Source organism: Sander vitreus, chromosome 18 (genome assembly GCF_031162955.1).
Source record: "Sander vitreus isolate 19-12246 chromosome 18, sanVit1, whole genome shotgun sequence".
NCBI classification, from domain to species: Eukaryota; Metazoa; Chordata; class Actinopteri; order Perciformes; family Percidae; genus Sander; species Sander vitreus.
The window spans coordinates 18,060,215-18,204,393 of NC_135872.1; the positions used below are offsets into that span (position 1 = coordinate 18,060,215).

The 144,179-nt window shown below is 40.8% G+C and overlaps 6 protein-coding genes across 8 annotated transcripts; 2 read left to right on the forward strand and 4 right to left on the reverse strand.

Annotated features, from left to right (window-relative positions):
• Positions 1-17,974: 17,974 nt before the first annotated feature.
• Positions 17,975-49,768, reverse strand: ppp2r5cb (protein phosphatase 2, regulatory subunit B', gamma b). Of its 2 annotated transcripts, XM_078274158.1 has the most exons (16): positions 49,660-49,768; positions 49,035-49,094; positions 45,468-45,630; positions 27,746-27,945; positions 24,103-24,213; positions 23,877-23,969; positions 23,567-23,697; positions 23,397-23,456; positions 23,077-23,185; positions 22,924-22,977; positions 22,222-22,392; positions 21,948-22,075; positions 21,737-21,838; positions 21,436-21,508; positions 21,017-21,133; positions 17,975-20,502 (listed from the first exon to the last, which is right to left on the reverse strand). In XM_078274158.1, the coding sequence occupies exons 1-16, from the start codon at positions 49,684-49,686 to the stop codon at positions 20,368-20,370; spliced, it is 1,734 nt and encodes a 577-aa protein (XP_078130284.1). In that variant the 5' UTR covers positions 49,687-49,768; the 3' UTR covers positions 17,975-20,367. The 2 variants fall into 2 exon arrangements, with proteins under 2 accessions (XP_078130284.1, XP_078130285.1); XM_078274159.1 differs by lacking the exons at positions 45,468-45,630; positions 49,035-49,094; positions 49,660-49,768 and adding an exon at positions 35,944-36,162.
• A 1,828-nt stretch (positions 49,769-51,596) lies between these two features.
• Positions 51,597-57,978, reverse strand: LOC144533663 (heat shock protein HSP 90-alpha). Its single transcript, XM_078275189.1, has 11 exons — positions 57,820-57,978; positions 55,635-55,784; positions 55,051-55,417; positions 54,794-54,927; positions 54,361-54,687; positions 54,084-54,249; positions 53,774-53,964; positions 53,100-53,247; positions 52,695-52,963; positions 52,234-52,567; positions 51,597-52,034 (listed from the first exon to the last, which is right to left on the reverse strand). Exons 2-11 carry the CDS (start codon positions 55,782-55,784, stop codon positions 51,922-51,924), a joined length of 2,199 nt encoding a protein of 732 aa, XP_078131315.1. The 5' UTR covers positions 57,820-57,978; the 3' UTR covers positions 51,597-51,921.
• A 354-nt stretch (positions 57,979-58,332) lies between these two features.
• Positions 58,333-64,523, reverse strand: hsp90aa1.1 (heat shock protein 90, alpha (cytosolic), class A member 1, tandem duplicate 1). The gene is made up of 11 exons (XM_078275190.1): positions 62,859-64,523; positions 61,752-61,898; positions 61,264-61,630; positions 61,023-61,156; positions 60,582-60,884; positions 60,284-60,449; positions 59,894-60,084; positions 59,646-59,793; positions 59,262-59,530; positions 58,805-59,138; positions 58,333-58,710 (listed from the first exon to the last, which is right to left on the reverse strand). The coding sequence occupies exons 2-11, from the start codon at positions 61,896-61,898 to the stop codon at positions 58,601-58,603; spliced, it is 2,169 nt and encodes a 722-aa protein (XP_078131316.1). The 5' UTR covers positions 62,859-64,523; the 3' UTR covers positions 58,333-58,600.
• Positions 64,524-65,335: 812 nt separating this feature from the next.
• wdr20b (WD repeat domain 20b) lies at positions 65,336-73,927 on the forward strand. 2 transcript variants are annotated; one of them, XM_078275191.1, is made up of 4 exons: positions 65,338-65,627; positions 70,069-70,251; positions 70,411-71,853; positions 72,137-73,927. In XM_078275191.1, the coding sequence occupies exons 1-4, from the start codon at positions 65,379-65,381 to the stop codon at positions 72,191-72,193; spliced, it is 1,932 nt and encodes a 643-aa protein (XP_078131317.1). In that variant the 5' UTR covers positions 65,338-65,378; the 3' UTR covers positions 72,194-73,927. The 2 variants fall into 2 exon arrangements, with proteins under 2 accessions (XP_078131319.1, XP_078131317.1); XM_078275193.1 differs by lacking the exon at positions 70,411-71,853 and having other exon boundaries at positions 65,336-65,627.
• Positions 73,928-77,438: 3,511 nt separating this feature from the next.
• Positions 77,439-81,063, reverse strand: mgat2 (alpha-1,6-mannosyl-glycoprotein 2-beta-N-acetylglucosaminyltransferase). Its single transcript, XM_078275142.1, has 2 exons — positions 80,894-81,063; positions 77,439-79,265 (listed from the first exon to the last, which is right to left on the reverse strand). The coding sequence occupies exon 2, from the start codon at positions 79,005-79,007 to the stop codon at positions 77,586-77,588; it is 1,422 nt and encodes a 473-aa protein (XP_078131268.1). The 5' UTR covers positions 79,008-79,265; positions 80,894-81,063; the 3' UTR covers positions 77,439-77,585.
• A 1,871-nt stretch (positions 81,064-82,934) lies between these two features.
• On the forward strand, positions 82,935-84,128 carry rps29 (ribosomal protein S29). The gene is made up of 3 exons (XM_078275212.1): positions 82,935-83,046; positions 83,556-83,655; positions 84,028-84,128. The coding sequence occupies exons 1-3, from the start codon at positions 82,985-82,987 to the stop codon at positions 84,034-84,036; spliced, it is 171 nt and encodes a 56-aa protein (XP_078131338.1). The 5' UTR covers positions 82,935-82,984; the 3' UTR covers positions 84,037-84,128.
• The last annotated feature ends 60,051 nt before the right edge of the window (positions 84,129-144,179 follow it).

Below are 144,179 nucleotides of genomic sequence, written 5' to 3' on the forward strand. Positions count from 1 at the left end.
ACTGGAACATTTAGTTGGCATTAAAGGAATCGCACTAAGCTGGTTTAAGTCCTATTTCTCTGATCGATCTCAATTTGTCAATATCAACGATAAATCCTCCAAGTACGCTAAAGTTAGCCATGGCGTTCCTCAAGGCTCAGTGCTTGGACCAATTCTTTTCTCCTTGTATATGCTTCCACTAGGCAATATTATTAGGAAACACTCAATTAACTTTCACTTTTATGCGGATGACACCCAATTATACTTATCAATCAAGCCAGACGAAACCAGTCAGTTAGCTAAACTTCAAGTATGCATTAGAGATATCAAATCATGGATGACCTACAATTTCCTGATGTTAAACTCAAACAAAACTGAAGTTATTGTGCTGGGCCCTAAACACCTCCGAACATTATTATCCCAAGCAATAATTACTCTAGATGGCATTGCCATGGCCTCCAGCACTGCTGTCAGAAATCTAGGAATTATTTTTGATCAGGATATATCCTTTAACGCCCACTTAAAACAAACCTCTAGAACAGCCTTTTTTCACCTTCGTAACATTGCCAAAATTAGGAACATCCTGTCTCAAAACGATGCTGAAAAACTAGTCCATGCATTTGTTACTTCCAGGCTGGACTATTGTAATTCCCTATTATCAGGATGATCAAATAAAACTCTTAGGACTCTCCAGCTGATCCAGAATGCTGCAGCGCATGTTCTGACAAGAACTAAGAAAAGAGATCATATTTCTCCTGCATTAGCTTCTCTGCATTGGCTTCCTGTAAAATCCAGGATTGAATTTAAAATCCTTTTCCTGACTTACAAAGCTCTAAATGGTCAAGAACCATCATATCTTGAAGAGCTCATAGTACCTTATTGTCCCACTAGAGCACTGCGCTCCCAGAATGCAGAGTTACTTCTAAAAGTAGAATGGGAGCCAGAGCATTTAGTTATCAGGCTCCTCTCCTGTGGAACCAGCTCCCAGTCTGGGTTCGGGAGGCAGACACCGTCACCACCTTTAAGAGTAAACTTAAAACTCTCCTCTTCGATAAAGCTTATAGTTAGGGAGTGAGGAGTTGCAGCGTTCACCTAGACCGGCGGGGGAAGGTGTGTAGCCACAGTCATGATGCACCGCCTCCCTATCTCAGCTTCTCTTCATAGAAAGCTTACTATATTTAGGGTATGAGGAGTTGCAGCTTTCGCCTAGACCGGCGGGGGTGGGTGTGTAGCCACAGTCATGGCACACCCCCACCCTATCTCTGCTTCTCCCCATAGAAAGCTTACATATACTTAGGGAGTAATGAGTCGCAGCGTTAGCCTAAACCGGTGGGGGAAGGTGTGTAGCCACAATCACGGAACACAGCCTCCCTATCTCCCCTTCTCTGCAGCTCTTAGTTATGCGGTTATAGTTCTAGACTACCGGGGTACCTCCTTGGACACACTGAGCTTCTCTCTCCTCTCTCTTTCCATCTGTGTGTATTCGTGTCACAGAAATGCTTGTTACTAACATAGCTCCGGGGAGCTTATTCCCCGGAGTCCTTATGTTCTTTTTCCGCCCAGCATCATCATCTTGGATCATGATGGCACCTACATCATGGTGGCAGCTGTCGCCGTGGTCCTGCCCTACGCCCTGCTGTGCCCTATTACACCCTGCTACGCACTGCAATGCCCGGCTTCGACTTGCTATGTCCGGCCAACGCCCTGCCATGCCCTGTTACGCCCTGCTGTGCTCTACGACACCATGAACTATTATAACTATTACAATATCTTTATTGTGACTATTATTGCCAGTGTTCATCATACCCCCAACCGGCACCGTCAGACACCGCCTACCAAGAGCCTGGGTCTGTCCGAGGGAATCACTGGAATTGTTGGGTCCTTGTAAATTATAGAGTGTGGTCTAGACCTACTCTATCTGTAAAGTGTCCTGAGATAGTTCTTGTTATGATTTGACACTATAAATAAAATTGAATTGAATTGAATTAAATGCTAACCATTCTACATTCCACGCAAATTTACGACTGTGTTTATAATGGTGTTTACAGTCCACCAAGCTCTAATGCTAGTATGCGTTAGCTGAACTTTACGGAGCATATGTGTGTGCACTAGCTAAATGTAGCCTGTTTCGTATGTCGTTTTTATATAATGTAATGTAAACGGTAGGCGTGGCTTGGGAGTGGATTCTAAAGCAGCGAAGCAAGTGCATTCTGGGATTTGGTGTCTTTCATCCATATGAGCCAAAAACACATTTTCTGGCTTATCTCGGCCTAGAAGGCACCAATTCCATACTTTTTTCACATTTTTACTACATAAGTGACTCAATTTAAAGATATATTCGTCTTTCCAACGGTGAAATATCCCTTTAAGTTGTCCACATTACAAAGAAGTAAACATGATGGTGGCTTAGGGTTAGGGTACATTTAAAATTGTACTTTTGGTTATATGTGTTGCCCTGTGTCATAATAGATTAACCCCAATGCCCAGGTCTCATGGAAACCAATAGAAGATACTTGGCCCACCCTTATTGCGTAAAGGACCTTACAGGAAGTATAACCAACCACAAAATGGAATTTCCAACACAAAAATAAAGTACTTACAAATGTTACCAAACATCACTGATCCATACTAAAGAGGAACATCAATCATGGTGAGAGGAGGCTGCTTTGGAAAAATGGTAGCGTAAGAAGAAAAGGCCGGAAATAGTAGGAGGCCATTGATGCAGACACTAATTCAGGGATGGAAACTAGATGAATCATTCAGTTATGTTTTTTTCTTTTGGAAAAAGTGTCAGTCTGGCAGACAGTCACTCTGCATATCACCTCAGTATGGCATCTGTATCCTGGTTACCATGGCAATGTGGTTGCTATGAGATCAATTTATCTGAAGATCTGGCAGTTGCAGATGTCACTGGGTGCTGCTCTACATAAAAAGGCCTCGGTCAAATTACAGATAGTTAAGGCTCACTCATTCCTTATAATGACCCCAACTGACAGAAAAGATTTCAATAAAGACAGAAAAACATATCTTGGGGTAGTGAATCCTTCATAGTTTGTTCTTCTACCTCTTCTGATCATGAGGTGATCAATGCACATTGTGAAGTATTCATTATATCAGATGAATACCATAAGATGCCAGTGAAGATCAAGGTGCAGTTTGACATACAGTCCCTCCCCTCCAACCTCTTTTTTCTCTCCCATTCTCCATTTCAGACCCTTAGTGCTGAGCAGCCCCTGCATGACGCATGTCTCTGCACCTCTGACGCGTGGATCTGCACAGGAGTGGGAATACCACCTCCCTGCTTTCCAGTAGTTAATACCCCTGAGCAGCATATGTAAATCTGTCTATTGCTCTTCCGTATTCATCAAGACGTGGCTAAAATCTGTTTGAATCATCGCAGGGTTATTTTTACATTATAGGGCTTTGTTTGGGTTAAAGAATAATGACAAGGGTAAGGTTAGCTGAAGTTATGGTAAGGGTTCGCATTAGCCTCTAGGGTGGGAATGGAAGTCAATACAATCTCCTCACAAGTATAGTAGTAGAACGTTGCATGTGAAAAGAGAGAGCAGTAGCAACAACTTTTTTAAACTCAAAAGTAGCTTATCAGTTCCAGATGTGTCCCATTAGTGTTGACGACCCTCTGAACGCTGCCCACCTGTTGCCTGCCCATGAACAGAAGCTGAGCTCCATTTAGCCGTGCTAGCCTGTTTCATATACTGTAGTTAGAGGCAAAGGTGGGGGGGGGAATCAAAAACAAACTCACCAAGATCACACACGTCGCCTCCAAAATTATCAGCTCCCCTACACCCAACATCTCAGAGCTGAATGATGGAGCCATCACACGCCTTGCCCTCACCAATGTCAATGACACCAATCAGTGCCAGAGGTGGGAGTAAGTCACACGTGCAAGTCACAAGCAAGTCTCAAGTCTTAACCTTCAAGTCGCAAGCAAGTCTCAAGTCACTGTGGTGAGAATCAAGCAAGTCAAGTCGAGTCCCTGCTATAAGTCAAGCAAGTCTCAAGTCAAGTCATACAAAAAATTGGCATACAGAAATTTTGGAGTTGCAATCCTTGCACACTGCTGTTATTTTTTTTCAACGAGCATAGATTACAAACTCCTTAAATCTGAATTTCACTTTTTTGGACATAATCCCTTCCATGACGGCTGCCTCCTACATTTGCCTCTGCTGGTCTGCCACGCTCTGGAAGGTTGCCTAGCAACTTGGCAGGGTGGCGCATACAGCACGAAGATGTTCCAAAAACAAAACGTAACTTCTCAATACCTTAAAAAAGAGAAAATACAGACCTGGCTATTACATTAATAAAAAGTCAGGTCCTTTTTAAGTCATCTGTCTCAACTCAAAGTCAAGTCTCAAGTCTTGTGTACCAAGTCAAAGTCAAGTCGAGTCATTTATCAATGTTAGTCAAGCAAGTCTTAAGTCGTCAAATTGGCGACTCGAGTCAGACTCGAGTCAAGTCGTGTGACTCGAGTCCCCCACTTCTGCCAATCACCCTCTATATCCACACTCTACACTGCTGCCATCTGGCCGCAGATACTGTATAGCAGGGGTCTTCAACGTTTTTTAAGCCAAGGACCCCTTAACTGAAAGAGAGACTGAGCAGGGACCCCCTACTACATATATTGTATAACATGAAGTTGCATAATAAACTGGGACTACAAGTACGTGTAGAGTGGCCTGAAGCCTTTATACATCTTTGCATAGAATACTAAGCTATTAAAATAGCTTAATAATTGTAATAATTTGCATGATTTTCTATGCATCTGTGGGTGGCTAGTGACTACCTATAGATAAGCCTATCATAAGTGGATTATATTTGCTAATAATATGTTGGATTAATTTTAGGACAACAATAATAATTTGAAGGTCCCCCTGCATTGACTCTGAGGACCCCCTAGGGGTCCCGGACCCCTTGTTGAAGATCCCTGCTGTACAGGACTCTGAGGTGTAGAAGGACTCGTTATGGCAGACGTTTTGTCACTTCTGCCATAGCACTGCTGAACAAACTATCTCGCTGCCTTTGTATAGATCCAGTGTCGTTGTAAATGTGGTTGTTTCTATATATCTATCTATATACCTGTTTCTATGTTATCTGTTTATGTATTTGTCTGTGTATATTGCCATGTGCATGAAACAGACTGTGGAAACAAATCTCCCTCATTGGACAATATATATCTATCTATCTAAAGCACCTATAGGTGTCATGCTGTGTAGGTGGAGAGGCTGAGGCTGTGAGAACAAAAAAAGTTGTACCAACTGTGTCAGAAACAAGTCAAATTCAGGTAGGGAAACATGTCATATGTGAAAGTTGAAACCGTTTAGTAATTTAGTTAAGAGATTATATATTTTGAGTGTTGTAAATGTGTGTTCAAACTGAACACAAAACAAATATTTTGGTATTCCCATAAATTCGGCTGCTGGACTGTTTTTGCATTGCCCGTTTATTTAATCCAAACAGCCAATATACATTAGCTTCAACCTGATCCCACAGAAATACGTGAAATGACCATAACCTTACGTGGTGGTGGCACACAATATGTTAAAACGACGTGCCAGGAAACAATTTAGGTTTTGGCAAAACAACTACTTGGTTTTGGTTGAGAAAAGGATTATGGTTTGGGTTCAAGTAAGTATGTTTGTTACATAACTTAACTATCATAAGTAAGTTCAAATAAGTCAATGTTTCACATGGGATAGGACCAGCGGCTCCTGGGTGAAAGTCCTGTGTTTGTCCATCCCCCCGACTTCCCCATACGCAGACTTTGAGACAGGGCTGTGTTGAACCAGGGAATTTATGTGTCCACCACGACAAAAGAATTTCCATGATAAGAGGTCGTGGTCATTATATATATTTGTAAGATTAGGCTAGTTAGCATTAGAAAACTGCCAACTTCTGTTGTTTTAGTTGTTTTCCTCCAGTTCCTTTTCTCCTTTTGTCTCTGTACATTTATAGTGGAGTAATATAGTCTCGGCATAGGGGTACATTTTTCGGTCATTTTCAACTTGCGCGGTTACATATCTGTCTCAATTTGTGCCGCTATAAGGGCAAATTTGCGTCCACTTGTGTCTTTTGATAGACTTTATTTGCAATCGTGCTGCCTCAAAAATTACCTTCACATTTCTTCTGAACATACCTCTAGACTTTAAGACTTGCACTTGGTGTTTTTGCACCACAATTGCTAAGGGTTGCACACCAGATGAAGTCTCACCATATCACAAGATCAAGTAAGAATCACAGTATTAGCATCATGCAAAGAGCTACTGGCAGCTACGGGCGTGTTTTAGTTGTGTGACGACACAGAGAAGCGACTAAGAGGTTAAGAGGTTAGCGTAGGTCCTGCAATAGCATCAGTTATATCAGGAGAGTTTTTCTTTATTGAAAGAAGAGCAAAGTACGGCACTAAAAGCTTTTCTTTATTGAAAAGATGCTTTCGTTCTTCTCCCGACAGACAGACGGTCGAATCATCTGCCAAGTATTTTGTGAAGATGCCGGCCCCATTTTCCAATGACGGCTTCTCAGATGGTTCTGTTTAACAAACCATCTGGTGCATCAGGTTAGATCAGTATAGCAGATTATAATTTTTCTGATGGAAAATATCAGATGTAGGAAGAACAGGAGAGATTGAAATCAGAAATTGTTCAAAAACTACATTTAATGTTGGTTCAGAAACCTTTGCTCACAACAAGCTAAAAGAGGATGAGGCTTTGAAAGACCATGCCCCTCCTCCTCTAATGTAGCTAATGATAAAATATATAGCTAACTAAAGTACCATCATTTTGCAGTAACTTTACTAGCAATATGTGCGTGTACCAGTAAAAGTTATAGTCCTGTAATAAAGTAATTTACATTTTACGGAAGGATACGTATCTTTTGCACTTTGTGGGAAGTGTAAGGTAAGTTTGTCATGTGGCTACATCAGTACACAAGTACTGTTCACTATATAGTTGTAACTGAATGGATGTACAGTAAGTACACTCCTGTTGAGGGACAAACGCAGCGTAACATAGAAGCTGAGATTGTTCGATTTTTTTTTTGTTGACATTTGACTTAACCATCTCATCACGTAATAAATTGATTCAGTCGAGCCAGTGTGTGGAAAGACTAAAGTGGAACTGACAGTGTCAGAGGGTTTCATCTGATTAGCAACGGCTGTACTGTTGTGTTGCATGCGAAGAAGAAACTAAATACCAATCAATTATTTCCGTGATGGTCCAGCATTTGACTTAAATTCAACTAGCAAAACCCTTTCAAAATCTATATTTAGACCACAACACACTGACTGATTGAATCACCAAAGCTGTGAAACTGGATTTGATTTTGAGTCCCTTGTAAATCTCGTTACCTTGCCTGTTTCACATTGTTCAAGGATATGTATTTGTCATGTGCACAACAATAACAGAAGTAGTCGTTGGCAATGAAAATCTTAGGCCTCAGGCACCTCCAACAAGGCTCATTACTGTAAAACAAAACACAAATGTAAAAGCAAAACCTGAATGCAAGACAAAAGAAAAAGAATAATGCAAGTTAAGATATAGGGTTAAGATGAACTGGCCATACTTGTACCTCTCCCCTGTGTGTGTGTGTGTGTGTGTGTGTGTGTGTGTGTGTGTGTGTGTGTGTGTGTGTGTGTGTGTGTGTGTGTGTGTGTGTGTGTGTGTGTGTGTGTATTTATTTGTTTAGTTTGTATTTTGGGTGTTGTTTTTTTTAAATATTTTGTTCATATGTTGTTTATGTTTATATGTAAAACATAAATACAACAAAAAATACTGTATATAGGGCTAAAATGACAAATACATATGAGTTAAGTAATATAAAAGTTCTTAAGTAAAGTGTATAAAGATAAAGTGGTGGTATAGTAAAGGATTGATGTTGCACAGATTCTTCTGCAAAGGAACACAGATACATACAGTACTGTACACACCTGCAAATTGACCCCATACTATTGGTCCATTGTGTTCACTATTCACCCAGTATGTGCTGTTTCCATTAGATATCCTTGTAAAATAATGTAACCCTGCTTAATGTAATCTCAAACATGGAGGCAATAAGGGAAAACTCTACGTGCATATGATGGCTATCTGGCGTATCCTGTGTTTATGGGTGCTTCTTGTGTGCATCCTTGGAAATTACCTCTCAGCAAAATGCCAGTAAGGATGTGAAGTAAGACCGGCAGCAGACTGAACAAACCATAATAACAGTTTTGGAAAGCTTTGAAGAAAACCCAATAGAGCTTGTCACCGCTGTCACTTTTTCTGCCATGATCTTAACATTATACAGTAGCTACCTCATTGAGCGTTTCCGTTGTGCAAAGGAAGATTGATTCAGCCCTGGTCTGCTGCCAAGTGGACATACTTTTTAATCCTCCAGAGAGAGAGAGACAGAGACACACACACACACACACACACACACACACACACACACACACACACAGAACACAAGTATGAGGCTTGGATGCTCAGTTGTTTGTCTGACATGGTTTTAAGTTGAATCTTGTGGTCTCTTTGACTCATGTATGTCTGACACAATCAATAAAAATTATTTATTTATCCTCAGATGCACTTTACAAACAGAGACCCATGTGTCAGTTCAGTGCACGCTTTGAACGTCCTCGAACTCGCCGCTGCTCTCACTCATAAGTGTTCAAGGACCATCAGGCACAAGACTCCTAAGGTAAACTGAGGCAACGTGCTTTCATAAGTGTTTTTCCTAGAACATGTGCAGACAGGGTTAGCCAACAGCCATGAACTGTGAATTATCTTGAGAGGGGTGGAAGTTAGTCCAAGCAGCAACTAGGATACAATCCACGGTGGCTCAGTGGTGAGCACTGCTGCCTCACGGCAAGTAGGCACTACTGAGCATTGGGTTCGATCGTTGGTCCAGCCAGGGCCTTTCTGTGTGGAGTTTGCATGTTCTCCCCATGTTTGCGTGGGGTTTCCTCCAGGTGTTCCAGTTTCCTCCTATCATAAAGACATGCATGCTAGGAACTCCTGACATTACAACTGGAATTGGTCCCCGGGCTCTGTACTATGTCTGCCCACTGCTCCTAATTTGTTAGGACGGACTAAATGCAGAGGATACATTGCTTGTTGCAAAAATGTACTCGGCAAATAAAGAATATATTATTAGTTTATTATCCTGAGCCTGTATTAGTGTATCCAGTCAGGTAAAAGGTAGCAGGAGATTTCTTTATATAGGCCTAATTGTATTTTAATTTTATTGCAGCGTGTCATTCGGTCTGCAGAGAAGGCGACTGGCTGCAATCTGCCGCCGCTCCAGGACCTATACGCCACCAGGACTCTGAAGCGTGCTGCAAAGATTGTGGCTGACCCCTCCCACCCCGGACACAAACTCTTTGAGCCACTCCCCTCTGGCAGGAGGCTGAGGTCCATCAGGACCAAAACCACACGCCACATGAACAGTTTTTTCCCCTCCGCCCACTAGCCTTATCAACAAGGTCTGGAACTCACCCTGACTCTCTCACCACCCCACGTTTGGCTCCTCATGCCACTGTACCTACTCTGCTGTACTGTTCCTTTTTATTACTGTTTAACTTATTTTATTTTACATTTATTAATACATACTGTGTGTATATGTTTATACTTATATTTTTTATATTCTTTTTACTGTTCTTATATTTAGAGAATGTGTGACGTGCACCAACAACACCATGACAAATTCCTTGTATGTGTAAAAAACGTACTTGGCAATAAAGCCCTTTCTGATTCCGATTCTGATTCCGGTTCAGCGAAGTACGGTGGCCGACAGGGGCAAACACCCTGCAACTTAAGAAAACACATACAAATAGACAAAACACAAGCAAATTAAGAAAACAACTTCATTAATTATTAAAAAAACACATGCGCAGCATTCAGCAAACGCACTGCAAATACACACAACACAACCAAATACATAAACGCGCTGCAAATACACACAACACAACCAAATACATAAACGCGCTGCAAATACACACAACACACCCAAATACACAAACGCGCTGCAAATAAAAAACGATGCAAAAAGAAAAGCACACAAACACCGAAAAACAAATGCAACAAAAAAACGCTGCATCCAGATTACACAACGGAAGTTCTCCAGACCTCTAGAGGGAGCAGCTAAGTGGAACAGCAGCTCCGACCCCACTGGGATAGAGATAGAGAGAGAGAGAGAGAGAGAGAGAGAGAGAGAGCCGGGACACGTTCAATCTCAGAACAGTGTGCACCGTTGTGAAACGGTGTGTAACGGTGAGACTGTAAATAAGTCTATGTTTGAGATATGTTTTCTTTCGTTTGGTGGGTGTGTCTCGGCTCAGCCGGGAGGGCATGAGACGGGAGCATAGACTGTATATTAATAATATATTATATTATGTTATTAATAATAATAATAATATGAATGTAATATACAGTCTATGGACGGGAGGGCATGAGATGGGAGTTCTCCAGGCTGCACCCATACCTGACTCAAATAAAAAGGCAGAGCGCTCTCTCCCCGTGGGGTCGAAAATCAAGCTGTTCCACTTAGCTGCTCCCTCTAGAGGTCTGAAGAACTTCCGTTGTGTAATCTGGATGCTGCGTTTTTTTGTTGCATTTGTTTTCGGTGTTTGTTTTTTATTTGCAGCGTGTTTGTGTATTTGGTTGTGTTGTGTGTATTTGCAGCGCCTTTATGTATTTGGTTGTGTTGTGTGTATTTGCAGCGCGTTTGCTGAATGCTGCACATGTGTTGTCAAATTAATGAAGTTGTTTTCATAATTTGCTTGTGTTTTGTCTATTTGTATGTGTTTTCTTAAGTTGCAGGGTGTTTGCCCCTGTCGGCCACCGTAGCGAAATGCTGCAAATGCGGAAGTGCCTTAAACCTGCATTCTATCTGAATTCCAGCAGGGGACAACACGTGCGGTTGCAAAAGGAGGTCGGTTTCTGTAGAAGTCTATGAGAAAGTGACCCACTTCTCACTTGATTTATTACCTCAGTGAACATTTTCATAATGAGTTTATGGTCTCAATCGATAGTTTTAAGTCTTCTGCAACACAGAATGATGTTCATTTTTTTAATTATGGTCTCGTTGATTTTAAACTCAACGATAAAGCAGGGGGTGTTTTAGGGCGTGGCTATGATGTGATTGACAATTTGCGGCCTGTCTTATATGTAATATAACTATTGGACAAAGATATATTTAAAACCTAGCGAAGCTAAATCTTACCTCGAATTATGTAGGCTAGCTTTTCAGCAGCACAGATTGCCAGTGAAAGTGTGTAACGTAACGTAAAGTGTAAGCAGATTTGCCAACTCTCACCCCCAATTTCCACCAACTGTAGAACGGCTGCAGATCCGCTCCAGAACGTCGGCGGAGTCAATAGGTTTCCATTAAAATCAATGTGTGTATTTTCACTGATTGCGGAACGGCTGCGTTCCGACTCTGTCCCAGCTCCGGTGATCCGCAGCCCTCCGGAGCAGATACGCAGAACTTCTATTTTTGCCGGACGCCAGAGAGCTCCACAGCAATTTAGCACAGGGCCGATTGTGCGGGACAGGAAGTCGAGCACAGAAGCAAAATAAAACATCCGGTTAATTTTCAAAATAAAATACACCGCGCTCACGACAGATCATATTTCCCTGCACTACACCTTGAAAACATCATAATGGGCAGAGACAGGCCTGAACTGGAATGGAAACAAAATTTTGTTGGTTTTGTGGTTTGTTTATAGAAACTACATCACGCGATCATATGTGAATTTGCGAGATCTCATGGGTCCTAGTGACTTCAGCTGTCAGTCATGGCCGCAGCCGTTCCACAACAAATACGGACCTGGTGGGTATTGAAGGACGGTGGAGCACGGAGCCGACACGCAGCAGAGCCGATCCGCAGCCGTTCCGCAGTTGGTGGAAATCCGACCTCAGCTAATGTCACAGTCAGATACCACCCAACAGTCTATGGCTCCTCCCTCACGTCTAAAATCGTCACATCCGCAACCAAGATGGCTGCTCCCCTAACGGCAAACTCGACAACTCATAGCAGATCTCCACAAACCAATGGGTGACGTCACACATGCTCCTTCCATTAATATTTACAGTCACAGATGGAGACAATTACGGGATTGTAAATTTTTCAAAAACGTCCCCGAATTGGCCCTCAGGTATGTAATATGTCTATGTAATTCATAAAATATCTTTACAATACGCAATGCGTGGTTGTGCGTCAGTAGCCGACATAAAGTTGTTTCCTTTTAGTCCGTGTTTGTGTTGGCCTACTATTTTCTTTTCCCTTGTGTAAGTGGGTTTCATGAAATGCGCTATACAAGGTATTACTACGTTGGTTGCTACAACAATCTCCTAATGCTTTGGCTCGTGACACAGTGACAGTGATACCGTTACCCGGTTTAGCTCACAATACACCCCTTTGCGTCTATGCCGGACCCTACGCCATAGCCTGACATGCACCTCTCGAAAAATGTAACTACACGTCGCCGCGACACACGTCGCTTGGCCGTGGCTGGGTAGCGTTGCATTTCCCCCGACTCATTTCCTGGTTCTCCTTCTCCACAAACAACATGAAATCAAGGAGAGGGTTAAATATTTCCCACCTTGGTCAGAAAACACAGGGGAGACACTTTGTTTCTCTCACTATGACTCTAGAGTCGGTACTCACTCCGAAGATAATCGCCACACAAACACACACCAGCTCGACGCACACACCAGCGCACAAGTATAAACATCAGGCCACTTACGTAGGCTACGGAGAAAGCTCTGCGTGGAGCCTCCCCAGAACCATAAAACGGCCTTTAGTTACCGTAATGCAACAATGCATCCGTAACGTATTCTCTTATTGTAAATGAATTATGTTCTGTCTGAGCAAAATACCCCGGTAACACTAACTCAGTAACCTACAGTGGGCAATAAAGCACCGTAAAGAAAAGACCTTTCCGACAATAGGTGTGGTAAAAACACTACCGCTGCCACTAGAATCAACACAAACTGAAAGTTACGCATAGCCACTTTTAACATGCAAAGAAACACAACAAACATTAGGTTACTTTTCATTACTAAACACATAATTTCCATAAATGTTTATGACAACATAACTCAAAGAACTATGTATTTCAATGCATTGATTCTAGAAAAAGTGGAAAATTTCACTCTGGAGTTACTAATTTCCAATCTGTGTATCTGCCAGAAACACTCTTTCACTGCCTAGATCCCATCAGTCCCCACCCGGGTCTCAGTTATGGTGCAACAATACATGTAGATAAACATATATTTATGTTCCCATGAGCCTCTGCTTCAGCGCAGAACAGTTCAAATGACCACACCCCTCCCAGACAGAAACTTAACATCCTTAGTTATCCCTGTTTACTGTAATAAGATCTGTGCACTGCATTCTTAAGCTGATAATTACAACTAATGTGATTTAGTAATGAATTATGGTTTTTAACAAAACATGAAAGAATAAGTAATGACAACTACAAAGTTTAATTACAACTAAATCAATAAAGTCGGTTTCTTTCTGTGTTCGTATGAGACGCTCTAGAGCCCGAGCATGCATTAAATTAGCTTGACCCCACCCCACGTGGCTACCAGAGATCAGGCTAACGTTTCAATTAGATCCAGTAGAAGAGGCTCCTATTTGCTTTCTATCAGTGGAGGGCATCTGTTAAAAGATCTTGTGTGGCAGCATGACTTTCATGGCCAGAATCATTTCTAAAGTGCAGAACGTGCTCAGTATAATCATGTATGTCTTTTCTACAAAATTTTTCATAGACTGTTCCTATGTGATGCGTTTATATTCACATGAATCTGTAAAAATACTGAACCGTATATGTTTACATCCAGCAATGATGTATGGGAGCCCATGCTGATAACTGGCCAAAGAAACAAGCTTGAACTTGGGTCTGTTTGCAGAGGACACGTGTGCTTACAGCTTCTCTGAGTGGAACGTGAAAGGGGTTAAATGAGGTGGAATCCTGATTTATTAATGTAGCCTGTTCTTACTATAAATACGGTCAGTTAGTGGTACATGTTAAGTTGGTGTGTGTTTAAATAAATAAAATCCTGATTTAGTACAAATCATTGTAACACATATACTATAGTTTGGGAAAAATGTGCCCAGAAACAATCTACCTGCTAAGCACATAATGCATGTAACGCACCCATGCACATGCTGAGAAAAAAACGTTCACCCGCGCTATATGGATAAAGCCTCTCATATGAACATCCCCGTCTGCGAAAGGTTGCCTCAATCACTTTCTGCACATCCGTCTATTGCTCAGCCAAGTGGAAAAAAGAGCAAAAGAGTGTGAAAGACTTTTGCCTGTGTGTGAGTCTCTCTCTCTCTCTGCTTTTCAGTTGCATCCAGTTCCCTCTGTCTTCCTCGTCCCTTATATCCAAACACAAGCCAGTGCTCTGCTCAGTGTTTTCTGCCCTCCGTGTCCCTCAAGTGTGTTCTGACCTTGTGTGCTGAGAGAAACGAGGCTTCAGACGGTCAGGTGGGGCTGCAGTGTCTACACTGCTCTACATATAATCAAAGAGCTACCTGTGTCCCTTGTGCAGACTGAGGCTTATGTGTCTGCATGGCTTCAGACAATCGGACACCCCCAGGTGCCCCAGATACTGGAAGATAATTGTTAGTGTGTGTGTGTGTGTGTGTGTGTGTGTGTGTGTGTGTGTGTGTGACACCAGCAACCTTTAGCATATGGCGATTTTTGCTGAAAATTGGTAAATGTGCACATTTAAAACTTATGTCTTCAAATTAGTAGTAATACTAAGATAGGACTCTGCTGTCTGTTTAATAAAAGCAATCGACAAATGTTACATTTTTACCCAGCGAAAAAAATAAGAAGGGCATGCAGAACGTTTTCTAGCATATAGGGTAGCCTATAGGGCATTGCATCACGTTTGAAGATGTCAACTTGGACTTGGAATTTCTGACATTTAATCAGTTAATTGAAGCAATAATCATCAGATAACTTGATAATGAAAATTCAAAAAAGTAAGTAATGCATTTCAGAATGATTTGATAATGGTTCTAGTCTGTACTTGTACATACAGTACATATTAGTATACATAGTATTTTACTAACATAGAAAATACTAGAAATAAGTGTTTACTACAGCTATTAGTTATTAGCAGGTATAGTCTCTGACATGCATAAAGTAGGTGAAAGCAGTTATACCTTATAATTTGTAGTTCTGTCCTTATTAAATGTTTTGTACTTCTTATCTGATTATCCCCCTGAGAAAAATACTTTCACCAGGCTTTGGGATTACAACATTTCTCTCCTTTAAAGTGTAATTTCACCAACTTTGTCTTGTTGTGGCCCCTGTAAGGAAGTTAGCCCTGTTAAAGCCAGATGAACCCAACAGCTCTATCCTGTGTCTCTCTCTCTCTCGTGTGTGTAGGCTACTGCTGGGCCTGATCCCAAGTCCCCAGCTTTGATGCCAAAGACTTTGAAGCCTGAGGGTCGAGCATCAAAGAAAGTGGGACCGGGCTGCACCCCAACACTTCGGCCGTGGGGGGGAATGCAAGGTGTGACTCGTCACATTGGACCACTGAGCTAAATCGGATCTCAGACCCCCTGGGTGGTGTGATGAGTCAGTCTGGCTCCTAATCCTCACACTCACTCACTCTCTCTCTCACTCTCTCACACACACACACAGATGTATCGACACTACACTTCAGAGTAAAGTAATGCAGTGCTGAAAGCGTTTCCTTATATCTGATTGGATGTCATCACAATGGGGTTGACGCTCAAAACTGAGCACTGACAGTCAAAGGAGGCTGTCAGAACATCCTGATCACACAAAGAAAACACCACAACATACTTCAAGTCAAGATCGACACCACAGCACTCCCACTGCAGGCAAAACCTATGAACCCAAGTGACCTCATCTGAGAGCAGAGAGAGAGAGAGGCACATAGTCTTTAAACCATGCACAAAAAGCCACTAACGTAGTTGGATTTTTAATGACGTATCCAGCCCAGGGGAATATTTCCTCTTAGATAATTGGGGTACAATGTGTTGATAATGAGGAGACAATTTGCATCCTCATTACGGCAGTCATTTAGAGACAAAGTCTATTATGCTACAATGTTTTGCTCTTTCAAAGCTAATACATGAATTTATGTTTGGCTCTGAAAAATAGGATCCGTGGAATGCAATGAGGGTGAATCCCTCAGATAAAATATGCAGCAATAAAACAAGTTCAAAGGGAATACTTACAAATCAATGATTGCAATGTCTTGTTCACTGTGTCGTCATCACTGCTACAGCAGCAGCCCAACAGGCCTATTTGTGTTTTAGAGGCGAAATATGTGCAGGTCTATTTGTTTTCTGAATCCCCGCATGGTTCATCTGCGTTCAATGCAGATCCCAGCAGGGGTGCTAGACACAAGAGGGTGGGCGGGTGCCAAACCTCACTTTTGTCTTAAATGAAGAGGAACTTTGAGTGACCTCCGACAAGCCAATCTAGAGAGTGTTAGGGCATCTGTTATTGGCCGATGGCAGCGCCCAGCAACATCTACCAGAATTTCAATGGCAGTTTATTCAGTAATGCACGAATGAACTCTAATTCATTACTGCAGCAATAATAAATAACCGATTTCAAACAAAAGCAGACACATAAGAGAACACACCCTATATGCAACATTTCTTAAATTAGTTGTTTGTGTTAAATGCATAAAAACTGCTTTAAAATAAGAGTCAAATATCAAGAGGCATTGATCTGTAGTAATACAAGTACGCTTCATGAAACCTTCATTTAAAGGTTCCCATTGTAAGGTAGAAGTATAGGAGTCCACATTGACTGTACAGAGAGAGAGACTTCCACCTTTTACTATGATAAAACAGTAATAGGGTAACTCCTCATCGCAGTGATCCGATTATGATAAGCCTCGAGATGAATCATCAGGCTTTCAATGCTGTTAAATGTCTAACAATCTTGTCCAGCAGATGGCAGCAAAGGATTACATTTCCATTTAAATTAGTCAAATTTAACAGGGATTATAAATACAATTTATTTTTAGGATTAGATTTGGGTCCTTTCTTGAGGTTTTACATTGTTTTTGGTTGAGGATTTCAACAAAAATGCCATATTTCATATCTACAAACCTGTAAACATATAATTTAAAGAAATTATATCATTTATATGAATGCTTGACCAGAACTTCTAAGAACTAAAAAAGGTAAACGATTAAACTGTCCTCTCTGTATTTCGCCAACTGTTCTGTATACCCGTTCTGCCTGGTGACAGGCAAGTGCATGACTTGCTTATTCAATGTAAAATAGAAAATTGTTGAAAAGGTTTACAATAGTTATGTTACAGTATTGTGTATAGTTCCAGCTGTTACTTCATGGGTAGAAGGTTAAATGGAACTGATAAAGACTTAGGTCATACGATCTAAACTTAAGTCACAGGTTTGTTTATTTTAGACCCAACGCTAAATTTCAGTTAACATTAATGACACTGACTTGCTGTTAATTCAACTGTCCCAATAGGGACTAGGTGGAAGTGTCATGAAGTGGTTGCTGAGAAAGAATACCACTCGTAACACGTCAGTGTAAATGCCAAATGTCCACTCTGACGTAGAAGCTTATGTTCATGCTAACCTTACAACCAAGGCACGAAAAAGCTGCAACATGATGTGCGGTTGCTTCTGGCAAAAAATGACCAATGATGACTCACGGAAGTTTTTTTTTTTTTAGGATGAAAATATAAAACTCACATGTTCTCTTTATTTGCTGTATATAGATAGATGTACACCACCCAAGATTTGGATAAAAGCACACACAAAAAGCTCATGTATTTAGAATCTCAACACGTCTGAAGATGAAAAAACTAAAACGGAAAAGATGTTGGATTAAAAATACTATCCAAATTCTATACGGTTTCTAAATGTAGTCACGCGTGTTGAAGTCTGTGCCACATACCCACTGTCTGCGGTTGCTAATAACCTCTGTATTCTTTACACAGGGTGTTTTGTAAAAAATGTGAAATCTACCATTTAATATTACATAAAATAAAAGTACATTATATATACAATATCAAATGAAGCCATTTAGTATGAGACGTATACTAAAGGACACTTCATTCTTTTCAAAGAAAATTAAAACAAAGCTTATGTAAAATGAAGAGCTCCAAAGAAGCCAATTTTAAAGCCATTTTAAGAAGAACAACAGTCACCAATGCGACACTCCTGCATGACAACCAACAAGCAGAGGATGCAGATTACTGAAGGGATGGAATCACTCTGGTCAAGTCCACTGTTAATACCCAGGGCAGAGGGGGATAAGGGTTTGGTAAAAAGCCTTTGGTGAATGTTGTTCTTCAAGACAAACATGGAGAGAAAGAACAAAACCAACGTGACTGCAGTATTATTTACAATTTGCACATTCAGTTGAAACACTGAGGTTCTGCAGGCAAAGGAAGAATAAAACCACGACAAAAAAAAAGAACTTGCAAGCATCCAGAAGCAGATCAAACAGGTGTCCAAATAATGAGCCCTACAGGGTAGTGCGTTTTTACTGAAAAGGGGGAAGGGGGGGGGGGGGTGTTACAGTCAGTGTGCAGGTCTGGGCAGAGGGGGTCAAACAATGGCACAAATCAGAAGCGGAGTGGGACAGTGGGGGAGCAGAATGGAAAAGTCACGTTCGGAGGTGATTTCCTCTGCTGTGGAGGCTAGCTCTTATTCGCCCCACACACCAAGACAGACAGCATCACGGATTTCAATTCTTTAATAGTTTGGTTTTTTTCAGTTGTGTTTCTATTTTCATTCAAGTTTTATCAGGAAGTGCTTCATCACTGAAATGGCTTGGGGCGACCGCTCTGCTTCTCCTCTTTAGCTTTTAATTACAAAATCGACTTTGTAGCTTGAACAAGGCATGTGCTTGAATCCGAGCGACTGGAGGTGTGCCAAGTTCAGACTTGAACGCATCGGGGGTTTGGAAACTACGGTTACAATTGTTTTTAATGATCTGGCTTTTTAGTTCATGCTACTACACAATTCTCAGTTGAGCAAATATCCCTTTAGACTATAAAAGGCACTCTGAAAAGAAAGGCTTATGTTTGACCTCTTCAAACCAAACATACCTCATCTATGGAGCAGTTTAACACGTGTTTTATAAATAAAAGGGTCTTGCTTGAGAAGAGTAGAAAAAGTGGGCCTATCAGCACAGTTTCTGCCCCCGTTTGACTTCTGTCAACACACAGCAGCATTGTGTAAATCCCAGACGAGCAACTACATCTCTCTGACCTCTCATAAGCCTCACATGAATGACAGCGACTTGTACTGAATGCTAATGAGCGTGTTGAACACACTCCGACCATGGCTGGATGGGATCGGGCAAACAAAAATAAATCCAACAACCCCCTCTCATGTAACTGGTGAAACAAACCAGGCTCGGGCTGGACTCATCCCGAGGACCAATCGAACGGATCTAGCCACGTAACAACAAACTATATGAGCCAGCGACACACACTGCACACCTGTGTTAACTTATTGCTGACACAATTAAAAGAAAGGAACTAACTTAAAGAGAAGTTAGCACCAAACTAGGCTTGTACACACTCTAGACCCCTGTCCGGCCAGCCCTGTTGGATGAACAGAGTTGTGTTGTAGCTTTGAATCCTGAACATTCTACTGGTAGTCCCAGATGACCCTGTCCTGATTACCAGAACAATCAATGAATCTTCACAGCTAAATAAAATAGCGGGCTCCAAACAGAGCAGTTATACGGATAGGAAGTGTGTTTTACTCTGAGAAGAGCTCCTAATATACACTATGTAGGAAAAAATAAAATATAAACAGCTGTCTAGTTTAAATGTTATGAGAATAGCTAATAGTAAATATATAGAAACAACTGACATTTTCTCATAAACTGATGTTTTTAAAAATCAAAACCGAAAGGTTAATATTATTTGTACAAGCACCTGACATCTATAAAGAAGAGGCGAGAAGAGAAGACGGCTCACGCACAGAACAGAACACCTGAGAGAAATGACCAGAAGGGGGCAACACAGCACCCCGAAAAACAACGAGTTGCGAGGACAGGAGAAAAACGAGGGAGGGAAAAGAGATAACGCCACTACAGTATCTTGGGTGAAGCTCTGAAGGTCCTGTCGCTTCTGCCGTCCAGTAACCAGGACAACAACCAGGTGGATAAAAGTGGAAGGTGGGTGGGGGCCAGAAAAGCCATACAAGGCTTTAGACGTGCGGCTTTAGACATTCCCTGTGTCCGGTGGAGCTGGGACTGTTCAGTTCTGTGTTGTGTTGTGCTGGGCTGGACTGAGATACCAGAGTTCTGCTGTTGTGCTGGCCTCTCTGGGCCTGTGGTTCCCCTGTGGATGCTGCTGCTGCTGGTTTATGATGGCTCTCGGGTGGTCTCCTAGTGGCCGTCGTGTGTTGTCAACATTTCCTCGGCTCTCCGGTGCAACTCCAAGGCCGTGACAGTGCAGATGTCCCTGGGGAGTTCGGATTTCCTCCTCATCAATGGGCGCTCTCTACGCTGATCTTTTAGGACCTGGACACATGGAGACAGTGGGACAGAGAGGGATAACATTCAGAACTAATACACACTCCAAACCAACTTCAGTCAATTCACTTCTGTTGCCTGCAAAGCTGAACAGAAAAGTTGTACATTTACTTCTGTACTTTTTCTACGTCTGAACTTCTATCGAGACAGAAACATATATGCCTTCTCAAGCACCCCGCTCTCACACTCCCAACAAGCACATACTGTCTTTTCAACATAATTCAGTCTGATCCAAAAGAATTGCATGGCATGACAGGATAAGTGCCAACATGAGCAAGCTTCAAAATAGAAGCTTTAATTTAACTTGGTATCCAATCACATACAGTATACCTACTGTCGTTCAGCTAAGTGCTTTCAAGCCTCATGGATTCCATTTAAGCATACACCCACTAAAAAAAAAAGACTAAAATATAAAGATAAGAAATTGGTGATAAGCAATGTTAGACCCTAAGAACGCCGTGATATTCACTGATATACTATACACGGACACTTCATTCCTTACCTGTGTGGCTTCCTCTGTCATAGCTTTCTTTAGCATGTTGACATCGTCTAGCAGCGGCCCGTCTGTCTCCATGTCCATCGGACTACCTGAGCCTATCGAGTCAACGTATATCAGAAACTGTACGGGGGGGAGAGGAGAGGAGCAGGAATGGTTAAAAGGCACCACATAAAAACTTTTCTGGTGTGTGCTGTAGTTTTCCTTCTTTTGATTTTAAATCTTTGATCAACTTTAAGAAATGTTGACTCATTTTGAAATCTCAATGAGCTTTTCCATAGTGCCACCATGAACCTACTGCCTCTACCCACTTCTCCAACTCAGCTTGTTTAGGCTATGTTGTTGCATACTCAAAGACTGTGATTGGACAAGTGCAACTGAGGCAATCCTGAAACACATCATCAGTCAGTAAAGTGTCTGCTCACCTGTGGGTTTGACTTTGCAAGATTCTCAATCTTCAGCCATGCATCTTCTCTCTCTTTCCATTTGGCTTTCTCTCTGAGACACAGAACAAAAGCAGACAAAAATCTTTAAAAGACACAAAAGGAAGAATTTACTCAAAGATACACCTACGTCACATAGCTATGTTCAAAGGAGTTTGTGGTTCAGTTTACTTTGATGGTTTACTTACCTGCTTCGTCATTCTTTCCATTTCTAATGGTGTTTGCATGTTTTCTATGATGTGTAATAAGACCCAAGAGATGCGGTGTCTCGCTTGTGACTTACTTGCTTTTCTCTGCCCTGAACTGCTGGGTGCAGTCATCAAACAGCTTCTGGTTCATCTCCATGAAGAGTTTCAGAGCGTTGTAGATCAACCCATGGATCGTCCTGCAGAAAGACAAAGATTACCACGGGTCACTTTATTTACGTACTATATCATCATCACAACCAATCATCAGGCAGAGAAACACAGAGACATGGAAAGCCTGTGACTCACTTGTTCCAGTGAGTCTTGGAGTTGCGGTAGAGGGATGGGAACATGATGGGCAGGATCTTGGCGGCGTTGTCACTGATTAGGCTCATGATGTACTCATTGTTCCAGTAGTACAGAGCTCGTTCTGCCACCTAAGAGCACACAAGTTTATAATGGGGTACAAATGTAGACAGACAACCTTGGATGAAAAACAAACAAGTGTGCCCAGATCACCTCAGCACGTGTATAACAAAAGTACTAAAATCACTTTATACGTGTGCTAGGGTGAATGTCAGACCTGAAAGTGTGGGCTGGACACACACTTGGCCAACTGTCTGAAGAGGGGCTCCATGACTTTGACAAACTCTGAGGGCTCAATGACGTCCAGGATCTCCTCCAGTTCATTCAGGAACATCACCTCCTTTGGACTGTGGGTCTTTGGCCAATATTTTAACAAAGCCATTACCGTCTGCACACAAGGACAACAGGATTACTAAAGAAGAAGAAGAACAATGTACAAACGGATGATCTGTCCAACTAATAATATGAATAATGAAGTACTACAGGAGCTTGCATTTAAACATAGTTTAACAGACACATATTTAGACAGGCATGTTTAGAGAGCGATGGCTATGTATATATTTTGTTTGTTTATCATTGTATTTGTCGTCCAGGACTAAGAACCGTTGAATCCACTAATATGAGATGAAGTTTGTTTTCCTATCTCTTGTACAGAAATCCCCGTGGCTAAGCAAGAAAATCTGTCATCGCTTTATTTTTTTATTAAAATAATTCAAATGCATTTCCTCTGCTCGTTACTAAGATTTAAAAATAATAAAACCAGCCACATGCGTACCTGACAAATCACATTGCAACTGAGCATTTTAAGGAAATATATAAACAAAATTGACCTTGGCAATGTCTTGAGCAGACAGGATATAAAAGGATAATTCAATCAGCAATATTAACGACATAACAACAATAACAAATCACATCTTACCGGTTCTGTGAGGGTGCTATCCTTCTCTAAGAACTGTACCACACAGTAGGCCAGCTAAGGGAGAGAGACAACATCATGTCACCACAACACTGTTATTATAAGGTTTTGTTTATAGCAGAGCAAAGCATTACACATTGTTTAAGACTGACAAACCTGTGGGTGATATACACTAAGAGACTTGACTTTGTGTAAAGGCAGCAGAACTTTCAGCAGGAATATTTTGTGCTCTTCTTTCAACGGTAATGCAAACCCATTGATTATGCTGTGAAGAGAAAGGTGGTCGTCAGACAAACTAAGAGCTGGAGTTCATTAAGACTCTAAAAGGAGTCGATACACAACAGAGAGATAAGAGAAAGGCAATACCTGTATGTATCAATACGAATGTGCCCATTTAATAATTTTACTACTGAAACCCATCCTGAAGCATAAACATGAGAAAAGTTTTAGGGGTGCACCTCTCAAAAATATCTTACCTGCCTAATATTTCCAGTAATTCTGCAATTCCATTATGATGTTCAGTCTCATAAATGAACCTGAAAAATAACACGGTGATACATCATGGTGGTACATTTAACAAAATACACTCCACTAGTTACAAACGGCACGTGTGTCACCAATGTGCCTAAGTCAATGACTCACTCACCTATAAAATATGTTATTAATGTGTTTCCTAATGTACGCTCGCAGGCCCAGGAACTTGCCATAGATGCGATGAAGAGTGGTCTTTAAAAAATCTCTTTCCCTGGGGTCTTCACTGTCAAACAGGTCTAAGAGCTGTGCACAAAAGAAAAGGTTACTGAGACACAGAGCGATTTCAACTGAGCACCAAATTCAAAAATCTATGAAAGAGAAAGCAAAAGACACTCAAGCATCATGAAAATGCATACACTGCCCTTTATGTCAAACATGCAGAACCCTGCACACAAATGTGTATCCTTACAGTATGTACTCACCTGCATTACAAACTTCTGGTCAATATACTTTTTGGCTATGTTTGGTTGAAAGTCAGGTGACTCTAAGAACCGTAGGAGGAATTCATAGACCAGCTGTGGAGAGAAGAGCCGAGGTTAGAAGACATAAAAGTATCAGCTCAGCTGTGTGGATGTTTTCAGTTTACAGTGCGTGTGTGTGTGTGTGTGTGTGTGTGTGTGTGTGTGTGCGTGCGTGCGTGCTGTGTACCTGTAGATGCGGCCATGCAGCCTCTAGCGTGGGCTCATCTTCCTCTGGGTCAAACTCGGCACCCGTGGGGTTGGATGATGGCGGCAACGTCCTGAACATATTCACCGAAAACTGTGGAGGACATCATTCAGTCAACAAAAGGGATTCATGATATCATGTTTCAACTCCTGACACAGATGTAATCAGTTTATTTTATAAAACAATATACCGTATTTTCCGGACTATAAGTCGCACTTTTTTTCATACTTTGGCTGGTCCTGCAACTTATAGTCAGGTGCGACTTATATATCAAAATATATATAATTTAACATGTTTTTAAATGTCATTTCATGCTGAAAACATTACCGTCTACAGCCGCGAGAGGCGCTCTAGGCTTGTGACAACTATATGCTGCTCCTAAAGACAACTGAGAAAGAAAAGAAACTGCAGGCGACTGCAGGTAGTAAAATACGCAGCCGAAAACGGTAATCGAGCAGCAGAACGAAAGTTTGGAGTGAGTGAGAAACTTGTGAGGGACTGGCGAAAAGGTTAGTCTTACTGCAATGAAGAAAACAAAGAAAGCTAGCTGGCCAGAGCTGGAGGAACGAGTCCACAGATGGGTGCTTGAACAACGTGCTGCTGGGAGAGGCTCGTCAACAGTGCAGTTACGTTACGTTAACATACCGGACACCTACCGTATTCAGCCCCTTGTTCTGTGTGCTATTGTGTAGTTTAAGAACTTGCCTTTCCAGATTAAATGTCTGTTCTTGGTCTTGGATTTTGTGAAATTAATTTCTAAATAAATGCGACTTATAGTCCAGTGCGACTTATATAGGTTTTTTTCCTCTTCATGACGCGACTTATACTCCGGAGCGACTTATAGTCCGGAAAATACGGTATACAAAAACAACAGGAAGTGTCAAATGTTCTTCAATCTTTGGTATCCAAACGCTGAGCGTGCCTGAAAAAAGGCAGAAAAATCAAGCCATTTGAATACACTCGGACTTACCGTCTGATATCAAATAACAAAAATTAAAGCCAATGAAAAAAAGTCTAAATAACAAAGAGAGACTATGTAAATTATGTGAAATACAATTTGGATACAGTCCACAGTTAGCTCATTTAAAAAGAATTAATAAAAAATAACACTAAAGAAAAACATGACACACGTATGTTAATTGTGGCTTTCTGTCAGTGCTGGTGGACAGATTATATCTGTGGTCTAAAGAAAACAGTCTCTACAGAAACTGAATGCACATACTGGAAGTAGTGGGCTTTTTCCCCACCATTTACACACAATGCTCAACAGGTGACATCATTAGTGTGTGTATTAGTAAACACACCCTTTTTTTTTTTTTTAACCCAAAATGCTCATTACCTACAATGACCTTTTTATGCTGCATTTAGCCTAACATTTTCCCAAAGTGAAGAAAAAACTGTTATTGCCCAACCCTAGTAAACATTAGCTCTGGAGTTTGTCTACTCTACCTATCACTTTTGCTTCAAAAACACATCCGACAGCTGAAATAATGAACCTGATGGGGCAACAATCCAGCCTATTTGCAACAACTTTGCCATTTCAAAATGAACTTAAACAGTGAGTATGCTGGCTATTTTACTGCACAGATGTTAAAACAAACACTGGTACAATGGTACGCAGCCTATGCAAACTGGTTTTTATTCAGGTTTAATTTTGCTTTTGGAGGAAAAAAAAAAAAAAAAAACCTCAGCCTTTTTCACTTGCTATACCACTTCCCAAAGTGGGAAGCATGCATCTATTTCCCTTCTGAGTCTATTCTCACTTTCAAGACAGCACACTTAGGACATTCCCACTAGAGTGCAGTCGACCAGCGGTCAAACACACTCACCCACCATCATGTTATATATTCTTAGCAGAAACCATGTCTTACTTCCCCCTAGAGTATGGGACTAATGGAACAACTACTGTTGTGTCATTCAAAGGTCTGCCAAAATATTGTTCTAAAGCTCCAACACCGAGGCAATAAACATGCCCTGAAAGTAACAAGGGTTTTTGGAGGAATCATCTGTACAGCCTTAACATAACAATACACTTTTTATGGCTAAAAAAAAAAAAGAGGAGTTTGTCGTGTCAATCTCCGTACTTTGATGATGAAAGCCATTAGTGGACTTCAAAGAGTCCTTGTCTTTAAGGGGGCAGAGGAAAGGGGCTGATAGGAATAAGAGTATATTTTCATGCAGATGTAGAAGCTCTGTTGCATTTTCTGCAGCACTGATCAAATGAAGCCACGACAAGGAGGATGGGGGTACATTTGCACCTTGATTATCTGCAGTTTACCATGTTGCATTGAGGCAGGGCTTTCATTAAAATCAAAGGCTTTTAAATTTGGCTTGGGAAAGCAAACCTGGCACCATAAACAGATCCGGGCCATGACCTCAGAGGAACACATTTCTAATAAATAAACAGTGGGAGCCACACTGACTACAGCCCAACGGAATACACAGGTTCAGAATGACAGAGGATAGAGCTAAAGACAATTTAGGTTCAGTGACCTCATATGGGTTAACAAAAAACACCACTAAGTGACCACCGGTTTACCAATCATTTTAAGGATAGAAGTTTAGGTGGGTTTATGTGACACAGATCTTTTGGTTCAAACTGCGGTCAGAGATGCTCATGTGAGTTTCCTATGACTCGGCGTGGAGCCAAGAATAAGACTAAATGGGTCTGTAACAAGTGAGTATTGCTGGCAGGGCAGTAGAAACCACAGAACATTCTCCTCCCATGGTGCAGAAATAGTCGACATTAAAAAAAAAGAAAAAAGATCCATGTTCTTGACTAATAGCAGATCCTTATACAGAGGTTAATGGAATATGTAAGCAATAGCTTTATTTAACTGAGTCACACGGCTCTTCAAGGACACATGCATTTAGTGATTTACAGACAATGAAAGAAAATCCTTCTCACCTCAGACATGACAACTCAGGAACACGTAACAATCAATCGTCAATCTTAAACCTGAGGACCTACTGTACTGCTACACTGCACTACAGCCACGAGTACGGCATGATACGTTTTATAGACATTAATAAAATAATATGGATGCCTTATATAGAGTAGGCTTACAGTAGGTGGAGAATAACATCACCAGGTAGGGTATGCTCATGACAACCTGTTGCTTTACCCTCTAAAATACTCTAAAAACAGCCATGCTGTGATTATTCACAAAATAAAGCTTTTTGAAAAAAAACTGGCAAAGTCCAAATATAAAATGTAACTGGAAATACAATAAAAAAATGCAACATTGAATCTCACGACTGCCGAAAATATTCCCTTTAGTACAATACTGTTTTTTAAACGGTAGCAGTTACACATTTATTGTAAATTTCAACTCACTAATCTGAATCTCACAAACCTGCAACAGTAGCTTAAAAACAACATCCATCCTGTCTCAGCGCAGAAGAGGCCACAGTGTGAAGGAAATGAAAATACCACATTCTTTGCCTGCAACACAAGCAGCTGCTTTGCCTTATGTGCAGGGACATTTAGTCTGGAGTTGAATAATGTACAGTACTCAGATAGCTAACCTGAGTATGTTCACATTTTAAATAATCACATTTTCTGTTAAGAAACTGCTAACTTCATGTGAATGTCAATGACATATCCAAGTCTGTTTATACTGACCATGTGAACCACCTCTGGGTAGATGGGTTCGGTGATGACATTCCTGTTGTGGGTGATGTACTCCACCATCTCGCTTATCGCCGCCCGTTTCACCTCCTTCCATTTCAGGTCACTCAGTGGGTCTGAGACAAAATCGAAGAGGACGCAACACTGCCGCAACTTCTGGATGAACAGCTTCTCCTGCTCTGCAGGGGGAACGTCTACAAGACAGAAATAGAAAGAGAATGGGAATTAACAGATCTGCAATTGTGTGAAGATCTCACCTTTAACAGAAAAGAACAGGAACTACTGATTCCAGATATTAACACTGTATCTAAGAAATTGTCCCTCACAATACCGGGGCAGTCACAGAACAGCATCTTACTATCGCATAGTTCGCCAAACACTCACTGTTCAACTACCATGTTATATCTAGAGATGTTCGGCTCCGATACTGCCTAAAATGCTGGTATCGGTATCGGGAAGTACTGGAGTTAATGCACCGATCCCACGTAATAAAGCCCTAAAGAAAATCTACGTTAAAGTAGTTTATTTATGTTCTTTTTCCGTTATAACGGACTGTCAAACTGGAGAATAAAAGAAAGTTCTGGGGCGTTCATCGTTTGTGTTTGTTCATGTTTCACAAAGAGTTTAACCTGAGCCAGACCGACAACAAAGATAGAAATCATATCACATCCATACAGGGATAGTAGTATACAGTTGTTAAAACATAATAAAATATATGACACACTGGTATCGGATCAGTACTCAGTATCGGCCGATACGCAAGTTCAGGTATTGGAATCGGTATCGGGAAGCAAAAAATGGTATAGGAAGTGTAACAAGTCAGATGCTGGACTAAATTCATCCAAAACAAAGACGAAATCATGCAGGAAAACAGGTAATGTTAGACATAACAGATTAGGCCACAGAGAAGTGGCCAAAAACGTTGCTGGAATTTGAATTTTTAGGAAAACCCATGCACCTGACACTGTATAAACAATGCAAAAGTAGTCTTTGTTATTCTCTGTTGTACATGTGGAGGTAATGACTTGTATACTACAAAGCTTTGTTTGTTACCATGTTAATGGCTAAAAAACATTGGTTATATGTTTTCTCCCCACATCCCCTCTCTTACAGCTAGTGATTATTTGTACCAAAGCTTTAATAGTTATTCAGGTGCAGAACAGCTGTATTCTGCTGCTGTGGAGTTCATGTGGTGACATGTAGAGACTTCATTTAAAGATTTCATGAATCAATAATTCAGCTTTTTAAAGACTGCAGGTGCATCTCATGTCTCTTATTTGATAGCTTCTCGCTCCTCGGCTGAACCGAAAGATGTTCTGTCCGTCCTTCACGAAGGCCGTCTCAAGGGCTCTTATTCCTGCCTCGAGGAGCGAACATCGAGGAGGGATTTCCGAGGAGCCATGAGCAAGGAGCCATGAGCGAGGATACACAAGCGCAGCCTTTCCGGAAGCCGCGCAGCTGAAAGGGGTTGCTAACTCTGCCCCTACAGCTGATGCATTCATGTGATGCTTCAGAGGAAAGGACATCTCATCCTTCTAAAACACATTTCCTTGTGTCCTCTCTCCTCCCATGATTTCTTCGCGTCTCTCCCGTGCTTCCTCAGTGGGACAGACCAAGACGTGAGGAAGGGAGGCAGGTGGAGGAGCAATGCAATTTAACAGAATTGAGATGTACCTGGTGTCACCACCACTAGATCAATGATGCAGCAGAAGATCTAATTCTGCCTCCAGTAATATTGATCCACACCTGTCTGTGTATTACAATCATTAACCAGCCATTTAAAAAAACATTACACATTTTTGTAGCTACTGCACACTCACAATGAGCCAATCTCCATTCTGTGCCAGTGTGCATTGCATTATCACTATACAACAGCTGCCTCGAGTAAATCTTTCTCTCTTAATCAACATAATATGCAATCAAATAAACATGACTATAAAAAAAGAGAATAACTAAAATAATAACTACACATAAATGCTCACGTTAATGTATAATCAAGTCTTTCAGCGACCCCTCAAATACTCTGGGGCTTTGCCAGAAGCTTTTAGCACAAGAGATGAATGCAGAATCACCAAGGATTTGTGTTCTCCACTTTTGGAACCGTTACAAGTCTGCTCTCAGAGGACCTGAAGGGCTTTCCTAACTCATACACCAGAAATGTTTCAGACACATAATAAGGCCATGTAGTGCTTTATAAACATGTTAAAGAACTTAAGAACTATGACAAAAATACAGGTAACCATTGTAAGGATTTACGTGTGCTCTCCCTTCGGTTTTCATCATTACCCAGGCAGCACAGTTCTGGATCAAGTGTTACTGACTGTTATGGCTTTTTGGGAAGACCAGACAGGAGACTATTACAATAAACATTCTATTTATTGCACTAAGTAGTAAAGTAAGTAGAAATAATATATACTCTGGCATGATGTCATAGTGTAATGGGACATGCCGATTTCACTAAGGGAATAACTATTTCACTTTCAAATTGACAAAATGTCAGTAGCAGCCTGGAAGAATCAGAAAATGATTTATTGCCAAGTAAGTGACACTTGGTTACTGGTTGTTGGTGCATAAACATATTAAACATTAATATGGAATAAACAAACAATAAATACAGAAACAAGTATGTACATAAGATACAAAACGAGAGAGACAGCTTCTCCTGCAAGTCCTTTAGCATCAGTTAGTCAGATTCCCAAGATACAAAAACTACCCAGAAACCAAAAAAAGAAGTAGAGACATAGAGACTTAAAACAAAATGTTACCTCATAAAAATACCCATAGGGTAGCATTAGTATGGTCGTAACAACCTGTGATTTATGAGTCAGTCTCCCCCATTAACAATATGTTTGTGTATTTTTTGTCACCATGGTGACCACAGGCAGAGATAAGACTTTGGACCAGGGGGTGACCGCTGCTAATCAAAGATGCATTCAGGCTGCTGCTGTTTTTTGCTGTCTTTATTTGTTGAGCCCATCAGCTGCGGCCAAGAGACGTGTCAGCCAAACTGACCTTGTAAAACATGGATAACACCAAGTCCACACTTTCTAAAACGCTCACTGAAAAGGGTAGAAATGCTGGTGTTACGGTTGTTAAGTACCCATTTTGTGTCATTATGTCCACATAAATTGAGCAAAAAAGATTTAAACATAGTGGGAATATGGTTTGGTATGCAACAGGTAGAGCCTTAAACACAGCTTTATCACTGTGACAACAAATTCCTTAAGGACAGTGCAAAACGTTCCTACAGACACAAAACTAGAAAGATTGATATAATAATGAAACAAAAAATGAAGCAACTGCCCTTATTATTCAACATCAAACTAAATAAGTTTCATTGTATCAGAAACAGTCCAAACAAAACAAAAAAAATAAAATAAATATATATATATATATATATACACACACACACACACACATACATACACACACACACATAGCAATTATGCATACAAGAAAGCAATTATGTGGACATAATGTCTAAGTGGGGAAAAGGCAAATAATAGAACAGCTAGAACAGTCTGGTAAGTTCAGAAAAGTACATCACTTTACTGTAAAGCAGCCTTTAAAACCAGGAAAAGACAACATATGTCATATCACGATATCCAAAATCTAAGACGATATCTAGTTTCATATCATGATATCCATATATCGTTATATTGCCCAGCCCTACAGTAAATGCTATGTTTCTTTTCTGTACATTTGCCTATTTATTGATTTCTTGAGCCGAAATGCGTCTGCGTTATATTTCTACCCAAACAGAGCACTCGTAGAAACACATTTACAACTACTTAGGTTTCCTGGGGGCGGTGGACGAGGCGTCATACGAGTTGTTTTTTGACTGTGCATCAGCCTTAAGGGCTTGTTTATGCAGCACGAAACAAGCAGTCGTCCAGACACACCGATTACAAAAAAAAAGTAAGGCTGTCAAAACAACGCGTTAATTTCAATTAATTAATCTGAGAACAAATAACGCGTTAAAAAAAATAACGCAGATTAATCTGTAACAATCTGCAGCTGCCATCGGAGAAACAACACAGATGATGCGTTCAATGAAACTGGTAAACTACAGTCTCGTGGTGCATTTGAAGTTATTGTAAATGTTCTTTTCCCATTTGATGGTTCAACAGCAATTTACTACTGAAATTAGTTATTGTTATACATTATTATTAAATCATTTCATTTTGACCATATGGCCTTAGCAATAAACAAGCCGTTCTTAATGCCACCAACTGTTGTTTAGTACCATTTTTTTTTTTTTTTTTTACTTTCTTAAAAGGTATCGGTTCAGGCACCGTTAATTATGTATGCGATTAATTTCGATTAATTAATCACAGAGTATGTAATTAATTAGATTACATTTTTTAATCGATTGACAGCCCTAAAAAAAAGTTACGTCTATATTCAGATACAGTGTAGAATAGTGACAAGTCTGTAAGTAGCTCTGCAGTAACATCATACTTCATTCCCTCTATCCAAACTTCTGGCCGCTTCTGGCCACAAACAGGATCTAATTGACCGCATCAAAAGGTCAAACAGCTGGCAATTTGCTTAACCCCTGAGCTTTGGCCACCACAACGGTGGAGAACCCTAATGGGGATCTGTTTTATGTTTCAACACTGTGTTTATGTAAGACACAGCTGAGTATATTCTTTTGTTCGGTCTTCCTTTCCAACAAGCTACTGCCAATGAGCAATATAACTTTTCTGGGGAAGACTTTGTGTCCATTATTGTACTATTTCTCTCCATTTCTTTTTTTATATATATATATATATATATATATATATATATATATATATATATATATATATATATATATATATAGATTTAAACATAGTGGGAATATGGTTTGGTATGCAACAGGTAGAGCCTTAAACACAGCTTTATCACTGTGACAACAAATTCCTTAAGGACAGTGCAAAAACGTTCCTACAGACACAAAACTAGAAAGATTGATATAATAATGAAACAAAAAAATGAAGCAACTGCCCTTATTATTCAACATCAAAATAAGTTTCATTGTATCAGAAACAGTCCAAACAAAACAAATTATATATATATATATATATATATATATATATATATATATATATATATATATATATATATGCGCAATACCTACAAAAACTATTCAGCCCTTTTTTGACACTGAAGAGGAAAAAACATGAGATTAATGTGGCCCTTTAACTAGGACACCCCTAAATCATCACCTTGGCAGCTAAGTGTTTTAGAAGTACTTAAGTTTATTAATGTAGATCATCCGTTTTTATTCAAAGTTTAACCAAGGGATTTTAGGTTCAATTCATCAGTACCTGAAAGGTCAGTGCCGGTTACAAACTAGCTGGACACGGGTCCCCCCATGAGCACCTCATCTCATCAACCCCTGAGTGCCAAAAGGTCTACCAGCTCCTGTTACACAACAGTACTAGGTTTTCCAAACAGGCCTAAAATATTAAGAGACATGCTGTGCGACTTCACACACGGGGCTCTCTGCATGGATGGGGAACTAACCTTTACTCATCTAAAGGCTCCAGCGTGCACACAGGAAACCGGTCATGGACACAAATTACTCCCAAGTAGATATACCACAATGTCTACTGGTGAATATTCAATGAACCGATTAATAAACTGCCACCAGTGGCAAATACTTTGTGCATATTCTGTGTCAATGCATCACAGGCCAACCAATGCAAAGACGTGGCTACCGGTATGTGCTATTATGGGGCTACAATTATCTGCATGATTTTAAACAGTATGAGGCCATTTTAACACCCACGCAAGTCACAATGGCCCTCATTTATCAACCTAATGTAAAAAACCAGCGCAGATATGAGCGCAGAAATCATCTTACGACAGGCTTCACGTGCGATTCATGAAACGTTCGTATCACCAAAGAGTGTAAGAATGGTCGTACATTTATAAATGCAGCGGCTGGAAACGATCGTAATTTAAATACCACGCCCCAATATATTCTCGGTTTTGAGGCCTCACCCCTACAATTTACGACATGGCGAGACGTAATCCGGCTGAGAAACGGAACTTTTCAGAGGTGGAGATGGAAACCCTGATGTCTCAGGTTCATTTGCACCAACATGTGTACTATTTGGCAGCCTGAAAACTGGTATTAAAGGCTGTAGAAAGAATGCGGAATGGAAAGAGATCACTGATGCAGTCAACAGTGTTGCCGTAGTAAATCAGACTCCAGCTGAAGTTTATTTAATTTATACATCCTTGACATATGTATAGTCCTAATAGTAATAGGCTTATAATGCTATCTCTTAGGCCTACATGGTGTATCTATATTTAAATAAACACACAGTAGCGGAGTTTATGCAGTGTCTTTTATTTTACATGAGTCAGAACCAGGTAACAGCTGTGAGGGAGAGCGCGTGTCCTCCGCCCCAAGTGCTGGACCACAAAAAAAGAAAAACAAGCCGAAATAACTCAATGGCAGAAATAAATCGTTTACTTGTGGCCATTAATGACCAAAAAAACCTGAAGAATAAATAAAAAATGTTGTGCATAGTCATGTTTCCTGTATTGAGTATCATTGCCAAACATAACACTATACTAGAGGTGTTGAAATTAATCAAATAATCGACGCATCGAATCGTGGACATAGACGATGCTGCATCGATAATCGGCCGGGCCATAATCGATTATTTCTGTTTACAATTTAATGTATGCCTAACAACCTTTCTGTTTACATATTCTGTTATGTTTTGCACATTCAGGAAGTGCCATGTGCTCAGTGCTGTAGTTTTATGTATCCAATGTATTTAGTATTAGAGCACTGCAGAATGTTTTGTTTTTGAAGCTTGAAAAGCTATGAATTAAATATCCTATATGGCTTTATTGGAAAAATGTATTTGACGCATCATGATATTGAATCGAAGACATGACAATCGTAATCGAATCAAAAGATCAGTGAAGATTCACACCTCTACACTATACCTTTTAAAAGCGAGGAATAATATCCTGTCTCATCCGTATAGCACCAGTTGGGGCTGTGCTGGACACTGCTCTCTGGGCATCGGGTCATCTGGCTCCATCACTACATTTATGGCACCCTGTTTTCCTGCGTGATGTTGTGCAGAACCCCACAGGCTAAAACAATGTTGCAGACTTTTTCTGCCGTGTATGCCCCCCCGCCCCGCTAATGCAAGACAGAGCCATCTGCCCTTAATCAATCCGATGGAGCGCTCCACCGTGGCCCGTGCGCGTACGCGTGCACTGTTGTACCGGTGCATAGAGGTCCTCTAAAAGACCCAGATCTACCATTGCTGATAAGTGATCAACTGATGACTTCTCCTGTTAAACTGATTATATGCTGCACCGTAAGTCCACAATGACTCGAAAACTTGCGTGCACGAGTTCAGACCAGACGTGAGATTTTATCACAGCCTACGCTCACGTTCAAACTGATAAATGCCTTGCTTTGCGTAGGAATCGGCGTACACCCGTCCTACGCCTGTTTTAGGTCGTACGCACATTTCATAAATGAGGGCCAATGTGACACTAACTTCTCGCCGATAGTAGCACATATTAATCAGCTGCATGTTAACATGCCACATCGGTTTCAGGAAAAGGATTGATCGCAAAGAAAATAATATATGAACAAACACTTATTCAGGAGGTACTCTTGGCATTGAGCTAGGGTCAGTTTCCCATGCTCAGCACTGGTTGGACCGTAACTCGGGGCCTACCGGAGATTCAGCAACAACAAGCAGAGCATCTCCACTTTTCAACTTACGTGTGTCAACTGACACAAGATACTCATATACAATACAATACAGACGTGCACACTGACAACAAGCTTTGACCTCACTTCCTATGACATCAGCAGTCTTGATGGGGGATGGGAGACTCAAAACTAGCACTCCTTCTCACTCTTTCGCCCTCCCTCCCTGACTGAAGCTAAGCTATGCATGTCTTGGCAAAACCCTTCCTCATTGACATACACACACAATCCGCCGCTTCCTCTTCCAAAAACACACATGCAACATACACTAAGAAAGATAAATGCTAAAAGTCTCTTGCAGCAACTTTTAGAAAAGTCATCTGTACCAAATATTTTCTTTCTACGAAATCCAAATGAGCAGCTGCAGTTAAATGGCAACAACATTCTTGCCTATCCCCCCTTGAAACACACAAACACAGAACAGCAGATGAGTCAGATTTCCTATTCTCACCTCTAAAATGCATGAGGGCCACAGGCTGGAAAGGCCCATTGGAGCTTGGTGCATCCAGAACCATTCCGCTGGCAGTTCTAGTGCATGCCAACATCAGTGAGCTGAGGCAGGATACAGGGGAGAAGAGGGCAGCCCAGGCTAAGGCGAGGAGCCAGCCTCCATTTTAGCACGAACACTCGGAGCAGAAAATGAAGCTCCCCTGCTGCTGGAGGGAACCAGCTAGTTAGTGATGTCATCCCCCAATGCAGCTGCCTGGTTGGCTGGCTGCAATCACATGGGCTGGCTGTCAGTATAAATAAACATGAGTGAAAGGGATTGGCTGGTGGGCTGAGGGGGAAGGGTTGGGACTGTTAGTGTGATTGGAGCGAGAGCAGCTACATCTATCAAGAGTTTTAAAGCACAAACTACAAATCTGCTCATCAGTTTAGCCCATTCTGTAATTCAAATAGCAGAATAAGGCCATTAACTACACATTCCTATCAGGGTTTTTCCTATCAATATAAGGCTGATTTTCAATTGCTCTGTATGTCCGGCACATATTGCAGAATTGACAACTTGACTTATGCACAGAACCCAAGCTGTTTTGGGCACCATCGTCAAGTCATTGTCAAATCAATGTGAGCATCAATACTAACTAAATTACTTTTCTCAGATCTAATGATTGTAGTTGGTCCTCAGTGGACTTTTTTAGCAAGTTTTGTCTTTAAGCTTTTTGGGTGGTATTTATTATTTGCTCTAGCTTTTCCAATGTTTTAGACACAGATATGGTAGTAATAATAATGGTCAAAAATGTTGTGAAACTGCATAGGTTGTTTCATTGAAAAACAACATTTTCTTGAGGAAGGACCCCTAAAACACCACCCCAAATATGTGCACCTGAGTCTTCCACAAACCTAGGGAAAACACTGAACATATAGGCAGTTTGTAATACCTCGACATCGACCCGTGTCTGACCCACCTCTCGACCTGGGTCGCGAAGCCGAGTCGATAAACGTGGGTTACCCTTTCAAACACAAAGTCAACTATGGTTAAGCCCTTGGTGTGAAAGGGGTATAACACTGTTTGCCAGATAAAAGCCCTTTTTATGTGTGTCTTGTCTTTGTGTGCATGTGTGTAAGTGGTTGCATGACAGATGGCTCTCCAGGAGCACAGCCTGAGCCCAGGTGTACAGAGAAACAGGAAGGCAGGAAGTCTCAATGTGAGCAACACAGGATGTGCATATGCAGAGAGCAGCACTCTGTCTCAGAAGCTCTGCAGACAAAACCCTGCACTGTAAAGCTGTGCAGGAAAAGGGCAAATCTACAGTGACGCAGACAGCTTAACACACTGAAATCATTCTCACGAACTAAGTAAGGTGCCCTTCAAATGCACAATCCTACTTCGCCATATCAGACATTGCTCTCTAAAATCCTGTAACCATTACACCAGTTTAGGTAGAAAGGTTGAGTCATATAGTGTGCATCCACCCACTGCACACCCGTCATTAAATAACCAATCCCAATGTGTACTGTATGTCATCATGCCGCAAGGATCGTGGGCATACAGTACATGCACACAGATACACACACATCACATTTTAAAAAGGGGCACTCCATGAAAAATAGCAAATCAGAGAAATTACCAACGGAAAAGTAATTTCCTGTGCAATCTGACTTTGCACATTCCTACGAGGATTAGCATTATATAATCAGATCTGTACAAACGAAGACAGTCCACACACACATTTTCTATGTAAAATGTAAAGCTTGGGTATAGCATGCTAACATGTATGTTTCCCTTCTGTGAAGTGTCATGTCTCACGGTTTACACACCTCAACACATTTAAAATTAGTTTGAGCATTCATTTAGATTGTCAAGATTATATAAAGTGACATACATACAACTAAATTAATAGCATGCACGGTTAGTTCACACATAATAGGGTGTCTCAGTTCCTCCCTGTGGGTCTGTACTTCTGCTTTGGAAATGCAGGAGGTGTTGGGGTGGTTCAAGTTGAGATGTCGCATTTGGCTAGAGCACCTGATTTCTAAGGTCTGTTTGCATCTGCTTGGTATAGGTTCTCATCACCTGTTTAACAGCATTGTTTTAGTGTTATAGTATGTTTGACTGCTGAGTGCAGAATAAAAGTTCCTTCTTTCTCAGAGACGGCTGCAGCTTGATTTTGTGCAACTGGATGATATGGTATTTGTGCTGCTCTTTTAATTAAGGATCATCAGAAAGGGGGTAACATAAGCAAAAATTAGATTTGACAAAATATTATGTAAGGGGTGGTGCTTGCAAGGAGAACTTCCATGCTTGTTAACTCTAGCTAGCAGCTTACTCTCAAGAAGAAAAACATATAACCCAAGATCATTGATTTCACTGCGTTTTTCTCCCTAATTAAACTCTCCCAGGTTTCTGGTTTGCCTCTTGTACACTGGCTGCAAACTGTAATGTCAGCCATCTAATATTTGCAATGTCAGAAACCTTGAATGTCTTAAACTGTTTGTAACAGACATTGTAAAATAAAAATAAGAAGATTTAAATCATTATTCTGGGGATTATTATTACAAATAAGAAGATTTAAAACAAAAAAGGAATATTCCTTTTTTGTTTTAAATCTTCTTATTTTTAATAATAATCCCCAGCATAATGATTGATTTAGCAGTATGATAGAACTTTAACATCTACAGTGGTGTGAAAAAGTGTTTGCCCCCTTCCTCATTTCCTGTTCCTTTGCATGTTTGTCACACTTAAGTGTTTCGGAACATCAAACCAATTTAAACAAAAGTCAAGGACAACACAAGTAAACACAAAATGCAATTTGTAAATGAAGGTGTTTATTATTAAAGGAGAAAAAAAATCCAAACCATCATGGCCCTGTGTGAAAAAGTGATTGCCCCCCTTGTTAAAACATACTATAACTGTGGTTGTCCACACCTGAGTTCAATTTCTCTAGCCACACCCAGGCCTGATTATTGCCACACCTGTTCACAATCAAGGCATCACTTAAATAGGAGCTGCTTGACACAGTAAGGTCCACCAGAAGATCCTTAAAAGCTACACATCATGCCGAGACCCAAAGAAATTCAGGAACAATTGAGAAAGAAAGTAATTGAGATCTATCAGTCTGGAAAGGGTTATAAAGCCATTTCCAAAGCTTTGGGAATCCAGCGAACCACAGTGAGAGCCATTATCCACAAATGGCGAAGACATGGAACAGTGGTGAACCTTCCCAGGAGTGGCCGGCCGCCCAAAATTACCCCAAGAGCGCAGCGACGACTCATCAAGAGGTCACAAAGACCCCCACAACAACGTCCAAAGAACTGCAGGCCTCACTTGCCTCAGTTAAGGTCAGCGTTCATGCCTCCACCATCAGGAAAAGACTGGGCAAAAAATGGCCTGCATGGCAGAGTTCAAGGAGAAAACCACTGCTGAGCAAAAGAACATCAAAGCTTGTCTCAATTTCTCCAGAACACATCTTGATGATCCCCAAGACTTTTGGGACAACATTCTGTGGACCGATGAGACAAAAAGTGGAACTCTTTGGAAGGTGTGTGTCCAAGTATATCTGGCGTAGAAGGAACACTGCATTTCATAAAAGAACATTATACCAACTGTAAAATATGGTGGTGGTAGTGTGATGGTCTGGGGCTGTTTGCTGCTTCAGGACCTGGAAGACTTGCCGTGATAAAAGGAACTATGAATTCTGCTGTCTACCAAGAGATCCTGAAGGAGAATGTCCGACCATCTGTTCGTGTACTCAAGCTGAAACGAACTTGGGTTCTGCAGCAGGACAATGATCCTAAACACACCAGCAAGTCCACCACCGAATGGCTGAAGAAAAACTAAATGAAGACTTTGGAGTGGCCTGGCCAAAGTCCTGACCTGAATCCTATTGAGATGTTGTGGTATGACCTTAAAAAGGCCGTTCATGCTCGAAAACCCTCTAATGTAACTGAATTAGGACAATTCTGCAAAGATGAGTGGGCCAAAATTCCTCCAGGACGCTGTAAAAGCCTCATTGCACGTTATCGCAAACGCTTGGTTGCAGTTGTTGCTGCTAAGGGTGGCCCAACCAGTTATTAGGTTTAGGGGGCAATCACTTTTTCACACAGGGCCATGATGGTTTGGATTTTTTTTCACCTTTAATAATTAACACCTTCATTTACAAATTGCATTTTGTGTTTACTTGTGTTGTCCTTGACTATTGTTTAAATTGGTTTGATGTTCCGAAACACTTAAGTGTGACAAACATGCAAAGGAACAGGAAATGAGGAAGGGGGCAAACACTTTTTCACACCACTGTAGCCTGGCATCTAGTCATGGGGCAACCTCCCATCAGAACATCTGTTGTTCTGACAAAGACAACACTAAACACACTTGCTTGTTAAACAATACTCTCCAAATGCTCCTTTGGCACATGCAGTCATGAGCTTGAGCATTTTGCCATGTCTTTGTTATTTCTGGCAGTGGCAAGAGAGTGAACTTTTGAGCCACCATTGCTTGTGTTCTAAATTCAGCATCAATAGCAGGAGGTCGGCCTAAAATACACAGTTGAGTGGTTCATTTACAAATCGGCTGATCTTCAATGTCATGGTTCTCTTTAATAAACGCTTTGGGCTCAAATCTATTTGGAGAAACAGACCTATCAACACAGCTGAGGCCATTTTAACAGTGGCTGAACTTAATGTTCCCCTAAAGCCGTTTTCAATCATAGAAACACAGCTGTTATTAGTATCCTAAATCAATTCTCATTTATCTGCTTCCTCTAACTCTTTTGAAAAGGGATCTGTTCAAATTAGAACTGCCATGTTCATTATGACTGCTCTGTATTACTTTCACAAAAAGACTTAAAATACGAAGGGACAAACCCTAAAGATTCTCGACTGCAATATAGGCTTTTGGTACCATTTTGGGACACTGGCAATCACAAACGTTGTACATGCTAAGTGCGAACACCTGTGGCTGCATGACTTTAAGCTGAATACACTCAATCCAAATCACCATAAAAATACTGCCACTAAAACTGTGTTACTTAACTGAGGAATATTTCAAGGCTGTTCCTTAAAATAACTGAGTATGAGAGCGGAGTTGTTTTATGTGAGATGATTAACCAGGGAAGTCTCTCTCATGAGGTGTGGGAGTCTTTTCCTGTACCACCTGCAGGAGTGATAGAGGAAACCCTTCCCTGAAACCTGCCTTGCTCTTTTGCATCCTGCTTTAAGAATCTGCCTGCAATGTTAAAAAAATGTATCGACATTCAGTGTCACTTCAAACATGATTTCCCTGCCCGACACTAAAACTTTAGTTTCTAAGTTTTACCCTTGCGGTTAAAAACAAACAAGACAATAACTTGTGAAAAAAGAACTTTACAAAGAAGGGATTAACATTAAAAGGTCAAGTGTGTAACGTGTTTAGTTGTTCATTATCAAAATCTGTGTTGCCCGTCTGCAAACTTGTCCTTTTTCATGAATATTTACCATCACCAAAGCATGTGCATCACTGTGTCAGTGGCAGCTGCCGCTTACGGTACTTTTCTACACACGGGATAGCCTCACTTCCCATAACAACCCCCCACCCCCGTCGGACTAACGTTACGTCACATGACCACCTGTCTTAAAGGGGAAGGGTCGGCCGGTAACAATCATGGAAAAGGAGAACGGTGAAAGTTTACTTTTGTATCAAGCAGCAAAGAAGTTGTAGCGTCAACATCGCAACGTCCTGCGTTGTGACTAGCGCACATGCGCACATCGCGATGTAGACGATGAAACAAAATATCGTGCAGCCCTACTGCTAATGCTAATATCGTCGCTTCCGAGCCCCGGCAAGTTTGAAGAAGGAAACATGGAGGACCACACGTATTCAAAATCCAAATTTCAGACACAGGAGTCTTCTTCTTCGCCCAGAAAAAGGATATTGAAAAGAACAAGAGACCGGCTTTTTGAAGCGTGAAGGCTACCCGTAGCTGTAATACTTACTTTGAACTGCGTGGTGCGAGAGAGTTGATTGCAATATATGATCTCAGCGCTAGATGGGAGAAATTCCGACACATTGGACCTTTAAGCTTTCTCGTTTGATAGGTTTGACTCTGCTAACGTGTAAGAATAATACATGTAGGCGACACATAAGTAAACTCTATGATAAACTGACGGTATAAAGCAAACAATAGTACACTCTGTTTCAATAGTAAGTGATGTAACTTCTTTAGTAACTGATGTTACATGTAGGATTAATTTAACTTTAATTATTTGTATCTAAAGGCTGGTTAAGCACTTTAGGGAGGAGAAGTTGGACAGTTTTTTTGTCTTGTTCCAGTGATTGGCACATCTGGGTGATGGCGTCGGATATGTGTTAGCACGTTAGATGTATTTCCACTCACATACCCAACAACTGCTGAACAACGCCGACACACAGTCCTCGTCTTATCCACCACTCTCTCGCCTGTAGCCTGCTACTGGAACTGACCCGAAGACCTAAGTTTTCGAGGCGGGGATGGCATGAGACGAGACGGCATGACACGGGAGGCTCCAGGCTGCAGCCATACAGTCTCAAACTTGCGATCTTAAAAGAGGCCGGACTCTTGTGGGTCGCCACCACTCGCCATACTTCATGCTGCCATCTCTGACTCACTCACTGGACCGTCGACCTGACAAAAAAAACGCATGTAGGCGGAGGAGCTTGGCTAGCTTCAGAGCTAAGGCGGGGCTACAGATTAGGTGTCCCTAGACCCCGCGTATCTAATAGTAGTTCCACATTACATTAGTTCCGCATTACATTAATTAATTGGCACGCAAGTTTTATTGATTTATTTTATTTAGTGACGCGCCGACGCAAATTATTTGTGTCAACGCATTTACGTAATTGATGACATGGACTATGTCGACGAATCGTCCCAGCCCTAGTTACATGGGGATTGTTTCATTTAGTATTCAAATAAGAACCACTATAGAAACTATATTTTCACCTCTCTCCTTGGTGGAGAACGTGTCTGGAATAGGACAACGGCAAAAGACAGTTGCATATTTTAGTGGAATACATGAAAGCTGTCATATTGCTGTCACTTATCATGCTATTAGAAGCCAGGGACTCATCTTCCTACATACTAAAGCACTGTGTACCTTTGAAATTACAGAGTAGATTTACAAACTAGATGCACAATGTTATGTACCCAGGGATTAAATAATTATATTATTGTTTATACAAAGAAAAGACTATTTCTGAGAGGGGAAAGAGGCTGAACTTGTGAGGCTTCATGAGTCTGATACTGAATGGGATGGTGTTAAGCGTTATTGCTTGACTAAAAATATATACATGTGCCATGTTAAAATATAATTTCTTCCATAACATAGATGGACAAAAATGCCTTTATATGCAAAAACACTGAAACATTGAAATGTTTGTCCCAGTTAACAAACATTATAGTAAATCAAATGTTTGATACTCAAACCAGCAGATGGCGACAAACCCTACGAGACAGATGCTTCACGCAGGAAAGTGCCTGATTTAAAAATGAACACATACAGAGGCAACAAATGTTGCTGATCTGTACTTCTTGGGAATTATGTTAAAACGAAACCACAACGAAATAAACAGGCACCTTTAGAGCATTTATCTCCTGTATACAAGCTACAGTAAACATTTATTCAAAACACTAATTTCTTGATTTTTTTTTGTACTTTGGTAGGGCCTTATAAAACAACCTCACCATATCAGATTTTCAACATAAAGCATTTTTACTGCCATTCTTCTGGATACAAATGCTGAGAAAGTTCAAATGTACTCTAGAGTCACAACATGCACACTTGGGTTTGAGGCGAGTTAAGGGGAAAGGCCTGCTTCTGGTCAGGGTTTTTAGTCTCGCCTCAACCTTGTGGCTCTGCAGGACAGGCTCTCGGACATGTGTTTCCAGCAGGAGGTGGTGAACATGACTGGAATGAAAAACAGGCCAAGCGAGGAGCCTGTTTGGACAGGACTAAGTGATAACATCGACCGAGCCACTGTGGGATAATGTTTTGCAGAGTGTTATCAAAGCTCCCATTGGGGTGTGGGAAGTAAGCAGCCTTTATCAGAAAATAAGTTACGCTCAATGGTTTCTTGACACAGCACAAGGGTGATGGCGAACCATGATAAAGATACAGGTATATTTTATGGTCGAATCAACTCCATTGTGTGTCCATTAATTCAAAACTTACACATAAGACTGAATGGTGAACAAATGGCACACAATAACACAACAGCTGCGGTCACCTTAAGTCACGGATAGCAACTCTACTTTGTTCTTTTAGCCAAGTCTCTAAAGAGAGAAATACCATTTGTGAATTATCTCTGAAGAGGGATGCTGCCTTTGCTCTAGTGCGTTAGTCTGTTAAGTAGGGTTTTCTAACTTAAAGCGCGAGGAAGAAAAACAAAAACAAAGGCACTCTTTCTGAAGAATAAATAAAATCATATTAAGGCCTTTATTTTTAGTGGCTCACAAAGTATTTTCTGTGTTTTGATATTTCCCAGACATTAGAAATTTGTATTTTGCACTGATAATAAGAAACTTTTTATTGCATCCTACAGAGTGACTGACTCTCCTGCTGTCTTATTTCCACTATCATCTGCAAAATCTGTTTCTTTAAACAGATTTTGCAGACATGTTTGTGTGCACACATATTAAATAACCTACAGTATAATGCATTCATAGCCGTTTGTTTTCAATACAACACCAGGTTATATAATATATTGTGCTGATAGAAGGCAGTGGGCAACATTGTTCTGTGTATTCATGCATGCATACACAGAAACATGAATAGATAGTATGCCCAGAGGCCTAACGGCAGTGCCCACTCCTTGCTTTTCCATCCAGCGCTATGCTGGCACTGAGTTTAGACATTAAAGTAAACATCAATATACATCTGCAAAAAAACTGCCAATTTCTCTTCTACTAGCGGGGGAAGAGAAAAGGAATAGTAGGATGCCTGCCAGACATTGCTGGTCACTGGCAACATCCTGAAACACAAGGACCATGGAATTAAAGCTTTATCTCTGGATTACTACTAAATATAGACCCTTGGGTCAAATCCAGTGCAAAGTCTATGCCATGTACGTCCTCTGTTTGTTTCCATGTATTGCTTAATGTCATGCTCAGCTTGATATTACAGTGAGGACGATGCAGCAGAGGATGTTCATAGATGTTTCAGCATGGAAAGAAAATAACTGAGTGTTTATAAGTATGCATGTCTGTAAAGTCTGCACTTAGCTGTGTCAAGACTACAGGGATTTCTTAACCAACCTGCCTAGGAAAATTCTGCCCTGTGTATGGCTTCTGGGTGATTTCTTGAGTCTTAAATTCAGGATTCAAAACATTTTAAACCTATTATTTTTGCCCACAAAAAAGGCAAATTGCCTACAATTCCACAACCAAGTGCAAAACCTTCCAGCCTGGAAACAGCAGCCTGGCCTTAATGCGCTTGTATGTGTATGTGTGTAACAAGTCCAAAACCTAGAGCACTAGGTAGTTAGTTAATTATGTGATTAGATGAGTGATTGCACCAGTATACCTTTGAATGCAGGCAGTTTCTGCAGCTCCCTGTTGTTGCTCAAGCTGAAACGGGAGGAGCTTTGCCTCTTGTCCTTTTTGACAGGTGTCTGGGAACCTGGCTGCTTCCCCTTCAGCAGCTGAGTGGTGGGAGGAACATTATTGCTAGCCTTCCTGTTAGAGCTCTGCCGAAACAAGAGAATAACCCACATTAGTGACACTGAGGTAGCACAAGCACATGTGGTGCACAGAGTGTGAAAGAGAGTGCAAGGACCTCTTTAGGAATATGATAAAACTGTGTGACTGCCATACACTAGATGGGACATTTTAATTATATACTGTATGTCACCATTTACTTAAAGACAGTGGCTTGCATTATGTAACTAAGGTCATAAACCACACTTTACCCAAGTACAGATACTATACTACAGATACTATATATAAAAAACAGTACAATTATGTGGAGATGCCTCAATGTCAAGTGAAAAAAACAAACTATTCAGGCTTTTTTTTTATCCACTCATTAACCCAACCAGCTGTGTCTCAGAAGACGTAAAAACACACACACAGGGGATAGTAGGGCTGGATATAACCCTGATTTGTGATCAACTGAATGTGGCAGGTTTCTCACAGCTGGTTCCATCTGCCTGCTGTGATCCATTCATTAACACACACCTGATGGCACAGAGCTTACTTCACCAGATGCAGCTGTGTCGGCCTGAGTCCCAGGGGAATTATTGAATTCAGTTAAGACCCAGCTAAAGTTGGTTACAGTGTGCAGCACTACAAGACTGGAGCTTAAGAGCTTGGCCACTAGCAAGCTGTCTAGTAAAGTGGGAAATAAAGCTGAGCTGGCCTGGCTCTGCCACAAACTAGATTACATATCCATGTAATACAAAAATAGGAATTAAAGTATTCTACATGTAGCCTACGTTCATTACGCCAAAGTAGAAACATCTGTCATCTAGGATTTTTCCAATGTAATGCTTTGAATGAGCCTCCTCACAGATATTGTCACCAGGACAGGAAATGAAGCCTTCCTATATATTACACACATTCCCTTCAGTCTCAAACACTTCTGGTTACCAAGAATATGAGACAAAAGGGAGGGGCGGGGGGTAACAACAACAGCTTGCAGTGCAGCAATTTAAATTTGACACAAGGTTGGGGCAGTGGTCGATCTGCCACATGGCTGCTGACACATAACAGCAATCCTGCTTGCTGTTATTGTTTGCTATTATTACCCAGTAAGAGACAGCTAGGAAGCTAAAACCACATTTGGCGGGGGAAAAAGAAGGTTGACAGTGGGGGAAGATATATCTAAATTCTTCGTAACTAATAATTGGCATTAAGACGATAATTAGAAATATATATTTTTGGGCAATACATTAACCCTTGTGTAGTGTTCATATTTTTGTTACACAGCCGATGTTCCCGGGTCTGGTGGACCCACCACATTATTAGGCTTTTAAATCAATACAGCCATAACAATTTATGTAAAAATACATAACAGAAGTTTACTTTAGCTCAATTACCAATGATCTATACACCATTTATGGTTCATATTTGCCATTTACTCCTGTGAGATCCCATTTATGATCATTTTTGTTTTATGTGAGAAAACAAGGAAATTCAATTATAAAAAAAAGGTTTAAAAAAAAATAGAAACACGATCTTTGATTATTGGTGCTTATTTCTTAGAACTTAAGCAGAACAGGTGAAAGTGCTTGAAATGTAACAATTTTGTAACTTTGTGTGGGAATAGCAGGTGCAGAAAGACAACATTCCCGCACGCAGACACCTACACTCAGACACGCACACATACAGACGCACACAGAGACACACAGACACACACACAGTTAGGAGGACACAGTTAAGTTTCATAGCACCTACAATTATTACACTGTAATAATTACACTCGGGTCCAGTAGACCCAAACACTTCATATGTAATAGTTATGTGTACCGGTGTAGTCATTGAAAAGAAGTTATTTATGTTCTTCACAGAAAATGAGCCAAGGCCAATGAGTTTGAGTTAGAAGAACTGATAAATAGCATAATTATTCTTTTAGCAAACATTGAAAATGGGTCCCACAGACCCAAACACCATACAAGGGTTAAAGTGACATTTACAGTAAATAAAATATTCCCAGTCTTAAATGGGTTTCAAAATAGGGAGCAGACAACTTATTTAAGCCTCATAGTATGCATTTTATATTACTGTAAAACGAAGTGGACTGTGTATTACAGCAACCTTAAAATATTAACAGGTGGGCAACAGCCGATACAATATGAATATTTAATGTCTAGTAAAGAGGAGGACCATGTTTTGCTGCACAAACAGATGTCAGCTGTCATACCAGCCCTAAAAAGAGTGCATCAAGGTTTTCCCCTTCCCGTGAAAAGAAAAGCCTCCAATTCTTGGCAGAAAGAAGGAAGGTGAAATCTTTCTATAATGGTTCTGATGAACCATGATAAACTGATGTTTATATATGGTGATTGCAGAGGTCATGAAATAAGTTTGACTTGACCACTGTTGTTTGTTGAATTTGTTAACAGACACATTTTATAGTGAGAATAGTGTTTGAAACCGTACTGCGCACCTGGCCCCAAACCATTTTACATATACAGTACATGACAATGCAGTGCAATAATGTGACGTAATGATTCACACCAGATGCCAACACAATCCAGTTTAACTGTTTGTAATGTGGGCTAAATGCACCCCTTTGGCTTTTCCAGGTGTGACCCATCCAGATGCAAGCAAAAAAAGTCAATCAGACCATGTTACAATGTTTTCAGCGTTTCATTATACATCTTAACTGGTTACATAGATGGTGCATAAGCTTTTGATACGAGTTTATGACAGAAGTGTCGACTCGCTTCTGTTTTAATTTCTGAGGCCCCAATCCTGTAGAGTGTTCTCCTTTTCAATTTGAATTCAAGATTACCAGTCCTTTTTGATTGCCTTTTTATTACATTTTTCTCTGTCTCCTTGCCGCATTAAACACTGATTTATTTTGTAGCCAATAGACATAAAAGTATAGCAAGGACTTTTTAGCTTCCTTTGAACTATATTGATTGCCTCACGTTGTGATGTGTCATATACTGTAAAAGTAACGACAATAGGATCAACTAAGTGACATATACTGCTAGCTGACTTATCTGACTAGCTGTATTATTCTGATTATCTTATGGGTGGCTAGGAAAGTAGTATGGAAGGCATGCACAAAGACAGTATATTAATATTTAATAAAAGCTTATCTTTTTTTAAGCATACTATGACTAGTAAGCAATCCAAATAGTGGGGGACCTTGGTAATTCAACTGATTGGCTGGCCCCTAAACTGATGTCATCTACAAGCACCAGATTATCAACAAACAGCAGCATATGTCACGAAAAGGGCAACCATGTTCGAGGTACACAACTGTCCTGTATATGAACGCTCCACAGAATACAAAGGACAGCAATGCACTCTGATAATGCAGGGGTTGAGCAGATAATGCAGTCCATTTTCACATTATATCAGTGTCCTGCCTTCCAGGAAGAGTTTCTAGTAAAGTGTCCTGGCTGGGTTAACTTAACGTTACCTCATGCTCTGAATTCTCTTGTCCTCCACTCTTGCCCACTTTACCAGACTTAGATGACTCCTGAAAGAAAAAGTATAAGTACTTAAGTCAACAGCAAATACGTAGGTTGACAACGTAAGTAAGCAGTCTATCAGTGAATGCCGTCATACAAAAAAATCCTAGCTAAATATAGCATGCCTACCACCCAGTCTCTCTCTCTCTCTCTTTCTCTTTCTCTCTCTCCTGCTTGAATACACTGGCAAGTCTGCTGCTAGCTAACGTTAGCTAACGTTACTTCAGAGTCAATAGCATTCACACGACCCCGGCTTTTAGTTTTTTTAAAGATACTAAGTAATTGCTTAACACTTAAAACACACACACATCGTCATAAGAATATGCATTCAAATCATACTATCTCACGTCTGGATAACGGTGTTTTACTTAAATAAGGCAGCACAAGTGCTGGTGCTAACATGTTGGCAAAAAAGGGGTTAGCTGGTGCCGTTTGCAGGTCTGCTAACGTTAACGTTAATATGATGGGACACAGCGCTGAAAGCTAACGTTATATTAACTGTCTTGTTACAAGGCCGGTTTATCGATAAATAACACTGAAAAGCACCTCATGCGAACTTTATTCCCAACTCACCTTGTCTTTTTTCGTTTTATTCGGCATTGTACAAGCGTAGCCGCCCTTGCTCCCCTCTCGGATACTCCACAACCAAAACCCTTGACAACTCTCAGGGCACTAAACTGAAAGGAGGTTCAGCCTGTGTTCGCCCTGTGATTGGCTGCTGTCTGTCAGCTGACTCCAACGTCTGGATCGTCTCGATCGTCAGGATGACACGCAAGGCATTGTAGGGCAGCGGTAGCTCCCTGTCGGTGACAGGTAGGCTATTACAACCCAACACATGAGACAGCAGGTTTAATCCTCATCATGTTCTCATCAATGCACCCATGGCTGGCATAAAACGTACTGTACAGGCCCTATGTTCTTTGTCACTTTCAGATCCTTTTCTACGGTGGCCCTGAAGTGCAAATCACAACAGCAAATAGAAAAACGCAACAGCAAATCATAAAACACAATGGCAAATAGGAAAACACAACGGCAAATAGGAAAACACGACAGCAAACATGAAAACACGACAGCAAATAGGAAAACACGACAGCAAACAGACAGACAGTCCATCTGTCCTTTCAGGACGCTCCGTCCTCTGCTAGATAGGCCCTACCTTTTCCGATAGAAGTTAACGCCGTTTTGTTTTCGTATTTGCTGTCGTGTTTTCATATTTGCTGTCGTGTTTTCCTATTTGCTGTCGTGTTTTCATATTTGCTGTCGTGCTTTCCTGTTTGCTGTCGTGTTTTGCTATTTGCTGTCGTGTTTTCCTATTTGCTGTCGTGTTTTCCTATTTGCCGTTGTGTTTTATGATTTGCTGTTGCGTTTTTCTATTTGCTGTTGTGATTTGCACTTCAGGGCCACCGTACTTTCCCATAGTTCCAATAAATTATTTTGTTAAGTTATATTTGGTAAATACTCAATCTATATCTCCCAATTTAAATTAATGTTGTAAAAAAGACAATTCTTAAACTTAATTTCATTACTTTCATTTTTCAGCAAAAATGCAAACACTGTTTTAAAGACTATTTGAATAGCTTGGTAGAGCCTTCTTTAAATGCAGCAGCTGGCATCCTTAGTGTTGTATTACTGCCATCTACTGGAATTTTACTGTCTTACATATTTTACCCCCTGAATTGTATTCATCAATTCCAATTTTCTTTTTTGTCTGTAATAGACCATTTTCACTTAACACATTTTTGTGTCATGAGAGAGTAGGGAAACGTTGCGACAGGTGGAAATAATCAAATAAATGATTTCCTCAAGTGTGCATGCTGGCTTACTGTGAGTCCTGGCTTAGCAGAGCCTTCAGTAAGGTTATTAGTAACACCTCGGCTTTTCCTGCTATGAAAAGCCAAAATATATGCTGTCCTTGAAAGAATAATTTCCTACTCTTCAGGAATTTCTCATCTTTATTCAGTTCACACTTTTTGGCAAGATCCATGTCACAAAGGCTACAATGAAAGATCCATGTCATTATGGCTACAGTCTGAAAGAAATGTATCAGTATTGTGATATTTGTTTATCAACCACCGTTCATGTCCTTGAATACGCTTTTGCAATCCTGTCCTATCCTAGCCAATTGTGGAGTCAACCTTGAGGTACCTAAATTAAGAATGCAAATGCTGATTTTACTAGCTGTAGAGGCCCATAGAAACCATACACTGCAAGTATCCCCAGCCTGTTCCTTTGACCTGACAGCTTGAGGAAACACGATTTGTATTTTTTTAACTTACATTTCTTCCAGCAATGCATTTATTTTGGCACCTAGTATCTGTTTATGTGTAAATTGCAATGCGTATTTCACTCAACTGTGCTTTAAACTAAGATTATATTAATTTAATTAGCTGTAGCTTCTTGTACCTTTTCTAAATCGTTGTCTTTATGCCCCCTCCATCAGGATGAACACATCTAGTCTTGCATTGCCAGACCTATCTCCACAGCGCTGTGGAGGATGAACCAAACGCGACTTGTTAACATGGTAAATCTTTATTTATGTCCCACCCGTTTCAAATAACAATTTTGATATATTTACAGTTAAATTAAGAAAACACAAAGTACATTGGAATGTCAATAAATAGAAAAATAATTGCATTGATGAAACTCAAGTTAGAAAATGTGACAACTTAAAAAAGGAATGAATCTGAACTCCAGGTTTGGTCAATGCAAGGGGAAATAAAGTGAATTTGGTCAAAAGGAGGTTGAGGGGAGGGCCACCCCATGCTCATTTACAACATTAAACTTTACGTTTTATGTAACACTACTTTTGAACACTAACAGGCAGTAGAAACAGGCCTAGTCCACCTCCTCCATCCTGGATGTGTCATCATCGTCCCCTTCTAGAGGGGGCATTTCCTCAGTGGGAGCCGAGGTGACTTCCTCTGGTGTCAGATCATCTTCATCGATGCCTAAAACCGGAAGGAAGCACATTATGAGTCAGTAAAGCCCGGTTATTGTTTATTTTAAATCATTTTATTGGCAGTCCTGTTGCACAGTAAAGTAAAAACAGTATGTCACTGCAATCATTTAGCTCATAAATGTGCAAGAAACGTATATAAAAAAATATCATGAAAGCTTTACATGACGTCAATAAACACAGATACGTACCAAGACCAAGCTTGATCATTCTGTAAATGCGATTGGAGTGGGTCTGGGGGTCCTCCAAGGTAAATCCTGAAGACAGCAGGGCAGTCTCAAAGAGCAGGATGACCAGATCCTTCACAGACTTGTCATTCTTATCAGCCTCTGCCTTCTGCCTCAGGGTCTCCACGATGGGGTGTTCAGGGTTGATCTCAAGGTGCTTTTTAGCAGCCATGTAGCCCATAGTGGAGTTGTCCCTCAGAGCCTGGGCCTTCATGATCCTCTCCATGTTGGCCGTCCAGCCATAAGTGCTGGTGACGATGCAGCAGGGGGAAGAGACCAGGCGGTTGGAGACTGTAACCTGTGGAGGTAAACAATAATTGACACAATGTTCTGCCTTAATTGCACAACAGTGGATTATACACAACATTCTGTATACAACACCTCATGGGTTGTTTTAAAGCCGTTTCATTTATTAATCTTCTCACCTTCTCCACCTTCTTCTCCAAGATATCCTTCATTATCTTGCACAAGTTCTCAAACTGAGCCTTCTTCTCCTCCTGCTTCTTCTTCTCTTCCTCATCCTCAGGCAGCTCCAGGCCTTCCTTGGTCACTGAAACCAGGTTTTTTCCCTCAAACTCCTTCAGCTGCTGGACACAGTACTCATCGATGGGCTCGATCATGTAGATGACCTCTAGGCCGGCTTTGCTAAGGCGCTCCACGAAGGCAGAGTTCGCCACCTGGTCTTTGGTCTCACCTGAAACACACACACATGGCAATGTTTTCACACATTTATGTAATGTCACATTAATTAACTCAGTTCAACTCATTTTAAAAACACTTTTTTTTATATATATACACATGAACAGTTTATGGATGAAGAGCATCCTCACCAGTGATGTAGTATATGTGTTTCTGGTTGTCCTTCATACGTGTAACATAGTCCTTCAGAGACACCAGCTCATCTCCAGAAGCCGAGGTGTAGTATCTCAGCAGCTCAGACAGCCTCTTTTTGTTTTGAGAATCCTCGTGGATGCCAAGCTGAAAGACAAATAAAACTAAATGTCAGTACCATGCAGTTGAAAAAAAAAGTGCACCAATTGATCAATTTATCAATTTCATTCATTTAATTCTGGTAAACGTAGCATTACAACAACTATAAACGCTGATATTTGTCTCCAAGGTGTAACCATTGCTAACTAGGGTGCCTCTATTTAAACAGAAGATGGCAGTAAGGAGCACCATCAAGACTCAAAGCAGCTTTTCATTTGGACAATATGGCCAAAGGATCAGACAGATGGCTACTAAGGTAAAAGGTCAGAGGAACAAACAAGCAATAATTAACTCCTGTACATTTTTTTAGAGACTCTGGTTAAGCTTTGCACATTCAGCAAACATCAGCTCTATTCTGCTAAAATTCAGATGACATTTGGCAGGATTTGTGATGATTTTAACAAAGTATCAAACCCAGCCAACAAGGGTTTAACACAGGGTGGCTGCCAAACGTTTCAATGTGACAAGATTAAGAACACCCGCAGCTCGCACGGTGCAAGGTGAGGACACTAACCTTGATGTTCTTGGAGAACTGCTCGTAGTACTTTTTGTAGTTGTCCTTGTCCTCGGCGAGTTCAGTGAAGAGTTCCAGGCACTTCTTGACCAGGTTTTTGCGGATGACTTTCAGGATCTTGCTCTGCTGCAGCATCTCTCTGGAGATGTTCAGGGGCAGATCCTCAGAGTCCACCACACCCCTGATGAAATCTGTTAGGTTGAATAAAGACAACTGGATCAGCAACGTATTCAAATTTCTAAGATTGATATAATTGTTTTATGAACTCATTTGTATACGCGAGTAATTCCATATTTGGCTGAACACTCACTGAGGTACTCGGGGATGAGCTCGTCGCAGTTGTCCATGATGAAGACCCTGCGCACGTACAGCTTGATGTTGTTCTTCTTCTTCTTGTTCTCAAAGAGGTCGAAGGGAGCGCGACGAGGCACAAAGAGCAGCGCGCGGAATTCCAGCTGACCCTCCACTGAAAAGTGCTGTGAGAAAGAGAGTTGATTAGGTCAGTTAAAGGGTCAGTTTTAAAATTTGATCATATTATTTCTATTAAAATATGTTTGGTATGGACAGAAAATCATTAAGAGACCTACCTTGACAGCCAGGTGGTCCTCCCAGTCGTTGGTGAGACTCTTGTAGAACTCTCCATACTCCTCATTGGTGATGTCGTCAGGGTTACGGGTCCACAGGGGTTTGGTCTTGTTCAGCTCTTCCTGGTCAATGTACTTCTCCTTGATCTTCTTCTTCTTCTTCTTTTTATCTGAACACTTGTCGTGGTCGTGCTCCTCATCGGACCCAACGTCCTCAATCTCAGGCTTGTCCTCGTCCTTCTCCTCTTCTTTATCATCCTTCTCTTTCTCCTTCTCCTCCTCCTCCTCTGCCTCATCGTCACTCACCTCCTTGTCACGCTCTTTCTCCACCTGAATGAAAATAACTCAGTCACTGGCCATGGTTTTTGGATGACTTGACTAAACCAGGTTAACTGATGTGAATTAATTGATTAAAACAACTTGAATGAGCACTTACAAAGAGCGTGATGGGATAGCCAATGAACTGTGAGTGCTTTTTAACAATCTCTTTGATTCTTCGCTCCTCAATGTATTCCATCTGGTCTTCTTTCAAGTGCAGGATCACCTTGGTGCCACGCCCCATGGGCTCAGCTGTATGGGGAAAGGATGGGTGAATGCAAGTTACAGACAACGTCCCACCTCCTATAGGTAACCCTTTATCAATAAAACTAAATTGTTAAATAGCAACAAGGTAATGGCCTTTATATTACTTACAGTTGTCCACTTTAACTGTGAATGAGCCTCCAGCAGAGGATTCCCAGGCGTACTGCTCGTCGTCGTTGTGCTTGGTTAAGACTGTCACCTTCTCAGCCACGAGGTAGGCAGAGTAGAAACCCACACCAAACTGACCGATCATGGAGATGTCGGCTCCAGCCTGCAGAGCCTCCATGAAAGCCTTGGTGCCAGACTTGGCGATTGTGCCCAGATTGTTGATCAGGTCAGCCTTGGTCATGCCGATACCCGTATCAATCAGGGTCAGGGTGCGTTCCTCTTTGTTGGGAATTATTTCGATTTTGAGATCCTTGCCATTATCTAGCTTGGTGGGGTCAGTGAGACTCTCATAGCGGATTTTGTCCAGGGCCTGGAGGGGAGTCATTAATGAAAAGTTAAGACAAAAATGTAAACAAATCCCTTTTAAATTATTCAGTATTTGTCAATTCCTTGATTATCAGCATATTACTACGCGTTATAGCCACAGCGTATAACAATACTTAAAATTAAAACAAGCTCAATAAAAATCTTTGACACAACATTCATTTAAGGAAACGTCTTTAGACTTAATACTACGACAAACTTACATCTGAGGAGTTGGAGATGAGCTCCCTAAGGAAGATCTCTTTGTTGGAGTAGAAGGTGTTGATGATCAGGGACATCAGCTGAGCGATCTCAGCCTGGAATGCAAAAGTCTCAGCCTCCTCCTCCATTGGTTGGTCGTGTGATTCAGGCATCTAAGCAGAGGGGACAAATGACTATTTTTTTAGAACATGCATATATCATGGATTACACATGCACACACAAAATAAATTGTACGTCCCACCATTTGTTTCCCAAAAGCACAGTGTACAAAGGCCTGCATTAATTAGATTAGACAATTAAATGCATTGCCACAAGTTCTTGTTCTCATCTACTACTACTACTGTACTTAATCTGCTCTTTTTATCTTAACTATTACTCTTATTTTTAATACATTCTGAGTGTGTATATATATACACATATATTTATACTTATGTTGTTTGTTCTGTTTAACCTGCTTGTTTAACTTATTTTAGAGAATGTGTGACGTGTGCCTACAACACCAAAACAAATTCCTTGTATGTGTAAAAAACGTACTTGGCAATAAAGCTTTTCTGATTCTGATTCTATATTTTGCAGTTACACAGGCATGTTATGGCATGTTACGGACCTGTGTGCTCATGTTCATTGGTCTGTGGATCAGCTGCAGCACAGTGAGTCACTGCGCTGTTACACCTACAGTACAAGCACTGCCAATCACCCTCGGCTACGCCTCACAATATAATCAATCAACACCACCACAAACTACCAGTCTCAATAATTACCTTAGAGGTGATTCAATACCTCTCACACAATCTCAGTATGTATTACATGGCTGTTATATTAATGAGCATCCATTATTATTGACCATCACCTGTCAGTGCCATTATCAAAACACTGACCAAATAATCAGTTGAGCTAACATCAGTTGTTCGAAGTAATGTTGAGGTATGCATCAGTAATGATAGGTTATGGATAAGCATCACTTGTGCAGGCAGGTGGTGTTACAGACTGCCCAGCTCTGCTCAGTGCTCCGCCTGCCTATAATCCTTCTTTGGCAAATGAGACAAAATCCACCTGCCTCAGCCTTTATGCAAGTTACATAATGTTATTTTCTGCAAATACAATAAAAAGGTATGTGGAGAGTATGAAGAGTTTATTGTACTAGGCTGATTTAAAAAAAAGTTAAAAAAAAAATAAAAAAAATCTAGGTTGTCTCAAACTGCTTGTTTTATTAGGTTCCACAACCTCAACCTCAATAGAAAGATGAAACAGTGTTTAATTACTGTTTTTCGGACCACACATGTATATAGATCATGAACGTTTGATTACAAGTGATGTTATCCTCTCCTACTGCAATTGATACGATTGGTTATTTATTGGTTCATCAGAGAGGAGCGCGTGCTAGGATTACATTTTAGCATCAGTAAAAATGACTCCATCTGTCGGTTTCCCAGGCGAATTGCAAGTTTCTAGAAAGTACCAAGATGGGAACGGAACTCTCTAGCAGTTTCCATAGGAATCGAAACCTCCTCTTACTCATCCTAGCAGCTTCTGTGAATGACCGCCCTGTACTTCACTGAGCTTGCACTGAAATCACTGTGATGGCATTGCATCGGTGAAAACAAAATCACTCTGCTCAGAAAGTCTTATTTAGGTCCATTAAATTGAGCTCCTGCTTAACATAATTCCTGCCTGACAAGTGCACCAAGAATGAATCATGTGGTCCATGTGGCTGCTGTCACCTAGATCGATGCAGGTAGTGTGTGCGGAATAGTTGCCAAGATAATGTTGGAAAAAAGTTTTGACGTGTGCAAATAACGCTGACATGCCAGCAAAAGTAGCTACTTTGTCACTAACGTTACCGTAACAATGTAAACACTAATTAACGTTACAGGCCCATGGATATAGTATTGTCATAAGCTGATTATAACACGATGTACATGTAGCCTACCCTAGACATGTCATCCAGACATGTCAGACTGTTTCAACATTATTGTAATGTTATAAAATATCAACGTCTGCTTCAAATGAAACAGCTAGGTTAACTGTTAACGTTAAGCTATAATGTTTGCTTTATACCTACTAAGCTAACATTAGCTAACATTAAGCATGAATGTCAAAGTGTTTAATATTATATTTTATCAATTAATCAATTTAAGCAACTCGTTGTAATTTTATCATTATATAAAAAATATTTAAGTAATTTACCTTGACCCTCAGTGTATGGAAAGCTCCGCTGTGAAATGTATGGAAGTCGTTCCAGTCGCGGACAGCCCGGCTAAAGAGATATCACAGGTTAACGATAGCTGTGCAGCTTTTCTATCCTTTCCGATCGTTCGAGAAATCCTGACCTGAGCTTCCAGAACCATCTGGAATCTTCCTCGCTACAGCTCGGTTGTGGCCGCTGAAAGGCCCAGTGGGCTGTCAATCATGATGTGTGCGCACGCCTCCGTCCATACTTGGCTGGAGTAGGCGGGACTAAGGGGGGGGGGGGGGTCCCGGGTGAGGCGGTTGTTTCTAGAATGAATCATGCAGTGTTCACTGAAAATTTCAGAACATCGAATAAAATAAAAGACGTTAATAATGAGAGTAACTTCACCTCTATTATCTTATATAAAGGATATCCCTTTTCAACCAATGTAGGAACCAAACAAAGTGATGAATTTCAGCATACCATAGATTCAGTAATGAATGTTTTTTATTACAAACTTGAATGCATTTCATAAAAAATGTAATAGTTACAAAAAGAGACATAAGTCAAATTCCTGGTGACTTTATATTACTCTTAATGGTTGTCAGTAGTTGTATAAGCAGCTGATACAATGTAGACTAAGCCACACTGTGGCCCACATTCATTCCATGAATTAACTTGTATTGACTAGTTAATACTGTTTCAGAAATGAGAGTTGTGTTAGAGTGACATGTCTAAGAAAGCAATATAATTACAAAAATAATCATTAAGAAAGCAGGAAAGACTTTTCAAAGTATTTTAGTCAACTTCCTCCATTCTTGATGTGTCATCATCTCCTTCCAAGACTGGCATATCTTCATCAGCAGTCTGAATGAGGTCCTCAACTGGAGAATCATCATCATCAATGCCTGTCAAGAAAATGCATTCATTAGCAACCAATGTAGCTTATTATTAGCAGACTAATTCCTGTAATGTCAGTTGTCATGAAGGAAAAAAACGTACCAAGACCAAGCTTGATCATTCTGTAGATGCGATTGGCATGTGTCTGTGGGTCCTCCAGTGTGAATCCTGAAGACAGCAGGGCAGTCTCGAACAGGAGGATGACCAGGTCCTTCACGGCCTTATCGTTCTTGTCAGCCTCTGCCTTCACCCTCAAGGTCTCAATGATTGGATGCAGAGGGTTGATCTCAAGGTGCTTCTTAGCTGTCATGTAGCCCATAGTGGAGTTATCTCTCAGGGCCTGGGACTTCATGATCCTCTCCATGTTCGCTGTCCAGCCGTAGGTGCTGGTGACGATGCAGCAGGGGGAAGAGACCAGGCGGTTGGAGACTGTGACCTGTCAATAATGAAATGTATTGGTCATTGGTGTCATGATCAAACAAAAACGGCCATACTATATTAGCACAATTGTGCTGCAAGATTGGAATGGATTAGATCATTTTTCTGCCATTTCCTTTACCTTTTCAATCTTCTTGTCAAGGATGTCCTTCATGATCTTGCAAATGTTTTCAAATTTATTTTTGAGCTCCTCCTGCTTCTTTAGCTCTTCCTCATCCTCGGGCAGCTCCAGGCCTTCCTTGGTCACTGAAACCAGGTTCTTGCCATCATACTCCTTCAGCTGCTGGACACAGTACTCATCGATGGGCTCGATCATGTAGATGACCTCAAGTCCAGCTTTGCGAAGGCGCTCCACGAAGGCAGAGTTCGCCACCTGGTCTTTGGTCTCACCTGTGAAAGTTAATGTAAATTCATTGAATCAATACACTTATTCACGTATACCTTTTGAGAAAACTTTGTAGCAAAATTATAAAAAAAAGAAAAGAAGTGATGTTTAATAGCTAACCTGTGATGTAGTAGATGTGTTTCTGGTTGTCCTTCATGCGTCCCACATAGTCTTTCAGGGACACCAGCTCATCTCCAGAGGATGAAGTGTAGTAGCGCAGCAGCTCAGACAGCTTCTTCCTGTTCTGAGAGTCTTCATGGATGCCGAGCTAAAACAGGAAATTATGTCATTGATGTTATGTTACTAATATTTCACCTGAAACGTGAAATTCAGATTTTCGTTCTAAAGGGTTTGAGATAAAGACCTACCTTGATGTTCTTGGAGAACTGCTCATAGCACTTTTTGTAGTTGTCCTTGTCCTCGGTGAGTTCAGTGAAGAGATCCAGGCACTTCTTGACCAGGTTTTTGCGGATGACTTTCAGGATCTTGCTCTGCTGCAGCATCTCTCTGGAGATGTTCAGGGGCAGATCCTCAGAGTCCACCACACCCTTGATGAAATCTGAAAAGAGAAGAAAAAGACCACTTAGCGTTCCAAAGCCAGACAAACTTAATTTATTAAAAACACAATCGTCTTCCTGACGATTACAACTAATGAGAGCTAGAAGGCATATTTTTTTTAAGCCATTAATATCTTAGAAATCTTAGATCAGACTAAGAAACTGTATGTGAGTGATTAGTAATATAGTGATGTTACTCACTGAGGTACTCGGGGATGAGCTCGTCGCAGTTGTCCATGATGAAGACCCTGCGCACGTACAGCTTGATGTTGTTCTTCTTCTTCTTGTTCTCAAAGAGGTCGAATGAAGCCCTTCTGGGTACGAAGAGCAAGGCACGGAACTCCAGCTGACCCTCCACTGAGAAATGCTGCAAGTGACAAGAATAAAGTATGAATTAATTAGCTTACAATACACATCACATTAGGCAACGATAGCATTTGCAAAACTGGTGGTTAGGTGGCATTTCTCCGCATGTTTATCGTCAGTAGACTCGGCTTACCTTGACAGCCAGGTGGTCCTCCCAGTCGTTGGTGAGACTCTTGTAGAACTCTCCATACTCTTCATTGGTGATGTCGTCAGGGTTACGGGTCCAGATTGGCTTGGTTTTGTTCAGCTCCTGGGCATCAATGTACTTTTCCTTGACCTTCTTCTTCCTCTTGTTCTTGCCATCCTTTGTGTCCTCGTCCTCGTCGGAGCCCACGTCCTCAATCTTAGGTTTGTCCTTCTCAGCAGCATCTTTATCAACTTCCTCTTCCTTTTCTCCCTGTTCATATTCCACTTCCTTCTCCCTTGTCTTCTCCACCTTGAATATATGAAAAGAGTGGTGGTTTAGGAATTTGTGTGTGTGTGTGTGTGTGTGTGTGTGTGTGTGTCAATTTCATTGGTTATTATTAGGTTTTAAGACTGAAAATTCCTATCGGTAATGGAATTTCGAACCTACATAAAGTGTAATAGGGTAGCCAATGAACTGTGAGTGCTTCTTCACAACTTCCTTGACGCGTTTCTCCTCACAGTATTCGGTCTGATCTTCTTTGAGGTGAAGGATTACACGTGTACCTCTGCCAATGGACTCTCCTAAAAGTAGCAATAACATCAATGATGAGAGCAGTGTCTGGCTTGAGTCAAATTATATATATTTTGCAAATTATTGAATATTATATTACATCAATAAGGGAACCTACCAGTGTCAGGTTTGACTGTGAAAGAGCCTCCGGCTGCAGACTCCCAAATGTACTGCTCGTCATCGTTGTGCTTGGTTATGACTGTCACCTTCTCAGCCACGAGGTAGGCAGAGTAGAAACCCACACCAAACTGACCGATCATGGAGATGTCGGCTCCAGCCTGCAGAGCCTCCATGAAAGCCTTGGTGCCAGACTTGGCGATTGTGCCCAGATTGTTGATCAGGTCAGCCTTGGTCATGCCGATACCCGTATCAACCAGGGTCAGAGTGCGAGCGTGCAGATCGGGCCTGATTTCGATCTTCAGCTCCTTGCAGGACTCAAGTCTGCTTGGGTCTGTCAAGCTTTCATATCTGATTTTGTCCAAGGCCTGTCCGAAAGGGATACGCTTGTTAAAATAGTGAAGTTTGCATACATGTGATGGCCGCTTTCATTTAAACATTAAAAAAACACAAAAGGAACTTATATGATAAAGTGCTGATTTGACTTACATCTGAGGAGTTGGAGATGAGCTCTCTAAGGAAGATCTCTTTGTTTGAGTAGAAGGTGTTGATGATCAGGGACATCAGCTGAGCGATCTCAGCCTGGAAGGCAAAGGTCTCAGCCTCCTCCTCCATAACGTTTCCAGCAGCAGGCATCTGAAGGAAAGCACATATTATATTATATTATTCTGGATTCATAATGTGTGTGCATGGCAACACCTGAATTTTCCCCTCTGGAAATAAATAAATTGTCTTGTACTATCCTAATTAGGCTTCTTGTGTTGAAATGTGCTAATTTTCTCTCAAATAAAAGTTATTTATCTTGGAAATAATTTCCTGCTTTTATATTTGAAATCTTTTTCTCCCCCATGTTAACGACATGCCTCATGGCATGAGAAGGGTTGCTGCTGGTCGAACACATGTTCCTTCTGTCAATCAAAGACTTGCCATTTGCTGAATGGGTGGAGTTCTGATGCTTTTCCCCACCCCCAAAGGATTTGTGTCATTCAACACCTTTATGTTAAAGGAAGGAATAGCAGCTAGAAATCCAAAGATGGAAGAAAAACTAAATCTGTTTTTTAACTGTAGAGCAGTAATGATCTATTATTGTTTTTCACGAGTGAGGCATTGTATTTAGAACTGCCTTGTAGTAACATCTCTTCATTAACTTATGTATATTTATGATTGAAATAGGCCATACAAAAGTTGGTATTTATGTGATTCCATTACATTCAAACACTGCCTGTAGAACTGTAATGTTTTTTTGATATTTTTCTGTACCAAGATGTGAAATTGCTGCATCTGCTCTTTGTGCCACCTGGTTTTCCTGCTCATCCGCCATTGCTCTTACACTCAGGGTCACCCTGCTTGCCATGTGTTCCTTGTATGTTACAGTCTCACTAGGGTAGTAATAATAAAGGGGCTATTCTGCCACACTTCAAATAACTGACTTTAACTTTATATTTTATAACTTTATATGTAATTCAATCAGTTATTTGCTTAATTTTTATGTATTGTAATGTGTAGCAAGTATTCTTGCCGTTTTTTGTTTTTTTTTATCTTAGTTGCAATGCTCAAAAACATAGCTGTATTAAATTTTAGGTGTTCCAGTCTTACCTTGAATAGAATCTTTTCCTACAGTCGCTTCTTGATGATAGTCAAATTTATCACTGAGCTGGTCTTTCTCTTCTTGAGGAGTTCCAAATGTGGGCTTTGCGGCTCCCGTGGGCAGTAAATCTCTCGGTGTGTTCAAGTGACTCTATGCAGACCCCACGACATGCTGGTGTCTTTTTATACTTAAGGGGTGGTTTCTGGAAGCTCCCATTCAGAAGCGTCCAGAAGATACTTTAACTACATTAAGGGGGGTGTTGAAGAAAGGCCTAGAAGGGGGGGATGGCGAGTGCGACACCAGAACCCTAAAGTTGATGTGCCCTTATAGGGCTCCACAGTCACAAGGAGTGCCTGTCACTCACACTGAGAGCTTTCCTGATAGCTTGTCTGGCTCTTAGCCCCCCCTCCCCCTGTAAGCATCACAGCTGTGCAGTGCTTCTGCTATCAGCTGCTGTTGGGGATGGCCACACACACACACACACACACTCCCTAAGGTTTCCTATGGACAGCAGGCCCATTTCTTTTTTTGCCGTGCAAGATTGGGGGGGAATCTCAGAGGTTTCATAGAAGCTGAGATACACATTCAAAGAATTTGCTCCTGACATTATTTGTGAGTGTACATGAGTTTGTCATATTTTAAAACATAATTAATATGAATAAATTTGAGCTGTTTGACAAAAAAAAAAATCTTAGCACAAGGTTCACAAACAAAATGTTTACAGCTTTCAGCCACGTATTGTGGCCTTTATCACTGGATGGACTTTGCAAACAGACTGCCATCTTACTCTAACATGACGATATTTCAGAGTTTTTTTGGCCACAATTGCAAAAAGAGAAGGGAAAAGAGAGAAAGAAGGGAAAAAGGTGCAGGCTCTCTTGCATAATGTAGTTTGTCTGCTCTCACCCCTCACACTGGGGAAATTCCCTTGTTACAGCAGCTCAAAAAAATTAAACCTTATATATACCATAAACAACTCGTTCACAGAGGTTTTCAAATGTGGGACTTACACAGTTAATACAAGCTGGTGTAAAACAGAACCCTATAGAATTCTCTGGTTCAGTGTGGGTGTTAATGACTTCAGCTGACCAGAGGATGGCAGTGTATTACACTTGCAGATCTGTTATGTAATCCAAATGTTTGCATGTTTATGGCAGACACTACTAAAAGCTGACTGTCCATGTAACGGAGAAAGATAGAGAACCGTCCCAATCACTGTAAGATATTTTCTGAAGCAGCGAGCCAGTTTCCCCATAGCTTAAATAATTTGCTAGAATAAGGTAAGTCTATGCATGTGTGAATTGGGCAATGATAAAGAAAGGTATGTTCCTGAAATTTAGACCTGGGTGGTTGCGGTGTATATTCTCATATGTCCATGATCGGATATTCTCATTTTAACAATTTCATTACAGTAATTATATAGGTTTCAATCTCAGTCTGGGTCCCATCTAAGATAAGTTTTGCATCCTTTGTGTCCACATGGATTTCTTTATTTTTAGCTAGTCTACTAAACTAGTGTTTTTCTTTATTTTTTTTTTAAAAAGGATGGCAACTTTTTGGAGCTTCATCCCTGGGTAAAGGGAAATAGGCTTACACAATTTCAGTAAATCTAAACATATCAAACTTAAATGTTGCTTGCCTTATAATTATAATAGTGTGGAAGAAAAAGTTATTCTCAGGTCCAATTCAGTATGAGTTTTATTCACTGCGCAGTGAAGAAAGAAGCTCACAAGACGCTCACAAGCAGCTGTAGGATTCTCTCCGACCAGAATGAGTTTCTGGCCAGGGTTTTATACAAGGTTACAGGAAACAAGTAGAAGAATAAACAAAAGCTGAGAAGACATTCAGCTCACAAGTCTGCCTGAGTAGATTTGCATAGACTCAATAGGCTACTATTGATTTGACTAATCAAAAGTGCTTTGATTAGTAAAGGTGTGAGTTTCTGTTGGAGCCAACCTAGGCATTTTCTTCTACAATAGAGACATAATATTGTTTGTATTTTCTATATTAAGCCGACTTTATATTTCCCTTTCATGTAATTGTATCTGCACTGGTAGTATCCATAATTCTAACATACATTCCGTATCATTCATAGACTGTATATTAACAGTCTCTTATTACATGATTACATCTGCTTAGTTGTTAGCGGTTTTAGTGAGAAACGGCAATACATTCGTGCAATTTGTCTAAGGTGTATGAATGATATTAGTCTAGAATGATACATTATTAGTCTATTAGATGCGGGTTATTGGGTTTGACGCCGGTTTCTACACTTTAGCACATTGACCATACACGGTCCAGCCATACTAGGTTTCAACCAACCAGTTGGTTTGCTTTCAACCATGGACGTGTTAAGGATATATTAGAACCAACCTTCAAGTTTTGTCTCACATTACCATGGATGTATTAAGCAAGAGAACATGACATAGGCTACTTCCCTGTACGCATGCCTGCAGGACTTCAACGGTCCAACGCATGCGCTGTCGATACATCCGGGGATCGGACAAGGATGAACGCCAATTTCCAAGATGGCGGCGGAGGGAGGAGGGAAGGAGATGAACGAAATTAAAACTCAATTCACTACACGAGAAGGCGTCTACAAACTCCTCACTCACTCCGAATACAGCCGGCCGAACAGGGTGCCTTTCAACTCGCAGGGCTCCAATCCCGTCAAGGTCTCCTTCGTCAATGTAAACGACCAGTCCGGCAACGGCGACAGGATCTGTTTCAATGTGGGCCGGGAACTGTACTTTTATATCTACAAAGGCGTGAGAAAGGTAAACAATATTGACTGCAGCATCGAAGCCCGCGCTGTCCAGGAGCACCCCATTGATTTGGCATCTCCAAACGTGTTGCACCCTGGCTGTCAACTCTCTTAGCTTCTGTCATTGAAGTGCGCAGGTTGTCAAGACAAGGCCATGTAGCAGACCTAGCTAAGTTAGGAGCTAATTAGCATTCTTGGCTAACATCGCCACAGTAGTTGTTTTTGCCTCGATGAGACTTGTGTGCGCTTCAGAGTCCGCCAGTTTTTTTCTGAGTCAGTGATAAACTGACATGAACATTCCCGGTGAACTGGATAAAGTGAGAAAAGGCTTGTCATATCTTATGTTTTTTTCTTTTTCCTCGTTCTTTACATGGTAAAGCTAATATATGGGTGGCAAGTTGTCAACAGTGCTCACCAGCAGGGTCAACTTTGGTGTTTCTATTACGGAACTAAGTTAAGTGTTCACATTGTAAGCAATTGGAGTGGTGGGGAGGGATGTTTTGTTATTCGTGATGTAATGATTGTGTGCACTCTACTGTCAGGGTTTTGGATGTGATGTAATATGACCCAATGTTTGGTTGCACACAGTGATGATGTCATTGCAGCAAGCCACTTTGGTCTTGTTGAATGGTGACTGTGACAGTGGTGATCGTGCTGATGATGTGGTTGTCCCTGAGGCAGCTACAGAATACGCAATCTAACAGCAGCCTAGCCTCCCTACAAAACTCTTATTTCTCCAATCTAGATGCTTTCAGTGGTCTCTCACAATCTCACAGCACAGTAAAAAACATTTTAGGAACCATTAGAGGAAGTAGTAGTTTTCTCTGTAGACTTAACTCAGCCAAAGACAGGGTAAACAGAGTATATGACTAGGGAAATTATGCAGCTTTTAAAAAGCAGTAATAGGTGTTATTCCAGTTTTTTTATTTAGATCATTACCTGGAAATGACTATATGACTAATATTTATATCCGTCAATGAATAATTTTTAGGACAATCCCATAATACAACAGTCATTATAGCAACAGAATGAAAATATGGTATATTTTTCTTAACCTTTTTATTACCTAAAATTGGCTTGTCTCAAACACAACCAGTTCTGCACCTGAAGTTGTACTAAGACTTACTGTATATTGATTTAATTTTGGTAGCAGCTAGCATAGATGGTAAAATATGGGATCATCTTCGAATGAAACGTTTTTCATTTAAATTAAGTTGAGACCAGATAACTTGGAAGTAGATGTAGTCGAACCGCATTTCTGACAGTGATGGCTGAACTCAAGGCTGAAATGCTCAGTCAGTTAAATTAGATAAGTGAATTGACTAAATGGGACTGAGAATGAAAGTGTGATGGATTTGCTTTTTTTTTGGGGGGGTGAATTAACTGACTTTCATGGATATATCTGAGTTGTTCCATACTATTTACAACCCCAAATACATTGGAATGCCGGCATAATCATTCAAAATCAAATTGTTTTTCCATGCCACAGAAACCGTGGTTTACATGGTGATGTTTTGGTGCTTCGTCCAAATTGTAATGAGGGCCTGTTCCCCCGCAGCTCTTGATTTAACTTACTCACTGTGACAGCATCTTCTTTTACTCCTTCTCCCTTGCAATATTTTAAATTGGTCCGTTGACAAGAAGTCAGGTAAAATGTCTACAGGTACACTCACAGTTGAATAATGAGTTGGCATGGTCTCGTAACATAGCACACAGAAAACAAGGAGACTATTATTACTGTTAGATGAAAGTCAGAAGGACGATAGAAGTGTAAGAGGTCATGCTACCTGATTGTTGGTGGCGATTATTGGACAAGTTGTTGACATTAGTGTGTGGCCCACTCACTTATCTCAATAGGTGGGAAAACACTGCATTCAGCCCGTCTATTCTTTATTTTAATGATGTGTCTTGCCTCTAATTCTAAATTGTAAGAGTTCCCTCACCGGGTTGACCTAAAACTAATTCTACTGCCGTACATACAGCCACTAGACCCAGCTTGTGTTTGATTAAATTAATTAATTTAAAACTTTTTAAATCTTTTTTTTTTTTAACTCTTTTTTTAAGTCTCATTATTCACTCCCTCCAGGATTTCGCGGGAGCTTTTGTAAAAAATTGTGATAAAAGTTACGATGTCTTTTCTATGTTTGTTGCAATGAAGTTGCGGGAGACGGTGAAAGTTGCAATTTTTTTTTCGTATAGTTCTTTAAAAATAAAAAGGAAACTTGTTTTGGGGAGAATAAAACTACTCTGGGCTGAGTTTTCCTAGTAACCTTACCAAAAAGGCTCAGGATGCTGTAAATGTTGGTATAATATGAAAATGGCTGGTGGACTTAAGACAAAAAATAATAATTTATTGAATCAATCAGCCAGTTGAGGTGGTTCGGGCATCTGGTAAGGATGCCCCCTGGGCGCCTCCCTAGGGAGGTGTTCCAGGCACGTCCAGCTGGGAGGAGGCCTCGGGGAGACCCAGGACTAGGTGGAGGGATTATATCTCTAACCTGGCCTGGGAACGCCTCGGGATCCCCCAGTCGGAGCTGGTTAATGTGGCCCGGGAAAGGGAAGTTTGGGGTCCCCTGCTGGAGCTGCTACCCCCGCGACCCGACCCCGGATAAGCGGATGAAGATGGATGGATGGATGGATGGATGAATCAATCAAATTTGAACATGTGTGTCAGTGGCTTGTTGATCTTAACAGTGTTAGTTAATTTCCTAACCTGGCCTGGGACACACATTCATACGGTTTGATAATACTGACTAACTTAGCATTGCACTTACAATAACGAGCGCAGCTGTCTTCAATTTAGGTCATCGTGTACGTCTCATCTCCTTTTTCTCCTGCATCCACCATGTTTGTGTGTGTGTGTTTGTGTCTGTCTGCGTCAGTCGTGGGGGGTACGGAGCAGTAGCCCCACCCGCTGCAGAGAGCTGACAGCCAGGATGGAAACGGCAGCAACTTCAGCGACTTTTAAATCGTTAAAGTCTACATTAGAATGTATCGGACGGTCTGAAATGTTTTGCACGGTCTTTCGCTGTACGTTTTGTTGGTAAATGAGTCACACACACACGTCTCCATATCAGAAAGGAGGAAATGATCAACCCGTTCTCACTCCCAATTGGTCATTTGTTCTCAGAGTGCACGTGGGACTACCGTGATTGGTTGAAGTCGCGGGAAACTTCAGGTTATTGGTCAAATGTGCGGTGATTGGTAAAAGTTGCAGTGATTGGTAAAAATTGCGAGTCGCACCAAATTCACGGTGATTGGTTGAATTGGCGCGATCGCGAAATCCTGGAGGGACTGATTATGGTGTAAAATATTTTGGTAGCCAATAGGGAAAGCTTATCATCATTGTAGCACTTGAAATGTTAAAGTCAAATATCCTTATTTTATTTAGCGCAGCCTCACTTTGACAATACTGGCAGCTTTTTTTATTACATCCACTGCGCTCTCTCTCTGCCTCATTTTTAATGCATTAAAATAGACCACAAGAGAGTTGCAGCAATAAAGCATAAAGCCTTTATAAATATCACATTTTGACTGGTCCAATGTCAGGTACATCTTTGCCAGGCCAGCAGCTCTGTTGATCAGGTCTAAGTTATCATTTTTCCTTTTAGACCTATTACAGGTTTAGCTAATAGTCTCTTCTTTCCTTATTTATTTATTTTTCTTAACAATAATGACTATTTTTCAGTGATGAATAGGGTCAGTTTTTAACTGACTGGTGATAATGACTGTAGTCGTTCTATTGAAGCTTACAGGATTCAAACTCGTCATATGGTATAGGAAAAAAGATGACTTGTATATCACATTTTCATTTCAATAAATCTTCACAGTGTCATGTTTGCTTTGAATTGAGTTGTGTTGTCAACCGCCTGTTGGAAGACAAACTAAACAGTTAAGCTATGTGGTCACGCTGGGCTGGTCTTCCTCTCTATTTTTGGATAATTACTTTCCATGTGTCAGAATTCATTATCATCATGCACCAGGAACATTGGGTTGGCACTTTAGACACCAACAAAGAGTAGATAGTAGCCAACAATTCTCTTAAGATATTTGTCCCCAGCAAGTATTTAGAGATTTTAGTTTTAATAGTGGTATTTTTCTGTAGACTGTAAGTTAAATTGATCCCATTACTGGCATTCTGATCTGGGATAAGTTGTCCCTGGTGGTGTATAAAATAATCTTATGTAATTTCAGAGGCCTTAATGTTCTTTGCTGCGACTAAAGCTTAAATACATTGTGTCAATCTTCCTATACAAGAAATTGTTGGAGAAAGGCTCTGAGATAAACATAAGCGCTGAGTTGTGGATTAAAGTATTAGGTCACCTTAAAGTAAATAGTAGGCAAGAAAGTGTCATCACAATCACAGCTGCTTGTCCTTTCAAAGCAGTGTCAAAACGGTTGACACTAAAAACCGCTTTTTAAAACTAATTTGCCTGTATTTCTCATTGTTCTAGGCTGCCGATCTTAGTAAGCCTATAGACAAGAGGATATACAAAGGAACGCAGCCAACATGTCATGACTTCAACCCCATCACAGCAACAGCAGAGAGCGTCTCCCTGCTGGTGGGCTTCTCCGCAGGCCAGGTGCAGCTCATCGACCCAATAAAGAAGGAAACTAGCAAACTCTTCAATGAAGAGGTGGGTTCCAGTCAGATGTTCTGATGCTTAGGCCGAAACTTAAAATCATACTAATGTTTAGTGTCAGTTGTCCGCTGTTAGTACAATAATGGAACAACTAGCTGACCAGTGTCTTTGTTTTTTTCCTCTCTCTGTTTCTTTGTCCTCCCCCCCCCCCAGAGACTTATAGACAAGTCACGAGTTACGTGTGTACGATGGGTTCCTGGTTCAGAGAGCTTGTTTCTGGTGGCTCACTCCAGTGGCAGCATGTATTTGTACAATGTGGAAAACACCTGTGGCACCACGGCACCTCACTACCAGCTCCTAAAGCAGGGTGAAAACTATGCTGTGCATACCTGCAAGAGCAAGTCGGCTCGCAACCCGTTACTGCGCTGGACAGTGGGTGAAGGGGCGCTCAATGAGTTTGCCTTCTCCCCAGATGGCAAGTTTCTGGCTTGTGCGAGCCAGGACGGCTTCCTGCGGGTGTTTGGCTTCGACGCTGCAGAGCTCCATGGAACGATGAAGAGCTACTTTGGTGGTTTACTGTGTGTGTGCTGGAGCCCAGATGGACGCTACATTGTGGCAGGAGGGGAGGACGATCTGGTGACGGTGTGGTCATTTTCAGACTGCAGAGTGATTGCACGGGGGCATGGTCACAAGTCGTGGGTGAGTGTGGTGGCATTTGACCACTGCACCACCAGTGTGGAGGATGGTGACCCCCCTGCTGAGTTCAGTGGTAGCGATGAGGAATTCCACGAGCAGATTCACTTTGGTGCGGGCAGAGACAGAGCTAACAGCGCTCATTCTCGGCTTTCTAAGAGAAACTCTACAGACAGTAGGCCCGTTAGCGTGACCTACAGATTTGGCTCAGTGGGCCAGGATACCCAGATGTGTCTGTGGGACCTGACGGAGGACATTCTCTTCCCTCACCTCCCTTTGTCCCGCACTAGGACTCACACTAATGTTATGAGTGCCACAAGCCCTCCAGCCACTGGACAAACTACGACTACTACTACAACAACTACTACTACTACTACTACTGCTGTAACCGCCACTAATCCCAGTGGCACCAATGGTAAAGACAATGGAAGCAATAGTAGCACCAGTGGCAACCCAGCGAACTCCCTCCCCAGCACCCTGCCTCGGTCAAACAGCTTGCCACACTCCTCCAACCCGACAGGGGGCAGCACCCCCAACAGTCACACAGGCAGCAACAGCAGTACTACTACCACCACCACCACCACCACCACTAAGGGCAACAGCATCATTGACAGTGCTTTCATCGCCACTGGCGTCAGCAAGTTTGCAACTCTGTCGTTACACGACTCACGCAAGGAGCGCCACGAGAAGGACCACAAGCGAAACCACAGCATGGGTCACATCAGCAGCAAGAGCAGCGACAAGCTCAACCAGCTTAGCTCAACACGGACGGCAAAAGCGGAAGCAGCTAAGACTCTGGGTACTACGCTGTGCCCACGCATGGAGGACGTGCCGCTGCTCGAGCCGCTGGTGTGCAAGAAGATCGCTCACGAGAGACTCACTGTGTTAATCTTCCTGGAGGACTGTCTGGTAACAGCCTGTCAGGAGGGTTTCGTTTGCACATGGGCTAGGCCTGGGAAAGTGGTGAGTGACAGGCCTCTCGAGGATACTGTCATGTGACACCTCTTAACTTACATTGTCTTGGACGTAGGCATTTTCTCGCTGCATTCAGAAGCTGTTAATCCCACTGTGTGCAGCCAAAAGGTTTTGGTTATTTCATGCAAGATTTACACTAAACCCTCAGCAGTTAGCTGGTTAATAGCACAGGTTCTCCGACAGTAAACCTCATGGCCTCACTATTCCGCCTCTTTTAATGCATTGAAGTAACACTGTTTGTTATCAATGTGTGTTATCTGTCTCTCCACAGGGTTTGCTATCATCTCAAAACAACCCAGCCAACTCCCCCAGTGGAACAGTAGTATAGCCCCAGTGCTGGTGCTGCTAATGACAGCTCCATGCAACAGAGACGTGGATGACCAAGGCCAAGGCCCTGCAGCGCTTCTTCGCACACTGTCACACACACACAACGGCCTCCAGTGTCACCTTCATTCTCGTCACTACAACCACCCAGACGCTCCCTTTTGTGTTACTGCTCATGTTTAGAGAACCGACGTTGGCCAAGCCATGGCCTTTTGTCTGGGCGTGAGAAAGGGTGCTATTGGAAGTATGATAAGCAAGCTTTAAATCGTCCAGGAGGTTTGTGGGAGGGATTGACTGGCTCATTGTTCCACCTATGGTCATATCAAGTCGTGTCGAGTCTTAAAATAACCTCTAGTACCCAATCCTTTGTGCCTGTAGATCTTCAAAGACTAGACATGCTATATAAGCAATGTGGTGATGCCTCAACCTAACCTTTTTGTATGGGTTTAATTCGGGAATCTTTCCTTTATTTTGTTCCTTCAAAATGTATTCACTGATAAAGGGAATAAGAGGAGGGATTGTTTTGGAAAAGAAGCGTATCCCCATTTTTCACTTCCTGGGCGATCTCTTGTGCAGCCCAGCCTGCGACACCTTTTCAAGAGAAGCCAGAGCTTTTTACTTCCTTTACAAATATTTTAAAATCAGTAGTATCACACTTTAAAGTGTATTTGCACACATTTTCTTTCATTCTTGTTTCTTTTGTTTCCCCCCCCCCATTTTGAATTCAAGGCAGTGGAACACAGGCAAAATATTTTGAAGACAGTTTTGGAAGCACTTGGGGAAACGGCTTGTCCTTGCCCTCTGTCTCAACGCTGGATGCTGCAATCATAGTTTTTTTATATGGAAAAAAAAAAAAATTGTTTGCACTTAATAGTTTGTTAGGAGAATGGCTTTACATTTTTGGAGTGTGTAAGGACTCCTTGACAAGGTTGAAATATATAAATAGAATTTAAAAAAACAAAAAAAACAACCTTTGTATCTATTGAACATTTATTTTAATATTGTTTCAGATTAAATGGGCTCTGTATTATATGTAAATATTGTACTTCAATGATTTATGGGGTAAATGATCATTATTACATTAGTTCAAAGATCCTCATTTCAGAAAATAGTGATATTTCTAATACTAAAAGATCTATACCTAATATTAAAATGAATCTTGAATATGCAGGTGAAAATGTTTTCTTTTCTGTTGTACATAAAGAGAATTCAGGTGTATTTTTATTAATGTAAAGTTTGGTATAGGAGACATCTATGAAATCCTCTTATCTAACAGGTAGTGCTGAATGCTAGCTAGCCTGTCGCTGCAAATTCCTTTTACAACATAGGCAGGTAGACGCAGATGCAGCGGTCTAATTCAGCAATCACTCAGAGCTCAGGTAAACCACAGGAAGACTAACGCTGGCATAGTTCCCCTCACTAGTCCCATCCATCAACGTGTGTGAATTCACTTTGACTAACAAATAAGACTGAACCATGTTCTGCAGACAGGGCTGCAATCTGTGAGTCCTGTTTTTTTTTTTTTTTTTTTTGAGTAATAATTACTGAACTGATTCTGAACTTGTGAACAAACATTTGACACTGTGTTGAATACCAACTGACTGACGTCGGCACTTGATGATGGTGTAAGTGCTTGAGGTGAGCGTGTTTTACAAGCACCCACATTAGGAAGACTGAGATATTAACAGTGGGAGCATTTTCCTTCATGTGACGCCTATTAAAAACAGCTTTGACAGATTATATGTTCCATTTGTGTTGCTTTATTAAGTGTATGTACTCACCGCATGAATCAGTGTCTTCATGTAGCAATCATTAGTTAAGAATATAGCTTCACGCTTTCCTCCACATGAGGCCAGAGGTCGGGCTCAGCACACAACATGAATTGATTAGGTGACAGACTGGACAACCAAACGCTTCATATCACTCCACTGGCAGTCATGCATAAGAGTAGCACTTCCATTACAGTAGCATTTGAACCAGCCACTGTATGCTAGCATTTCAATTTTTCAGTGATTATATAACAAGGAAGTATAAAGTTTGCATAAGACCTGTAAAAAAAAATATATTTCTGACATGATGACACATTTCTTTTTGATAATACTGGTATTAAATCACATCCGGCAGGTCGTGTCCTGACGTGATCACATCCCCATTAGGAAGTAAGCGAATGGAAATGAGTCAGTTGTTTCATTTAATTGAGTTATTAAAGGCCCTGCCACACAGGTGTTTCTAGTTATCAGCTAATTAGACCTCCGCTCTGGAGCCACGCTGGAAATGGAAAAGGACCCTGCACAGGTGTTTTCACTTATTTTGGTTGATTAGACCACTGCTCGGATTGGGCGGAGCTATGAGGTCATGCAATTCCCAGTATAGCTATATAATATTGAACTTCAAGTATAACGTCTAAGGTATTATCAACATGCTAAACTGACCAGGAACAGCCATTTAGTCTGGATGTTTCTTGATACTCTTCCACATAAGTTACCTGTAGCCTATCAGTTTGTGGCATGTTTGGGTTACAGTCGGCCAGTAGGGGGCAGTATTGCTCAGACAAATGAGAGCTTGAGAATTCCTCACTACAATTAAAGTGAACTTGCATTAATAACAGCCATCACTTTATCAAACGGGGAAAACATTGTCTATACATGTTGTCTCTCTCTAGCTCTCTCTTAAATTATTTCCTACTACTTCACCCTACTACCTCATATATATTTTATATTCCAAGTGGGGAATAAAACTGACCCTCCATAATTTATGAGTCACTTTTCGAAGAAACACGAGCACTCACAGCCATTAAACCAGCAGCCTGTGGCATCAGGGCTAAGGAAGGGGTGGAGAGAGTAATCAGCAGGCTGGAGAGGTCCGATCATCCTGTCAGTGTGTCACTCAACACAGTGACGGGATCTGACTGACTGTCCGATCCCCCCCTGAGCTGCACACGTCCATGCTGCTGAGCGTGCATCAATCAGGATTGGTGCTTAGTGAGATGTTTTACATAATAAACATCACACCGGCTATAATATATGCCCTTAATATATGCACTTTTATGTTGTTTTCTGTCTTTCCTACAAATGCTGTCAACCACATTTATACATTATATACAAACCCTGGCACCCTTTAATCTAACTGGCCAATGGAATAGCAATCAGATGTCTACAGTAAGAGCTTGGAAAACAACTACATTTATCTTCCACCCTCAGGGAAATGAGTCCCACTTGATAGGAATTCAATGAATTGCGAGATTCCTATTGCTTCTGTAAGGTGCTGCTTTAATGATTTTCTCGGTGATGCAATTCCCTCGTCTGCATGCCTCTATATATTGACCCAGAGTTTTGTTTACCTAGCAATGTGTGCAACGGCTATGAGTGATTAAATATTGGGTCTCTCTGAGCTATATGTGCCAAGAAAATGAACGCATACAAGTACATTTGCAAAAATTACACTTTCTAGTGACGTCAGGGATGGATTTTCTTTAAACAATCAGATTATGGAAATGAACAAATTAACCACAAATTCCCCAAGGATATTTATTTAGCCCATTGTTTAGATCCGTAGTGAGTTCCGAAATGAAGGATTGAGTTGCGTCAGTAAGAAGGGATAATTAATAGGATAATCAACACTTTTTTCAAAATGGCTGTATTGGCATTTGGCCAATGGGGAGCTTGGACTGCAGTGTAATTTTCTACCCACCTTGACCTTACCTTAAAATAATTAGAAAACCACCTGAGTATCTGGGATTTAGTTTTTAGAGTTTGTTTTCTCTATTTCAGTGGTCAATCTGTCCTCCTATGGACAGTACTGATGACTGGGCCATCAAAACTGTTTAAGAGTGTGCTTATTCTTTTCATTCTTGCCCTAAAATACCATAATAAACGAAGTAGGGCACTTTCAAAGGCAATGGTAGTACATTACAGTTTCCAAGGCTCCAGCATCAGTTAACCATTAGTCACCAAGAATCAAGAGCACAGTGTCACTTCCTCCTATTCTCAATTCTATTCTAAGCCGTTTCCCTTGAGGTGCAGGCCCAATTATTGGGCCTCCACCATGGGAGCAGCTGCACAATCTGTCACATGACCTCCGCACAGCAGTCACATGTCTTCACACTGCATTAGGAATTAAAGTTCACCCACAGGAAATAAAATGAGCAGAGATTGTGAGGTCTATTTAGCTTTGTTAGGCTTCATCAGTGTTGCTCAGTCTTGGACGTTTGTCTTACTGTGCCAAGGATACACGCCATGTCATATTGAATTCATGCAGCGTTTTGGAATTTTACGTTGCGAACCGAGTCTCTGGTAGGCCTGTAGCAGAGTCTGCCAGAAGATATATTTAATATGAACTGTATGGAGAGTCCACTCAGCGATAACTTTGCAGTTACAACATTTTGAACAGTGTGCAGAAGTGATTGTTAAACATTGCCAGAGGCAGTAGGGGAGGGGGAATCAATGGGGCTTCAGAGATGACACCGAGCTTGGGCCTCGGCGGAAACCATCGATACTGAGCTCTGGTCTGAGCACTTAAAATGTAAATGCCTCTTCAACAGCAACAACATGAACGAGAAAGTTACATCAGTGTCTTGGGATCTCTCCAGGTGCCACGTGTGCATTCATTTGTGAAATCAAAATCTCTGCGCAGAGACAGGTACTTGAATTGGCATATTTTATCTGAAGTGTTAAACTCGACAGTGATGCATTGCAACAAAGTCAAACAAATGCCCTTCACTGACCATACACTCCCTCTGTCAAACTTAGCATAATTATAAAAAAAAACAAAAAAACACTAGTTTTCTCTATGCGTCCTATCTTGCAAGTATCATTTGCATGTTTATTAATGCTGTGAACCTTAAGTGACATCCGTTCTGCAGTCACAGGAGTAATGAGACTCTTGGTGTTCTCTAGAAACCTGTTGAAGATAAGTGGGGGGATTATTTAAATGGAACAAGGTGCCTCAAAGGATCTCCTTTGATCTCCGCAAATTTATGTGATATAAATATCTTCAAAATTAATTATGCATGCACAGAGGGATTGCTAAATCCACAGATTTACCAAATTTATGACTGCCCCAATGAGCACTTGCCTTCTCTAGAAATGTTCTTTTTGGTAAATTAAAAGTCCAATCTAAAAGGCCTGTTCGAGAAAACAACAATATATTGTTTAGTATATTATTGTTAATTACAACTTACAAAACAAAGCCTACTTGCCAGGAATCATTTAAATAATTCGATGTTAAGACATAAGTGTTAAAGAAGCCAAAAAATTCAACATTTGTCTTTATTTGGAACAGTCCGATAAAACAGGCAATAAGAAGAATAGTCCATAAAGATTTACTTTCAAAAGGCTTTTTTTTTCTTTATAGAGGATGCAAAAAGAGACGATAATATATAATAGTAGCAATTAAGGTCACTGTAATCGAACATAACTCTTGCAGAGTTCATGGTCCCTGATATCTCCCCAGCCCCCATTTTTCACATGTGGTGCCACCCCTCCGGCCCCGTTGGCCGGCAGTCTCTTTGCTATCAGGAGGTTCTTTGGGAACAGCTGGTTCCCGCTGCTTTGTAGGATGTTTTCTATCTTGGTTTTCTGGCTTATCGGCATGCAAGAAGTCTTCTTGTGGTGCATGCCGCAGTCTCCGGCGTGGAAAATCCGTGGCGCCTCACTCACCATGACCTTCCAGTAGGAGGGCAAGCAGGACACAGTCAGGTGTTGTAAGGACCAGTCCCAGTTGTAGTCGTCGTAAGTGCAGAATGTGTCGGTGCATTTGATGAGCTTCTGGTATGTCTCTCTACTCAGAGCCATCCCCATGTTGTGCTCAGTGGACTTCCAGGGCTTCACCTCCACCTTATTTGCTTTGCTGGAGTAGCCGATGTGGCTGTAGCTCCCCAGCGAGAGGATGTCGCAGTCATTGCACCGCTCCTTTTTGAGAGCAGACATCAGCTTCAACAGATGGATAAAGTCCGGGGACAAGTAGTGGTCCTCCTCGATCAGCAGGACCACACCCGTATGTTCCTTCAGAACCCGGACTCTGTCCCATACGAAGTGCAGCTTCCACCACCAGTGGTGCTTGGTCTGGGAGAACTTTGCCTCACGGTAGTGGCCGAATGAGTCAGGGTATTCTGCGTTGATGCAACCCAGCTTTAAGGCGTCTTTTTTGGGAATGTCTCTGGGACAATCTCTGGGGTCGTGTCCGGGGAACTCCTGGGGGTACAGCTGGATGCTGAAGGGGAAGAAAATCTGAAGTACCTGACAAAAGTCAACAGAGGCCACCACTTTATTTATCTCAGGGGACCAGTAATCATGGCTGAATATCAGCAGTATGCTCTCCACACCTCTGGCCTTCCGCAAACTGTCCACCAATAGCTTAAGGTAGTCTGGTCGGTTATGGACCTGAACCACCACAACCAGATGGTCCTGCTGTTGCGCTGCCTTAAACTTTTCTTCATTTCTTATTGTCTGGTCAAAGTTGAGCTGGAAGACAATGCCGCGGTAGACTAAAGTGGCGTTATCTGCCTCTGGCTGTGGTGGCTTGGGTATCTTCTCTTTTTCCTTTGCTTTCTCCTGGTGTGTGTCATTGGCTTCTATAACAGGGGGTGGGGCAGGTGCCCTGCTGACTGCAGGTGTGGCTTGCACCTGGATATGATTGTTGATGCTACTACTGCTGCTGCTGCTAATGCTGCTGCTGCTTCTCTTCACCGCGTCCGCTTCCTTGGGGAGCGATCCACTGTCGTTCTTCTTCTGCCTTCCGCTGCTCCAGAAAGTTAGGCCACAGATGACAACCACCACAGTCAGTATCACCACCTTCCTCTTGTAGATTCGGAATCTCATGATAGGGGGTCAGGCTCTTGCGAACGGAGAGAAGTTGATTGCAGTAAAACCAAAAAAGCACAGGTTTGCAATTGTGATGGTGTGCTTTGCAAACGGCGCAAGCCTGATTAAAAAGAAGCGGATATGAGGCTAATTGTTGGCAAAATGAACTGTTGTTGTAAACATGGGTCCCACTGGAATGTCATTGGTGGTGGATGAATATTCCATAAGGCATGACGGTTGCTAGGAGGCAGCAGGGTAGCAGTGTGCATGAACCACCTAAATGAAAAATAAACCAATCCAAGTCAGGTGCATCAATATGGCTAAAATCACTATTATCTTAATAATGATTATTTCGGATAAAAATAGACAAGGCAACTTTACTGATATGCATTATATCACAATATGGCACACATATGCAAATTACAGTGAAAATATAAAACTAGAGAAAAGAATCAAACCCTTATTTTTCAGAAGCTAGAACAAATGCTTGAGTAAACTAATTATACAATTATCAAAATAATTAATGATTACTTTTCTGTGTATCAACTAGCCTAATAATCAACTTATTGTTTCAGCTCCACAACTGAGCAAACTCCATTAGCTAATGAAGACCTTACAATGCAGTGGAAAGCTATGGAACAGGCTAATAAGCTTGTGGGTCAAACTCATTTTGTTAGCTCTCAATTCGGACAGCAGAAATATGTAAAGCGATAACGTGATGAGATCATATCATTATGAGCTCTAATGGAAGCAAACTAACAACAATAGCGGTGATTTCATTTCACATAACAGAAAACTGGCCACTATTAAAAAGTATCACCAAAACCACAAACATGGTTTAATACATGCTTCACTCTGATTGGTGCTTATTCCTCTCTTCCTCCTCCACATCAATGTTGATTATTGCTCCAAGCTTCTATGTTTTTCCCTTCATAAATCTCATTCCTGAACATTATCAATATTGATTATATGTATATCTATGCTTAGATCTACTGAACAAACCTCCATCGTCTCTTTGTAATTAAATTAGCGGTCTTTCAGGCTTCCTACCTGACCCCATTATCCGTCTACTCCCTGCCTGGAGACTGAATGGTCACTGTGTGGCACTCTCACTGTCGGCATTTGGTATCATGTCTGTGATAATATTGAATACATTCCTGGTAGCCACTATAAAACTCACTGTAAACCAAATGCTACCAGCAAACGTGCTTTAACAGTAATATATATATATATATATATATATATATATATATATATATATATATATATATATATATATGTGTGTGTGTGTGTGTGTGTGTGTTGAGGACAATGTACGGCTGATTAAATGGCAGAGCTATCCAACCCATATACCCTACTTACTTAATACGTTTGCAATGTACATGCCCTTATACGGTTTTCCACGTTCAATGGTTTCCATACAGTTGAAGCTTGCCAAATCAAGTGAAGCGTTTGTTCTGCAGCTGAAAGTACTGCAGTATTTATCCCCTGTATTTGTTTTACTAAAACATGGACCGATTTAATCTACACAACGACTGTGTCCATCGTTTTTGTTTTTTTCTCTCGTGTAAATATGCAATGTCTACTGAAGCCTACTGCCCGTTAGTTGTTCTCTCCTAAATTGGCCGCTGTCGAGCACAGCGACACCTTTAATCGATTTTGACATGACATCACGTTACAGTTGTTTTACCGACTGATAGGAAACGCTCTCGTAGCAATAGAAAACAACAGCTGGCGTTGCAGCTTCGCTCTTTTATGACAGCGAACACCCTGAAATGCTAACAGTAAGTTAGCCACGGCTTCAGCTAACGTAGCAACTTACAGGCAGTCCTACAAACCAAACGTCGTCAACAACAGCGTCCATGGCGAACCACAACAACCATGTAGCTACACTACTTACTTACCGTTAAAACTGGAGTAGCCGTGCCGTCCTTTCAGTAATACACATCAGTGTGGTGGCGTCCCATTTTCCTCCATACCTTCATGCAGGTTGCATGGAAACGTAACTATCAGCTAGCTGTAAAAAAAAATCCCAAATACGGAACCACTGCCTGACTGCCGCTGTCCCACAATGCACTGGTCCAGCGGGGGGCACCCCAGACACTCTAAATATCATCTATCCCTGCTGCTCGCTAACAATTTAAATGTATTATGTATAAAATAGGATCCCTTTCAACTGAAAAGAAAATATGTTCTCCGAGACTATAGTGGTGAAGAGGCACGAAAGATTAGGAAACGATCCTTATCATAACCATAACCACCAAAAGCCAAAGAAGTGACATTTAAAATATGAAATGATATTTATCCATCGAATCACTTCCTACATGTAAAATTGAGTTGGGAAAGTAACTCTTGTGTTTTCTGTGAGAGCGATATTGAGACGGTTGGACATATTTTCTTTCAGTGTGACCCAATTAATGACTTTTGGCTGTCTTTTCAATGCTGGCTTCAATCTAAAGGTAGCCTATATTGCTGCACCATTTAAATGAAATGTCAATTAAAGCTGGGATATTTTTAAAGGATAAACATTTAGAGTTCTTGATGAATAACTTGATTGAACATTGTAAACATTGTATTCATAGATGTAAGTATTTAAAGGTCAAACCCCACATCAACGGTTGGAAGAATGAGCTTAAGCTTTTTGCTACATCTCTTCAATGCATGACTAAGGATGACGCCAAGAGACTGTTTTATTTTTTGGACTTATTCCCTACGTGACTAAAAAGACCCCCAGTATCTTTATTTTCTTTATTTGTTATGTTTTGTTGTATATATTGTCTCTACCTCAAAGCTGTCAACACTTATTTGACAAATGTACAAACACATTGTGCCTTGATTGTTTGTATCACTACTATACAGTAGCCTAAAGAATTTAAAAATAAAAAATAAAATAAAAAATATATATCCCTGCTGCTGACAGCAGCTTTCTTTGGCTCATCCATAGACTGTAAGAAAAAGATAAAAAAAAAAAGGGTTTACTATACCTTTAAATACTTAACAAGTTCATACCAATGCTTAAATACATAGCCTATAGCCTACATTTAAATAGAAAATCCACCCAAAAACGGATTTTGCCTTTACTGTGCTCTTCCAGCAGCTGTCTCCCTAAACTGGAAACCAGAGCAGTACTTTAGCTAAGTATTTGAATAAGGTTTGTTGGTTTGAGTTTAAAAAAAGTCAGAAATCCTTCATAAATAGAAAATCTCTGTTATTCTTTAGAACATTATTAATTTAAGTCCTGTCATGATACTTGATTGCCTGAGCAATTTTTTATATATTTTGCTTTCAAAGTGGTAACTTACAATAACAGATAAGAAATATGATCAGATACTGTATGTGCTTATTATAGCTGTCTACTTCGAACAACATTTTCTTTAGTATATACTCCTCTTGTAGGTTTATCATTTTAAAAATATATTCTTAATAAATCCTCAACACGATGAGTTTCACCTTAATTCTGGTAATTTAAAAAAAAAAAAAAAATGTCTTGTGCTAAATATAATAGAAATGTGTAACCATATCGTCAACACTGTTTCTGTGTGGAGATCATTAAAAAGTAAAATAAGAAAGATCATTCTTTTCGGGTAAATTACCATCTATATTAGTTCATCAACAAATTACATCTTCTTATAATATAATAACTGTCTCAACCAATGTGCAAAATATTGTCTGGGCGTATGAAAAATGATTTGTCATATTCAACCTGTAGTTCCTGTAGTGGCCTTTTGATTATCAAATTTACATACTAACTCTGCCATAAATTCTTGGCCATTTGATTTAAATGCCTCCTCTCCGCTCATTAACTGTGTTTGCTGTAACCATAGATCTTACGGTAACGCCATCTTCAGGCTGTCGGGACTACATGCCGCAGGTTTCTCTACCACTAGGAGGCGCCACACAATAACGCCACACCCGGAAACACGGCATCTAAAAGCTTCATTTGCGCACGCGCAACCATCGTTCTTCCTTTCCGACACTCGAGCGAGAGAGACAAGATGGGCCATCAGCAGCTCTATTGGAGTCACCCCAGAAAATTCGGACAGGGATCCCGATCCTGGTTAGTCCTGGCTTTAATGTGTCCATTATCGATATGTGTGCTATAGATGGTCAGTTTCGACGTGTTTGTGGCGTCAAATACTTGAGAATTTATCACCAAATGTCCACCGCATGGAAAGCTGCTGCTGAGCCAATATGGCGGTGAAGGATGCGCCGTGCTAACTTGTAGCACTAGCATTGTTTAGTAAGCCGCTCGCTGTTTCTGAAACGGAACTAGTGATGTTGAATCGCTTGAAAGCTAATATCATGTTCAAATATGGATTCTAGAGATGGTTAGCGTAAACTTTCTGTCGTGATATCGCAAGCATAACGCTATTGGAGCTTATGTTTAATAACGTCAGCGGTGTAGCACAGCACAGAGAGCGGCATAACGTTACCAGACGATAACCAGCTTTGTGGAGTTGGCGTGAGCTTCCGCACCTGTAGTTTGTATGAATGGACGGGGACTATAGGCATATTTTAACTCCATGTGAAGATAAGCGGACTAACCTCATGTCTCCTTTTTTCCAGCCGAGTATGCTCGAACAGACATGGTCTGATCCGTAAATACGGGCTCAACATGTGCCGCCAGTGCTTCAGGCAGTACGCTAAAGACATCGGCTTCGTCAAGGTAAGAAATATTGCCTGTTTATATCTAATTTAATGGGTTATCAGTTGACATTTCAGTGCATGTAACGACATAACTCAAGTACATGCGCATTGTAAACAACGTCTTTGTTGCTGAATTGCAGTTGAAGCATGTAACTTGCACATATTTCTCATTTGTTTAAACTTGGCGTTACATAAGCAACTTTAGTGTTAAGTGTTGTGTAGAAAATTAGCTTTTCATGAGTTTTGTAGCGCAACTTTCCTGGAATTCAGCATCTTAAGTCAGGAATGCACTAACGTTAAGGGTTCAATTGATCTCAGAATTTGCAACAATAATGTTGACAGCATATCATGTCACCTTAACTAATGCCAGGACTACTTTATTTTCACACAGCTGGACTAAATGTCACGTCCTCGGATGGGTCCAGTGATCTCTGGAAAGCTGGCCAAGATGGGATAATTCAGCACTGCAAATAAATGTGTTTTTTTGTCCAAGCCAACTGTATTGTTTTTATTCATGCATTGTTTTCTACATGTATGATAAAGCTTTATTAATGTGCAGGGAAGACAAGAAACAAACATGTGAACAGTCATCACAAACTGAACATAACATACATTATACGTCACAAACGGGTTTGTTAGCTACTCTCACTTACAAATGACCATGTCTTCATAGGCAAACTGAATAAGCACCATGTACTGTTCAACATTTTTATACATGAGCAGTAGGCTATACGTAAACAGTCGACCATATAATTGCTTTCTGATAGCTGGTTTATAACAGTTTCACAATTGTTTCCACATGGTTAGATGGACCTCTGTTAAGGTTTAGAGCATACCAGGTCTTAAATGTGGAGTACCAACTTGATCTGATCAGTCCTGTAAAGTCAAAGACAGATGATACTGCTTGGCCATTTAAATTACACTTGGGATGATGAGTAAAACACTTGCAATAAGTACATTAGTGAAAGTTAACGTTTTTGTTGAACTTGTTTTTGGGGCTGTGGTGCTGCTCTTTGATTGCATCTTCACATTTGTCTCGTGGCTGCGACTCAAATGCAAATGTCTACAAAATATTAGACACCAGTCCAATACAACTATTCTCAACAGCTTGTGTAATGAAGCTAATTGCAGTTATTTTTTTTTTTATATTTATTGCAGATCTGTTGTGTTGCACCACACCCAAATGGCATTAGTAGTTCCACGGTTAGGCTGTATGTGGAGCAATGTGCATCATTAGTGGGGAGACATTGAACAAGATCAAGGGGGAGGGAACTGGTAAAGAATAAAGTTGCTGTTCAGCTTTGACAAGAGAAGCTTTCGAGCAGAATGGCTTGGCTGCCAAATATACTATGTGGTCACTAAACTTTTAGACTTTGGCGAGCAAGCGGTCACATTTATCAATGACCTGAAGGGACATTTGCAGAGCTGTTTTACAAGAAATGAAATGGCACAATTAATCCCTGCAGCTGAGCAATTATGAATGCGCTGCAGTATAGAGGAACTGATTTAATTTCTAAGTCTGCATGTATTCACATGAAACGACATGATCCCCCAACCCCCCTCACATCCAGGAATTGGTAACATGCTGAGATATCTGTCTCGGTCAAAATGAGTGAAATCTGATAGGTCCCCTGTAGTGTGGCTAATTGCTTATCTTCAGCTAACAAACTTTAAATATTGAATAAGCTCAGCACAAGCACCAGCCTATCCTTTTCATCTATACACTTCCATAGGCACCGTGGCAGGTGGGATTCTATGCAGATCCACAAATAGACTTTTTAGGATTTACTAAAGTATTTCATGCCTTTTGGTCCTTTGTCTTTAAACAGGAGCACTAGATGGCAGCAGCACTTCACATTCATGATTCAAGACCAGTGTCAATGAAAACAGAAATAGCACGAATAAATACTTTGAGACATCATATGCAGATAACCAGCCTTTTTTTTCTTCTTCTTCTCCTTCTCATCAAGCAGTAGAAGTTTAAATTAAGTTAATGTGAGGTTTCAGGCAGGTTGAAGAAAAGGACTCTTCCAGACAGGTTAAAAGGAGTGCTGGAAATATTTGACTAAAGTAGCCTATATGCTGTTTATGATTTATCATGTAAAACATTCATCTTCAGTGAATATTTAGATCACGCCTTGTGCTTTGGTGATTTATCAGCCTGAGGTTTGGTCCTATTTAATCCAAGGCAACAAATAAATAACGTTTGACTAAGTCCTCTTTATCCTAAATAACAGATCTCTTTTTGCTCAACAGGATTAAGATGAAACATTGATGATCCCATTGGGGAAATTGGAACATGGCAAAGAATAAATAAGATCACAGCAAAGTGAAGGTTATAGGAAAACAACACCTACAATTTCAACACAAGAAGAAATAACATGGCACTGGAAATTCAATGCATGTACAAAATTAATAATTAGCAATGGAATATAGGCCTACATATACACTCTGATGAAGAAATGTATTGAGACAATATGTAACTGCAGCATGAACACTTTAAACCCAACACATTAATAAATACATACAGTAATGTGGGAAATCGAATATGTCTATGTACATAAAACGTAAATGTATGTATGTATGTATTAAATGAGCACTAACTCGTATGCATAAGGTGGAGTGTGTGAGGACAGTAAGTGCTGGCAGAGGCTGGACAGAGGGAGCTGAACACACAAGTGCTCCATGTTGCATCAGTCTGCTATGGAGGCGGCTGAAAGGTGTTGTCTTTGATGTTCAGCTTTCTTTTTTCCCCACCAGTGTATTAATGCTCTTGTAATGCTGCCTCCTCAACACACCAGTGCCAAGACAGCCGACCGATACACGTTGAAAAGTCTGTTTCATCCAACCTGAGCCCTCTCAAGAAGACTCTTTCGTCTCGGCTGCCTTTGTGTGGTCAGACCAGTTTGCTGCTCTCATGTCATACCATTACTTTCTTTTCACCGAGCTAAGTAGGCTAGTCATATCTATTTTTTTTTTTTAAATCATACATGAGAGTTTTATTAAAGTGGGGCTGTGTATAGGCTAATGCATGCCCAGTTACTTGTAAGATAGCAGCATTTCCATCTCCTAATGTTGGATGGTGTTAGTGGCTTCCACCATCACCAGCAGCTCCTGTGTGTCACTGCCCTGCAGATGCAACATTAGCATTTATTAGGGCCCGAGCGCCGACAGCGGCAAAGGCCCTCTTGAAACTGAAGGAATTCTTCTTTTTTCCGGCAAATTAATCGCCTTTTTGAGGGGCTTAACAAACTCAAAAACTCACCAAAATTGGCGGTCGCATCAAGCCTGGTGAAAATGTACGTATTTTAAGGGTTTCAGGAATAGGCACAACAAAAATGGCTCGCTAGCGCCCCCTACAAAACTTAAAAAATTGAGCCCCTTAACGTAGACTAACAAAACGTGGTACACATATGTAGCATGTCAAGACGTACAAAAAAGCTCATTGGAGCCATACCCTTACCACAACAGGAAGTCTGCCATTTTGAATTGAAAGTTCGAAATTAGTGTGATTTTGGCCATTTCCACATGTCGTACTTTAACGAACTCCTCCTAGAGATTTCACCTGATCGACTTCAAATTTCGTCTGTGCCATCTTAAGACCTTAAAGATGAAAAGTTCTTAAAATAATTGTAATAGCGCAAAAAAAGTTATAGAGGACCAACTTCCTGTAGGGGGCCATTGAAACAGGAAGTGGGTGTAACTTGAGTGTACATTGACCAATTGGCTCGAAACTTTTCAGGATTCATAAGAGTCCAACCCTGAGCATATCTATAGGCCAATATTGACTCAAAGTTATAGCGCCCCCTAGTGGCAACAGGAAGTAGGCCTAAAAGTCAATCTGATGGTGGTCAGATTTCATCTGATGGATTTGGTGTGTGCCATATCAACACCTTAAAGATGAAAAGTTATTAAAAGCTAAACTTTTTGTCAAATGGTGTGGACGTGGCGTGGCGCCCATTTTGAGCATTTATCAATGAACGAACAAGTTGTTACTTTAGTGTACATTGTCATATCTGCTCGAAATTTCTCACAATTGACAAGGGTCCAGGCCTGAGGACATCTATAGGCCAAAATTGACCTTTGGTCATAGTACCTCCCGCTGGCAACAGGAAATCAGCCTTATATGACAAACATCATCCGATTTACATGAAACTTGTGTGGTGTACATGTGATACTGAGCCGCCCCCTATACTTTAACCATGCCCATGTATTCATGCCACGCCCCTTTCATACCATTTGAACCGTTTAAGGTAGACCATTGTGTGAGGTATCATTGAACTCAGCAGAGAGTTCCTTATTCATTGGTGATGGTTTGGACCGCCCCCCTATGCTTAAGCCACGCCCCCTTTCATAACTTGTGACCCATTTAAGGTAGAGTCTTGTTTGAGGTATCATTGAACTCAGCAGAGACTTCCTTTTTCATTGGTCATGGTTTGGCCTGCCCCCTATGCTTTAGCCATGCCCCCGTTCACAGCTAATTAACTGTATTACGTAGAGTCTTGTGTGAGATATCATTGCACTCAGCAGAGAGTTCCCTTTTCATTGGTGACGATTTGCAGTGTCTGAGTGCCGCGCAAATGCACGGCCGCAAGGAGCGGCGTCCGCCAGTAACCCCGACTTGCAAGGAGGTGCGAGGGCCCGTCCAACTCTGCTTGCAGCTTTAATTTGAAGTTAAGTTTTTATTTTTTTGGCTCTGGCTTAAGAAGGCTTAAGAATGTCTGTCTTTAGCTATTAAATGTTCAACTTTTAAAACCAGTCACTAACTTTGTCAGTTTCACAGTAAGTTTATCAGAGCTTGTCTGCTGAAAACAACTGCTGAAAATAAGAACTCCAGCAATTTAGTATCACATTTCCATAAATATGGGGGACTCACAAGAGGCCAATTAAAAAATAATTGTCAAAATTAAAGCAGCAGATCTGAGATAATCTGACTTTTAGTCTAACCGCTGGCTCCTACATTTCCTATTATACGACTTGATAGCATATTTCATTAGACCCCCCCACCTACCTCCTAAATGCCCGCGTCTTATAAACACCGCTCCTCCCAACATCATCCATCAGTAAATGTGTGGGGTCATAACACCAAAACAATGAGCTAATGCTAAAAAGCCCAGTAGAACTGCATGCTTGGGGGCATAACACCCTGCAACATTTATTGACATCTTGTAACCTGTAATTAGGGCCCAAGCACGAAAATGCAAGGCCTGGGGCCTTGCACTGAAAGTGCGAAGGAACCTATTGTTTTTGGTCAGATTATTATTTTTACCAATTCCTCGTCGTATTTTTTAGGGGGTTAGCATGCACGAAAACTCACAAAAATTTGCACACATGTCACAACTGGTGAAAATTGCAAAGTTCTGTAGTGATTGGGCTCGGGCGTTGCCAGAGGGCTCCATAGTGCCCCCTAACGTGCGCCTTCAAGTCCATGGTGCTATTTTTAGAAAAAAATTACAAAATTCTATAATTTCCAAAATATTGGTTTTCGTGTAAAAATCTTCAATTTAGAACACTTGTTTGAGGACTTTAGGATGCACGAAAACTCTCAAGATTTTGAAGCCATGTGCACAATAGTAAACTCTTTCATCTGAATTCACATTTAGGCTTGGGAGTGGTATGGTTGCTCTATAGCCCCCCCTAATTTGTTTTAGCACTTGGGCACATTTTTGACGGCCTCAATATATACCAAAACACACAAAAATTGGCGCCTACATAAACACCTGGGAGCTTTGCGAGACTGTACAGCGATTTGGCCCAAACCTCTAAGTGGGCTCCATAGCGCACCCTAATGCCTGGAAGGCCTTAACTTGGACAAACTTGCTCCAGTCTTCACCAGATTTAATACCCATATTGATCTAATCATTGCGGACATATTTCCCATTTACCTTCATTAGCTCCGCCCAACCGGAAGGCGGACATTTTTAATTATGCATTTTTCATGTGTTTTACAGTCTTTCGAACTCGTCCTAGGCCGTGATTTCAATCTTCTTCAATCTTTGCAGGTAGTATCTGTTGACCCTCATGACAAAAAGTTATCCAGAGATTTTTGATAGTTGAAAAAATGCGCAAGTTACAGCAACTTCCTGTCTAAACAGGAAGTTGCGTTATCTTGGCAAAAATTATTCCGATTGCCCTGAAACTTGGCGTCAATCGGCCATTAGATGGCGCTGTTTTAATTTTTTGTTATTAATCAGCAAAATATTGATATATGGGAAACCTACTCTAACTACTCCTGGGGCGTGAGTCCGATCGGCACGAAAACTGGCATATAGACTCGGAGGACCCTCGTTACAAAAAGTTATCAAAAGAATTTGAATAGCTAAAACAATGCGCAAGTTACAGAGGACCAACTTCCTGTAGGTGGGTGTCGAAACAGGAACGGTTGTATCTTGCACAGGGCTATTCCGATGGACACAAAACTTAAGACAGTTGTTCCTCATGTGCCAATGAGGTTGTGTGCCAAATATGACGTCAATCAGCCTTTAGATGGCGCTGTTTTCATTTTTTTAATTAATGAGCAAATTCGCTTTGAGCGAAACCTTTTTTTTTTTTAACTCCTCCTAGAGCGTGAGTCCCATCTGCACAAAAATGTACACGTAGACTCAGTAGACCCTCATGACAAAAAGTTATCAAAAGAATTTTGATAGCTAACACAATGCGCAGGTTACAGAGGACCAACTTCCTGTAGGGGGCTGTCGAAACAGGAAGTTGTGTATCTTACCAAGATTTATTCCGATTGACACCAAACATGACACAGTTGTTCCGCATAGGGGCTTGAGCATCCATGCCAAATTTAGAGTGAATTGGCCATTAGATGGCGCTGTTAGAATTTTCTTTATTAATTAGCCCCATCGCGATATATGGGAAACATACTTTGTCTAACTCGGATATAGACTCGGTGGACCCTCGTGACTAAAAGTTATCAAAAGAATTTTGATAGCTAAAACAATGCGCAAGTTATGGAGGAACAACTTCCTGTAGGTGACTGTTAAAACATGAACGTGAACATGAACTGATCCGAGCAATCAGATCACATAGATTATAGGGAAAATAATAGAATTGAACATGTTACAGCGCACTGTTGGCATGGAAACATTCCTCTAGGTTTACCTGCTTTCAATTGTTAGACCAAGAGGCTCTTCTCACTGCACAAGTGCTGTGAGCAAACACACGGGTCATTCACGGTCTCCGTCAATTGCAGTGTTTGCTGATTGATGGCAAATAAAAGAAAATAAAAAACAGGGAAAAAGTGCAGCAGCTGGAGACATAAGAGCAAACACAAAGATCAATCGAAACAGTAATGGCAGGAGCAGTGTGAAATTATGCAGTGACTAAGAGGCTATGGTGTAAGCAGCTCTAAGTATTGATTATTACTGGATGTTTTATTCGCAATAAAATACTTTTCTTTAGACAACAGTAACTGTAGAGTTTAATAAAATCCTCAATAATCCATTTATTCCTTTGACTAGGAAACAGTGATATTTGTAGCCACAATTGCCACCAGACCACAGTGTTTTCTCGGGTATTTTCCCATTTCTGTGTATTCCCTTGAGAAATGAGCTGTGCACTGCACTGAGCTTATTTACAGTCCAGCGTGGAGCACCTGGCTGACTCAATTGTTCCAGTGAAACAGGGCCTAATTTTCCTGTTCCAAAGCCTCAATTTAGGCTTAGATGACTTTAGCAAACATTCATTTCTCTACAGATTCCAGGGGGAGACAATGGAAACGCACATACAATGCAATGCACATACTTTATATGTGGTCCGTATCACACTACAGAGAAATGTGCAGCCTGTAGTCTTCAAGCTAATGTTACACAGAGTGATAAAATGTCAGTGTTGATAAGTCGCACATGAAAGACTCCCAGCCAAAGTAAAAGCAGCCATATCAGAAATTTGGGTTTCTTTCAACCAAATTGCTAAAAATGAACATAGATGGTTCCATTTAACGCTCTTCTCAAGTAAAATGAAGTACGCTACTTTCATTGAATTTGGGGTGTTTTATTCAATTTTATAGTATATTTCTGCTTTTTAAACTCAAATTAGGTTTAGTGTTAATGAATTCCAAGAATAAGTGTAAAATTCATATGAGTTGGTAGTAGTGGGGAAAAAGTGTGAAACGTAAAAGTGACAAAAATGTCGAAAGAAGGGTCAAAAACGTTGAAAAAAGCCACACAATGTCAAAAAAGCAACAAAAACATTGAAAAAGCCTAGAGGAAAAAATGCTGAAAACGTGTCAAAATGTCTTTAGCCGGGAGGACAACGCAAGGGTTAAAGGCTCTGAACACCCACACAGTTGTTTTGAGTTAATCTGATTGAGTAGACCTCATCCCAGGATTGTGTGGGTGTGTCATCTTCCTGAGTCTCCTGTTAGCTTTGTTGCACCTGTTGGGCAGTATGAATTACACCTTTATCAGTCTTATTGGTAGATGAAGATTTGTGACCTAAAAAAATTCCCATCAAAACTCCAGCTCCACCTTTAACCTGAGCACAGGTCCAATCAGCCAGAATAACTGAAAACACCTGTACTACACCCCCAGGTTTCACTCCTTTAGCTAGTGGCATAAATGTAGCGTTTATCTGACTTTTTCATTCATTATGAACCCCTTAGCTTTGTTAAAGCTTTTGCTTAAATTATTTTTGACCTGACTGCTGGTACTACAGATGAGATATTAGAAGCATAAATATTTACAGCACATTTCAAGGCAATATGGCAGAACAGTGTCTTTAGGTTGTGCTACCGGCAAAGACAGTGAAAATATTTTATGAGAAACAAAACTGTGAAACTCTGGTTTCTAAAAGCAATGAGAGTGGGTGAATTGACCCAATTTGACCTTTTTTTAAGTTTACTTTGCAATTATTCATATGTTTCTCACTTTCCAGAGCTTACTAACAAGAAAGAAGATTACACACCCATGAAGCACAAACTGTTGTATTCTATTAACAACATGAACGTGAATATTAACAGCCAGGACTGAACCAACAGGTTAGGATGACTGGGGAAAAATGACCACCACACCTGTTTGAAAAGTTAAGGCAGATGATTTGCACTTACACCTCTTAGTCGCTGTGTAATTTCACAGCTGAAGTAATAAGTGCAGAGCCAGAAATGAAAAATGTGTTGCTCACCAGATATGACAAATAGAAAAAGTTATAAAATGCTGCATTATGTTTTTTGGTATTCAGCATGTACTGTGTTGGTTGGCACAATGCTAGATTTAATAAATTACACTGTGCGTCCATCAAACATTTGTGCACAGCTCATACGCAATTGGATCTGTTCTTTCACAGCCATGGACATGTAGCATTCATGTCCTATACATACATGAGTTTGTTTTGAAATGAAAAGCTGCACTAGACCCTTGTTTATTACAACACAAGTCATGTCAGACAGATTTACATGCAGGCCACAGATCCTAATTCAAACACTAGTTTTTGACACTGTGAATACAAATGAGATGGGATTTAACATCTCACAGTATCAGGTATGACACCACCAACCCTCACAAGCCAAACAGTGCAGTCAATAAATCACAGTCTGCCTTCTTGTCCAGTGAAAATATGCTACAGTACCCAAACATACCTGTGGGGCAGTGTTGCACCACAGCTGAAACTGAAGGTGGCAGGGAGAGAGGAGGCATGGAGCTCTGGGAGGTGAGGTGACAGATGTGCTCTCCAGTCGCAGTGAAAAAAAGGAAGAAGAAGAAGAAGAAGAAGAAGAAGAAGAAGAAGAAGAAGAAGAAGAAGAAGAAAAAGGAGGAGAGATGCATAGTGGTAAGAAGAAGCCTCGATCAGTCTGTCAGCTCGAGGGCATGTCTAATTGAATACGCCATGCCATTTGAAGTGAAGAGTACAGCTGCAGCAGAAAAGAGAAGCCAGCGTAGGGCAGGCACAGCGGGAGAGCAGCCTTCGCCAAACAAAAAGACAAATTAAAGAGTGAACACTGAAGATGTTCAAACAGATATCCCTGATCTTTGCTCTGTGTTCGACATCTCCCACTGCCTCTATGTAGGTATAGTGCTGTCAGTGGTGGCGTGACAATGTGTAAGAGGCAGCCTAAGTCTGGCATTAAGGATGGTTTGAGGAATAAGTGGAAGGTGAAGGAGAAAGAGTGAATGAGCTGATTTGGAATACTCAACACTGAGTCTAAGGGAAGGTATTAGTTGCAGCTTTGAGCAGGTAAAACAACCTGAAACTGAGATTCACATGAAGAATAACACAACGGTGGAAGGTCAGTAGCTGTTTCAGTATTTTGACTTGGCTGCCATATGTAGCTTAGCACAGCACAGTGCTTAGGGGCAGCTGGGAAAAAATATTACTCATAAAGGGAAAAGATCAAATAGTGGCATTTAACCATCCGCAGAGAAATTGTGTCACGGAGGACCCCCATCTTTCAGCTCTCCTCGGGCTAAGGGGATGTGATGTTCTGTCAGCATTGTAATTTATTTCTCACACAGGTCATGGCGCAGCAATCACACCATATACTTTACTTTACTGGGCGGTCTCTTGCTATAATCCCCCATTACGGTCATGCACATATAGAGTATGTATTCACCGAGCTGAAGGTATGAATGTAGGTATGCAGACTTAATGCCTCCAAGAGACTTGATGTAACCATAATTCCTTTATGCAACATGGAAATATCTGCCCACAGTCTGTCAGTCTCTTTTATACACTGGTTTAGATGTTAACCTTTTGATTTTACAATGCCTGGCCTGAATATAACCCATGCTCACATTTTGCATTTATGAGACAGCTTGAGACGAAAGTGTGTGAGAGGAAATATTTCACAGGATTTGCGTGATTATTATATTACAGTGCATATTAAAGAAGAAGGATGTCTTCAGGCCGTTCTCACTCTCAACTTGTCAACTTGTCAACTCGTCAACATACTGACTCTTGGTCACTGTGGCCCTCAGTGTCAGATACAGCGACAAGGCACCCTTTAGTGTCTGTATGGTTCTCACCAGCCAGAGTAACCGCTCAACCGCGGTCCTAAAATCTGTGTAAGGTTGTAGTTTGTTGAGGCGCATGGGTCAAACAATACAGGACTTTCACCCAGGAGACTGGGATTTGTGTCCCGTGTGTCACTTAAACGTACATCTTTTAACCCCATCCACAATCTTTCCCTAACCCTAACTAAATGGTTTTACCCAGCACTTTGACAAAATGGTGCCAAGGGGTCTTGACCCCGAGTGTTAAAAAGGGATGACAACGGTGTTGCACTTCAGTACGCCTGTAACAGGGGGGATGAGAGGAGGAGAAGCAGAAATGATGGATCGATATGTGATTTCCATTCATTTTTGTAACATGTAAACATTTGTTATGCGCTGCTGCAGAATTGCTCCCTCTGAATTATAAATTCTTGAATTATTGATCTTATTACTAGTTGCTAATTCTTTCCACTGTGCCTCTAGTTGTGAAATGTCTGTGTCTTTGCCATCCAATTGTCACACTCTGCTACTGCTCGGCCTCGCTGTCTATCTAGCTCACACTTGGCACTACAGCACTTCTAATCCAGGAAAGAAAATGAACTGTCACGCATGTTTGACTGTTAAAAGTGGATGCTGGTTTCCGTGACAACACCTCTACCGGTTGGGTTTCGAGTAATGTCCAGGACTCTTTCATACAAACCTTTTTTTCCCCCATCCTCTCTCCATTTTGAATATTTGAAAGAGGTAATTCAGACGGAGGACAATTCACTGAGCGACAGTGTGACAGATGCAGCTCTATTTTTCAGGATGAATGTGCGAATGATGCAGCCAGAGAGGATCAGAGAGAGTGGTGTAAAAACCCAGCAGCTCAGATGGAGGCACAGAGAGCACACTTTTTCCCTGCTCACTCCAGTTCCAGCCCATCGTACTTATTTTTTTATTAACCCCACTCCTACCATCACCATTATGCCTCTGGCTATTACGCGCAACATCTCTGTGGCCCGACCAACATGTCAGAAAATGACTGGCATTAAATGTGACACACAGTCCTTATGCCATCATTGCAGAGAGGGCCATTTTCCTCTTGAGTGAAATGGAGGATTGGTGCGGAGCGGATATTTTTTGACAAACAGGCATAATGCAGTTTTGGACTCGTGTAACTTCCCTAGTCTCCCACTTGCACTGTTTTCAGAAAACCACAGCAAACCACTGCCTCTCAGGATCCACACATACAACTCTGTCTGGTGCCACTCAAAGTGCCATTTTGACCTTTCAGCACTCACTGCTGATGATGTTCTTATGAAGTAAAGTAAATGCTTCCCTTTATGTATACCAGTGCTAAGAGGATGAACGGTTTTTCGAAGCTGTAATTTCAGTAGTAATGACATGATTCTTTTGAAGGACAGTGCTTTAAATGAAAGGTTATGTATACCTTCATTATGTATTATTCCGCACCATACTGCAAACTCTGCGCAGTTTTATTTCCTGGAATACCTTCATGTTTCTTTGACTATAACTTTAGACTCGAGGGATCCCGAGTGGTTAAAACACTGGGTCGCAGCAAAATGGTTAAATGCCCACAGCAATGACAAGTACAGGATTAAAAAGTCACGAGGAAAAGGATCGTATTGTACATTGTGGTTTGGTGGAGATGTGTCTTTCCCTGTAGATTCGCTCTCTGTTCGCCTGCGGCAACATGACCTGCCCACTCTCGGTTCTGTGCTGCTGCTGCTGCTGCTGCTGCTACACAAGGATCCTCTCAGCGTTTATTGATTCCAGCCTGTCCGCCCACCAACAGATCCGATACCAGTTAACATGATGCAGAGTCCACATATTTAGAGGCCGGAGGGTATCAGCAGACCCAACTCTGATGGGCATAATTGAGAGTGATAAGGATCAGTTAGAGCCAGGTTGCAATTGATTAGGTGTGTGTATAAACAGATCAATGACAGATCTGTCAGACAGGTCAATATAAATTATGAGCATTTTAACAAGCACCAGTGAGCGACACCAAGAGTTAAGAGGTGATATGGACTGATGCTAAGACCTTATGTTAGCTTTTGGGAATAAATAGAAGACTCATAAGTGAACAAAAAAAATAACTTTGAGGTTTAAAGTGTAAAGCAAACAAAACTAGGACACACTTCAACACGTGACGGAGGTGGAAAATGATGATAGTTTTGGTGCAGACATGGACACTCTGGCCTTTATAGTCCGAGGCTGGAGCAAATCTTGACAGCGTGTATGGCCAGGGGGCATCTGAGCCTGTCCGAGCATATAAAGAAACGTCTATTAGACCACCTTTGTTTCTGAGTACTGATGCACTTGGACCCCAATATACCTTATTGCAGGTCTACTTTCTATTTCATCTGCTTCCTGAAAATGTCATTCAGTTTTACTGCTCGTATTACTATTCCTACTGTGACTGCACGCACAGTTATTATGACTATTACTGCTATCACTACATCTTTTCATGAATGACTGGGTGCACTTTTATTTCTTCTACAACCGCTCCTTGCACAGAAATAGTTCACAGTAACCAGCCTATGTGTGTGACTTGATTTTTTTTTTTCTCAGCCTACACATCATTTTATAGAGAGATAGCTTTATTAGGCAATTTACATATACCTGGTGTAACGTTGGCATCTCATCATTCATTTTGTCTTTCGACGATAGCTTGCTCTACATCATTACACTCAGATTTGGAGTGGTGCTCAATCAAGCCTCAGGATGTTAATAAAATACGCCGGTTACTAAGATGAGATGAATAATTGCAGGAGTCATATTAAATATATATATATTTTTATATTAGTATAATTTCCAGCCCCACCAGGGTGAGCATGCACAGCCTACGTCACACTCTGGGAGGCGGATCGCTCTGTGGCGCCTGCCTATCAGGGTGGTTGCAGGGTGGCTGAGATGGTGGCGATGTAAGGGATGGCAGGCTTGGCACGGTGCACCGCACGATAAGGTTTCTGCACCACTGTGGACAGCACTGGGGGATTGTGGGAGAGCGCTTATCAGTCTGTGTCAGGGTCTATCAGCATCTGTCATGTTTACTCCTCAGGTGTGCTGGCTGCTGGCTGACTGCTCTGCCAAGGCTTCTTCATATCAGCCAGCTGAGAGCTAACCGGGAGCGCAAACAGAAACCCACCCACTGCTGCTGCAGACCAAACCCTTCACATTACTTCCTCTTTCTATATAAAAACATCTTTTTCACAAAGTTCATAGTTACATTCCCCGCTTCTCGCCGTCTCATCCTTCCACATCTTTTTCACCGAGTAACCTCTCCGCCACTCTCTATTCACCTGTCTTGGAGTGTACATGTGATGAATCATCCCTTAAAAGGATATCAACACACCTACACTAAAAAAGGTCTTGATTTACCCCAGCACATGTTGCCTTTTTTTCAGTCAAGTGGCGGAGCTTTAATGCCATTAAATCCATTTCCTATAGTTGCAGTTCACAAATGCTTCTCCGCTCTCACTGGAGCTAAAAATGTGGTTTCCAAACAGACCAAGGTCCACGGAGAGAAAGCAAGGCAGACAAAAAAGGACGACATGAATGCAGCAGAATATAAATTTTGCTATTTAATCGTCACATCCAGAATTTGTGTGTGTGTGTGTGTGTGTGTGTGTGTGTGTGTGTGTGTGTGTGTGTGTGTGTGTGTGTGTGTGTGTGTGTGTGTGTGTGTGTGTGTGTGTGTGTGTGTGCGTGGATGGCAAGACCGAAAGAGACACACACACACACACACACACAGAGAAAGGTGAGAGAAAAAGTTCAAGCAAGAGAGAACGAGAGATTTGAGAGCGATTGTCAAAATGTCGCAGGTGGAAAAGTCAGCAGTGAGGTGGAGAGGAGTCAAACTCAGCGAGAGCAGGAGGTTGAAACCATAATTAGTGTCTGCGAGTCACTGCGAGTGGCCCTGTGTGATGTCACCGGCTCCCCGTCCTCTGTATCCACCGCTGAGGACAAGCACAGGGACTAGCACGTCCTGACCTCTGGCCTTTCTGAAGAACATGCTGTACTGTCTTCTGTTTTTACCGCTGCACAGCCTCCAGTCTCCAGGGCCAAGCTCTGGCTGTGTCGGCTGAAATGACCTCATCAGTATTTGTGGGGTCACACTTATGCCTACTGTGACTGTCGGTGTGTGTGTTTGTGTGTGTGTGTGTGTGTGTGTGTGTGTGTGTGTGTGTGTGTGTGTGTGTGTGTGTGTCCTTTTCCTGTGTGCATCTCTTTTTATCTCTAGAAGAGCACAAGCAGCTGCTGCATGACTGCAAATGCCGTCTGCCTGACCATCTTTCCAGGAAATCAATGTAACATTGGAGCAAATCAGAGCAACATATGAGTGGTGGCCTCTGTACATTCCCTTTTCTGTGAGGCAGGCGACCGTGGTCCGTGTCATGCTGTTTTCTCCACACTGTGGTATCGCAGGGACACAGGCAGCCAACCACTGTGAAGGAGTGTGCTTGGGAATGACAAACACCCACTTGATCTCGTGAACCTGCATAACAAATGGTTCTCAGAGCCACTGACATGGCCAGAGCCATGAGAGATATCAAGGTTGAGGTATTCAGACAGCTCACACAAACAAAACAGAGCGGAAGTCCCAAAATTGTGAGAGAAAAGAAGTGAATAAGCCAGGTCTGGTGTCATTCTGGCGTAACAAGTAAGGAAGGGAATAGAAATAGAGATAGACAAATCAATAAATCAAAGGAATAAAAGTTATGATGCATTTTCAGTGCAGTTAATGCAGTAAATATCCTTAAATATAAGCGCAGAGCACAAGTGGAGAATCACGCATGGTTAAATACCAATGGTTACATAACACAGTAACTGCGGAGGTGGAAATGCTACCTAGCTAACAGGACCAATCGACATTAGCAACATTAGTTTGCTCGTTAGCAATATCCGTTAAGTAGTGGGATATCGTTGACACGTCTGACCTGACACCTGATCAAAATAATAGTGATGTAAACTGGGAAGATTTTAAATCAAATTTCAAAACATAACAAAGTACCTCAATTACAAAATGTCATGGCAATAAAGTTAGCCAACATTAGCTTAAATGATCAAAAATGCTGGTTAGCTTAACATAACTGGATACTTTCCTCTAATTTATACTGCATAAATACTAAAATAAAATAGAAAACTAATAATAAAAAAACAATTAAACAAAAGCATAACTATATTTGCAAAGGTTTGGCAGGTAATTTAATGTATTGCTTCATTTTGGAAGTTACGTAGCATGTAATGCTGCAGTGACCTGTTGACACAGATTGCTCACGATTGGATGATGCTGCAAATGTTTCCTTGCAACCGATTTACACATTACTATTAAGTCTTGAGCTAAGACATTTTCTTTCAAGTTTGAATTGTTTTGTAAATCACTGGTTTGAAACTAGCCATAGTTGTTACTATGAATTTATGAAGAACTTTACATATAAGAGAGGTCTGGTGGGCGTGTAACACAAAAGCAGATTAGAGAGAGGAATGAATCATTTGACACAGGAGTGAAATGAAAGAAAATGTGGTGTAAATACACAGGTTTCTGTGGCAGTTGTTCCACAAGGGTCTGGCTCACACTGTGCCAGGATCAGCTGATTGTGTTAGTTATGCGCCATGTTAAACAGATGGGACAAAATGGAGGGGACAGCACAGTGCTTGTGTGTCTAACCTAGCGATGTGTTTCAACAGCAAAAGCAGCCGGGGAGACTGAGCAGAAATACCATCCAACTGGTGCTGAAAAAAAAAGCAGGCTCCTCTGTCTGTCTGCTATAATTCTCACAGTGTTCAGCCTCTCATGAAATTATTAAGTCCAAAATCCTGCGCTTTAGGGATTTCTCTGTCTTGCTCCCACTCTTCCTCTTGATCAGTCTAGCAAAACATGATGTATGTAGATGGTCTCCAGGCTCATCTGTCATTTAAAGAAGACACTGATTCCACCTGGCTGGGGAATGCACACTTTTCTGCATTTATCTAGTCTCTGCCCTGTACATACCCACCCCATACACCCACTAACAGAAACAAATGGACAAAGCTTACTTTGTGCTTTAAATGAATGTTGCACTGGGGCATGGCTGTCATAGCAAATCACAGTTAACACCCAGCATGCTTCTATTCCCCTGTTAAAGGAACAGCAAGAGCTCCCTCCATTTATCCATACTCTATCTCAAGCTTCACAGTGCGGGAAAGCAAACAGGGCATTTTTACTGAATACACTCCAGTATGTTTTCTCATTATGCAGGCTATCTGGTACACACCATTAGGTGGCCTTATTTAGAGTAGCTGATGTTATATTAATGTGTGTGCATATGGCAATGAGTAAGAGCAAGCCAAGGGAGAATATGTGTTCCACACTGTGGACTTAGCATGTGTGTACCTGTGTGTTTAAAATGTATGTGTGCTACAGTTGGAGGAAGTCTTTATGGGAGACTGAAGTGTCCACAAATATCTAGGCAAACCTACAAATAGATATGCTGACATTCTGCCTTCTTTTTATTAATTCATAGATATCTGAGAGGATCACCAGGGAGCAATGACAAAAAGCTTCAGAGAATCCTCAAAGTCTTATTTATAAAAGTAATTTAAAGGGAAGCGTCCCACGTATGGCCCATTTCCCTTCCCCTCTCCACTCCACATCTCTTTGAGTTTGTCCTCACCTCTCCCTCGATCAATCACTGTTTTATATAGACTTCATCAAAGCTCCTTTGGGGCAAAATAGCAACACAAAACCTCCGCAGTTTGATTTCTGACATAGATCCATACCATACGCAAGAGTCTTGTTTTCCTGCTTGAAATAATCTGTGTTAATCCTACTTCGAGTATACAAAATATCCAACACAAAATCGCACAGACACACTTTATTATGACCCCCTTACAGCCTTCAACAGGCTATATTTATGATTGAAATATGGCATCCCATAATGGAAAATTTAGATTTTGGGGCCCCTGGGGATCTGGGGGGCCCTGGGGCAGTTGCCCATTTTTCTCACAAGGCAGGTTGGAAATTCATCCTTGTGTTCTATACACATCAACCCTCAAGTTGCCATTTGTATCAGTCACTGATTTCTTATTGGAGCTCTGGTTCCTACAAAGATTTTCAACAGCATGTGGAGACGGACAGTGAATTTGGTTCCACAAGTTTAATTGTTTCCCTTAAATTAAGGGGTCAATACTACTACTACTCATACTACTCATACAGATGTTACCCACTGCTAACGCCTGCGTCCCAGTCGGGACGGTTGACTTTACTGCTGATGCACACGGCTCTCCGGCAGCAACCAGGTCGCCCCCCCCGGTGAGTGAGCTAACCCTGGAGCTAACAAATGCTCTGTTTGCACTGCTGCCATTAGCGCTGTTAGCGATCCCTGTTTCCTCCACTCTCTCTCTCTCCCATTGTCATCCGCTGATCAGCAGTATCAGCTCGGTATTATCACAAACACTGATTAAAAAACAACTTTAGTGATTTAAAAATGGTCCTCCAGAGCCTATGATCAGAAGTCTGTCCATGGCAATGGTCTGTTATACTTAGCAACGGTCTGACTACAGAATGGCATGATTTATCAGTCAGAATCGAGTATTCAACTAAGCCATGTAATCCTTGTTCTTTGGTCACATGTGACAGACACAGTTGCGCTTTGACTAAGATGCCATGCGTGCAAAGGTCATGCTAACTAATTGGACGACAACATTTTTTGTGAGTCTTCAGTTTTTATTTTGTGTTTATTTACAGTCCCACAATAGTCAGGAGAAGGAAAATCATGCATTATTACTTATTAAAAAATTATTATTTTAACATCCATCTCTGGTTGCCCACAAATGTATTATGCTTTTGTCAGTAACACATTTTTAAACACTGTTTTTGTGTTCACTTTTTTCATCGATCCATGCTTTAATGTGCTCAAACTGGGGAAAGTTTTTCATGACAACAGTTCCTTTTATGTATTGTGAGGGTAGTTTGATTTCAGCTTCGGTTGATCCCTTGTCCTTGTTCCTTTGAGGAAGACCACCAGGGAGCATTTCTATGTTCCTGGGTCCTGTGTTCCTCAGCTCAATATCCTCGTAATATGACACATTAAAGAGACATTTCAAAGGGTTTTATGTTCTCAGGGATGTTTTTCACCGGGTCAATATGTCAAAATCATCCACCTACAGCTTATAGCCAACGGATGTTATTCTCCTTGCAAGCTATGCCCTCAAATTTGCGGGCAAGACAATTTTCTTGATTTTAGACATTGATATCTCCACAGTGGTTGAATGGATTTTAACCATTCAAAATGCATTTGAAAACGTCCACCTCCCTTCGCTCTTTTTCAATTCAAACTGCGAAGATAGCCCTAACCAATCCCTTGCTATGGTATTTTATATCAAGAGACACACATGCTCCAAACTCAACACAAGGCGGGACCAACTCAAAAAAGAACAAGAGCGACAGGTACAACGTAATTTCACAAGGTTCAATTTACCGTGATCATGTGGGTCTCCTCTTTCAAACCATCATTTGAAACTCTATAGGACCCTGTGAGCATAGGACCTTGGGAACATAGGGATCTAGGAACACATGGACTCATAACTTTTACATCACAAACTTTATCAGTAGGTGGCTGAGGGCAAAACTTCAAAGGAAGAAAATGTTAATCCCTGCTATCTCTACCTGAGCAGCGCATTCTCATGAACTTGTCTGTATGGTATTGTACGAAAATGTATGCACACCAAAACGTATGATATCCTACGAAATTAAGAGACTGCCAGTTGGTCACGTCACACCGGCTGGCTACGAGCTCCATGACGCCGAGCGACAGTTGCTAGTTGTTTAAGCCGCTACAGAGCTTCACGACGCAGGCTACAGACCTCTGTCAAAGCTCAGTCGTATCAGCTGCAGTTAGTAGATGTGTTTAGCCGAAAATGGGTGACTTTGATCAACACGCATTACCTGGGTGAAACTCTTTAGTTTCCCCCGGGAAGCAAACTCCACTCCCTGGCTTGAAAGTCCTGTGTTTTAACCCCCACCCATCCTCCCCGACCACCTACCTATGGCCAGCCACATTCATATACATCGGCCATCAATGTGGTGCAAATAGCATAAAAAACGTGGAATGCTTATGAATTACATTGCTTAACTTTTTGAAGCTTTTTGAACAAATGGTTCGTGACTAGCTTGATATTTATTAGTTACATGTAAATGACAATTCTATGAATAAAACTTCTATAATATTACAAGAAGGGTACTGGTACTGACTGACTGTCATTAATAACAACTTCCTAAATGCTGAATTAAGTTGTTAATAAAATTAACAGAAACAGGGCCTTTAAACAAGCCGTCAGGACTTCTATGCGGAAGACCCAAAAAACATTGACCAATCAGAGCAGACTGGACATTTTCAGGAGGAGGGTTAAAAGAGACAGCCGCTAAAACAGAGCGTTCCAGACAGAGGGTGAATACAGGTATATTCAGAAAGACAATATGAGAAAAATTATGTTTTTTGAACATTAAAGCATGTAAACATGTTTTAGTAGAAACCCAAAACACAAGTATGAACCACTAATGAACCATTTGTATGAGCATAATATGGCACCTTTAACCCTGCAATGAAGAGCATGTCTTGTGGCTGCATTTACTCTGACAACTGTTAATTAGCAACCTCTGCCTTTTAAAAAAATATTTAATATTTTCTGGAAACGGCAAGTCTTTAAGTTATAGGAAGAAGGTTTTTCTCTTGGACACCGGTGCATTTAAAAAAAAAAGAATGCTCGTAATTGTTTTATTTCAAATCAACCTCAATTATGGCCAATATCTACCCAGGTATCAACAAGTGTAAGTGGCACAGTAACAATGCCCTATATAACCACAATTTATTGTGTGTAAAAAAGAAAAAAGATATGCTTAGCACTATGTTGTGTTTTCCCCTGACATCAACCCAGGCCTTTCTCTGTTGCTGTCTGTTCACAGAAATACTTCTGTTAGCTTCTGCTCATGTCTGTCCACACACATCCAGAGTGATTTGCTAAATGTCTCATACAGGGTAAGTGTGCACGTTATACATGTAAGGAAACATAGGCTATCTTTAAATACCTCTATTAGTAAAACATGAATTAATCAATAGCTCTGGACCAGAGGGTGTTATTTAGTATCAAGATTAGAGCGACAACATGTAGTTCATGATTTATGAGTGCTGGGGTCAGGGGTACACTGTCACTGCACCCCTCCACACCTCAGTTGTAACCTCTTAATTATGCTTATATCACAACATGAGCTGGGCCCGACTGGCCAGCTTCATCTTAGGGGAGGTCGCAACTTCATTACGCTGTCCGAGATCAGTTTGAGAGCCTGCTCAAACAGGCTAAGACCAATTATTTAGATTAATTCGATGCACCCTTCCCATCCTCATTCTGCGCAGAGCATCTGCTTAGACTCAAGGAAATGATGATGTACGAGGCGTAATTTAGAGAAAGAGAGAGAGAGAAATCACTGGGGCTGATTGCGGCCAAATGGAATTCAGATGAACTGAGCTTATTAAGAGCTAAAGGGGATGGGAATGTATAGGTAAGAGCTTTATCAGTGTTAATAAATGCTACAGCCACCTCTTCTGCAAGCTCTATCAGAGGGGAGTTAGAGGGGCCTTCAATCGTCCAAATGGACTTCACATCCTCTGTGTCTTCGAATGATTGGAGATAATACATCTGCTCATTTCTGGGAGTTAGTGCTGCTTTTACGAGCTTTTTTCTCAGCAGTTGATGAGGACCATGTTGGATGAGTGTCCTCTTACGTCGCTGGTGTTATGCAGAATTAACAGTGATGCTTCTGAATAGGCTTCAATGAAGCATCCCTGTTGACTTAGTCTGGCAAAACGCCGGAGAAATCAGGAAGAGGCACAAAACTGCAGAGACAGTGGGTCCAAATGTCATTATTACTTATGAATTACACCATAGCTCATTTTAGCAGGAATGAAATCCTAAATGGGGTTATGAGAACATCATCACCAATGTGTATTACTGAGCTTTATGAAGTAATGGATTTAAATGGAAAGTCACTGCTAGCCTTAATGAAGCATGCAAACCATTCCCAGTTTACACACAGAGTGAGAGAGTGAGAGGGAGGGGTGAAATGATAAAAGAGGAAGAGATGTTTGTTGTCATGTGTTTGTAAAATGGAGGGCGATTGAGGGAAAATGTATGTTGTTCTCCTCGTTTTATCTGAATGAACGTCAGCAGGATCAGGTGAGGAGTGGCTTTAGGTAGAGAGACTTTAGGTTAAAGGCTTTACATATAAACGGAAGATGAGCGGAAAACCAAAATTAAGTCTTGGCACGTTCTTTGTAATCATCTGTACTTTTTTTCCCATTATTCCTCATAATTAAGTTTGCTAACTAACCAATAGGTATGTTTGGTAAGAAAGACAGACTTCGTCATTGCTTTCCATGCCTTTCATTTCCCAAGTGTGTTGACATCATATCAGACATAACCCTGAAAATTCACACCAGATTTGTATGTAATCTAAGGTAATCATAACACATCTTTTGTTGCTATCCACGTGAGGATTTGTCTGCTGGAGAACAGGGGGAGGGCCATTGGACAGCACAACCAAAGATATGTAACCCTGTATAGCATGAAAATGATTCATCTTCCTCCTGTGTGGCAACTGCATAGCCTGTTGTTACACATCTCAAAAATTTTCACAGAATATTACAAAATTAGGGCTGTCAGCATTAACGCGTTAATCGCGATGCGATTAAGGGCCGAGCATAATGCATTTAATCGTATTAATCGCATGCCGCCATTTATTAATTTATTTTCACGTCACTCGGCTTTGCGTCGTGCCTAACAGGCTACTATTTTGCCGTACTTCCTCGTAACACATCCTGCTGCTGCAGGAATAGCAACGCAGATTTTGGTGCCTCATTCTGGTGCCACTGATATGTCCTATGCACTTCTCTCTGATGCTCTGAAACAGACGTTACAGGAAACAGAAACATCGCTGCACGTGATGCTATTTAATAGGGCTGTCAAACAATTACATTTTCTTAATCGCGATTAATAGTTGAATTTCTATAGTTAATCGCATGTTTTATCACGATTAAAATTCTATTATTTTGCATTTCAGAACTGTTTTTAAGTACATATTAACAATGGAAAGCAATTCTTACCAGTGTATCTTGATTGGGAATCAAATTAATGCAAAGAAAGTGACTTTATGAACTTGATTTTAAAATTTTTATTTGTTTATTATATATTTAATCTAGTCACACATTTGAATCTAGTCAGTCAATATAATATAGTCAATATTAGGGTTGGGTATTGTTTGGTTTGGATACCGGTGCTAAAGCAGTACTTTTAAAACGGTACCGGTGCCTTAACGGTGCCTGAACCGATACTTTTTAAGAAAGTTAAAAAAACAGAAGGGTACTAAACAGTTGGCGACATTAAAGAATGGCTTGTTTATTGCTAAGGCCATATCGTCAAAATTAAATGTTTAATAATAATGTAATCACTATAACAATAATATAAATTATATATATAATAAATAGCAGTTGAATGACAAAAACAACCACCAGATGGGAAAAGGGCATTTAACAACAACTTTGAATGCACCACGAGGCTGTAAATTACCAGTTTCACTGAACGCGCCATCTGTGTTTTTCCAGCAATGGCAGCTGCATCCCGGTGTTGAATCCTCTACAGTGAAATACACCACACTTTAGCGTTAGCTGTCAGCATTGTAACCGTGTTTAATCCAGCTACTAGCTAGCGGTAGGCTAACGTTAGCTGCTGTCGAGTATAGTGTTAACTAGTGTCACGTGCAGCAATGTTTCTGTTGCCTGTAACGTCTGTTTCAGAGCATCAGAGAGAAGTGCAGACATATCAGATGCACCAGAATGAGGCACCGAAATCTGCGTTGCTTTTCCTGCAGCAGCAGGATGTGTTACGAGGAAGTACGGCAAAATAGTAGCCTGTTAGGCATGACGCAAAGCCGAGTGACGTGAAAATAAATTAATAAATGGCGGCATGCGATTAATACGATTAAAAATTAACGCATTATGCTCGACCCTTAATTAACGCGTTAATGCTGACAGCCCTACTATTTAACACTATAGTCGACAGCAGCTAACGTTAGCCTACCACTAGCTAGTAGCTGGATTAAACACGGTTACAATGCTGACAGCTAACGCTAAACGGTGTAAAGTGTGACTGTATTTTACTGTAGAGGATTCAACACCGGGATGCAGCTGCCGTTGTCGGAAAAACACAGACGGTGCGTTCAATGAACCTGGTAATTTACAGTCTCGTGGTGCATTCAAAGTTGTTGTTAAATGCCCTTTTCCCATCTGGTGGTTGTTTTTGTCATTCAACAGCAATTTACTAGTGAAATAAGTTCAATTCAGTCATTCAACTTCTATTTATATTATATATATATTATTATTATTATTATTATAGTGATTACATTATTATTAAAAATTTAATTTTGACGATATGGCCTTAGCAATAAACAAGCCATTCTTTAATGTCGCCAACTGTTTAGTAGGCCTACCCTTTTTTTTTTTACTTTCTTAAAACGTATCGGTTCAGGCACCATTAAGGTACTGGTACTGTTTTAAAAGTACTGCTTTAGCACCGGTATCCAAACCAAACAATACCCAACCCTAATATTGACTCTAGATTCAAATGTGTGACTAGATTAAATGTATAATAAACAAATACAAATCTTAAAATCAAATTCATAAAGTCATTTTCATTGCATTCATTTGATTCCCAATCAAGATACACTGGTAAGAATGGCTTTCCATTGTTAATATGTACTTAAAAACAGTTCTGAAATGCAAAATAATAGAATTTTAATCATGTGATAAAACATGCGATTAATCGCGATTAACTATAGAAATTCAACAATTAATCGCGATTAAGAAAATGTAATTGTTTGACAGTCCTATACAAAATATTACAAGTAGGGCCGGAAAAATCCTTTTATGTTTGAATTAGATGAGATACATACATCTAGAGTTAAGTTAGATAGATTGATTGATTTAAATAAAATCCTGTGTTTGTGCCTATGTTTCTGCATGGCTGTATCTGTGTGAATGCTGGAGTACACTCCGAGCTATAAATTCACGCCTTTTGTGGGCGCCAGGATCCAGCCATGTGTTATGCTTGCTAATGAAGCCGGGGGATGAGAAGAAAGAAACCTTGTTTACTCAATGGAGATAACAACAGCTCAATCACCTACCTGACCTGAATCCTCAATTAGTATCATTATTAAACTGGGGACAACTAAAAGAAGATAAGTTCCCCATTTGCATAGCAGACCGGAGATGATAACTGACGCTGCATGTCACCTGTAGACAAGGAACTTCAATCATAGTATAGGCTAGATTTGTAGTTTGCTTACTTACTGAGCAGAAAGCAGTTAATCTGATTAGCCTTCCTTGAATAGTAGCACATGCATACACATTTCATGTATTTAATGTGACTATGGCGTCTTCACCATATTAAGCTCGGCGTGAATTCTTTCAAGAAGACTTCTAAGCTTTCATTCACCTCTCTCTCTCTTTCCTAAACTGGTCAGCTGATTCGGGGTGTTCACTCTTCAGTTAAACCAACCAGAATTGACCATGAATTCCATGAGCAAATCACATCATTGAATCCGTGCTTTAAATCTGTTCTCTCTGCTGCTGTCAGTTGTCATTTCAGGCAAATCACGCAATCCTCCTCCAACCCATCCACCTCCGGTCATCATCATCCATGGCACCCTGGGTCCTCCTCCGGAAGACCCGCTCCTGTAACAGTGTCTAGACTCCATCAGGGCATATGCTTACTCATGGTTTCTTTACCCCTTATACAATTATTTACATAGCGATGGAGTCTAATCGCCAAAGACTCATTTCAATATTGTGCGTTTCAACGAAGTCTCTCCTGATAAAAATGGTCATTGCAAACAAAAGCGCCATCTGGAAGACTTTCCTGTGCATCGATAAACCCAGTCAACCCTCAGTGAATCTGCTGTACTGGACACCAACTAATCCATTTATCAGAAAAGAGTTGAATCTGTGATATTGCTTTCTGTTGGGTGCTGTGACAGGTGCCATCTGATGTGCGTGCATGCATTAGCCGGCCACACGACAGCAAGCTTAAGTGAAATGTCACTTATTTACAGTGTGTCTGATTGCATATGCCTCTCTGAATGACATCGACCCAGACAAAGCTCACTGGAGGCTTCCCTGCTTAGATATTAATTTCACTCAGATGTGCCCGGGGTGCATGAGCGGATGAATGCACACTGTCACAGATATAAAACCACCAAAACCTCAGTTTGAGCTCTTGCTTGAGATTTCATTATTGCTATGACTTTATTGCCGTTACCGCTCCGTTGGCAGCCCATTCGGGAATGAAATGTCACTTTCCCTTATTTGCATGCCGATTATAACATGTGTGCGCATGGTTCTGTGACTCTGCATTATGTCAGTAACCTCATCCCCAAAACACACTCACACATGCCCACACAAGTTATGTGCTCGGACATGACTGCTCATGATGGGTAAAGTCAGACAGTAGTTATAAATGTGTAAAATGTGACAGGCAGGTCAATTTTACACCCTGCTATGTGATCAAGCAAATCAATTTTACGGCCAGTATCTGTCTATGTAGAGCTGGCACATTCTGGCTGTAACAGTAAATGTGATTCATGAGCCAACCTGTTATCAAAATTGCGTCATTTCCCTCAGAGTTTAGCAAACAATCCGACCCTAATTGAGACTACTGGGGTAATGGGTGACTCAAAAAGAAACGAAAACATTTTTGTGATCACAGTTCAGTGGAATGAAATAAGAAAGAATAAACCATGATGCATTCTTTATCATGAAAGAAATAGGTCCACATTTTGGGATATACATTTATGATAATATATAATGTATTTGCCAAGTACATTTCAATCATTGCATACATACAATTTCTTTATTCCGAGAGTTAGATGAGAACATCTCATATCTGTATGGTTAATATGAAGCTACAAAAGAGGGGGAAATACTCAGGTGCAAGGCTCCACATAAATAGTTTATTTCTCTTTTTCTCTTTTCAAGGCAACATTTCAATCTACAAGATCTTCCTCTGGTTCCTTTGCCTGAACTAAATAAACTATTTATTTGGAACCTAACAGACCTCCTTTGTGTCTTGCAGTGAAATATGAAGCTACAGTCGGCAGGCGGTGAGCTTAGTTTAGCATAAAGACCAAAGTAACAAATTCCACCAGCAAGCACTTTGAAAGCTTACCATTTAATAAGATCTATCGTGTTAATTAGTGAGTTTTACAGGTGCTAGTGGATGCTTGCTGTTTCCCCGTTTCCAGTCTTTATGCTTAGCTAAGCTCACCATCACTCGGTCTTGAGTGGTATTAAACTTATCATCTAATCCTCATCAAGAAAGCGTTTCCCAAAATGCCAAACTATTTCTTTAACCATCTCACAAACTTAACATCCCTTGTTGCTACTAATAGTTCCGTTGTGATCACCAGTCGCTCCAAAAGATGCAATGAAAGCCCTCTTTATTTCCAAACCCTAGTATGGGAACAGCACATATATTTTTTACTTCTTCATTCATATGCAGGCCTTCAAAGCACCCACTCAGCAGTATTGGTTGGAATCAGAGGAAGCCATATTATAGCCATAAATTGGCCCAGATGGGAGTGTCTTTGGAGACTTCGATTCATCAGAAGGGTGGGACAGGAGGGCTGAAGGGGCAGATCTTAGGTTTCTTATTGATATGCTCATTACTGTGTATGAATGTACTGTGTATAATGTATGAAACAAGAAAATAGATTTTATCCATTACCTTGCCTCTGCAGTGTGCAATGTGTATGTCATTACCCAGCTCCCATGTATCTAGGCATCAAAGCCATTACAACAGGGAGTGGGAGGATAACTATACTCTCAAACTCTATCTTTTCTATAAAGTAATTTGTAGCAATGGTGTTTCATTCAGGCCTCTCACAGTGGCCTGGAATATTGAAGAGTTTGTGTCATTCTTAAGTACCAAGTATTGTGTGTGTGTGTGTGTGTGTGTGTGTGTGTGTGTGTGTGTGTGTGTACACCTGTGTATACTTGTACTACCTGAATACAGATGGTCTATTATGGATGTAGAGAGCATTGAATGACAGCACTTGCTGTTCCCACAGCCAACAGAGGAACATTTACTGCTACACTGACTGAACTCAGATGGCTAGATGTGAACAAAAGGCTTTCTCCAAGCAGTTTTTAAAGTGTAAGGGGCACTTATAACATAGAGTGAAGTGCTGCCTTTCTAAGGAACTTTTCAAAAGAGGAGAAGATACCAAAATAGTTTACTCAGAAGATGTAGCCGGCATTTATTAAACATTAATTATCCAACAGCATGACTTTGTTCCTCTTTTCTTTGGTAATGTCCTTTTAGTTGTGGAAATCAGTATTTCTCTTAGTTTTCAACACTTTTCCACATCAGTTGAGAAAAGAACACAAAAAAAACTAATAAAATGACCTCAGAGCTCTGATGAAATAACCCCAAAAATAATAAACAAAAGTCCATCTACCCGGGTAGTATGTTTTTTAAAAGTGTGGTGAGATCTCACGCTTATCTGTACGACGCAAAGAAGAAACGGTGAGTAGAAGCAGTCCATGTTGCAGGCGAGATGATCATCCACGCCCTCTGCTCCGCGTGTCCAATGGCGAACCCGTCCAATGGATCTCTCTCTCTCTCTCTCTCTCTCTCTCTCTCAAATCATGCATAAAAAAAAAACCAAAACCAAAAACCAGGGCAATATTCAATTACTCTCTCAATAACTACCAGATCTGGGAATATAACTCTTATTCATGAATTGTAGTAGCTTAAATTCTTATTTTCACTACACACATGAAACTCAAGCACTAGCATACCAAGTAGTAACATAGCTTCAACATAGCATGGAATAACACTTCAAATCATTAAACTCATGTTCAACTCCGATTGTTTTTTTAACTTACGCAGTACACATAAATACATTTTCACACAATGCATTAAACAACTGAATTAACAGCAAAAAAATTGTTTGCGTGCTTGACTCAGTAAACACATATATCACGCTATGTCTGCTAGTAACACAACCGACGAACACGTTTAAAACACTCACCGGAGAAAAAGAATAGAAGTAAATAAACTTGTCATAAGTTCGACCCTTTTTTCTCTGCTTTTCCTTCCTTAGAAGTAGATTTGGTGGGAAAAACGTTTTTTTAACTAGCTCTTAAGTCTTATTTCTAACTTTCTTTCACTCAGTGTGGAAAATCCAAACATGGCTTCAGCTCACTATCGTTCCGTTGCTTTTGTTTTCTTCTTCTTCTTCTCTCTAAAGATCAGTGTAGCAGTTTTTCCCCCTATGCAGTGCCACCACTGCCACCTACTGGACAAATATGGTGTGCAAAGAAAATATAACTACAAGTAATCAAGAATACATTAATATAATATAATATTGAACTAGAAATAATCTAATCCTGTTTGTAGGCTATTTTCGAGTGGGTTACAAAAGTATCCATTGTACTACGAGTTTAGCAGGCTGGATCTCAGTGCCTAGCAAGGACAAGAATTGATTGATCATTTCACCCAAAGCTCCTCGGTTTAAAGTCCTTGCATAATAAGTAATTGGTTGGCAAACGATTTGAATGCAAACATTGGCAGTTGCTATTAAGTCTGTTCACCAGGGTGGGTAATTATTCAACAGCATAAACTTATACACACTGCCATTGTCTGCCTCAAAAAGGGAATGCTTCAATCACGCCACAGCATTTCTTATCAGTGTTGAGTCTCTTTTGTTGGCCATTCGTTAGAGCAAGAAAGTGCAGCTAGGGGGACAGTAAATGAACTGTCTTCTGAATTCAGCATGTGTATTAGTCCACGTCAAGTTTGGAAATTAAGAAGGCCTACAGGGGAAAACGCCCTTGAAAGTTCATAAAATGTCACTGAGCACATAAAATGCTCCTAAAATTATCTCAATAGGGAGAAAGAAAATATCTATCCTGTTATATATTTGAGCAACATTTATGACTAAAACAATATGGGCAAAGATTATAGGATCGTTAAAACATTAAGACACTGGGACGCTTTCATTCCCCAGGAGCATTATATCATTGGTGTCCCCATCAAATGGCCAGTTTAAGCAACAGCAGCAGAGGATATTTATTACATAGTAGCACTGTGGTCAAATGAGTGTCTGATACATTATCTTCTTCTCAGGCCCTTAGCTTCACTGTATGGCTTTGATAATATGCACCATGAAATACAATTTATAAATGAAAGGTTAACATCCCTAAGGTGGCTCTTGCATTTTTACCCAATCTTGAGGGGGCCTATGTCAAATAATTAAATATGTACTGTATATAGCTTTTATACCTCCTTAAACAAATAAGTGTTTATTTAAAGGGGTGATAGAATGTAAAACCGATTTTACCTTGTCATAGTTGAATAACGACAGTTCGGTGGGTAAATATGACATACATAGAAGCCCAAAATCCCATTGATACCCCTTTACTATGCAAATCTCACATTTTGAAACTGCCACTGAAAACGGGCGAATCTGAACAAAGCTAAAAGTTGACGTAAGCATCTCAACTCCTAGTCTTTGTCACGCCCCAACATTTGTATAGGCTACACCACTGACCTGAGATCAGCTTAGTCTTCTGAATCTAGCTAGGTCATGCAGATCTCCAGAGGTCTGCTATTTAATTACTAATTTCACTACTGAGACTTTTTTATGAGAGAAATCAACTATGCAGAGGACAAATATGGGCCGTTTTACGAAAATTGATGGCTAATTGCAAATTTTGTCCGACTGTGTGTCGCAGTTCAGCAGGAGCTCAGCAGGCTACGTGACAGCGGTCGGTGCTGCCTCGCCGCCCAGCGTGTCCTACTTCATAGACTCCGGCTCGCTGTGAGCTAGCTGGATCTCCGTCACGAAGGGAAGCCCGCGGCGCTCCATACCCGCGCAAAGTCACCGTTTTTGGGTTACTGGACTACAAAATGCTGAGGCCCTGATGGAGCTCCAGGGCCTGCAGCTAGCCGCGATCTTTACCCATAGGACTGAAGGGACAGTAGCAGCTAACGAAATCCCTAATGTTCACAAAAATGCATTAAATTGAAATCGGACACCATTGTTAGCATTATAAGACCTAGGGGTAGATGTTATATAAGTGGCGTGATGAAATTCAAACTGTAAAATATACTCTAATTATGCTGAAAGTGAAGCTAACTAGCCGCGATCTGTACACATAGGATTGAAGGGACAGTAGCAGCTAACGAAATCCCTAGCTAATGTTCACAAAAATGCATTAAATTGAAATCGGACACCATTGTTAGCTTTATAAGACCTTGGGGTAGATGTTATATAAGTGGCGTGACGAAATTCAAACTGTAAATATACTCTAGTTATGCCGGCAGCTGGCAGCCAGCCAGCTCCGCGGAGCCCCGAGCCCCGGTAGTCCAATAACCGAGAAACGGTGACTTTTGCTGGGTATGGAGGTTGCCATTTTCTCGTCAGACTGTGTGGAGCTCCTAAAGTGCGACACGTCTTACCAAATTTGCAATTAGCCATCAATTTTCGTAAAAACGGCCCATATTTTAGCTTTATACAGTTGATTTCTCGCATAAAAAAGTCTCAGAAGTGAATTTAATAACGAAATAGCAGACAATGTATAACTTTGCAGTGTCTGAAATATGAGACCTACTCTCTAGTCTCCAGTGGATGTGTATGTGGTTCGCTCAAACCAATCAGCGCGCAGCTCATCTAAATATTCATGAGCATACCATATTTGGAAGAAAAGCTCTTGTTACAAATAGGGCCATATTCACAGGGTAGTTAAGGACCCATAAAATAGCATTCGAGCAATTTTCAGCCCAACCAATGTTACATACCCTATTAGGAGACCTTAAGGAACAGTGTGAAATACCCTATATAATCATTCTATCACCCCTTTAAACCATCACCTGATGCAGGTCAGTATTCCAGTGGACCACAGCTCATTTGTGCCCCTGGGCTCTAACAGGTTAATCCAGCCCTGCTACTGTGAAGGCGGCAGTATGCTTGCTTGTACGGCTTACTGTCAAGCCTGCTGTCATAGAGAAGGGGGAGATGCGATAATTGTATAAATATGGGGAGAACAGTGCACATTATTTTGTTCTATAATTGTATTCTTGGACCTACACTTACCATTGATACATTTTTAAGTGTATCCACCAGTTTTCCACTTCATTTTCACTGTAGTTGTACAACATATTAAGCCCTTTGTCACAAGCATGCCTCAAAGGACTTTAAGGAGAAAGACCCTATCTGGATTTACTGATAAACGCAGTACAAAATGAAGCAATTAGTATGCAGCAACATAAAACAAACAACACAGTAAGCACAGCTAATTGCAGAGTCCTAACAACGCTACCATAACCCAGCCCATACCTTATACTGGGTTCCCAACGGCAGGTTTCTGTATCAATGCCGTCTGAATTAAGTCTCAAACTAGACAGCACTAGGGTCATTCATATGAGTACAGTGAGAATAGATGTTTCATTGTAAAGGTTTTGAGGGTTTCCACTAGAATTTAATTGCAGCAGGATTTGGTGCCAGAGATGAGCAACTGGGGAGGAAAATGCTCTGCTGCTTGCAGATTTGTTTTTCTTGATTCAGCAAGCTAACAGCATCCTGTAACTGGAGGACATGACAGGGTAGATGAAGGGTGAAGATGCTGAATGATAGAGAAAAAGTGCCCATGTAATGATTTACAGCACTCTATATGTCAACACAACCACTCCAATCTTGCTTGAATTGGACCCTGTATGTCGGAACGCGTGTAATTTGGTCAAAATGTCTTTTCTAGTTTTATTTGATGTTTAGGCAGAAGCATTTTGAGTTGAGTTGGAGGATTATATGAACTGGCAAGCTAAAAAAACAGGACTTTACAAAGTGCTTAACAATTAGAGTAAAAGTGTTGCTGATAAGTGGTCACATTGAAAGATAGATAAAATGACAGTGGATAGTAAGGTAAGTTCAGCAATGCATTCTGGGGCTAAAGCCTTAGCTGTAATTTAAAGAATTTTAAAATAGATTCTAAAACAAACTAGGAGTCACTATATTGATGCTTAAGTGGGAGTAATGTGTGTGGGCTGTTTGGTAATGGTAAAAAAGCCTGGCAGCAGAGTTTTGGACAAGCATGAGTTGTTGGCTTGTAGGGAGTGTGACTTCATTCTCTGCTCAGAATGCCATTACTCTACTATATCTTTACCAAGCAAATACGTGCTTGCTGCTAATGTCGAGAACAGCCCCTTTTAAGCAGGGAGAGTTTCAGCATATTTATCACACCACCCCTGGAGTTTAAAGTGATTCCCACAACATGAGACTTGCAACACCTGACATCTCGTGTGTTGTTGTGTGTGGTCTAACAAGGACGACTGATGTTAGTTTGTTAGTTTGAGAGGAAGTCACTTGCGGAAGATACAAGGTATTCATGGGACTTTGTTAGTATCAAGAGTTGTTGAGTCTGTCTCCCAGTTGCTAAGGAGTCATCAATCCACAAGAGCTGTATCTCGGACCAGTGTTTAATCTCTCCACTATCCTGCTCTGTCAGGATAAGTAACAACACTAAGTCTTCATTTGCCTCCTCTTGCCGCTCACCTCCCTCATAAATAAACTAATTAACTTGGGCAGCTCTGGGAGAGTGAAGGAGACGTAAGCCGCCCCACACACACACAAATATTCACAGGGTTGCACACACCTGGACGTGCACATGTACTCGGAGATATATATCCCGAACACACATGCACTTACGTATTCATTCCCGCTCACTCCTCCTTTCCTTCCACACTGTCAGGTTGTGCGTAGGTCCAGATGAATACAAATCAGCCCTCTCCTGTCTGCCTGGGTTTAGGGGATTGCAGCTCGGGTAAATAACCAGAAACCATGTGCGAACAAATGGAAGAAGAGATATCACGAAGGACCAATAGATACGGGGATGAACAGTTGGGCAGCTCTCCCATGACACCATTAGTCATCAGAGGGAAGAAGATGTGCTGGAAATACTACTTCAACCACAGTGACAAGGGCTTTATGTCATGGATGATGATTCTTATCAAACATTAGTTGTTCTCACTGTATGTCCTCACATGAATTTAACTGCCATTCAGCCAGTGCCCTGATAGTCCAGAGTTATTAGATGATTAAGAAAACATCATTTGAATGGAAGAGGAAAATACATGATTAAGGGTCCAACAAGCGCCAGTTGGCCACCCACCACTTTTTCCAGACTGAAATGAGCTCTAACTGTTGAATGGATTGTCATGACATTTTGTACATACATTCATAATCTCCAGAGAATGAATCATAAAGACTTTGGTGATGCCCTGAGATTTCCTCTAGCGCCACCATGAGGTTGACATTTTTGCTTCAGAGTGAAATGTTTCCACAACTATTGAGTGGATTGCTATGCAATTTTGCATATGCATAAATGTGTCCTTCAGGATGAATCCTATGGCTTTCGTGATTCTGACTTTCCATCTAGTACCATCATAAGGTCAAAAAAAGCAACGTAATTTGTCCAATACATTGGTTAATACCTGCAAAACCAATTGCCTTCAGCCTCAGCTGAGCTTTTTGCTGCTAATTAGCAAATGTTATTTTTCTAACATGCAAAGCTAAGTTGATGAACATGGTGCCATTATTAACATTGTACCCTCTAAACATCGGAATGTTAGCATTCTGATGTTAGCATTTAGCTCAAAGCACTGGTGTGCCTATGTACAGCCTCACAGAGGTTGTGGGTTGTAGTCAGGTATCACATTCTAATAAGTCACCCTTTATTTAAATAATAATAATATATAAATATATTTTATAATTATGAAATAAGAACAACTTGATTTGTATTTGTAGCTCTTTTATTCAATAGGAAGATCACGCCACTGACCTCTGACCACCTGATAAGAGAGCTGCATGGCATCTGGATCAAAATCCTTTAGTTTATTCCATCATTTATTTATACAATGGTTATTTTCCAAAGGGTCAGAGGTCAAACAGTCTGCTAAAGCAAAAAGAAAAACAAAGTGTTACTTGAAGCTTAACAGCAGCCAAAGAAATTCTTTTCAATATTCTTCTTAATGTCTTATAGAGCATTAGTAAAAATCATTATTTACGATGAACTAAACCATTACTTTGAAGTGATTTATCCTTTTTAAAGAGGGATTTAGTAGAAATTGATACCAGTCATTGCATGAACTTCAACATTCATGAGGCAACACTTCTTAAATTTTGAAATCCTCAGTTTGCTTGTCAGCCTCGTAGTGAACTTTACAGTCTACTTGATAATTAGTGAGGCTTTATTACTGTGTATCTCATATCATCATGATGCAGCAGTAAAAAGTCACTGATTGGGTAGCAGATAATGACTGCAATACTGTATATTCCCTCATGATACTTTTTGTACCTTCTCAGCAAATCGCTTCCTCCACATCTACCAAAGGCTCAAAAATAACTTCTTCTCCTCCTCCTCCTCCTCCTCTGGGAAACAGATATTACTGTATACAAAAAGCCAATCTATTGCAGAGGAAGAGGAAGAGTGCAGAGGAAGAGGGAGAGTGGGGGAAAGGTAATCCATTTTAATAGAGCTGTCTCTGTATTATTGGCAACTTTCCCTTCGTGCACCTCTTTTGAGTTTTCATATAAGACACTACATGCAGTAAGACTGTGTCAGCACAATACTGTAAATAATAAAAGAGCCACAGTAGCGATAGGAAACTGCAAGTCTTGAAATAGCTTTGAGGGGAGAGAATATTTATTCACTTTAATGATCAAGCACTTTATTGACTTTTTGGAAAATCCAATATTCAGCCTGCAAGCCAGGGATAATCTTTCTCATCGCACTGCAATTTCACGATGGTCTCTGGGACTATAAGCATTTATAACCTTTGAACAGACATCACACGCAGGCACATACAGACATCTTCACAGACCTAAACGTAGACAATTATGTACTTTTTATGTACTTACGTGCACACATAACTCATGCAAGCCTTTAATGTGAGTCATAGATTACAAATAAATGTCCGTCATGAGTCATCTGTACCTGATTACTTTCTAACTGTCATCACATTTTCAGGAGGGACAGCATGCAGACGAGCACCAATGCATGATGTTCATATACACTGTCATATACATATGGCTGTGTACATACTCACATATGGAAATGTAAACCTGGTCTCTGGTCACACCTGGCTTTCTTTCTCTTGTTCCCAATGTCATATGCTGTTGGCCCCTCATCACACTGCAGCAGCCAAGGATGAGACAAAACATGATTTTGTCTGGCAGCCAGTTTCTGGCACTGCATTGATACATGGTAATCCAGCTGTCAGCGGGGAGCTGGGGGGGTGGCGGGGTGGCGGTGGGGGCTGCAATTGGGAAGAGAAGAGGAACACAACGAGAGAAACAAAGAAAGGAGGATGGAGAAAGTAAAATAAATAAGTGGAAAACTGACATGTGGAGCACCATCAAGGAATGCAGTGAAGAGCTGGCTTTGCAGAAGTAAAGTCTGCACATAGGCTACAACAACCTGCTAGTAAAAAAATAAAAATATTATATTAACGTGGCTATAATCAATATTATTATTTTATAATATATTATACATATATATTACGTATTAATAGATCACATGATGACTTATATAGTATGAAGGGTTGCTCGTAGTGATGATCCAACAGAGAATTATCAGCTGTTCTTCATGTTATTGTTTTCGTTTTACAGCTGTAACTTTACTGTTTTGGTTGACTCAAACCTAGGGTGACCAGATTTCCCGGAACTAAAACCGGGACACTTTGCGCGTGACCGTAGTGCTCGTGCACGCACACGCTTTTTAACGTGAACATGTGCCAGCCCAGGTCAGACATAGACACAGACAGATTAGACACAATTTTGCCAACAGCACACATAGGTCTACTGCTCACAACATAATGGGGTATCTCAGTTAATATTCATTAATTGTCTTGGTATGTAGCCTCCATATCTAAGAAATAATATTAAAAGCTATTGAGTGAGTTTCGTGTGGGACCAACTTTATTTTTCAGAATTAAAGCATTCTTTTGAGAAAATGCACCTACTGAACTTGTGAAAAACTTTGTGAAAAGGTATTTTTCATTGCATGGCACTAAACAAATTATTTGGAACTGCTGCCACAGGCTTGAAAGTTATGGTAACACTTTACGGTAAGGGTACATGAATTATGAAGTCATGCATGAATTAATTCATGATTTGTGCATTACTTTATTCTTTTATATCTTATGAATCATCAGGAATTGACATGAGTTCATAGCCTCTCATTCATGACCTCATGCATGAACAACACATCAACTAAAGCATTAGGTAAGGTGGGTACATCATTATGCATAAGTTGTGTTCAAATCAGAATTTGCGCAGTGATGACCACATTTTTTTGCAGAACAATAAATAATTATGATCATGCTTAATAATTCATAACGATGTGCCCACGTACCTAATGCTTTAGTTGTGTTGTTCATGTATGAGGACACGAATGACAGACTATGAACACGTCAATTCCTGATGATTCATGGGATATTAAGGAATGCAGTAACACATGAATCATTAATTACATAATGCATAATAATACATAGGCCTACATCAATGAATTCATGATAATTCATGTACCCTTGAAGTTAAAGTGTAACCAATGTTATTCTAACCAACAACACACACACACACACACACACACACACACACACACACACAGAAATGTAATCTCATTTGATAGAGCAGATAGCTTCCCTATTGGAAACATTTTGTTGGCTGAAAGCCTTGGCTACTGTGAAATTGTGCACAGGTGTCAGCAAAATTGGCCCATGTGACGAGTAGCGTCTTTAAGGTGGGAATGGTCATACGGTTCCTCTCGTCAGTCCATGTGTTGTTCATGAGCGAAAAGATCCGCTCAACAGGAGCATTTGTGCCCGGTAGACAGATGGCGAACTGACAAAGGAGACCTACATTTTTGAACGGAATCTCCCTGCTTTTGAAATGCGCGAACATTTCCACCCAGCGCTCGTCTGCTGACTTTCCAGTGGACCTGGGTGGACTGGTTAAAACAAGACAGATAAGAAGAGGCATTGCCACAATGTTTACAAATATACATTGTAACGCTGGCTGCACAGATTATGCAGATGCAGACTGCTACGGTTGACTGACTGTTAAAATCATACGATGGACGCTTTATTAGTCTTTCTACATGGGTTTAGTTAATGATCAGGCTATAATAAGACCACGTCGGCTATGTAATCGCTGACAACCGGGACAATTTCATAGTGGTTGGTGTAAACCGGGACATTTTAGCGTCCCGACAGGCTTTTGTCGGGACTCGGGACACGCAACTCAGAATCGGGACTGTCCCGGTCAAACCGGGACGTCTGGTCACCCTACTCAAACCGCTCTCATCAGCGAAGTTTTTTCTACCGCAGTCGGCAGCAGTTTTCAGCAAAAAAGCTCAGAGAAACTCACTGTATCCTAGCTGCTCACCACCCAATGGCATACAGACAAAGTTAGCAATTTGCTGGTAGACAAAGTGGAGCATTCAGCAGCTAACGAACAAGATATTTCCCTCACCAGATGGTGTAGACCAAAAACAAAGATAAAAGGAAAGTGTAGGCTACATTAGACTTTCTAACATTTATCAGGTACACACAAACATGACTCCAAATGAATGCTAATATTAACTGCTGGATGTGTAAGCAGGCAACGGTTTGCTAACAGGTTCACCAACTTAAAAGATAATTGAATATTGTGTTTAGCTTGTTTCTGCTGCCCCTATGTGGCCCAATAAATCTGTCATTGCAACCTTAAACTGAGAGGTTTAAAGTTTTTAGTTCAACATGATCAAATAAGCTACAAATTGTAGCTTACAAATTTGTTAGCTGAGACAACATTCTTTCAACTGTTAGCTAGCTTACAATAAAGCCGTCTAATTTTGTAATCACTGCTATTGTTAGCAAAGTTATTTCCCACAAAACAAGTAATCTAATGTGCAAATCATCTGTTCATATAGAGTCTAAATAAACAGATGAGCTATATTATAGACCACTTACTTTTAGCTACCTTATCAAACCAGTTCCCAGCTAAACTCATAATTAACTGTTAATTTGTTGTTGAGACAGCAAAGTTTGACATGTAGAAGTGCAGTCAGCTGTTCACTGCTGTTACTTGTTACCTCTCACTGAAGTTCAGGCATGGAAGAGCTCACTTCCATGCTGGTAATTGTTTTGCACATAGACACCACAGAACATGATCCTGGAACCCAAGGTTTGATTATTAGCTGAGCAGGCAAGACCAATTCATCAGCATCCCATGACCATCAGGAGTGCTGAACGATTGCCAGTAACACATTTGTGTGCAGATAAATTTGAGATATTCCATTAATGTCATTTGGAATATGTTCAGCTCCTGTGTTCACCAACCCCTGTTATAATACCAATCACACAGCGGTGCATAAATGCAATAAATTATCCTGCTATGATAGTGAGAGAAGCTATCAGGAGATGAGCTGTCTGTACGGATGAAATATCTCCAGTCTCAGTATTGATGATGTATTGATTTTGCAGTTAGATGCTGAGGTTGATTTGATGGCAAATGTCCAGTGAAAGTTTTTCAATAAAGATTCTTGAGCAAATTATATTTCTCTTAAAACACTCAATTCTAAACTCACGCCTTAACCACAAAAGACTATCAAGCCAGTCAAACGAAAGTGAAGAAATGGGCAAAGCACATGCTTAATTGTATGCAATGTGGTTAACAGGCCTGTATAATACAGCTCATGTGAATAAATGATCCCTAGAGGAGCTTTCTAATCAGGCCCTGCACTTAAGTTGGACATTACTATATAAGTGTTTCTGCCCTGTTGCAACCAACTCTTACATTGACATATAGTTAATTCAGGCCCATATCTCATTGTTAAAGTCCGTACACATTGTCCTTTGATCTATACTTCTTACTTTAATTCTCAATTTATGATTTAATTGTTGTGTAGCTCTGATTCCATATTAGACCCAAATCTACTTTTGCCATTTTAACATCCTTTAAGACAATAGTATATTGCATTTGGTGTTGCTGTCTTGTCAAAACCATGTAATTCCAAAAATGTCAATTTTTATGAATTATATAAAGCGCCTTTCCCAGCAGTTTTCATTTGTGTGACAATGCATTTTTCATATAATCCAATGGGTTTTTAGGATATTTTTTTAACCCATGAAGGAACACTCCACATCAACTGGATGGCGATGATGTTGAAATACAGTCTGATCTGTCAATCAGCTTGGCTTTTCAATTATGTGATTAGTTAGCGGTTTTGTTGTCCACAAATTGTGTAGTTGGAAAAGTACTTGACCTGTTGGATATTTAAACGGGTCACATGTAACTACAGGGTTAGTGATGATGTGAAAGCAGGAGTGGTGGTTGAGGTTAGGTAGCATAGATCTATAGAAAGCCTATAGGTGGGATAATCCAGGCAACTCCTGTTGAGGTGAAGTCTGCATCTACCTTGTTGCCCAGTTTCAGTGTAAATGATTGAAACATATTTGTGTCTCTGATATATCAAAAGATTTGTATGACATGAAAACATGGTTGTTGTGTTCAAATAAAAATGAAAGGAAAAAGTCAAACTCTTCAACTCAAAAGTTAAATCCTGTCAATGTATTTCAGATTGAAAGATGTTTTCTTTTCATGCTGCGTTTGCCATGTTTACTCTAAGGATAAAACTCACTCTGCATGACATAGCTGTACAGATTTGAAAGTTTTCTGTGTAACCTGATGTTCTTGCTGTAGTAGTGGAACACATTTGGCATTCACACATACACTTGGCAGTACTTAACTCCCCATGCACACATATTGAGCAGCACCCAAACAAGTGGTCGTGGTGGAAATTCTGAGGCAATACCAAACAAACAAGCAACATTTGTGACATGTTGAACTGTCTGCCAGTCTGTATACTAATAACTTAAATCAATATGGGTCAGGTCAGAGCAATAATGACAACTAATATTTGGAGCGTTGTCTGCACTAGACATTATGACTCCATGTCCAGATTTAGTGCAGCAGCAGCAGCAGCATGTAGCATTAACAGCAGTGTTGTGGAGCCCTGAGGAGGGCACTGTGGAGACGTGGACAGAAACAGACAAGTCTGGATTTAAAGGATACAGTTAAGCAGCACAGTTGCTCTGATTGAAGCGTTGCTCTAAAAGGGCCATGGGATTGACTGATTATGCATATTGATAACTTCCTCTTGCTCAAGGGAAAGCAACATGAACATTGTATATGGGCAATAAATACACACAAAGGATGGATATTATTTTCAAAGACAATACAAATTATATACGAATTTCTGCCATGTATACTTGCTAGTCTAAAGGTTGAAAATAGCTACTGTGTAGCCAATTGGAAAGACATCTAATCAATACATGAAGTGCAGGGTAGATAAGGAGCAGATACTCATTTTTGAAGGTGTCACATGTCATGTAATATACAATATTAATGATTTTGAGTTAACAGTCATGTACAGCACCATCATGGAATCCATTGACAAGAAAAACAATGACTGGCTTGTTAAAGAAAGATACAATTAATTTTTTTTCAACATTTAGTATAACATGACACAAAATCATCCTGTCTTCAGTCTGTGCTTCATATTATGGTAATAACGTGAATATTTGTTCTTATGATATTCAAGATGTTGGGGGAAAGGAAGCGGTGTGCGTTACTAGCATGTAGAAAACACACCGTGTGCGTGTGAAGGAAAGACAGATGCTGAATGAGATAGACAACTAATCAATAGATGGAGTGTAGAGCAGATGAAGAGAGCAGATATTAATTTCTGAAGTAAATAGCCCCACGCTTCTTGTGACCAATTGAGTGTGTGATTGATTATTAAGCATACTCAGAGGAGTCTCTCAGCAACGTTGCGCAAGAGCCACAGTGAGACTATACTGTTCCTGTCCTTGGTCCAGAGGCAATGTAGAAAATGAATATTTTCTACTGTATGAACCTATTCATATTCTGGAGCTGGAGCTCGCAGTTGTTTAAGCTCTGGGTAACACACTCCCTGCTTAAAACATATCCCTTTCACTCATGAAGGATATAGAGTCTTTTGCTATCATATTAGATTTTGCCAGGTTAGTTGCTATAATCAGTATATTGATATTGAATCAAATAACTAAGTGTATTTGAAGGGACTGGCAGTCACTTGAAGTGACAAACCCCATAAAAAAAATCATTTCTCAACTCTGCAGTTCCTCTCAGCCTTTATAGCATCTTTCAGATCATTGTTTTGCAGCCTGCAACTTTATTGTTAAAATTCTCTCTCACCATGTTTCTGAATGCAGCAGGCAGCTATTTTAATCAAAAAAGTTACAAAAAAAAAAGTACTGTATGCTACCTGGCCAGCACCAAGCAAGATAAACAGTTAGTGACTATAACTGGTGAACATCCTAGCAGAGCATTAATGAACTAAAAAAAAAAACAGAAGATATTTTGCTAAGGAGTTGGTGGAGACCAAAACACTGCTAAAAGGAGAGTGAATATTACACTTTGGTTCATTGGGTGGTCAGAAACATGACTCCAAAAGGCAACTGTTTGCTAACAGGTTTGCCATGTCATTGTGATATGTCAGTGTTGTGTTTACAGCTTGTTTCCAATGCCACCAAGTAGCCAAAAAAAAAATCAACAATCAGTTAAGGCAGGCTTAATATATCTCAAATGTCTGCATATGAGGCATAATTTGACAACGTATCCTCTAGGGCTGTTGAAATTAATCATTGCATCATTGCATCGTTCCATCGCGATGTGGACCTGGACGATTCTGCATCGATGCAGTGACAGACCATAATTGATTATTGCCTACTGATGTTACGTGTTGATTTTCCGTTCGTTGCTTTTTTAGTGTTTGCCTTTTGTCTGTTGTCTGCTGCGTTCAGACTCCGCTACATTCAGGAAGTGTCTTTTTTAAGAGCAGATAGAATAAAAATGGGAGTTCATATATATCTGACTGCTTGAATTTGTTGATGAAAACCATGTGTAGCAATATATAATAAAATTGAGGAGGTGACGCATGATGCATCGGGATGTTGAAACGATTCAAATCGTTCACAGGATAATCGTAATCGAATCGACCAGTGAAGATTCACACCCCTAGTATCCTCATACAATGGTTCGCATGATATCTACAGCGGTCCCCTGGGTGAAAGTCCTGTGTTTGTTTGACATCCTCCCCGACCTCCATTCTACACGGAATTTGTCACTCTGGAGGCCTGCACGTCCTGGCTCACGATTATGTGGGTTATATACAAATAATACAGTGCTTTACTTTTTGTAGGTATAATAAAACAGAAACCCACAGTTCATAGCACAGTCATACTGTAGTTTTAAAGCCCAAAAGCACAAAATATTCCTTGAGATTGTAATGTAATGTAGGTGTAGATACACAAATAAATTAAAAGTAACAGGATCGTGTAATGAACATTTGACGAATGATGCTGAGCGTAAGAAATATCGATTACCAGAGGGAACATAAGGTGGAAAAAATGTAATATGATTGCAGTGTATACGGGGATGTTAGAATAGTGAGACATAAGTACACAAATACATAACTTTAAAGCAACCAATTCCAGCCATCCAGCCTTGATCCTTGTGCAATTTAGTGTAGTGAATGATGCCTCTTTCTCATTACGTTATCATTAAGTGCACAGAAGAAAAGGCGAGGTCTTTATAGTTTGGACCACAGTAGGCAGCAAATCATTGTGCACAACCGGGCAACTTTACCAGCAGAGATGCTTTTGAAGAACTGCATTTTATAGGTTTCATACTAAAAGAGGGATTCAAATTGGTTTTTAACTTTACCCTGCAGGCATAAAAATAGGTCAGTGTATACTGTACCTTTTCTGATATTTCTAAGGGCAATATTCTCTTTTGAAAGTCTTGGTGGAACCTGAGGACATGAAAGCAACTCATTAAAGAACCAGATTTTTCACTGGATTTATGATATATCAGGAGTCTCTTTCAGGTTGAACATCTAATTAGAGTTCTTTCTAGGGAAGTGCCATACTGCAGGAATGACTGCAATAAAGACAGGAATACTTCAGCTAAAACAGGACCTGGAAATGGAGATTTTGGAACAAGAAACAGGGTCAGGCTCAACAGATTCTGTCCGGGCTGGCCTCAGTTTTCTGGCTTGATATTTGAACAAAATGAAAAGTTTTCCTTTTTCCTTTTTTGACCAGCAGAATCCTCAAAAGGAATCTGTCATTTTTCATCCAGGTATGAATCCTGGATGAATACTAGATTATTCTTTCAGTACCGCAGCTTACAACAACGTGGTGTTCACTGTGACATAAAAAAAACTAAAGTAGACAGAGATGTGAGAACAGATGATGCTCACACCGGTATAGGCACAGACAGATCTGTGCGTGTGTATGCACATGTACACGCACACAAGGTATTTTAAGGCAATGTCTTTGTTTTTTAGAAATTAACACGTCGAAGCTGGCAAAAAATTGCCTGGGGATTTGGAATCAGAGCAACGCCTGGAATTGATTCTGATGTTTGTCCACTCTCTCTGCATCCAAATGAGGACAGGAAACACATGCAAATACTGACAATGCATCCAAGCTAGTCTCAGCACTTAAGCCATAACATTATGGCTATGTGTTTGTTGAAGTGCACGGAGTATGTGTAAGAATGCAAATCACTGGTTCAGTTTCCTAGACATGAATGGGGTTACAGAACCTTGTTTTGTTCCTCTTTTACTGCTTCCATTCAGTCCTCTGCTAGCTCATGCCTCCTACATACTGGATACTCTGACCACAGGACACTGTAAAATACGAATTCAACTTAAATACCCAGTTAAAATGAAACTCTTTTTTTTATCAGTGAACCTGACATTTAAGTAGTTCAAAAAAATGAAAAGAGGGCCAAAAATGGACAAAACCCATTCCTAGAGGGAGTTTGAACTCAAAATGTTGTTCTTTAAACACTTTGAAAGGTGACGTACCCAACCTGCACACGTGGGCGTGACATTTTGATTGACATCCCTTAGCAAGCTGTGTGGGGAGTTTGTTTCCAAGGTGATGTGGATTCAATGCTTTAGTTCATTTGTTGTGTGCTTACAATAAATACATGTCTTATATCACCGCGTCTCTCAACTCCACCTCTACTTTTTTATACTCACCAGAAGAAATACGTACATTGTATATGGATACTCTGTCATACCACTGCTGAACCATTTAAGAAGGGAATGAAACATTGTTCTCAGAAGACAAAAAAAAAGACAGAAAACATTTTCATGGAAAGTCACAGAATGATAAAACAGCACAGTGTCTGAGATGCACTTGGGTACATTTTCATTACAGCAGGGGGAAATTGCCAGTGCCAACGGCCCTTTCATTTAAAGATAGAAACCATGAGGGATCTAACAGATGTCAAAATTTTGACACGAAACTCTGAGCTTCTGTCGAACATTCCATCATCTGCGAAACAATAAAAAAGTACCGATTTGGCACAGACACACGGAGAATTTGCAGTTTTGCAATGAGCCAGCCACATTCCATGTCAGGCATTGTGACCATCAAGTCGGACGATTAAGTTCTTCCTATTGTGAGATCACTTACGCAGCATTGCTTGCACTGTTGAGAAGTCCCTTTTCATGCATATTTATATACATGTCATGCTCTGATTGTGAGTGTTCAATTTACATATGCCTTGCACATTGTCACTCCTTGTCTTCCTGTTAGTCGGCTGCAAATCTTCATGATTACACATTTATTTGCATCCATTAGTGAGGTGATTCTGAAATGGTTCTCTCTAATGGCATACACTCACATAGCTGCATGACCCCCTGAATACCTATTATGTGGTCCCCACATCTTTGCCCATTTTGTACGTGCCACCCTTAATCACATACATCATGTTTCCATTCAGATGGTACAGAGAGAGAACATCTTAGCCAGGTGCTGTGTCACAAACCCCTCCCCTTGAGCATGTTTTCCCTGTCTGTCTGGTTTGTTTTTGTGTTTTGTGTTACGTTCCTGAATGTACCCCGTTCCGGTTGCCGGGCAACGAGTGCAAGGCGGGAATTCCAGGATCACCTGAACCTGCTCTCACCTGTTCCTCATCAGCAATCTACACACCTGGTCCTGATTATCATCACAACACTATTTAAGCTGTGAGCCGACATCCAGTCCTTGCCGGATCGTTAGCCATACTCGTATGTCGTGCTTGCGTGTCAGCCTAAATTGATTTGCTAGTCAGTCTCTGTTTGCTACCGTAGTCGTGCTGTGATCACGAAAGATGCTTCCCATTGAAATACATTACTTTAAAAAACGTGCTGACCACCACGAACAAAACGAGATAAACGTGTCCGTGTACACGACTCGATAGATTAAATAACGTGACCATTTCACGAACTACAGTGAGACTGGGTTGCGTATATAGTGCTGTTTATGTTGTGCTTGTGAGCAGAGCGACGGTGTGATGGTGCCTACCCACGACTGAGCTGTAATGACATCACGGTCAACTGACTGGCTCAAGCGTGTACGGCCATGCAGGGGACAGGAAGCGAGACACGGTGACACTTAAAAAGACTACTCACTTTGTTGAGCATTCAGCAGTGCTTTGGGTCGTCTGTAACATCAGAGCTGTTGTTGTTTGGAGCTGAGATACACTTCTGCGTTTTTGTTTCATTCGTCTCGCAGATAGCAGCCTCAGCTACCCGTGGTTGAGCTTTTTTTCACAGCTGCAGTGAAAGTCCATTACTCCCTTGCAATGTTAATCTCAACACTTCCTGCTGCTGTTTAACAGTAAAAGCCTTCCAGTGGTGCAGTACAGAGTTTAGCTCAGCATAGGTATTCAGCCCAGGGGAAATCTGCCCATATTGTCTTTTTCTTCTTATCTATTACTTCTTTCATTGTTATGCAGGTTACTGCCTCTTATGTCTCAGTATGTTCTGCAATCTTCTAAAGCTTTTGCACATTTTGAATCAGTTTTTCCTGAATATGTTGTGTCGGGATTGTTTGAGTATGTTTTATAACCTTCGTTTAGTATATTATTTTTTTTTTGATGTACGCCACTACTTGCTGCAATGAGATTAATATTGTTTTCATTGCATCAGATCGTATCAGAAATAATCAAAGTCTGAATAGTGAAAGCTATAGAACATGGGTTGTTTTTTCTGAAAATGAGAAGAACATAAGCACAAGAAAATTCAGAACAATCTAATGATTAAAGATTTGGAGAAAAAGAACATGACATGAAGAACATGAACTTCAGTTGTACATATGGCAAGGCTCACATTTTGTAAAATTCCTCTCCCTGTGATAATGCACAGACATAGACATGTCAGTGTCTTAAGTTGAATTGAATGACCTGATTTGGTCTCTAAGTACGGCAAAAAAACATTGTGTGGATGCTATGCAACTGTTTAAGTAACACTTTATGCCAGGCTTTTATGCACCCATCTGTTGCAGGCTGCTTTTCAATATAATTACTAATTAGGCAAATTGTTCAGAATGAGCTGTTAATAAATTGTTGTAAAAAAAGAACTTACTCAAAGACAATTGGACCCCTTTCTGCCCTCCCCGTATCTTTGCAATTTCCACTAAGGAAACAAGGTAAGCCTAGCCTACACTTTCTTCAAGCTAGCTATAACCTTTTATTAGGCTACTGTTAACTATTACTTTAATTATTAAGTCGTTCTTTATGTACAGCCTGTTGCTATTTCTTCCCCAGTTCAGTTTTTTTTTAAAAGTGGTTAAACAGCGCCCCCCGCATTGTAACAGCTGGTAAATCTCAGTGGGTGTTGTGGTAAAAAAGGGGTATTGCACACGAAAAACCCAAAGGAGAGAAGCCAGATGAAATTGATATCCAGAGATAAAACAGTAAGATGCGGCCATTTTATTGACACTGTAAATGTCCAGTACTCTGGACAACAAAACTGTGAAGTGAAGTTTGAAAGGAGTTGGACTCTGTCTTAACTCCAAGCTAATTTAAAAGTTAACAAACCTACATGACTGAAATTATACAACCGGGAGAGTTAGCTTGTTTTCCAGTAACGTTACTGACATTAGCTAACGTTACAATTAGTTTGCTAGCACATGCAGCGTTGGAGGGTGGAAATGACGATGTCTGTCAACAACTCCACAAAACTACCATGGCAGCACCAAGTGCAGAAGTTACATGACATGGCTGTTTTGACCACTTCGCCTCCATGAATGGAAGAAGAGACAACTTTAGCTTCAAAGGTGAGTTTTTTTGTTTGTTTGCTCTGCTCGCTGGTGGTTTAGCTAGCTATCTGTTGACATGTTGAAGGTGTTATTGCCCACCTGCTCTACACAGACACAATAAGCAGGAGGCAAAACACCAATTTGGTATTCATTAACTTAGTTTCTAATTTACCTGTTGACTGTAATTTGTGAATGTCTCCCTGTGTTGACTAGAGGGCCTGGCACAGGTAGTTGCTTGTTAGTAGTTTTTTTAAGTTCTGTTTGTGCAGTATCATGAGTAATTAGCAATTACCTCCTGTTACGTCTTGTGGACTATTTTTTTACTGTTTGCTCAGCATATAGGTAAAATGAGTGTAAGTCATGTATTCAATACATGCATTGGTACTTTTCATGTGAACATGAACTTCAAAAATCTGTGAATGAATAGTGTGCTTTTCAGCATTAAATACCATGTATCAAGAAAAGTCTTGTAGAACTGTGTGCATGTTAAGAGGCATGCATCTTTAATTTGTACAATATTTCTTTTTAATTGAATTTAAATGTTGTCTAAATGTTATCCACTGGTTAACTCATTTAATGTTATGTATATTATTGAAATCACCACACCACAATGGAGTAGTGCTAAAACCTGACTTTGTTAACTTTGTTGGTAAAATGATAGTGTGTCCTACTTTTATACCTTGAGTTTTTTAGATGACCTGTTTGACTTGGCTGTCTCACAATCTTTTCCTGAGCTACATCACAGCTAAAACAAGCACACACTGATGCTACGTTTACATGTGGCCGGCTATTTTCGTAAACGGACATTTCAACCTCTCCGTTTTCAAAAATAACATTGTGCACAGCTGTCAGTTTTCATAAAAGTTTCCGTTTACACGTACGTACGTGTGTGTGTGTGTGTGTGTGATGATGTATATATATATATATATATATATATATATATATATATATATATATATATATATGTATACATACATACATACATACATACATACATACATACATACATACATACATACACACACACACACACACACCTCCACAATCTCCACTCTGGCCGGAGTTTAGAAAGAATCGTTTTTAGAAAGAATTGTTTTCAGAGAGAATCGTTTTCAGAGGCAAATTCTCCGTTTGCGTGTAAACGAAGGGAAATTTCTCCATTTTTCAAAATAACCATGTACGTGTAAACGGAGTAAAAATGTACCCATTTAACTGGTGCCCCTCAAACAACAGCTGGTCCCACTCTGGCCCATGTAGTTTAAAGAGGCTCGGATTGACACTGTCTTTAAAATCCAAAATTTTGATTGTGAATAACAATTTCCATAGCCTTTCTTGTGAAAAGATTTAATCATTTTGATATGTTACAGATAAGGGGAGGGAATATGGCTAACATTTTCTATGATATGTGTAATCAGGGTGCCATTTGTGTTTTTTGATCATGCAAAACAAAACATGCAATTAAATCCCCCTTTCAATACCATGGATATAGTGCCACTCAGCCAGCCATGCCAAAACACTTATTTATGAACTTTAGTTCTTATATTCTTATACTTATATTCAATGGAAAATAATCTCAAAATGAACTAGAACTGCAAGCAGTTATGACGGGATCCATGCCTCATCGCGCCGGTCGCCCTGACGCGAGTCGACCCCGGCGACCCGGGGAGCATGCGACTGTTTAAAAGGTTGTAGGACCATAAAGACAAATGCGTAAATAAAACGGAACAGGAATCTCACAGATATATATTGATATCACACACACACCGCAATGCCACACAAGCATTTGTGTTGTGTTGTTGCGTTTGTTGGCTAAACTTCAGGAGCGGCAAATCGCACCCTGTGTGTAATTTTATATCTTGATAGTGATGAACAATATCATTGTATGGTAGAATTGTTGGGAAGCTTTATCGCTAAAATAACCACATGGAATCAACGCGATTCTTTTGAAGCCAACAGCATGTTCTTCCATTATTGTTTTACAGTTGTTGATTCTAAGTGCAGGTTAATGACATCCGCACGCAGTTGTTCCACTAATTACTGACAATGCAGGAATGTGTGGCTCCATAGTGTTGCTCAGTATAGCACAGATTACTGTTGATCACATAATGTAGCGGTTCATGTTCCCTTGACTAAATGTCCGTAATTAACGAGTCATGAAGATTTGTAGTGTGCAGTCATCCCGTGTTGTTGTTGTTGTTTTTTTATGTCGTAAACATCTGATCATTTGAAAAAAAAATCTCATCAGTTGGCAACACCTGCCTTAATGACATGACATTAACTGACATTTCTGATGCTCTGTTAAATTAATGAAGCTGACCTTTGTGACATCATGCATATATTTATGACTGGAACATCATTTATTACACCATGAAAGTTTTACCTGACCAAAATAGCCTTTTAATCTTCTTGAGAGGAAGTGTATTGTTTCACTTTGTATGGAAAAAACCTCTTTTCCACAAAAGCTGCAAAAAATCTTCCGTTTCCTGTAAATATAGATACCATAATCAAAATATTGAAGGGTGCTGTATGCTGTTTTCTCTATGTTGGCTGTGCAGAGTTGGTTTCTTCCAAATGGTCAGAGGTGCCTACCATTAAAGGTGCCCTGCCACATGTATTTCATTACTTTGTGGTAATGTCTGAAGTTCTACCATGGACTCTGTAACATTTTTTTGTGAAAAAAATGCCTTGGTTACCTTGTTTCAAGGCATTCTAGCGTGGTAAAGAGAGCCTGCAGGAAGACTCAGCTCGATTTCTGCCAGTTCTCATTGATATTCAATGAGCTAAGCTGCTTGACTCTGGCTAACAGCTAACTCACTGGGCGAGCTCATGAATAGTAATGAGCTCAGGCAACATGATGTCAGACTGACCAGCTTTTGTAATTGGCCTGATTTCTCTGCTTATTTCTTTTCAGTGGCTAGAGCTGACAGAGGAGGTAGCAGTTCATTTTCACATTCCAGTCCCTCCAGAAAAACGCGACTATGCGATCGCAGAATTCAATGCATAATCAGCCAAAGTCCGCATATTTATGCGGGGGGGGCGCATTTTTTCAAATACGCCGCACTTTCGCCACAAATTGCCGATTTCCGTGCAAAATATGCGGGTCTTGCATGATTTCATAATCCCCGCATTTTCGTTGCAAAAAAGTCATATCTTAGCAAGTTGTAAAATGTTGCGTTTACTTCACACGAGCAGCCATTTTCCCCTGTTGCCATGGGAACGTTATGAAGCGATGTAATTATGCGACGTGAACATCACCGAAAAGCAGGGTGTTGGGGAATTACTTTTTTTCTCTTTTTCATCAAACCGCAGTTTTTGCAAGTTCCCGCAATTTTATCGCATAAAATTGCATAAATATTCATATTCCATCCCATTTTTTAAGAAAACGTGACGCATAATCAAGGATTTTTGCCCGCAACAATGACAAAAAACTCTTCTGGAAGGACTGACATTCACAGCATAACACAAACACATATGGACCTAACATATTTTAAAAAATGCAAGTAAAAACGGTTTTGTGTGGCAGGGCACCTTTAACACCCAAAGCCCTGTCAGAACACATACTATCTACAGCTGTTTAATTTCTTCTGAAGCAGCTTCCTCAAATTGTTTACTTCCAGTGTAAGATGAGCTAATCCTTACACGCTTGTCAAGTCCCCACGTTGTAATGCTGTGTCTTTTGCTTGGAAAGCTGCCGCTTTAATTTACTCTCACCTTATTCTGTGAATGGGAAGGTATTAAATGTCTCCCAAGTCCCTCACCCTTTTGTGCCGCTCTCCAATGGCAATACCCAAAGTATGAATAGAAATGTTATTTCAGTAATTTGCCAAGAATCACATTTAAAAAGATGCTCCATAAAACACCCTGCTCTTGAAGAAATCCTGAAGAACAAGATGATTACATATTCTCATGTGTGCACTGGCTGTTATCAACTGATTAGATGGTTTAGGCAACAGCAGACTCATTTTATGAGGCACAAAAGGGTCATTTACATTTTGTTACTGCATCCAAGGATCATAAATGTCACTTAGGCATGGCTTAGCTTTTAATGATTGGTTACTTTTTTTTAAGGGGTTATAGTTTAAAAATAAGTCTGTACATTTCCAAATGGACATACACCTTATTTAAATTTGAGATTTAGACATTTTCAAGATTAGCTGACAACTAACATTTCCTCATGTTGTTGCTTCTATTACAAAATGTTTATGGAAAGTATGAATGCTGAGCCGTAACTGTCACCAGTCTCAAATTTAAGCTGAAGGCATTTTTAGACTCCAAGGGGAAAGATGCTGCACTCTACTTGTTAAAATCTTTCTGCGTTCAATCCTGCATAAGTATTGTAACTCACTTCCAGTGGATCTCTCCTTATTGAATTGATGTGCATACAGTGAGGAAAGGGATGGCTGAAGCAGATCAACAGTTTTTTTTTTTTTTATAAATACAGAGTGATGATCATGCCATGCACAGTCCCAATCTGGTCAGGTGTACTCAAGGCTGAGCACTAAAGAGGAGGCAGGCTAATGGGCTGTTTCTCACCTCTGCAGAGCATAACTCTGCCATCTGCTGCAGGGAGTCTCTCTTAGCGCCTCGCTCCTCTCTCTGGAACAGGGAATGGACAAATGGCAACCTGAGAGTCGCACTCAGCAGCTGAATACAGGACTGGGCACACATGGACTTATTACTATTTTCCCTTGCCTCATCTTATCCCCCCGCCCCTTCCTCTTACCACCTTTGTCAATTTTACTTGTATAGCCTAATGTCCCAAATCACAAATTTGCCTGAAGGGGCTTTACAATCTGTACGGGATACAACACTTTCTGAACCCATGATTCGGATGAGGAAGAACTCCTCCAAAAAAACCTTAACAGGGAAGAAAAGGTGGAAGAAACCTCAGGAAAAGCAACAGAGCAGGGGTCCCTTTTCTAGGACCGACAGATATGCAATGGATGTCTTACTCTGTTGCTCTAACTTTTCTTACGGTGTCCTCCAAAAAATATTGACACACAGTCGCATGCATGCACAAGCAAACTGACGCTTCTTTCATACTTGTAAGACTGTTTTAAGAAATCAAATGCCTAATTAAAAGTCTTGAAACTACATAGACTGCAACCTTTTTTTTCTGACAAAAGCATCACCCATGTAGAAATACCAAAAACCACTTGCAGTACATTTTTCATTTGACAGTAAGTGGGTGTTATTGGGTGTTTTTGTCGCTGTATCACGTCTGAGCACTCGACTACAAACCTGGGTGAACCGAACTTCACAACATGCTCCTCACTTCTCCATCCAGTAATTTTCTCCAACTTGTAGACGTCTGAACCCTGGCCTCGTGCTAAAATAAGCAGAGGCAGATCAGGCGTCTGCTTTGTGCCTCGGCCTACTCTGTTCAAGTCTTCTGCAGTGAGCACAGATAAGCAAACCTGGGAGAGATGCTATCGCACCGCTGGGTTAAAGTAACTGACAACTCCATCACCCCTACTCGGATCAGAAGGGAACTGAAGAGCAATGCATATAGAGCAGTTTGAGATGAATCCTTATGATTCTCTGTATGGCCATTATGGTTCTCTATGGGACACTTTGCACAAGATATAACTGCATACGAGGGCAGACTAATAAATGAGGGGGTGGGGAGGCATTCTCAGCCAACAGTGTGACATGACGCACTAATGTGCTGCAATTTGTCTTGGTTTCTATAGGTTTGTCACACATTTACTTGGCAATTCTGCACTGTAGAATGTTTATATTACAGATCATCTGAAGAAAAAGAGATTAAGAAATGTTTGCTGTTTCTGCCTGGTTCAGATGTATTAGGAAACAGCTTTAAGTGCCTCTCTGACCTAAGGACAGTGGCAAGGTGATTTGTAGAAGGTTACGCAACTGCAGGTCAGTCCAGGAGGAGAAAATTACAACAATTTAGCACAGTGACAAGCCAGGCCTGGAGGCACGAAGCCATATCACTCATGTTCCCTCATGTATGACAGCCGGGGCACGCTGCCCTCTCTGCCGCCTTAGGTACACAATAATAACTGCACATTGTGTGTCTGTGTGTGCATCTAGGTTTGCCTGCGCCCATTCGTGTGAATGCAGACTGTGTTTATATGCATACGTATGTGTGAAGGCGCAGTGCTGCTAAAGCAAGCCTCGGCTCTGCAGAACAAGGGGAGTCATGTTTCCTCCGATGAGCAACACAGTCAGACGATTAGGCATTGTTTTAGTAATATGGTGGCATTCTGCCTCCAGCCTGCAAGCTGAGGCTGAACACAGAGGCATCTGTATCCACATCCTCTAAACAGTCTGAACATGTAGTTGGTATTCCTGATAGGACAGAGCTGGCTAACTGAGCTTTCCTAGCAGTCTGGCAGATCTGTAGAACGCAGCTCTGTGGTGGTACATTGGAATAGCAGTACAAAAAAAAACAGCAGCAGCTATGCATAGGCTCTGAGTCAACTGAATGGGCTGTGTGTTCATGACAGGAGGAGAATAATTGGTCCAATTTATGCTGTGTGGCTTTATGGCAAGCTGTCGCACATTTGGTACAGGCCTTCATGTTTTTTCTTCTCCTTCGATTTGTCATTGATGTGTCAGGGTTGAAATGAACGGGAGCGCATAAACATGTGTGATGCTTTCAATGTCGGTAATGTTGCCGGAAGAAAAATAGAAGGTTCTGTGTTTGTGTGCAAACAAACACATTAAAGTAATCACAATGTTTTTATCTTGCCATTAAACCCAGTAAAACAACCCAAATGGAAAGATGGAAATGGGATTCTGGCGACTGCAACAGAAATCAGAAAATGTCGTCAGCATCATGGTGCATGCGCTCACACTCGTTTCATTTCGGTGTATCCCAGAGCCAAGTCCAACTTATCTGCACTGTGATTCTGTCTTTTGCATATGGTTTGTCCTTCAAGGTTCTAGGAGTGTTAGCCTTAGAGATCAATGAAATGTACTTATTAGTGTCAGACATGAAGAATTATGTGTTCCTCCTGTAGACTTGTTATGTTGATCTGTATCGGTGCATCGATCAGTTAAGACCTAGGCTGCTGATTTGAAATACTTATACTGAAGTGAATAACATTTATGCTTCTGTGCACACTATACATTGGCCATGCAAATACAAGCTTACCGCAAGCATGATAAGCTCTCCTCTAAATTCTGAAAAATCTCAACAAGGTACTTTGAATGTAAGAATATGTGACATTTTCATGAAATGTGTGATTTCGGTGTGTTTGTGGCATGAGCTGTCGTGTGCACAGACAAATATCCAAGGTTAAAGTTATGTTAACATTTACGGTTCTTTTTTTCCCCTGAGGTTAAATTCTATTTAGAGATCAGTTAAACAGTTTAAAACGATATTAATAAAGAAATTAAAGTAAGTGAAAGAAGTTGGTTGCATGGCAAAAGAAAAATAGGCAATACAATCTATTTCTTAACTGCTAGTTAACTTGCTAGTTCTAACTCTGCACTAGCAAGTTGCGATTTAAGCTCTTATATTCTGCTAAGTTTGTGGCCCTCAGCTGGACAGCGCTCACTGCGGAGAGCTACGTAACACATGCCACTATATCGATGAGGGTGTGGCTGGTTAAATTGGTCGTCCTGCACTCACAGAGTCTGCCAGGCAGACACACAGCTGACAACCTCGCACGTGGATGATGCGGAGACAGGCTTGGACATACCCTCCACGGACAGCTGCGGACTTGTGTCGTCGCACTGAAGTGCAAACGGTTCCAGGGAAGTTGATGCATGTGTCCACGACAACGCACGCAACATTGTGGCTGCAAGTCCGCAGCTGTCCGCGGAACGTGGAAAATGTGTCCGAACCTCAGAAGCCTCCTTGTCGGTTAACGGTTAATGATCAGTAATCGAGAGTCCGCTGTCGGTCAGGAAATAAAAAATAAAAAATTGCGTCCCTAAATATATTATAATAGGGATGTCAAACTCTAATCCAAATGCTCAGAATTGATGCCAATCCAGAGATGCTTTGGTGTATCATGGATGTTTGCTCCACATATGCATGTGTCAGCTGTCAAAAATGCCCCATCGCTCTATGTTACACTATAGAACCATGCAGCTTTCTGAGTTAATTAATCATGAGTGAAGCACAGACCATTCAAAATGAATATACTGCAGCTAGGAGTTTCAACTGGTGACAACTTTTAAAAAAACAAACAAAAAAAACAAAAAAAAACCCGCCACTTTCTAAAGCTAAGTTGGCATGTTATCTGTACGCATTTTGAGCTATACGCGTGTATGTCTACATCGTATACAGCGGACGGGTCGCGGGACAACAACGGCACGGTTGGGTTTAGTAAAAGAAGAACGGCACGTTGGGTTTAGTAAAACAAGAAAGCGACGGTTGGTTTTAGGAAACGAGACACGCGGGACACGATCCCCGGTCTCCTGGGTGAAAGTCCTGTGTTGTTTTTTTGGGCTTTCATACTACTCGTTACCGTAGTCGCTCTTAATGCTACGTCATCTTCTTATTGAGAACTTGGCGTAAATTGACACGCAATCGCAAGGTCAATGGAGGCCAAACGGCGTTGATAAAAATGCTAAAAAGCGATTATGCATCTTGATAACGCACCAAAATGGCATAAGAATTGGCGTGTCATACATACGCCACTTACTGAGATCAGTCTGCATTTTTAATGTATTAGAACTAAAACCAAGTCACGCGATGTGAGGGTGTGCCTCATTCAGTTTAAGATTATGCATTGTTTCTATTGGACTCCCTCAAGATTGTTTAGAATTTGTCTGAAAGACGCACCAAATTGTTGGAAATGTAAGACAGAGGACGGCCAATAACTTCATCTCCTATGGTCCTGTGATAAGGTCCAGGAATTTGGGACTGGGATACATGATAACCTATGGTGGATGGATAAGCACATAAGAAGCTGGGTGCAGGCTGGTTTAATGATAGCCAACAGATTATTTTAAGAGGATGGAGGAATGAAGGGGTGCCGTCAAACCAGGAGGGCTTGTGAGATGGCTAGGGTGGCGGCGTTTTATAAATGTCATATAAACTGTTTGCCAGATTAGATGTCTACACTAGAAAATGGGGAAAGAACCTGAGCTTTCTGGAGGGCTCCTAAGAAGCTTTGTGCTGGGGAGAGACGTGTTTGATGGGCTTATGGTGTTGTCATTTGTACATATGTTTGTTTAGTTTTTGGTCTATTGTCTATTTTGTTGAATGGTCTTAAATATTTAAGTTACTGTGTCATCTTTTGGGGGGGGGTGTTCATGTTGCGAGTTGAATGTGTTGTATGTTGTTAAAAAAAAAATCAGTGCACCAATGCTTGTCACTGTAGCCTATTACTGTACGTAGCTTTCATGCCAGTGCCATTTGTTGTCAAATCTGCCTTCTTGCAAAGAATTGGAACCAGAATCAGAAATGCTTTGATGCTAATTTTATTGATTCCATTGATTCTTATTTTGAAACTGTGGCTGAAAACTGAAATACTGTAAATATTACACAAAATACATGTAAACCAAAATAAAATCTATTAGAGTATAAGAAATTAAGAAAATAAAATCTATTACAGTAAAGTATAAACATCTATTACTGTAGAGTATAAGAAATAGCCACTATTGATACTCAGTCTCTTCTGTCTTAGACCTCTTCATCCATGTTGGCAAAGAACAACACAGACACTGCACCTTTAAGGCCTGCAGACTGATTGCTAATTGAAGATTTGTGTCAAACAGGTGCTTCAGTGATGTCATACTGATGTAGGTAGTTTCTAATAGTTAGGAACAGAGAGTTTCTGTTTGGTTACCATAGCTAAAACAATGGAGTTTGGACTGCTTGAATGACATCCGTGTTAACTGTTCTGCAAAAGGGTGGGGAAAATGTGTCAATCCAATGAGAAAGGGTTAACACATTTGCAAGAGGTGTCTTCTGCTCTGCTGAGACAGTGATGATGAAAAAAAAAATATATATATGTGTGTGTATATATGTATATATGTATATATGTATATATGTGTGTATATATATATATATATGTGTGTGTGTATATATGTATGTTTATGAAACTAAAAAAAGTGTTGTCCTTTTTTATTTCAACAATCGGTAGCTTACATTTCTTATACCGTCAGCATGTGTGCTCATTGATCTGGGCGTGCTTCAGTTTCACCTGACAAACACCTAACCATCCCATGACAGCTGCAAGCAGTTCTATGAGAGACAGCCTGGGAACTATTGATGGCTGCTGAAGTGGAAATATGGAACGTTTCCCTCCGTTCCCTGCATTCTGTATAGGATAAATTGTAGGATTCATACTGAGAGCCTCACCTTCGCCCACATCACTGAGCCTGCTGCTGCTTACTTTACAGAAGCTCCTTGCATCGATTGCTCTGATATCCCTCTGCACCCGGCGCTTGGTTGAAACCTAGTGTTTTTTTCCATGGAAGATTAATAAGAGGCACAGCGGAGGGTTGCTGGAAACGGCAGATGAAAAGAAACACATTTCAGAGAGAAGGTCGTCTGTAGACCCTGCAAACCTTTAAAAGAGCATGTGATCGCTGCATCACATGGGCAAACGTAAACTCAGTGTGGGGAGATACATTAACAGTTTTTTGTTCTTGCTCTTCAAAGACACACACTTGATTGTTGTTTTTTTCCGTGAGTTTTTTTCTGCTCTCAGCATGAGGCATGTTCTCTCATTCCCCAGGTAACTCTGGGAAGTCGAGATGAATCCCGGACACAGCACTCTGACTTCTTTCTATTGCCCAACACGCCTCCCATTTCTCATGTCTGTCTGTCTGTCTGACCTTTCCTTCGCCGGGTGCACAACAGTTATTTCAGTAATAACTAGGTATCTTTGAAGGCTACACTCTCCACAAACAACACGGTCAACACTCAAGACTGTTTTCAAATTGTTGGTGTGGATTCAGCAATCTGTCATTTTTAGGAATGCTGTTTTTTTGCTGAAGTACAAGAATGGTGAGATTTAAAGGCTGTGAGGTTGTTAGAGGCGAGTAGCAAATGGATAAGGACTATCTGTTGACTGGCTCCAGCAAATTAAAACTTTTCCTTTATTTCCTCTCATCCTCTACCACACACACACACACACACACACACACACACACACACACACACACACACCACTATTACTACTACAATACAGCCAAGCGTGGCATCTCCCAAAGCTCAGACAGAGAGAGAGGAAATGTCAGGATTATTTGAAAGCGTCCGCCGTAATGAGATGATAATGGCTTCTCCCATGCTGACGTGTTGACAGAAGGATGAACAGGCTTCTGGGATGTTGCCGTCAATAACCTGGTGAAGCAGAAAAAATGACATTACAGTCAATTAGCTCTCGAGTTTGCATGGATGCATCTTGTAGCACCGCATTTGGTAACACAAACCTTGTTAATATAGCACATTTAAAAAAAAAAATGGGAAAAATTTACTTTAGAAATAGTGTTTTGACGATGCGTAACATGAAAACTAATTGCTGCTGGCTTTGCATTTGTCTCTGATATAGAACATATTTTTTTATGTCATTCAAAAACCTAATGAGCAGCAGACTGAAAATAAACTGAGTATAGTGACAGCAGTGTAGGGTGAAATATTGAATCATAACACCTCAGTGAGTGCACAATATCTTGCCCTTCACTTGTGCTGAAGTGTTTACGCGAAAGCTTGTAAAGACAAATTTTTGTGTACTTTAATGGAAATTACAGGCACTTCTTGGTTCACTTTTACTGAGCTTATAAACTTCACAGTGCTTGTCAACTGTACTTGTTCCAACTGAAATTAATGCATAACAAAAAAACGGATCGCCAGACTAAAAAAATAAGTCACATATTTTTTTTGACCCCAAGTGTAGAGTCTGTTTCATCTTCGTAAACTCACCTCCACTACCTTTTCCCTTTGAGTGCGCCTCTTGCTCCCTCCATGCGCTCAAATCACCATCTGGGAAAGCCTGATAAGCTCAGAGGCAGACACCAGCATTTGGGCGCTGAGTTGAAGAGCTGCCTCGAGACAGCCGGTAGGTTAACCCGACCAACGCACAACCTTCCATGTATGGAGGTTAGACAGTAGCACACCGTTCGCTCTCTGCCTGTTTATGTCTGTCTGTCTTGTTTATGTCTCTTTGTCTATATATTTCTGTCACCCTTTTTTAATTCCTCCTCCATTTCCACTCAGGAAAATTGTGTGACTGCACCCTATTTAAAGGAAAGTAAAGAGATTTAGGTTGGACATATTTGTTAAAGGGACTTAGAGTATGTGTCATCCAGCAGGTGTGAGAGATTATCCTCCTCCTGACAGCTTATGTCCTCTCAATCTAAGGAATTTTCTCTACTGAAGGCCATAATTAAACAAAGCTCATGT

What these genes read in the sequence shown, in the direction of transcription:
- ppp2r5cb (XM_078274158.1), bottom strand. Translation starts at nt 49,686, where the DNA reads ATGCCGAATAAAACGAAAAAAGACAAG. An exon ending in ACCAGAAGTTTGTAATGCAG is followed by an intron (nt 23,698 to 23,876) that starts GTGAGTACATAC and finishes TTTTGTGCACAG; the next exon opens with CTCTTAGACCTGTTTGACAG. An exon ending in TTCAGGGCAGAGAAAAGCAA is followed by an intron (nt 21,509 to 21,736) that starts GTAAGTCACAAG and finishes TCTGTGTCTCAG; the next exon opens with AGAGAAAGCCAAATGGAAAG.
- LOC144533663 (XM_078275189.1), bottom strand. Translation starts at nt 55,784, where the DNA reads ATGCCTGAATCACACGACCAACCAATGGAGGAGGAGGCTGAGACTTTT. An exon ending in TCATCTCCAACTCCTCAGAT is followed by an intron (nt 55,418 to 55,634) that starts GTAAGTTTGTCG and finishes ACTCCCCTCCAG; the next exon opens with GCCCTGGACAAAATCCGCTA. An exon ending in GCTCATCCCCGAGTACCTCA is followed by an intron (nt 53,965 to 54,083) that starts GTGAGTGTTCAG and finishes TCAACCTAACAG; the next exon opens with ATTTCATCAGGGGTGTGGTG.
- hsp90aa1.1 (XM_078275190.1), bottom strand. Translation starts at nt 61,898, where the DNA reads ATGCCTGCTGCTGGAAACGTTATGGAGGAGGAGGCTGAGACCTTTGCC. An exon ending in GCTACCCTATTACACTTTAT is followed by an intron (nt 60,885 to 61,022) that starts GTAGGTTCGAAA and finishes CATATATTCAAG; the next exon opens with GTGGAGAAGACAAGGGAGAA. An exon ending in GCTCATCCCCGAGTACCTCA is followed by an intron (nt 60,085 to 60,283) that starts GTGAGTAACATC and finishes TTCTCTTTTCAG; the next exon opens with ATTTCATCAAGGGTGTGGTG.
- wdr20b (XM_078275191.1), top strand. Translation starts at nt 65,379, where the DNA reads ATGGCGGCGGAGGGAGGAGGGAAGGAGATGAACGAAATTAAAACTCAA. An exon ending in TCTACAAAGGCGTGAGAAAG is followed by an intron (nt 65,628 to 70,068) that starts GTAAACAATATT and finishes TCATTGTTCTAG; the next exon opens with GCTGCCGATCTTAGTAAGCC. An exon ending in GCAAACTCTTCAATGAAGAG is followed by an intron (nt 70,252 to 70,410) that starts GTGGGTTCCAGT and finishes CCCCCCCCCCAG; the next exon opens with AGACTTATAGACAAGTCACG.
- mgat2 (XM_078275142.1), bottom strand. Translation starts at nt 79,007, where the DNA reads ATGAGATTCCGAATCTACAAGAGGAAGGTGGTGATACTGACTGTGGTG.
- rps29 (XM_078275212.1), top strand. Translation starts at nt 82,985, where the DNA reads ATGGGCCATCAGCAGCTCTATTGGAGTCACCCCAGAAAATTCGGACAG. An exon ending in GGACAGGGATCCCGATCCTG is followed by an intron (nt 83,047 to 83,555) that starts GTTAGTCCTGGC and finishes CCTTTTTTCCAG; the next exon opens with CCGAGTATGCTCGAACAGAC.